At 38.5% G+C, this 101661-nt stretch overlaps 1 protein-coding gene and 1 long non-coding RNA gene across 3 annotated transcripts; one reads left to right on the top strand and one right to left on the bottom strand.

The window, feature by feature from the left end:
• Positions 1–20579: 20579 nt before the first annotated feature.
• On the bottom strand, positions 20580–23292 carry LOC140226351 (uncharacterized). Of its 2 annotated transcripts, none has more exons than XR_011900937.1 (3): positions 23180–23292; positions 22031–22289; positions 20580–21532 (listed from the first exon to the last, which is right to left on the bottom strand). It is a non-coding gene; the product is annotated as an uncharacterized lncRNA (long non-coding RNA). The 2 variants fall into 2 exon arrangements; XR_011900938.1 differs by having other exon boundaries at positions 23205–23262.
• A 1181-nt stretch (positions 23293–24473) lies between these two features.
• Positions 24474–93302, top strand: LOC140226350 (UDP-N-acetylhexosamine pyrophosphorylase-like). Its single transcript, XM_072306837.1, has 10 exons — positions 24474–24620; positions 58834–59130; positions 61259–61463; positions 71345–71520; positions 73312–73484; positions 79214–79407; positions 80104–80244; positions 81057–81242; positions 92247–92319; positions 93201–93302. The coding sequence occupies exons 2-10, from the start codon at positions 58845–58847 to the stop codon at positions 93300–93302; spliced, it is 1536 nt and encodes a 511-aa protein (XP_072162938.1). The 5' UTR covers positions 24474–24620; positions 58834–58844.
• The last annotated feature ends 8359 nt before the right edge of the window (positions 93303–101661 follow it).

The following is a 101661-nucleotide window of genomic DNA, read 5'->3' as shown; positions in this document are numbered from 1 at the left end:
GTTTATCCTGTATTCATGCTGGATAATATGCCATGTAAACGTAGTGAATACGAATAATAAACTTCAACTTCTGTAACAATATTTAGGAACTTTTCGGGGGTTTTGAAACTAACTCTTTTCGGGAACCCATTTCAGGATAACGTTATTGTTCGGAAAAGGTTTGAAAACTATTTTACCCGCAATTCATCGAACATCATTTCTGGGGAAAATATTAAAAGATCCCCTAATTTTAACCATTTTCTTGATTTTCTCCCTGAATTGAGCCCCTTTTCCAGAAGAAAAAAAAAAAAAAAATAGGAACGCGCAATAAAATAATGAGGGCCTGCCCAGGACTCATCCACAGTCCTGAGTGTCCAGTCCTGCAGTTCTGGGTTACGTAGTAAGTCTTGTCAAAGTCTCTCAGAGAAAGAAAGAGAGAAAGAAAGAAAGAAAGAAAGAAAGAAAGAAAGAAAGAAAGAAAGAAAGAAAGAAGAAAAAAGAAAAGAAAGAAAGAAAGAAAGGCAATCCACCCTTTGCCGTATGATTACATACGCCCTCTTGTGACAAAAAGGGGAAATATCTTTGGTGGATATTTTCATCGATCGATCGCGAATGTTGCGATTGCATGGAAACGTCGGACGGGTGTATCAATGCTTGACACGCCTTCGCCTCCATCCAGAGCTCCATGCTATAAATGTGGTGTGTGTAATAGCTAGCAAGCTCTGCATCATCGTGCATGCATGCACTGTAATGCACAGTAAAATACACAAGACTATTAGTGTAGTGCACGTTTTCCCGAGGTCAACGCTGGACGCATGGACGCATGGACGCATGCAACGGCGTAAATCCATACTGAGGAGTGGGGGGGATGGTCACCATCACCACGATTACAAGCCCATAACCGGACCGGCGCAGCCTTTTTTTTTGGGTGGGGGGTGGGGGGGGGGGGGGGGAGAAGCTTTGTGCCCCCCTCCTCCCCCCCCCCCCCCACACACACTTTACAGGGATCGGATGCCCCACTCTTTTGCATGAAATATAAAGTGGGAGAAAAGTGGCAGCAACAACATAAAGACTTTTTGTTCTTGTTGCTTTTTTTTTTTGCTTGTCAGACGACTTTCGGCGGAAAATCAGACCTTAAAAGTATGAAAACATTTTTTTTTTTGAAATATCTGTGAGAGGGAGCGGAACGACCGAACGGGGGAAGGGTGTGTATGGGGGGGGGGGGGTATCCCTCTCCCACACGAGGAAGATTTTGCATTTTCAGACCTGAAATTCAGCGATCTGGTGCCCACTTGTGGTGAAAATTTTCTTTTCTTTTCTTTAAAAAAACAATAAGAAAATGAAATATTCACAGTATATTATTGAATGACAAAATCGTGGTATTTCAGCTCTTGCTGTGCGACATCACTGTGAAGGCCTACTAAATAATGGGGCCTATCATCGCCGTAGACAGGATTTGATCTTAGGAGGAGCGGTTATGTGAGGGAACGAATCAAGCGAGGGGGGAGGGTATCCATGGTAGGGGGGTTTCCCCCTCCTAGGGTGAAATCTCTTTGCGTTGAAAATTTTGACATTTTTCAGTCAAAAACTGCCGTTTGTAGCTATATTCTTCGCTTTGGAAATTAAGGGGGGCACACCAGGCGCAACTGCTGTCAATCACTGGCAGCAACATCAGGAGAATGGCATAGCGATTAAATGCGAGCGAGCGAGCATGAAAATTTTAACATTTTACAGTCTAAAAACTGCCGTTTGTAGCTATACTTTTTCGCTTTGGAAATTAAGGGGGGCCGCATCAGGCGCAACTGCTGGCAATTACTGGCAGCAACTATCAGGAGAATGGCATAGCAGTTAAATGCGAGCGAGCGGGGCGAGCGAGCTTGAAAATTTTGACACTTTACAGTCCAAAGACTGCCGTTTGTGGCTGTATTTTTTCGCTTTGGAAATTATGGGGCACACCGGGCGCAACTGCCGGCAATCGGGCAGCAACATCAGAATGGCATAACGATTAAATGCGAGCGAGCGAAGCAAGTGAGCTTGAAAATTTTGATATTTTACTGTCCCACATGTCCTTTGTGGCTGTACTAGTATTTTTTCCCTTTGGAAATTAAGGGGGCGCACCGGGCGAAAACTGCTGGCAATTACTGGCAGCAACATCAGGAGAATGGCATAATGATTAAATGCTAGCGAACGAAGCGAGTGAGCTTGAAAATTTTGACATTTTCCGGTCCCAAAAACTGTCGTTTGTGGCTGTATTTTTTCGCTTTGGAAATTAAGGGGGCGCACCGCGCAAAAACTGTTGGCAATTACTGGCAGCAACATCAGGAGAATGGCATAATGATTAAATGCGAGCGAGCGAAGCGAGCGAGCTTCAAAATTTTGACATTTGACAGTCCAAAAACTGCCGTTTGTAGCTATATTTTTCGCTTTGGAAATTAAGGGGGCGCACCGGGCGAAAACTGCTGGCAGTTACTGGCAGCAACATCAGGAGAATGAAATAATAATTAAATGCGAGCGAGCGAAGCGAGCGAGCTTCAAAAATTTGACATTTTACAGTCCCCAAACTGCCTTTTGTAGCTATATTTTTCGCTTTGGAAATTAAGGGGGCGCACCTGCTCACAATCACTGGCAGCAACATCAGGAGAATGGCATAGCGATTAAATGCGAGCGAGCTTGAAAATTTTGACATTTTACAGTCTAAAAACTGCCGTTTGTAGCTATACTTTTTCGCTTTGGAAATTTAGGGGGCACACCGAGTGCAACTGCCGGCAATTACTGGCAGCAACATCAGGAGAATGGCATAGCGGTTAAATGCGAGCGAGCGGAGCGAGCTTGAAAATTTTGACATTTTACAGTCCATTAAAGACTGCCGTTTGTGGCTGTATTTTTTCGCTTTGGAAATTAAGGGGGCACACCGGGCGCAACTGCCGGCAATTACTGGCAGCAACATCAGGAGAATGGCATACTGATTAAATGCTATCGAGCGAAGCGAGTGAGCTTGGAAATTTTGACATTTTCCAGTCCTAAAGACTGTCGTTTGTAGCTATATTTTCGCTTGGGATATTAAGGGGGGCGCACCGGGTGTACCTGCTGTCAATCACTGGCAGCAACATCAGGAGAATGGCATAGAGGTTAAATGCGAGCAAGCGGAGCGAGCGAGCTTTAAAATTTTAACATTTTACACTCCAAAAACTGCCGTTTTGTAGCTATATTTTTCGCTTTTGTTTGTCCCACTTTTATTTGAGAACCACCCCCCCCCCCCCATCGACGCCTCTATACATATTAGGTTGCTTTTGTTAAGTGAAAGATCTGCTGCACACTCTTTGATAAATTAGGGAATATACGTCTATGTCAAAAGTGTACAAAGTTTATCCCTTATCCTGTATAGCGGACCTTTTGCATGTTCATGATTGCAATACAACGATCTGGTGCATAGTTCTGGCGATATTTGGACAATTTTCCATTAAGAAAGTTCGAGATTTGTCCTCATCTCGGGAATTGCTTGGGGGATAAATGATTTGTCTGTCTAAACACTTCCTTTGGGGCGGGGCAAATGCCCCTTTGCCCCCCATAGATTCAACGTCCCTGATCTTCCCTTGGTATGCCCATAGATGTATCCTGACTGAGTCATCAGTCACTGTCGTTTCTCAGGAATGATTCGGGAAATGGAGGGGATTCAATAATTATGGTGATAAAGTTGTTGTTATTGTTTGTTTGTATGTTTTCGTACATATTTTGCAGATGGTCCCCAGTTACTCGCGTCATAGCATGTTTACATGTAGACCTATACTATTTGACGTTGTCAACGCCTGAGTCATACCTTACAGTGTATGTCGATGTTACTTTCTTCGCGAGCGAGCGAAGCGAGCGAGCGCTTGAGAAAATTATACATTTTCCTATAAGATAGAATACTGTTCAGCTCTGTTACCTGTCTGAAGGCCGGCGTACAAGGGTGAATAGTCAGAAAGTGTATATTTTCAGAGATAGGTACCAAGGGAAATCCAAACGACTCACCCATGATTTCTATTAGTGTTTTTATATTGATACCTATCCCTGAAAATGGAAAATATAGTTTGGCACGCTATCTCTGGGGACTAAGCTACTATATTTCTGCTCTTTTCACAACACTGTCTGAATTTGAGTCAGCTCCGTCACGAAAGGTCTGCACAATTTTTTTTATTTGTTTTTATAATTCAGTTTATACATCACAGTCCTTACATTCCATGTACAGAAAGTAATGTACTTCTATAAAGACGTAATCAAATCACGGTCGATAGTTTCTGTTTGTTAATCTTTTACGTAGATATAAAACCATGCCACAGCACTAAATTGCGAATTTTACGAAAAAAACGTCTTTCCATTCACTTTCATGAGCACATGCCATTGAGATTGAAAAAAGTTTGATAAATTAATCAAAGGGTGGTATTTTAATCTCAATTTGTGAATTGAAATCTTGTCAGTCTTTTAAGTCTTTACCACATTTTTCAAGATTAGATACCACCGTGACGGAGCTGACACAGCGTGACGGAGATGATGGGGGATTGCAGATCAGTGTGACGGAGATGACGAAGTTGGCAGGTCATGCAACAGGACTTAATTTTCCATTGAAGACTCAATGAGAATATCTATTCTAACTTACACTTACTCCCTTCTCTTTTAAATAATTTTTGATCTCTCTTTTGGCGTTTGGCTTTTGTAGCATCTGTCCACGTATGATCATTGCTTCGTGTGACTTTATGCAATTATGCAATCATGTACATTTATGATCATTGCTTCGTGTGAATTTATGCAATCATGAATTACTCTAAGAATTTTATAGTTTCATTTTGTAATTACTTTCTCTTTGCTTAGATGAATAAATAAATAGAGTACTTTTCACTTCATGATAAATCAAATTTATTCAAAATTCTGCAAATCTGTACATGAACAATGTAACTTTTACAATTCCATTGCAACCAAGTTTCTTATCTTGGAAAATGAATACATGTAACTGACAACAAATGCCCCATGATTTTGCACGTATGGGACTGTGCAATTGGCCCATGACATATTTGGCCCCAAGTTTGTGGTTGCTTGCCCTTTGACACTGTGCTAATCGCATTCGGAGTTACATTAACTCCCCTATTTTCAAACATTAACATTTTCATCAAATTTTTTACTCTTTCTTCTGATACCAATTCAAAGCTCATGTGGAATAGGCTTTAAATTATGCTATTAATTATAATCAATACATTTAAGAAATTTGATTACCCAAACCTGTCCATTAATAAATTTGCCACTCTTCGAAAAGGTAATACATGTACCCAAGTGCCTCAACAAATTGGCAGCATGAACAGCAGTTCATATCATTTAAAATTTTGTTTTCTAAACGTTGCATAGGAATCTGAAAAATCTTTTTTTATTCAATCCAAACAAGGACATACAATACAAATACTTAGTATTTTCAAAATCATCTTTTTTATGTCTTCAATCAAAACATGAACATCAAAAGGTAGTCCAAGTACATTATAAGGCTGAAACCACTGTGCAACAGAGAACTCAACTCCTCATCAAATCTTCTCAAGTTTGAAACATTAATAACCAGCAAAAACATGGCTAAGGTCTCGGTTTACAGTATTCTAGATATTTCACAACAGGAGCAAGCAGCACCTTCTTGTGAGTGTACTGATGGCCAAACATATCTACACGTTCTTACGATTACTGCTCAAGAACTGTATTGTGAATAAAATGTTTCCAACAGTTAACAGGAACCTCAAAACTTGTTATTTATTTGTCTTCAATCCTGACAGGAACATACAATACAAATATATAAATATATATATTTTTTTCAAAATACAGTCAAAGCTCATGATAAGACTGAACCAACTGACTGTACAATAAAATATTCTTAAGATTGGAACATTAATAACCAGCAAAACATGGCTAAGGTCTCGGCTTACAGTATTTCAGATATTTCACAACAGGAGCAAGCAGCACCCTATTGTGTGTGTACTGATGGTCAAACATATCCACATATTGTTATGACTTTGTGGTACATGTATTCACTCAATGAATAGTATTTACTCAATGAATACCCATGTCATCTGCTTAAGAATTGTTCTCAACATTAAACAGGAACTTGTAAAATTTTTTTTTTTTTTTTTGGTATTCAATTCGGACAGGAACATACAATACAAAGACATATTTTCAAAATACAGCTAATTATAAGACTGAATCCACTGTGCAACAGAACACAACTCCTCTTCTAAAGTTTCTAACCTTAAAACCCAACAGAAACATGACTAAGGTCTCACTTTATTTATAACATTTCAAACAGTACCTTATTTCATGTGTTTTAATGGTCAAACATATTTACACATGTTTATATTTACTATGTTATATCGAACTGTTCTTATATCAGAAATGGCCCAAAAATAGAATACAAATTTTTGAGGATTGAGACCAAAAAAAAAAAAAAAAATACTTTGGTACATGCAATATGTACCTATGAGATATATTTGATCCATGTTTTATTTAAGAGTTTCATGCATGTTGTTCAGTAAGTTTATAATGGAACCATACTCTTCAAATAAAGCTAAATATTGTCTTAAATCTTTATGCTCATAAAAGTGAGTTCCATAAACACTTACATGGCAGCAGAGTTGAGGACAGTGGTTATGCAACTCACTTTTGTGATTACATAAGATGACAAATGAAAGTGGTCTCCTAAAGCCATATAGTATAGGTAAACTGTGAATCTTAAAAACTGGAAGGTGATTTATAATAAAGAACTAACTGTTCAATAATACATAATATTTTGTGTTTTCGATTGAGATGAAATCTGTACTTCTTTTGAACACTTTATTATTTGATCATTGCTGATGCATAAAGATTTTGATTGCATAATTAGCATTGTGTTTAGGGTACCAGTCTTCATAATCAAATTCAATATACATTTATCACATAATTTCATTATCAATTATAAAAGTGTATGCATGTTGAATTTATCTATGAATAATTGAATATTATACATGCATACACAAAATAATCTTGGGTAACATACATCGTCAAGGTACATACATCTGCATGTCTTAGATTGAGTCCAAGAGACATATACATTGTACAATGTATAAGTATGTCAGATATTAGTGTTAGTTGTAAGTATAGGTGAAAGAGCATGTGTGTGGTGTGTATGTGTGTGTGTTTGTGTCTGTCTGTGTATGTGTGTGTTTGTGTCTGTGTGTGTGCATGTTTTAGTGTAAATCTGTGTCTCTGTGTGTGTGTGCGTGCATGTGTGTGTGTGTATTTTAAGCAGTTGTATACAATGTAACCTTATTTTGAAGTGGTCAGATATAACAAAACCCTCATATAAAGTCCATTTTGCTACTCCCAACTCTCTATATATTTTTTTTTTTTTACCCAGATGGAAGGAACTTCCAAAGTCCCAAGGTTCTTGTTAATAACGAGGATCTACTGTGTATAGTAGTCATAACAATTTCTCAATTTTGAGTTCTTGTGCCAACAAGAACTTGAAAATCAATCAAAATATCCCCTTCAATCAAGAACAATCACTGATTGTTTCTTTTCTATATCAGGGTAAAAAAAAATGGGGTATACATAGCTTGTTAGAAGAGGGTTTTGTTATAAACATCCAACATCTTTATAATAAGGTTCCACTTATTACAGAAAACACACAACCTACAAATATAATGAATCTGGCAAAAGGCTGTCAATGGTTCACCTGACTTCAGGTAACCTATAATTCCACACCCATTACCTCATCAATAGCTGCCCAAATTACAGGGTCCACTTCTTGGTGCCTATTCGTCACTTTTTGGGGTTCTGGTATCCATGTCAAAATGTCGTCATAATATGAGTACCATATATGCAATCTTCGTACCGAGGCCAAAAAGAAACGGTTTCTCCCTATTCTTGCCATGGAAATTACTTCAGCTTCCTCTTCGTTCACATCTCTTATCCTCCCTGGATAAGGCTTTCCATCATATCTCACAACACAAAAGTCATTGACCTTTGCATTACTGTAATTGAGTGGCTTAGGAATTGAACCCTCAACAGCTATGGGTAAGTCAATTTCTTTTTGGGACGTTCCCATCTTGCTTTTGGTCCGTTTTTTTCGATTTTCTCTTCAGTCTGGCTTCTTTAGTGTTGTAGCATTCGCAGGTGTCGGAACAAAAGCAGGTCAGGTCACGTCGTTTCACGGTTTCTGGGTCATCAGTGAACAGAACCTGTATACGAAATGAATAAAGAAAACAACCATATTCTTAATTTTCAGGAATTTTCAGGCCAGCCATAATCGGCCGATGCTTCAGCATTGGAATAATCAGAAATGACATCTCATCTATACACATTAACTCAGAAAATTCTATAGTTGGGACTACAGTATTGTATTATGGCATACCCTTGATCTCAGTGCAATTTAGAAAGCCCCCCAAAAATGTTTCAAATGTTGCAAAATGTTTATAAATGTACAGATCATTGTCACTTCCATAGGTACACATGTACCAAGTTTGAAGTTGCTTGCCCTGGCCCAAACCATTCTTGAGCTATTATGAGAAAGAGCTATTTTCATGTTAAATTAAGGTCAAAGGTCAAGGTCAAAGGTTGAGGTCATAGATCATTGTCACCTCCATAGGTATACATATTCCAAGTTTGAAGTTGTTTGCCCAAACTGTTCTTGAGATTTTGCAAGAAAGAGCCATTTTCATGACCCATGTGACCTTGAATGACCTTTGACCTTTACCTTTCAGCTCAACCTCAAAACAAAAATGAGCTTGATATCAGGAAAGTCCCCAAGGATACCTATACCATATATGAACTTCTTTGGATAACTCGGAGCCAAGATATAGATCGATGAAAAAGTGGATACCAAATGATGAAAAAGTGGATACCAAAAAGTGGATACAAAATTGTTGACAGACAGACAGAGGGTCTACCTCAAAACAAAAATGAGCTTGATATCAGGAAGGTCCTCAAGGATACCTATACCAAATATGAACTTGTTTGGTTAACTCGGAGCCAAGATATACATGTACATCGATGAAAAAGTTATAGTTCAGAATACTTTACCCTTTAAAGACTCTCTATAGATCTGTATTTTTCTTCAGTGGAATTAGTATTTGTGTATTTTTCATGTTTTTTTTTTGTATGTATATGTATTTGTGTGTAATTCAGGGCGCCTTACTCTAACGTTACCATTGTAGCTCTACTGTAGACCAAAGTCTAGACCTAGAGGCTAGAGCTAGATAAAGACGCACATGCGGTTGTATGAATTTACGCTGCCTTAAAAGATATGTTCTTCGATTGAGGGGAACCTCATTCTGACTTATGAGATTAGTGATTTTACACTGCCCGAACGCTCTGCATTTGGGCTGGCACAGCTGGGTGAGAAGAGGCATTAGAATTTACATAGACAAACTGACAACCACCAAAAAATAATTCAGTTCACCTCAAGGTATGTCTTCTTCTTTTTTTCTAGTCAAACTTTTATTCATAAGTCATACCTACAGAATAACAATTAACAATCTATGAAATTTAACAAATATATCTCATCAGCTCCGTCACACAATCGTCATCTCCGTCACACAATCGTCATCTCCGTCACACGACGGAGATTGTGGAGTGTGACGGAGCTGACCGTTACGGAGCTGATGCCCGAGCGACTCGCGGGGAGAAAAGCACGGGTTAGCGTATAGCAGCTGCGAAGCGGCTGTGTGTGGTTGTAGTGGGAATTGATCGGTTTCGGAATAAATCAAAGTTAAATACAATAAGCATAATTTAATATGTCAAAATACATGTTCGGAGATGACGCTCAATAAAGGTACCCACAGACTTTTGAAAGGAATTTGGTATTTTTCACACCTACCTGTAAATATTACAGGAACCTTGAAGAAAACTCCGCTCCGCGAGGACTGCGCGGACCCGCCACGATAGTTTTACTCGAATAACTCGATTATTGATAATCGCAGATGGCGCAATAACATAACGTGACGGAGCTGATGCCAAACATCGGGACAGGAAAGAACCATATTAAAAATGTCAATTTTCACCCTGCATTCGAGTTCGAAGGTATTAGTTTCATGAGATTATACAATTTACATCATTCACGCATTAAAAGAATGAAAAATTCTTTCCAGCATAAATTAGAAATGCTGTCATGTATTTTAATTTTTTGCATCGGGACATGGGGTTTTGGGGGGGTCTGGATATAAGACTAATGAAATTCCTTTAAAAAAAGAAGATAATTTCACAATTGCACAAAATAATTTTATTTAATACATGTTCATGACTATAAATACAGAAAATTCAAAGTGAAATGCTCAATATCTGATGAATTATATTACACGGAACTGTAGGGACACGAAAATATACACTTTCAGAATATTGACCCACCGAAACGTCATGCAATATGCCAAAATTGATACAATCACATTTCTGCTTCCTCCATTTTTTCCCCTCAAAATTCAGGGGGGGATGATTGTACAGGCCATCCCCCCCTCCTCCATTTCAGGGGGGGATATATCCCCCCCATCCCCCCCGGGATTTACGCCCATGTCTTGTATAGGCTTCATGGCGGCCATTTTGGACGCCACTTTGAATAGTTAAAATTGCCCAATGGTGAGAGCTCCACACCCACTTGAATATCATTGTAGAGATCCCAAAGATGAATAATCAACAAAGAATATATATATATATATATATATATATATATATATATTAGCATTCATTTCAGTATTGCCCTGCTGCATCATTTTGCAGTAACCACTACATTATAGGTAACACAGAACATTATTTCCATTTAAAATTGCCCTTTTCTAAAATTAGGCCCCAAAAAATCACCTCTCCTCCAATTAATTTGACACAAGAAAATTACCACTCCCATTTAAATTTTCTAACATCGTTTGTTATTTCAGTCGGAAAAAACTCATATTCTGTGAACAGCGAAAAATAACGGGTATCAACGAAGTCTTCGAAATCACAGTGATTAATTATTCGTTTCTTTGTAATGATCTCGGTATTCCCGAGCCGCTCAGAGCCGATAATACATTAACCATCTTTTTTTTTTTTGTCTTGTCCCTTTGTTTACTTGCTTGTTTGCTTGCTTACTTTGCGGTCGTGCTGGTCATCCAAGGCTAACGCTCAGAGATCCCCATTTCTGCATTCTGTCCAGGAATGTAATCGTGAAAAGCTTGCTTGCTTCACATATGATAATGATGATTATGTGAATAATGATGATATTAATAATGATAATGATAATGATGATAATAATAATAATGAATGAATAAATACATAAATAAATACTAATAATGGTGCCTATACTTGCACAGGGCGCAGGTCTACTTTTTTCGATGGCGTTTCAAGAAATAAAAATGAATTTAAATATCATACATGTTCAAACAAGAAAACACAGAAGAAAATGACAAGCAACAAACAACCACAGATACCAGATAAAGATTGCAATCGTTCCCAACATTACATATTGCAGTTATGGTCCTCATTGTGAGGGGAACAGATACGTTTTAAGTTTGGATTTCAACATTTTATAGATGACAGTAATAGAGTAGGTATACGGGGAAAAGGGTATGAACCGAATGATGTACTACAATGTAATAAGTTTTTGTGACATCTTTTCGTTTCTTTTTTGGAATATTACACAATAGCGAATTCGAAAAACCCAACCGAGAAGAAGGCAAAGAATGATTAAGCATAACAGCCATGGGCGTAAATTCCCCCTTTAATGGAGGCGGGGGGGGGGGGGAATGGTCTGTACATAATTTTATTACATAAAAGAAATGTTACCAGTTTATTGAATTTAATTGGGCACTATTCAGGGCCGCGCCATATTTTTCAAAGGTTGGGGGGGGGGGGGTCAAAATTACCTTTTAATGAAGAAGAAAGGAAATCAAAAGACAAGAGAAACAACAACAAAAAATTCTTCATATTGACAAGCAAAAACAAACAAACAAAAACAAGAACAAAAAGACTACATATTTTTTGCTGCCACTTCCCTTCCACTTTATAATTCATGCAAAAGAATGGGACATTCGCTCCATGTTAAGTGTGTGTGTATGTGTGTCGGGGGGGTCACCAAGCTTCTCCCCCTCAAAAAAAACAAAAACAAACAAACAAACAAAAAAACAAAAAACAAAAGGGTGCGCCGGTCAGGTTATTGGCTTGTAACCGTGGTAATGGTGACTATCGCCGATCATCCCCCCCCCCCCGTACGGATTTATGCCGTTGATATCAGCTGCAAATTTTGATCCAACAACAACAACATCAAAAAAGAGGAATCGTATATTTGAAACTTAAATAACCCAACTGATATCTAACATTCCGCTGAACTTGAGCTATATGACTTCGATATGAGATTTCGTGATCGACTATCACACATAAGTTACGGGCTGTTTTTAATGAAGTATACAAGTGCTAGAGACAGGACCGATATGGACATAACATCATTAATGATCGAATTTACTTAACATATGATTCTGAAAACCAATAACTGAACATTTATCATCATTCAGTTTAGGCCACATAAAAGAAGGCTCCATATTGTGTTAAAGATGTATATAATAATTATATACTATAGTACATGAATGTCTTATATCGGAGAACGTGGATACAGCTGTTAACGTCTTTCACGTTGAGTGAGATATTCAACCAGGATGTAAAGGCCCTAAACTTATCCAGGGAATTTCTTTTTCTGAGGGGAGGGGGGAGGGCAAGTAATGGGGGAGTGGGGTATTCCGGGTGGTAGTTATCCGGGGGTATAGTTATCCAGGGGGTAGTTATCCGGGGGTAATTATCCGGGGGTAGTTATCCATGGGTAGTTATGGGGGGGGGGGGGTAGTTATCCAGGGGTAGTAATCAGGGGGAATTGTCCAGGGGTAGTTCTCTGGTGGTAGTTATCCGGGGGTAGTTATCCAAGAGGTAGATATCTGCGGGGGTAGTTATCTGGGGGTAGTTATCCTAAAGGGGAAGTTATCCAAGGGTAGTCATCCTGGGGGTGGTTATCCATGGGGTAGTTGTCCTAAGGGGGAATCGTCCAGAGGGGTGATTGCCCTAGGAGGATAGTTGTCCATGAGGTAGTTGTCCTAGGGGGTAGTTGTCCTAGTGGGTAATTGCCCTGGAGGGTAATTGCCCTATGGGGTTAGTTGTCCGACAGGTAGTTGCCCTAGGGGGGAATTGTCCTGAGGGATAATTATCCAAGTGGCATGTTATCCGGAGGTTAGTTTTCCAGGGGGTAGTGTTCCTAGACCCCAAATGCGAAAAACAACTTGTCACCTTGATTTCTTGTCCTAAACAAATTCCAACCACTCGTTGACTTGACTTGTCTTTTTGTCCGCAACAAGTCGACTTTTCTGTTCCACTAACCAATTTGTCTTCTTTTCCAAAACAAGTCGACTTGTCGTGTTTGACAACTCAGCATTTTGTCTTCTTGTCCAAAACAAGTCGACTTGTCGAGTTTCAACAACTCGTTTTCATGTCTTCTTGTCCAAAACAAGTCGACTTGCCGAGTTTCAACAACTTGTCATTTGACGTCTTGTCCCAAGCAAGTCGACATTCCGAGTTTCAACAACTCGTTATCATGTTTTCTTTTTCCAAACAAATCGACTTCCCGAGTTTCAACAACTCATTTTCATGTCTTTTTGTCCAAAATGAGTCGACTTGCTGAGTTTCAACAACTCGTTATCATGTATTTGTTTCCCAAACAAGTCGACTTGCCGAGTTTCAATAACTTGTCATCTTGACTTCTTGTCCCAAGCAAGTCGATTTGTCGAGTTTCAACAACTCGTTATCATATCTTCTTGGCACAAACAAGTCGACTTGCCGAGTTTCAACAACTTGTCATCTTGACTTCTTGTCCCAAACGAGTCGACTTGCCGAGTTTCAATAACTTGTCATCTTGACTTCTTGTCCCAAGCAAGTGGACTTGCCGATTTTCAACAACTTGTCATCTTGACTTCTTGTCCCTAACGAGTCGACTTTCCGAGTTTCAACAACTCGTTATCATGTCTTCTTGTTCCAAACGAGTCGACTTGCCGAGTTTCAACAACTTGTCATCTTGACTTCTTGTCCCAAACGAGTCGACTTGCCGAGTTTCAACAACTTGTCATCTTGACTTCTTGTCCAAAGCAAGTCGACTTGCCGAGTTTCAATAACTTGTCATCTTGACTTCTTGTCCCAAGCAAGTGGACTTGCCGATTTTCAACAACTTGTCATCTTGACTTCTTGTCCCTAACGAGTCGACTTTCCGAGTTTCAACAACTCGTTATCATGTCTTCTTGTTCCAAACGAGTCGACTTGCCGAGTTTCAACAACTTGTCATCTTGACTTCTTGTCCCAAACGAGTCGACTTGCCGAGTTTCAACAACTTGTCATCTTGACTTCTTGTCCAAAGCAAGTCGACTTTCCGAGTTTCAACAACTTGTCATCTTGACTTCTTGTCCCAAACGAGTCGACTTGCCGAGTTTCAACAAATTGCCATCTTGACTTCTTGTCCAAAGCAAGTCGACTTTCCGACTTTCAACAACTCGTTATCATGTCTTCTTGTCCCAAACGAGTCGACTTGCCGAGTTTCAACAACTTGTCATCTTGACTTCTTGTCCCAAACGAGTCGACTTGCCGAGTTTCAACAACTTGTCATCTTGACTTCTTGTCCCAAACGAGTCGACTTGCCGAGTTTCAATAACTTGTCATCTTGACTTCTTGTCCCAAACGAGTCGACTTGCCGAGTTTCAACAACTTGTCATCTTGACTTCTTGTCCCAAACGAGTCGACTTGCCGAGTTTCAACAACTTGTCATCTTGACTTCTTGTCCCAAACGAGTCGACTTGCCGAGTTTCAACAACTTGTCATCTTGACTTCTTGTCCCAAACGAGTCGACTTGCCGAGTTTCAACAACTTGTCATCTTGACTTCTTGTCCAAAGCAAGTCGACTTTCCGAGTTTCAACAACTCGTTATCATGTCTTCTTGTCCCAAACGAGTCGACTTGCCGAGTTTCAACAACTTGTCATCTTGACTTCTTGTCCCAAACGAGTCGACTTGCCGAGTTTCAACAACTTGTCATCTTGACTTCTTGTCCCAAACGAGTCGACTTGCCGAGTTTCAACAACTTGTCATCTTGACTTCTTGTCCCAAACGAGTCGACTTGCCGAGTTTCAACAACTTGTCATCTTGACTTCTTGTCCCAAACGAGTCGACTTGCCGAGTTTCAGCAACTTGTCATCTTGACTTCTTGTCCCAAACGAGTCGACTTGCCGAGTTTCAACAACTTGTCATCTTGACTTCTTGTCCAAAGTAAGTCGACTTTCCGAGTTTCAACAACTCGTTATCATGTCTTCTTGTCCCAAACGAGTGGACTTATCGAGTTTCAACAACTTGTCATCTTGTCTTCTTGATCCAAGCAAGTCGACTTGCCGAGTTGCAATAACTCGGCTTCTCGGTATTTAACCTGTCAACTCGTCTTCTTATCTCGTCATCTGGTTGGCACTTTTAAAGGGGCAGTCTTTTAACTTTATAATGCATGATCATATGAAAATACTGTGTCAATACTATTAGAAATCGCATATATGCTTTTCTTCAACGAGATCTGTGAACTTCAAAAAACTCAGTTGAAATCGCCTAAATCGCTCATTTTTCGGGTAGTCGGGAACGCCCCCAGAAAAAGCAAGGACCGGTCACGTGCCTTGTCAGGTGACACTTTGACGTACGAGGGGGTATTCATAGTGCCGACTGTCTCGCCGTATACCGTACTTCACAGTGCAGTGAGTCTTGTGTATTTGTAGGAAAGTTAGAGAAAATATTTCAAGAAAATGCCGTGGAGGTGTGTCGTCACCGCAGCAAAGACACAAAAGATGGGTGTAAGTCTGCACAACTTCCCTAGGCTAAAGATGACGCCATTCGAAAGAATTGGGTTTTGAGACTCATTTCATTTGCTGAAGCGAGCCCAGCAGTGCAGTGCAGTGCAGTGCCAGTGGGATGCATGCGATGAATGGTTCTTCTATTCAACGTTATAGTCGTCAGGTTGTACAGCCTCGTATGCAGTGATCGCTTGGAGGAGTGGAGCCAAGTTAAAGTACATGTAAACTAGTAGAGGAGGGGCTGTATACTCGGCTAGGATTTGTGCCCAAAAAGAGGATCCTACAGCCCATAGCTATCCCTGTCATCAAGCTGGGAACTGGAAGCCAATCCCATCGATCGTCAGAGAGCTGAAAAACAAAGCGGATCAGCAGTTCTGAAGCTGGAGAGAAAGCGGGTATGTTCTGTATAGCGTCTACGGTCTAGACGACTCTATAGAGTCGAGATAGAAACACGAGACCAATGTATACAGAGACTCTAAATCTCTAGATCTATAGTATAGACATAGAGTCGGGTATGTTCTGTATAGACGACTCTCTAGCTATCATATGAGTATCGTAACTAGATCTATACACAGCCCAGTTGCTGTATAAATCGGGACGGGGTTCGCACGGCGTCTGGTTATGGCCTCGGCCTATTGCTAATATTCTACTAGTATCATATTATTTACTAACAGTTTCACGGTTTAGATAGGTTGATAAGCTCTGTCTGGCGTTTCGAGTGGGACTGCCTTGCTTCCCCAATAAAGCTCTAAGAGTTGTACGTAGTAACCGAATGGTTGGATGGTATGTTCCAAAACAAATTATTAGATTGAATTGATCTAGGACTGGGCATTATTGTTTGTCTTCACTTGCCCATTTGTCATTAGACAAGTGAAATCTTCAATATCTTTTTTTTTTTCTTGCCCCAAAATTTTTCCCATATATTAGTTGGCTAATGTAACGTGATTTCATAGTTTACATGTACAAAAAAAAAAGTCACTTTCCAATCAGACAAGGAACTTTCTGCAGTCGTTTATTTTCAGTTGTCGTCATTACAATTTCACTTGCCCTTGTTACAATGTTGAATGTGGGGAAGTACTAATGGCAGTTATTACTTGTGATTAACAGTATTTGTTTCTCCCAAGAGTTCCTACATGCATCTAGTTAACCATGTTCTTACAGGCCTACATAGACATTTTTTTTTTTATTCAATCCTCTCTATGCTATTACTAATTACAGGGTTCAGCTGGCAGCATTGCATTACAGTGTACGACACAAATCCAGACCGGAGGCAAGCTCGAGGTGCAACAGGTGATCTGCTCTACCAGATTGTGAAGCCGAAATACAAGGCTGGGTCTTCTAGTGTGAAGGTTCGTAAAGAATGGCGTAGATATTTTATGCAATATTGGAAGAAAATGAATTCACGTTACAAGACCAATTACAATGAAGAGAAAAATATTAGAATGGCACAATTTGTCAACTACACATTTTATTATTTGTTTGTCTTTGTAGAAGCATGGCTTTCTTGACCACTGAGTACACATAAAATGATCAATTTTAAAAGGTCCCAAAATGTTTCCCATATTAGTTGACTAATGTAATGTGATTTCATAGTTTACATGTACAAAAAAAAAGTCACTTTCCAATCAGACAAGGAACTTTCTGCAGTAGTTTATTTTCAGTTGTCGTCATTACAATTTCACTTGCCCTGGTTACAATGTTGAATGTGGGGAAGTACTAATGGCAGTTATTATTTGTGACTAACAGTATTTGTTTCTCCCAAGAGTTCCTACATGCATCTAGTTAACCATGTTCTTACAGGCCTACATAGACTTTTTTTTTTTTTTTAATTCAATCCTCTCTATGCTATTACTAATTACAGGGTTCAGCTGGCAGCATTGCATTACAGTGTGCAACACAAATCCAGACCGGAGGCAAGCTCGAGGTGCAACAGGTGATCTGCTCTACCAGATTGTGAAGCCGAAATACAAGGCTGGGTCTTCTAGTGTGAAGGTTCGTAAAGAATGGCGTAGATATTTTATGCAATATTGGAAGAAAATGAATTCACGTTACAAGACCAATTACAATGAAGAGAAAAATATTAGAATGGCACAATTTGTCAACTACACATTTTATTATTTGTTTGTCTTTGTAGAAGCATGGCTTTCTTGACCACTGAGTACACATAAAATGATCAATTTTAAAAGGTCAAGATATACATTTTCTCTTCTTTTTTTTAGGGGGGGGGGGGGTGGAGGGGCAGGTCTTATGCCTGTTCCACTAATCAGAAGTCATAGAAGGGAGGCAGTCAGTTTTCCATTCCCGAAGACCAACACTCCACATTCCATGACCAATTTCTACTTTGGCATTCTCAAATCAAGTCTTTGCATTGAGGAGGACAAACCCCAATTTTGATATGAATTTGCAAAGATTTTTTTAATGTCATTATCAAAATGATGGTTTCTGTTCATGACACCTCAAGGACTTTGTTGCTAATAACCAATGCAAACACCTTAATTCCATCTATTTTGTGTGTCCCTTTGTTTCTTTCTGTTGAATTTTCTACAGCACATGTTGATGATGTCCTTTCTGCTGTTGTGGAGTACGATGACAAAACTCCCGCATCCTGCCAGCCTTCAGCGCCTCCCCTTGTGAGTGCCATCGTGTGTCATCCAAGGGAGGAAGTTATTGAATATCACAGGAGACAATTTGCACCTGACAAATGATGTGATGGTTTCAGGAATCCTTGCAATTGAGATTGAAGTTCATATTATGTACAATATGATACAAATTTTTTTGTGGAATGATTTTTTCATCTGTTTTTCTGTCAGATGTTGGATACAAACACTCAAAATTTTGTTATGCATACCCAGCATTCTTATGCGCTCTATTCATGAGTGATCATCTAAAGACAAGATAAGATCACCTTGGTTACTGTTGTGTCCCGTCTGTATAACATGTATGTAGCATTTCATCACAAACAATATGATGCCAACTTGATATAGTGTTTCAAAGACCATTTCTTTGCCAATTGAATATTGTCCTTTTAATAGCAAAATCATAATTCATTTGCAATACAGGAGTCATGTGGATACAAAAGGAAAACTGTGTATTCTTTTGTTGATGTTTAAAGCATAAATGACCATATTTATGGACAGATGAGCTTGCATTCTTAACACTATTCTGTAGAGATATTTAGTGTTGTATTAAAATGGTAAGTTTAGAAGATTTCTACATGAATGCTGTCCCTTACTATGGTTTTATCATAGCATGTTTGCTGTTATAGATTAGAGCTCATCACTCTTATGATCAAATATTGATATTTTTGACAAGATAATTTAGAATCAGATGTGCATGCATTATAGAACACAACACACTCAAAAGGGATTGAAAAAAAATTGTATATACATGTAGTTTTGAGAAGAAATGCAATAATTTACTCTTGGTATATGATTCACAGATTTATGAAAAAGGAGAACAAGATGTGTTCTAAGCATTAACATTTTACATAATCTTCATCTGTGTTTAAGCAGACTTAGGCCCAGTTACTCAAGTTCGGAGACCTGGAATGCATCCACAGGGAGAATCCGAATTCATAATGCGATGCTAAGTCTAGTTGGGGAATTATTCTGTTGATATCTATTATACATGTAGTTCTCCATACATAATCATTGAAGTCAAGCATTAAAAGTTAAGCATTGTTTTTTCTTATGAATATGGTGTCAGGGGTCTTATGAAAGAACAATTGCTAGGTCACTCAGACTCAGACATTCATAATTATTCATGCAGATAGGTACTTCTGAAAATGTGCACACAAGCAAACACCCACATGCACATATGCTCACATACATTCACACATTTGTACACATTTTTAAATGTGTGAAAGATTGAATAACATCACTCACCTGTATTGTTTTGTATATGTACACTTGCAATACATATATTATTTCTATCCTAAATTTGAGTTCTGTAGAGATTTCTGTATAGTGAAGAAGAAATCACAAAGCTTTTGATTCAATGTTACATGAGAATGTCTCATAATATTGATATGAAATATACAGTATGTATGTGGAAAAGATAACTCTTCCGGACTGATTTGATGTCAAATGCGGATGTCACTCATGCGTGCTTGACTGACCAGCTGCCATTGATCCAGTGGAATAAATCCCATTTTGTTCCAACATTAGGATATGGAGATAACACACTGGTAGGGTTTTACAATCTCACTCCTGTAAGTACAATACCCCTCCCCTACTTTTCCTCACTCCCTTTTACTAATTTTCTTTGGTCTCCTATCTATACACACATCAACACATACACACACACCCTTTGCCATACTACACACATACCCACAAACACCTTCAAACAGGCATCACTTGAACACTCCCACCAACATGCAAATCACATACATATACATTCATGCCATACAAATCTTACCTGTACATATATCTATGAGGGGAATATTTCTATCCATTCCATGAGGGGGAACATCAGACAAACATAGGGCAAATATATCAATGATATATTCATCCTATGTGTGTCTGATGTTGGTGTGTGTTTGTATCTGATATGCATGAGTGTACTGAGGGTGTGTGTATATGTGTATGTTTGTGCATTTTCATGTGTCTGTATGAAGCTAATCTTTTTTTGTTAATAAGGATGAATTTATACTGCATGTACTGTATTACTACAACCGCTCCAACTACATATAGAAAACACAACACACTTTTTTTTTCATTTGCTTACAAAATATAATTGGTGTAATCAGCTGGAAGGAATGTTTGACAAATGAATACTGGTTCATGACAGAAAACTACTATATGAGCCAGCTACATTCCAGTTCAATGAGTTCGTAACTAGACTTGGTCCTGTTCTCTAAATAGAGGCTGTGAAGCTATTGCCGGAAAGGCTACAGCATCTTAATTGTATTAGATCGTTATTTGTTTTTTGTGACCATGATTGACAACATAGCTGTTCAACATGTCAATTCTACACAATCAAAATTACCTTCAGTTGTATGGTTGTGAAAGTGTCATTTTCCAATTGCTAAAACATGCAGTAGATCTACATTACAAAAGAGAGAGGGGGAGCATAGTAAGAGTAAGAATTGAGACAAGAGTGCATTTGACATACAGTCGAATCTTGTTATAATGAGGTACATTATGGGACCAGAGATATCACTCCTGTATATCAAGATCTTGTTATAACTACAGTTTGTCATATCACTGCTTATAATATTGAGGTTCCACTGAACATGCATCAATAAATTACAATAAAATACAATGTACTGTAGATCATTTGTACAGAGAGGCTGAAGTCCAACAGCATGTTTCTCAGCTGTGTGCCTTGATGAGTTGGTGTTGGACGCTGCATATCATCAGTATACCCAACATACCGGTAATGGACAAGGTGTCTGACAAAGTATACAAGTGACATTTTGCAATGTACAAACTTATCTGATGCATTTCTACACTGTGACCACATTCCCGTTAAGCAGATCGCAATGTGACAAGTTGTCACATTCTACACCCAATATCAGTGCTGCATATACAGTCTTATTACAACCTGTACAAAATGAAAGCCTGTCACTATTTCTGATGGATGAGTTTATCAGATTTTTCTAACAGCAGAAGATGGCAGTAGGACTCTCACATTTTGGCCCAGAAATGTCCAGCATCATCTCACCAGTTACCGGTATGCAACATGTCTTGATCGCCTGATATTGAAACAAAAGTGAAACAAAATGGAATGCAAAAGGAGTAAAATTTGATAATCCTATTATATGACATCATGTGTTCATCTAGGAATTTATCTTGAGAATAGGATTTAAATTAGACAATGTAAATGGGACCCATGGGGTATGGTAGTCATTATTTTGGGGACGACTGTATAATGGCAGGATAAAATACATGTATAAAAACATGTATTGACTGCCTGAAATTGAAACAAAAATGAAATGAAATGGAATGCAATGGAATGCAAAGGGACTAAAATTTGATAATACATTACCATACATAAGTGTTACTCTAGAAATCGTGAGAACAGGAATAAAATTACACAATGTGAATGGATCTTTCATAATACTGATTACGTAGAATCGTATAATGACACCATAAAATTCATTAGGAAATTATCAGGGATAGGAAAAAAGCCTAATATTTATTGCAACATTTGGAAAATAAAATAGGGAATTAAATGTGCCTAACAAACTCACTTGTTATCTGCAGCATTTGTTCAAGCACCTTCTCCATAGGCCTACTGTTGGGTGTCCTGGTAGCTTCCAGTTTCTTTCACCCATTCATCGAGGCCCACAGTTGAGAAACCTGGATGTGCTATAATACAGCGCATTGGAGCATCGAAATGTCTTTCGTTGTACCGTAATTCTCAATCTTGTCCATTATGTGCTCTGTCTCTTTGCAGCAAACGGATTCCCTGGCAGTGGTCATGTGGGAACACAGCTGCGACAGAGGCACCTGAAAACAAAGAAAACATGAAAAAAAAAGAAGAAACATAACGAACAACACATTCCTATTTCCTTCTTTGTGTTTATTAGTTGGTGTTTTGAAGTATGTACTGCACTGTCACACAATGAGGTTTAGACTATAGGCCTATTAGTCATTAGTGAAATCATTGTTTGAGTTCTAGGCAAGTGTGAACAAAATATCGTTCATGACTAGGCCTGTAGGAACCCCTACTGCCAGAGAGGTTACCACTGATACCAGACTCTTCAAACCACTGCTTAGCCCAGCCACATACAGTAATTGAAATTGCAGTTATGGTATGGCCGGCAAACACTTGTACCTTATTGCAAACAGCAGTTTTTCACTTATCCTTTCATAACTTGTCTTGTGCTCGGCAATTTACATGTGAAACTGTAGTAGGAGGGCCTAGTGGAAACAAACTTGGTTGGAATTTACCAGTCGATTACCTCATGATAGGAAGGTCCTTTGGGCCAGAGAAATGACCTCCTTATATACCGGGTACATGCGTATACAGGTACAGTACTATGAATTACATCAAAGTTTATACCAGGACTCAAGTAAAATACTGTTAAATGCGGAAAAAAAAAATCGGGATCTGAAAAATCAGTTTGTCCTTGTGACATTATGAATGAGATCGAGAGATATGAGAGCTCAAGTATGACATCTGCCTCGCCAGCTCAGTGCATAGCCTTTCAATTCATACCGTCGTTTACCGATGTCCCTCTTCCACTCCAGTTTCACGTTAATGTTGTATTGTAAACAAAATTCTGTTTTGATTTTTCCGACCCCAATCGACCTGCATTCTGTAAAAATTAACGTTAGGCCTAACGTTAGAGTGAACTATCTAGACTCTCAGCGTACTTGATACTAATGATAGTTACCAATTATTATCTTCCAAGTCCCAACCTCGTCGCGGGCTCGTTGCCATCACCCTGTTCCTCGAGCAGCATCCTCACGGGCCACTGCCCCGGGGGCGAGAGGTGAAGAGTCGGGTTCATATACTCCAGAACGGTACGGCTACGGGCGGGATAAACTCAATACAGATTAGATTTAGGGTTGCGTGGTGCTGGAGCTGGAGCTGACGAGGGGCTGCTTTACCTTCGCCTTCATCATCTCGGTGGGGGTAGCAGCCAGAAAGGCGAATCCAGGTCTGAATCCATATTGAGAACACTGTCTTGTTGACCACGTACTGCTACCAGCTTGTTTACCGTGTATATAGCTAATGCAACGCTATCTCCGCGGAGCTAGCTAGCAAGGTATGCTGTTATCGTAAAAATTAGAGTGCCATCCAGTCTCCAGTTGAAATTTGTTGTTATCATCCATGCACACACACAGAGTCACAATGTACGGTCAGCAGTAAAGCGGCTGTTTGTACGTCTACCTGTCTTTTTCTCTCGCAGAAAATATCTAGTTTTTTCCAAACGTAAACCGGATCCAAAAAGGCAATTATCATGGGTAAAGTGTTCAAAAAAAAGTCAGTGGCGTCACTGGGCCTCTACTAAAATGTCTAAACAACATATTCAAATCACTTTTGGGACGCAAAGATTGTCAGAACTGGTTAAATCTTGATTTAAAAATAGATAAAGTTTCACTCATTTTACATTGCCAACGCATTAGACGAACTCGGTGGCTTCGCGGGGTCTCCCCCCTCATACGTCAAATCGCATAAGCCAATCAGCTGCCAATTTTTTGGGGCGTTCCCAAATCAGTGAACATTTTGAGCGATTTCTTGTTACTGAGCAATTTTTGGTGGATAAAAACGCCAGAATCGTGTTAGTGAGCTCAAATACCTTCTATATAGCCCCAATGTCCGACTATTCTCGAGTTACCTAGGGCGCACGCCTGAGAAGCCTGCGAAACGCACTTCGCCGGGTTGGTAAGACAGAACCGAGGGTGGCAACGTGGCCGTCTTGACTGAGCGAGGATAACAATAAAATTTTTATAATTAAAATAAAAATATGGTTGGAAATAAAACAAATATATTATGAAAGAATTTGAATTTGTTAAGAAATATTGATAATTAATCAATCTATAGGGAAATATATATATTATATAGTCTGGCAAAAATAGTCAAAATTATGACTGATTGCCATTAAACCTAAAACAACAACAACAACAACAACGTACGTGGTGTGTGTACATACAGAGCTGTGCTGTATCTGCGTAAGAGTTAGTGTGGATGCTGTGCGAAGCTTCACTCTGATAAAACATTTTTCCCCGGTTTACCGGTGTACTAATAAGATTTCCATCAACAACTGGAACGCAAAGGCACAGGTCACAACAAGTCCTGCTTCACAATCCGTTTATCTTCAGAACGCCGTGGTAAGTACATCTGTATGCCATGAATGATTTTAGTACTGAACCTGCACACGTCACCACTCACCCAATCTCCCGCTAGCTTGTCGTGGCCAGCCTGATTCTGCCCGCCGCGTCCCGATAGGATAGGCCTACTACAGTCAAGACAGTAGCTGCTCCAGCTCCCCTTGCTTGTTGGCTGCTGGGCAGATCAGATTTGCTGGGTAAACGTAGGGTCGTAGGCTTACCCTATAGTATAAGGGTACCCTACCTACAATTGTATCTACTTTTGTACCGGTAAAGTAAAGTTTGACTGTGGTCTGTGATTCTGTGAATCTTGCAGTAGGCCTAAAATAGAACTAATAGTAATTCGCTAGTGCAGTGTCGGTGCGTGTACTACTAGATCTCTAATGTTACACCAACTGTAAAAACATGTAGGCCCTATGCTGTGAATACAAGATTTCTACTGTGTTAAGTACTAAATAGCTGTGTTTGCTCCTGCACTATGCTGCGGCTCTGAAAAGCTTTTGATTTTATAAACTTGTAACGTATGATGATTAGCTTTAAAGAGAGCCCTTCCCACGATAGAGCGAGAGGGCTATTAAATCAATCAAGTATCTAGCCTGACAGTAGGGGAGCAGAGACAAAATCGCAGGTTCCTGCGTATTCGCAGAAACCTGCATATATGCAGGCGATTTTAGAGGTTTTTCGCTCTAAAAACCTGCGAATTCGCAGGTTGCGTTCCGATTACAGCCTCTTGCGGCCAGGCGTTTCATCAGAGGTTTCCGAAAATGGCACCATCCGAAGCAGCGCCTAACGTTGCCTTAGATGCGAAATTTATAGAAAATTCTGGTGTTGCGTTTTCTTTTAAATCGCCGATAAGTGAAAAATGTGTAATCGATCGAAAATGAAGTCATCGTAATACAAGCCCAGTCATGTGACCAGAGCACGTGACACACAAAACCTGCGAATTCGCAGGTCGACCTCATGGAGGGGAATGTTATTACCGCCAGTGATCAGACTGCAATGGGGGTATACATTTCAACTCCCCCAGGAAGGCTAATTGATTGACACCGTTTATCTTGTCTTCTGTGGTCTGGTCATGTAATCTATTTTTATTGGCTGTCTGAGGATTTAAATATGTGAAAGCTGTTTCTGCTTATATAGATCTTGGTGATACAGTTAACTTAAGCGACTATGCGACCTTCAGACCTTGGCGTTGATTGTGTAGTCTACTGTTAAATATGAATCTCACCCTGCAATGTTATGACTGCCGTTTACATGTATTATACTGAGTAGGGCATGTAATCTAATAGTAGATGCGTCAAAGCGACCATCCGCATGCAGGTGTACTATACCATGGAGTAGCTCCATGACTGTACACAGATTCTCCATGTAGTTTTAGCAGACCATGGAGGTAAACAAACACTGACTCGCTATGCATCATGGAGCTCCATGCGTGCATGATGAACACCATGTAATTCTTATCTGCAGCTCCATGTCTGTATATAGTATGCTGATACTTGATGTATAACAATGAGTTAAAAATCGATTCAAGAAACCGAGTCGATTATTGCTCATTAAATTGCTTGAAACTTTGATGATTTGCGCTCATATTAGCTGTAAAAGCTAATTTTTATTGTAACGTTTTCATTTTGCCCTGAACTTGGAATTGTTTTATATTTATATTTTTGTATGTAGATGTATTATATCATTCCTATAAATTATGTGACTATGTTTGAGTGAAAGGGACATAGCTTATGTACTACTACTACGGTAGTAGTACTAGGCCTACTGTTTTGGATCACTTATGTTGTATATCATTTTCATTATGTATTGTTTCATGATATATCTACATTTTGTTTGTGAATATATTTAACATAAAAAAGTTGCCCAAAAATTGCATGTTACATCAACACCGAACTTGAACTCATGATTCCCAATCTAACTGCCCCCCCCCCCCCCCCCGCATACGGCCATGCTCACAAAATAATACATGTTCTTATTATAGCAACACAAAAATGAACATACACTGCTACACGGCACAAACACGTATATTATCCATATTCCACACACCCACCCACCCATACACAAAACGTCTGTACAAAAATGGAAATAAAGACGATGTAAAACGGCAAGATGAGAATAACAGTAGTAAGAACAATAAAAACAGAACATGAAGAAGGAAACGTGGAAGAGGAGGAAGATGACGGTGAAAAGACGGGAAGTTCGAATAATAATAGAACACCACTCTTAGAAAAAAAAAAAAAACAACAAAAAACTCCCTGAACCGTTGGGGGGGGGGGGGGGGGCGGATGATTGTACATGCCATCCCCCACTCTGTCAGTTGGGGGATTCATCCCCCATCCCTCTCCTGTCTACGCGCCTGATATTACGATAACAATGTCTAGTCAGTCACACAAATTCAACACGTCATTATAATCTACAGAGAATGCAGGCACATTTAAACAATCGGTAACTAGAAACATATATGCAGCATATTTATTTATCAAATAATACAAAGTCACATTTCAGAGATACAAACAAGACATTGGGAATGGCCTCCATTTATGCATATCCACCCCTAAAGCCAATATAGGGCCTACGCTTATTTAAAAAATGGACCTCTTTGTCCTTTGACAAAATTCCTCCGAAAACCATGCATTTGATTTCTCAATTTATCAATATTAAGTGATAATTTATTGTTCTTAAACCAATTTGATACATTTGGTAACTCTGCATTAAGTGTGGATACTAACGTTTCTATATTATCGTGGGAATAAAAAATATTCGTGTCATCGGCATATAATATAAATGATAATATAGACGACGAATTAACAATATCATTGATATACGTGTATAACAAAAAGAGAAGGGGACCTAATATTGAGCCCTGGGGCACACCACATTTTATCGGTAAAAAATTCGACGACATGTCATTATGTACAACATATTGCTGTCTACATGATAAATAATCCCTAAACCACGAGAGTGCAACACCGCGAACACCATAAAACTGTAACTTTTTAAGTAAAATATCATGTTGTAACGTATCAAACGCCTTAGATAAATCCATAAAAACTCCTATAACATGTTTTCTATTTGCCATTGCGTTTGTAATTTGATCATACAACTGGACCAAAGCCAAATCTGTAGAATAATTCTTTCGGAAACCACATTGATGTAAATTCAAAACTGCTACTGTTACTGTGTCACATGCTGTCAAACATCATCGAACACACTTGCTGTATCCTCAGGAAATAGACCCCCTAGGTCCTGAATAATAAAGAAATATATATGTATTCCTTATTTCAGTTAAATACACCTTAATCACAATTTCAGGACTTCCCTGATTCCGCCAATTAGAAAAACATCACAGTTTCATGTATGAACAGAGAAAGCCTCCTTCAATGACTTTCTCTTTGATCTCCAAGAGAAACTATGACTCACTCAAAATATTTCCCAACACCCCGAAAGAGAGGAAGCAGTGTTCAAGACACACGACACCAGATCCAATTTTGATGCCATGCAGAACAGTCATCTTGAACATCTCCTTCTATGTATTCATTTCCAAGTAAGAAATTACAATTTCTACCCCATTTCTCATTTATCTTTTGTTGTAACTATTAACCAATGATGTTATCATATATCTATGTTGAGGTGAATGAGTACCGGTATTCGGCAAATGGATATACATGTATTGCCAATTTATTGATATTTGATTGAGTGTGTTTAATTCTATATACCAGCATCTCTGGAATGTTCATTATTACTAATGATGTACACTCCTTCTATTAAATAATAATTGTTTTACTGTTGCTAGTGTTCATTATCAATATCATTCTGATATATGTTAGTGATAATTGTGGTGTTGATAGTTTGATAATTAGATATTATGTGAAATTAATTAATATAATATAAGTGGAATGAGATTCAATATGCGAGTGGGAACACAGCCTAGATTGCTATTTGTAACTAGATGTATTACAAGGCCGAGTTCACATTGTAGTTCACATCCTGGGAGAAGTGAGAGAAATGATGAGTAATGGCCTGTCGGCCATGAAGTGAGTTGTGGTCAAGCACTCCTTGCTGAGCAACAAGGGACCGCCTCAGAATGCTTTACTGTGTAGAGTGGAGAAGTGTCCAGTTAGCGCATTTACATTTTCACTTTTGCCTGAAAGAAGGGACCTTCTCATATGATCTGGCAGCCGGTCCAGAGAATGGAATGTGTGTGGTTGCCGTGGCCTAGGATGTTATCAAGACTACGGAGAAGAAAATGAGAGAGAGAGAACCTTTAGTGTTTTAAAGGGACTGTACAGTACTGGTTGAGGTGGGGATTCATGTTTTGAACATTCCTAAGTGAGATAATGAAAAGCCTCTTATGAAATATGAAAGAGCATGTAATTTTAAGAAGGATTCAACGTTTATTTGATAAAAATTGGTTTTCAAATGGCTGAGATATCCAAAAAAGTGCTAATAATAAAAGGCGACATGCCACAACTTTATTAGGATCTCTTTGTTTCACCTTATTTTTGGATATCTCAGCAATTTCAAAACCGATTTTCATCGAATAAACTTATGATACCCCTTAGAACTGCATGCTCTTTGACATCTCATAGAGTGGTTTCTGAATATCTCGCAAAACGTTAAAAGCTACAAGTGTAAATCCTCACCTCGACCAGAACTGTACACACCCTTTAACATGATTGTAGTGCAGGTTTAGGCATTATGAAGTTTGTATACGTCCAGTTCTCTCCTCTTACCCTCTCTCTCCTTTTCTCTTTCTCTTCTTTGTATCCCTCGCCCTCCTTTTCTCTTCCTCTTCTCCCACTCCATCGATATCTTCCTCTTTCGCACTCTCTCTTTTCCTCTCCCCCCTTTCTCTCCTTTTCTCTCTATATACATCTCCCTTGGCAATCTTCCCATAACGACCGCTGGGACTACGTACGTGTATTTGTTTAGGATAGTAGAAATTGTGTATCATATCACTCATCTAAAGTTTAGTATATTATTTGGAGTGCATAGATACAGCTTACATGTAGGCACGGATGATAAAATCAGGACATTATTATATGTTTTCCTCTGATCATGTAAAGGTCGATGTAAACTGTTTTGATGCATCAGTTATCAAAGTAAAGTGTTATTTCATTATTATCATCATCATCAATGAGTTATATAAGATAAGCAGTGAATATGAAGGAGAGTTATGGTGTATGTTATCAGTTATATTGCAAAGGATCATTAGATTACCGATAAGTAATTTTGATAATTTATGATACAAGGTACAAAGCCAAATCGGAATATAGGCATACAGTTTGCCCCGATCACAACTTAGTGTTAATATTACAATGAGTTGTTACATAACGAATTTAGCTTGAGTGACAACTAATTATGCCGTTCCCACGAGTTTGTATAATGACTATCAAGGTATTAGTGTTATAAATGCAATTAGACGTTAAAAGTTCAAGCTATGACGACATTCAGTTAGTTTAGGAATATATGTGTTTCAAATCTTGAATTAGAACTACCCTGTTGCATATTAATGGATATTATATATTATGTCATTTCTTCAGTTGATTTTAATAAACCAGATCCAATTTTGATGCCATGCAGACCAGTCGTCTTGACCATCTCCTTCTATTCATTTCCAGATCTGGCAATTCAAGCCCATCCACGGCCGGGCGGGCGTAACACAATCCTAATGAGAAGTGCGAGCAGTTTAGTACTTTCATTGGCATAGAACGTGCAAAAATGGGAGTTTGAGCCTGTCACCTTCATCTGTGATGCAAGTTTGAAATTCGAGGGGGGGGGGGCATGGTCCCCCCCCCCCCCCCCGCTAATCGCCGCCAATGGACATCAATATTTACATTAACATTTTTCACAATTTTATGGAGGGGGCCTATACATTACCCAATCTATAGCTAATACTTGTCGGCCTGCAGAGACACACAAACTGCAATATGAAAAACTCTTGTAGTGGTAGTAAATCCACACACATACATGTAGCAGAAACAATACCAAATGCGAACCGTTATGTTTAAAAATGCTGACGTAACACTGGCACTACATCAAAACAGCAAATTTGGTAATATTTGCTTGATTTGGTAACAAACTGACATAAACTGACATAACTGATCTTTGTTGTGTGACTTTTGCGCCCTCTCAGTACACAAAATCATTTTGACAAATTCATACTGTAAATGTTTGAAAAACATGAATTTGTGAAATTTGACGTAACAATGACATCGTGTCAATGTCACGTCAAACGAAGCATGTTACATATCATGTGTCCGACAAGACACATGCGCATGTCAAAAAAAAAAATAAAAAAAAAAGAAATTTCTTGCACACCCAAAGGTGCTTCGTACATGAAATAAGTGATACTTTCAGGGTTCTTGCCAGGAATTTCTTCACGCTTGTCGGCACTAATTCGCGCTGTTCTGGGGGTGGGCGGAAGCCTTCGCTAATGCTCAATACAACATAGATAAATCGCCGCTAAAATGCCACTAAATGCGACATTTTCACGGAGATGTAATGAACGTTGTGAGGGGCATATTCTCACAGAAACAATGCAGAAACTCCGTACCTTTTGTTGGCGGCTGTTCCTAAATAATAAATGAAAGAGAAGTAGGTGCCGATGGTGAAGGTTCCAATTTCTTTTAGGCCTTTCCTGATTCACTGTCTCTGCATCGCAACAACGCGCGCCGTGTATATCCGTAGGCCCAAATTCTCAAAGCTGGAATAACTATTCCACGGAATAGTTATTCCGGGGAATAAGTTATTCCACCTTTGACAATAGATTCCGGGGATTAATCGCGTCATTTTACGTCACGTGGGCCTGATTTGCATAAGAGGCGTAATAAATCGGCGGAATAAGGGTGTAATAAAGTTATCCAACCTTTGAGAATTCGGGCCGTAGTGTTTTTGCTTTGTCGCTCGCCGTCTGCTCGACCACGTGGTAGGCCTATTGCATGCAGATGCGCGAGAAGCGATCGAGAACTTTCGGGACATCGTTGCCCTTTCCTTTCTGTGTATACTGCGGTAGTTTGGCCGTGACATCAAAGAGATACCATACAAAAATGTAATGATGGTCATTATTCCGAAGGTTTGTTTAATCATAAAATGAAACGATTCATTACTGAGTACTTCGAAGGTTTGTAATCGAAAACAACAACAACACCAAAGGTCGGTACTACAGATGAATGTTCAAAATAAACAAAACTGATTTCGTTCGGAGTTTAACAAATATTTTTTTCTTAATTATTTTCCGATCAACGAACCTTCAGAAAGGAATCTATCATCTATCATCGCTACTGTTTCGGAATAACAAACCTTCAGAGTAAGAAAACTAACCGTTTTGGGGCCGATTTTGTATTCCGAAATTATACTGGCAGAACGTTCGAAATAACAAAACTGATTTCGTTTGGATATAAACGAATATTATTTTCTCCTTTATCATTTTTCGATTAACGATCATTCAGAATTAAGAATGTAGAGTATTATTTTACCATTATTCTTTCGGAGTAACAAACCCTCAGAGAACGAAAATTGTAACCGTTTTGGGGCCGTCGTTTTATTCCGTAATATGGTTTACTGGCAGAACGTTCGAAATAACAAAACTGATTTCGTTTGGAAATAAACGAAAATTTCTTCTTTATAGTTTTCCGATTAACGGTCGTTCAGAATTAAGAATCTACAGTATTTTATCATCATTATTCTTTTGGAGGAACGAACCTTCAGAGTAAAAGAAACTGTAACCGTTTTGGGGCCGTCGTTTTATTCCGAAATTTCACTGGCAGAACGTTCGAAATAACAAAACTGATTTCGTTATGAAATGAACGGACGTTTTTTCTTAATCATTTTTGGATGAACGAACCTTCAGAATAAAGAATCTAGCATCATTTTATCAGAGTAAGAAAACTGCAACTGTTTTTGGGCATGATTTTCTTAATCATTTTTGGATTGACGAACCTTCAGAATAAAGAATCTACAATGTATTATTTTATCATTGCTATTTCTGTTGGAGTAACAGACCCTTAGAGTACGAAAACACGCTGTTTTGTGCCGTCGTTTTATTCCGAAATTTCACTGGCAGAACGTTCGAAATAACAAAACCGATTTCGTTGTGAAATGAACGGACATTTTTTCTCAATCATTTTTGGATTATCGAACCTTCAGAATAAAGAATCTATAGTATTATTTTATCATTAATCTGTCGGAGTAACGAACCCTCAGAGTAAGAATACTGCAACTGTTTTTGGGCAGTCGTTTTATTCCGAAATTTCACTGGCAAAACGCTCGAAATGACGCACTGATTTCGTTTTGAAATTTACGGACATTTTTCTTTATTTAATAGTCGGGTAACAAACCTTCAGAATAAAGAACCTACGATGTATTATTTTATCATTGCTATTTCTGTCGGATTAACAGACCCTTAGAGTACGAAAACACGCTGTTTTGTGCCGTCATTTTATTCCGAAATTTCACTGACAGAACGTTCGAAATGACAACTGATTTCGTTTTGAAATTTAAGGACAATTTTTTTTTTCTATATTATCTTTCGGTTAACGATCCTTCAGAATATAGAATCTAGTACTATTTCATTACTATTTTTTTTTTCCTGTCGGAGTAACGAACCCTCAGAGTAAGAAAACTGTTACTGTTTCATTCCGAAATTTCACTGGCAGAACGTTCGAAACAACAAAACTGATTTTGTTTGGAAATTAACGGACATTGTTTCTTTATTATTGTCCGATTAACGAACCTTCAGAATAATAAGGAATGTATTACTATTTCGGAACAAACCCTCAGGGTAAACCCGTTTGGGGCATCGCTTTATTTAGAAATTTCACTGGCAGCGAACTGAACACAGGCTAACCAAACTGCTTTTGTGAATGTGAAAAACATTGTTAACTTTCACTAAATCAAGAACTTATCTGGAAAGAGAAAAATTCACGTGTTCACGAAAATCAAAACTGCGTCACAATATATGATATACATGTATATATGCCTATGTAGGCCGTCATTGCTAAAGAGAAGAACATTTCGCTCTCTCCCGTAAAAGAAAAAAAAAAGAAATGCTCGGCAGTTAAGCGCATGAAAAGTCAAAATAATATTTTTTTACATTGAACAACCAAACATTCTTTATTTTAAATTTAAAAAAAAAAAATTATTATATATAGATAAAGAATGTATGGTTCTTCACGTCAAAGCGTGGGCCTCTGCGTGCGGTATCCATTATTAATTTTATGCGGGAAAAGCGTAGCTCCTTGAAGCAAGAGCATGATAAAAAAAAAAAGAATAAACACAGACACACACTGATGCTGGTGTAGAGAAAAACAAAGACAGCTTGCTCAAAAGATGCTTCCTTTTTTCATTTTATTTTCTCCCCAGTCATTCCTATCGTTCTACTCCCATGAACCCCTGTCATGCACGGACGATGAACAAAACAAAATATTACCGACGCTGCAATAAAAAAAAAAGAAAGAAACACGTGTTCGAAGCAAATTATCTACACTTTTCAAGTTGAACAAATTGATGTTCGTAATGAAGAATAAAAAAAAAACACACACACGACCACAGGCAGTGGGGAAACTTGATATCATGGCTTGTAGAAATTTCCACGAGATTTCCACGAAAGCAAGGTGTCAGATAAAGGAATGCCGCGCGTACTGCCACCTTGCTTCAGTGGTCGTAAATATAGCGTGTAAATAGCATGTAAACCAACTGGGAACATTGATGAATAATTTATCCATTTATTTTCTGCCCATGAAGGCCCCCTAACCCACCTGTTCAAGCCAGAAGCACGTGGAGCATTGCGTGCGTTGAACTTGATAGACCATTATGACAGAATTACTATAAATGTCGACCCGGAGAAGGAAAATGGAATATTCACGAATGACGTTTACAAATCCATGGAAAGTGAAAAGGCTCAAATGGAACGCATGGCTTTTTAAATAAATGATAATAAAAAAAAAATAACCCGCTGAAACTACCAAAAAAAAAAAAAATAACAATTTGCATTTGCTTACTCCATCGCACGTTCTTTTTTTTGACGAAAGATGGAGTTAATTTTCTCTCTGCGGCAATGCTATGAACGCGTCTAATTTTGCGTCATTGCCGATGGCCAACTTCCTAAAGAATTGATACGAATCCTTTCAAATATACAAAACAAAGTCTAAAAATCTTGGATCCTGGCGTTGAATTCCGGTGGTATTATAAATCCTGCTCACTATCAAAATTTAATCATATTCTGTTCCTTGCGCCATTTTACCTACCAATTACTGTTCCTGAAAATTTCATCCTAATCTGTTCCCAAATGTTCACATATTTTGCGAATAGAGAGACAGACAGGCAGATAAACAAACAAACAAACCAAAGCAGCAAAAAAAAAAAAAAAAAAAAAAAAAAAAAATACAACCTTTGGCGGAGGGGGGCATGCATTTCTATTGTCGTTTGTTTTTGCGTAACCCGACAACAAGCGTGACAACAAGCGAGCACGTGTCAGCCTTCCTTTAATAGTCCATGGGCCAAGACCCGAAAAATGGGTTGTTGGTACCATCTGAGGTGGCACAACCTTTTTGGTGTCAGTTTGTTTGTCGGGCATAGATATGCTTATCAAGCTATGATAGCATTTTCAAATGAGTAGCTTAGTCATAATAAATGAATTTTTAACCAATTTGGTCTCGTTTTTAAATCCCTATACTTCTGAATCGAAACTAACCGCTATACAAAGAAGAGCACTGTCTTCCGTATGTCCACAGGTGTTCTGTTGTAAACGCGGTGCAGTTAGTCTTTATTCAAGGCAGCGAAGGGAATATCCAAAGGGTTATGATGTCCACAGCTGTCACGCGGTGCGCTTAGTCTTTATCTAGACCAATGTGCCGTTATCATATCTAAAGTTCCTCATAAAAGGGATTATCTATACTGTTTTTATACTATCCTATCAACAAATACATCAGTTTTAAACAAAAATCACTCTGTTCATTTATAATATTATTCATTGTAATGTATCGTAGGGTACCGGTTCATTGTTTTTGCATTATCTTATATTGTTGGATGGAAATAAAACAACATTGGCGTGGTATTACTGTTTTCACCGTAGCGTTTTCGCCGAAAAATGAAAAATAATTGAAAAATACGGTAAAATTCACGAGGAATTGTTTTTTGTTGTTGTTGTTGTTGTTGTTTTTAGATAAAAGGATATACACTGTATCATATGCTTTGGATATTCCTTTTCCCGTCTAGAATAAAGACTAAGCGCTGTGGACATCATAACCTTTGGATATTCCCTTCGCTGCCTTGAATAAAGACTAAGCGCACCGCGTTTACAACAGAACACCTGTGAACATACCATAGAGCTGAATTTTACAGCTCTATGGAACATACAGAAGACAGTGCTCGTCTTTGTATAGCGGTTAGTTTCGATTCAGAAGTATAGGCATATTACAACGAAACCAAATTGGTTAAAAATTCATTTATTATGACTAAGCTACTCATTTGGAAATGCTATCATAGCTTGATAGGCATATCTATGCCCGACAAACAAAATGACACCAAAAAGGTTTTGCCACCTCAGATGGTACCAATATCTGGCCTGGCCCATGGACTATAAGCCTCCCTCGGCCTCCGACCCTCTTTCCGTCCTCTCTCTCCCTCTCACAATACCGTCGTACACACAGGCGGCTGTCTGTGGCCGGCTGGGTGCATGCAACCAGGGAGGTGGACCTCCCTGGTGCATGTGTGTGTGGATCCCGAATCAGAGCGCAAGTGAGTGAGCAAGTGTGTATGTGTGATGTGGTGTGTATGGATGGGGGTTGGACAACTCGACCGCGGGATAAGTCGTCCCTGGACAACTCGTCCCTACCCCTGGACAGCTCGACCGGGTCGAGTTGTCCAGGGGCGGGTTTGCGATTGGACAACTCGACCCAACTTTATTTGTGCCTAATTTTTACAGAATGAAACACATTTTTTGTCATAATATTGACATAGGTTAGTGGAATGATGTATGAAAAAAATGTTTCATCGCATTTTAAGGCAATTCCTTTTTATTTTCTGATGCTGCGAAGCAATATTTAACGGTATCTTCTCTGCTCTGAGAGTCTCGGTGACGGAGCTTTTTCTTGTGACGAAAGCTTGCGTGGTAAGGTGAAATTTGTTGAGAAATTTCCATTAAATGCTTCACACCAGCAATAAAATATGGTATTTTACGTAGGTACATGTGTTTTCTATCCTTGGTGACATTTTCATGAGCAGAGGAATCATTTTAGTATGAAAAATGAAACAATTGTCTACAGTATGTCGAATCGTCTTCGTTCGTACTTGTTCGGTTTCCATATCGCGGGACGCGCGCCGCGCGGCTAGCTGCTGAGAGGCTAGGCTCGGCTCGGCGTGGCGCTCGCCCACTGGCCACCGGACCCCCTCCCACGTGCACCGATACCAGCACAACTGTGACGACAGCCTGTTTGGTAAGGTGAAATTTGTTGAGAAATTTCCTTTAGATGCGAATAACCAACAATAAAATATAGTATTTCATATAAGTACATGTGTTTTCTATCCTTGGTGACATTTTTATGGGCAAATGAATCATTTCAGTAAGAAAAATGAAACAAATCCTATGTCGAATCGTCTTCGTTCGGTTTCCACACCGCGGCACGCTGCTCTCGAGAGTGGCACACGCAACCACCGATACCGGCCCGCGGGCCCCCCGGGCTGTAGGGCTGGCAGTCGTGCAGCTCGATGGGTGGAGCGAGCTGTGTCGCTGCGTAGCTACGAAGTCGACCGTGATCTTTTCTTCGACATTTGAACTAAATTCCAGTCTATGAAACTATTTCATACCTTTCTCTTAACTTTGAACGATGTTATACTGACTAAATGGTTTGAAAAGTGTCTGAAATTTCACCTTCACTGTATTGATTCGTAAATAAGTCATCATCAACATGACAACCAGTCTTGTCATTATGCAAGCCCAATAATTCTCAGCACTACGACTGCTATACACTTCCCACAAGCAATGGAGAACCTGACTCCATATTGCCTATTATTGGTACAGTACTGTGGGGACCAGTACTGTACTGTCAACAAATAATGGGGTATAGTGACAACAAAGGAAATAAAAATTTTCACTCTTTTTCTTTTACTTTTTTTGTGTGGTTGGTCTGTTTATTTCTGTTTTTGCCAAAAAAAAAAGGAGAGTTGCTCTGCATGTCCTGCATTCATTAAAAAAAAAAAGAAAAGAAAAAAAGAAAAGAACAGGGTGTACATGATCAGGAACTGCTACTGGCTGTCTTAGCTTGTCTGAAAACTTCAAATGTACAAATGTATGTGTAATCCTCTATTTTTTTTTCTACGCACTTCTCTCTCGGTCTTTGCCGAAGATACTTACACTACAGGTACTCTTCCTGTCCCCCACCCGTAGGTTTCCCAGACTCTGGAACAAATTACCTGACTCGGTAAGGGACTCGGCAGTTATCGATTCTCTCTCATCTTTCCTTCAACAGCTGAGAGGTTCATTTTAATGTTGTGTATTGATAACCACAGGTATGACATACATACAATGCACATGTGTATGAGAATCTCTGTATCTTGACTTTGTTTGAAATACCCAAATGTGTCAAGTTACAGTTATATTTCTTCTCTGGGTTTCAGATTCTATCTATGTAAGACATATATAACATTATCTGATTAGTAATTGTATATATTTTTTTTTAACGTTCATGCCTTAATTCATGCTCACATTATCTAATATTATTTATGAATTTCTGGCTCCAGATATATAATATACATTGCAAAGTGGCGTATGTAATACCACACAAGGATTTTTCAAAGAAAGTGCTGGGTCATGGAGTCTCAGGGTAATGTAAATGATAAAGTTTAAGTTTTGAAATTATTTTTATTTTTACTGTGTATCGAAGATGGTTTGGGGTATGTTGATGATACTTGCTGGCATCGTACACTTTGCTGTCTGCAGTGATTTTTTTTTTTTTTTTTTTTTTTTTTTTTAGGGGAGAGGAGGTTTTGGGCCTTGGGATAGGGTTTGGGTGCAAAGAATTACATTAATTGTTGTTGTTGACATATACTCTGATAATAATTTTTGTACACTGGATTTTTTTTCTATTTTTAACGGGAGGGGGTGGAATGAATACCCATTTGCCACAATGATATTTTTAGTTTGTACCATATGTAGAATAATCCTAATGGTGTACACGCTTCATTCAAAATTGTACTGTTTCTTTTCTTTTATGTTCAACTACTCCCTGATGTGCTTCCTTAAGTTGGTTGGAGAGGCCCAAGGGTCATATTTTGACTGCTTTTTTCCAACCCGGCTCCTTAGGGAAGCTCAACAGGTATCTAGATACATGTATTACAATTTGTTGTTGTCATGGCAATGCAGTTTCTCCCACTGATGGAAATGTGTCTTTCTCTTCTTCTGGCTAATGCAAACAGGACTCCACAGCTGGGATATTCAGTTGCAGGTGCAAGGTGTTAGCAGTGCATCAAAAAGGGAGCCCCCCCCCCCCCCCCCATGGATTCCTTGTGCATTTTTGTTGTTGTTGGTCTCATCAGCAATGGCCAACACAATTGTAATTATGGTCATAATTAGATATTTCTATACGGTAACATAGCATACAAAACTGTGTTAACCCCATTCATTTCATTGCAAGAAACTGTTTCTATGGGGCTGATAGTAACAAACTGGCAACCGATGATCATGGCATAAAGGTGAATTCACCAAACTTTTTAGGTGACACTGATTAAATTGATGATGACTCGATCCCTTCATGCAGCAAATCGTCACTGCTAACCATTGGGGTCAGGGTAAATAAACAAATGCATAACACAGACAGATTAATGCAAAAGGGCTCGTACAATCAGAGACATTTCCTCCACCTTTTTTCAATGACTTTTATCTTCAGTTTTAATAATAACAGTACATTTATAAGGCATTTAATACGGATGTTTCTAAGCGCACAGTTTACCGGGAAAATTAATATTTAGACCAAAATAATAAAAAAATACCAAAATACAAATACAAAAATATCCAAAAAGAAAAGATACAGTGTATAAATGCGATGAGTAGGCCTACTGAAAAATCAAAATCAGTGTGCACCTCCATCGACCAACCCACAACATTCCAAAGGACTACTAGTATCTACTAAAAAGTTTTATCATGGATTCCTTGTGCATTTTTTGTTGTTGATGGTCTCATCAACAATGGTCAACACAATTCTATATCAAGGATCCCTTTATAATTTTGTCAGGTAACTGGACAAACGGGCTACAGTTGGACATTTTTTTGTGAAAGGTAACATAATAAATTGTATCAACCTTCCCCACCACCACCACCACCACCACCTCATCTCTCTTTCCAGGCTCTCTCTCTCTTGTATCTCTATCTCCCCTTCAAATCCCCCAGTTACAGATTAAAATAGTTTTTGAATACCAATTCTGTGAGTTATAACTGCAAATGTATCTCGTTTTGGATGTCAGGTAGTCAAATCACATTCATTTGCAATCTTTACATTATACATGACTCTCTTTTCTAAATGAGAATCTAAACATCACACGGCCAATGTCTCTAAACACAGATGAAACTTGTATGGTCATGCCTATTGCGATCAGGACTCGAATCATCGATTTAAAAAAAAAATCGGATCACCCACCTAATTTGTCAGTGTTGACAAATTCCAAGTCTAGTTACATCAGCTCTTATACTTTTAGATTTGTTTATAGATAAAAATACAGAAGACTGCAACAAAAAGGCTTAAGTGTGGCTGACACACAGAACTACTGAGTAGTTGAGTTTTGTGCATTATTCAAATTGTAGATAACTGTTGACTTCCAAATTTCTAAGCAGTGGCCTAAACAAGTCCCCTGAGGTTCATATTTAATGTTTTGCTGCATTTTGGGAGTTCTGTAAAAGGTATCCCCTACCTTTGAAATATAGGCCTACTGATTGTTTATATACAACTGAATTGCCAATTGAGAGAATATATTTCAATCCACAATTTTAGATGCATGATTTTCATAAATTTTGCAATTATCAAGGCAATGCATCAATCAGTAAGGAGGAAAAGGTGTCGTGCACATCTGTATGTGATTTAGCGGTTACACCTGACAAGATTTAGGTTTACAATGTACTGCTAAAAAAATGTGGGTAGTTTGATCCACAAGACTTTGCAATGGACTGACCGACGGACCATCCTTTACAAAGTCTTGTGGATCAAACTACTCTAATTTTTTTTTAGTACCAGCTTCAGAATGGGGTGCTGTTTGTTATTCCCAAAGTTCGCTATTCTGAAGGTTGGTTAATCTGAAACACGCAAATTCCCTATACCTAGAGGTTCTTTAATCCGAAAATGAAAAAGGGTTCGTTAATCCGAACATTTGTGGCAATATTCCGAAGGTTCGTTATTCCTGAGATTCGTTAATCCGAAAATGAAATTTGGAATGAAGAACCTTTGGAATAACGAATCTTAGGACTGTGAGCCTTCCGAATAACGAACCTTTGGAATAATGAGCTGTAACCTTCAGAATGATTCCTCTTGCTTCAGGTAGTATTTCTGCTCAAAATGAAACCTCAAAATGAAGTATTACTGTATATATACTGAAGATGATTACCTTGTATTCAGGTACTCCTGCCTCCATCCAGTTTCCTTCTCTTTGGGAGGTTTTCTCCGAGTCATAATACAACAGGCCATCACCATGTCAAGGAAACCTAGTGTCTTACAGTCTTTTATCGAGGCCAACAATGGTGGCAAAATTCATGAAAATGACCGGTACGGGTATCCTGTGATAAGGTTTAATAATCATGCTTCATCCTTTATTTTTGCTATGCCATTATCATAGCAACCAATTCAGGACACTGCAAAGATATGTCATGGATTTTTCATATCGCAGTCATCATGTGTACCAAAGTTTTGAGATATTTGCTTAAAAACTATGAAAACAGATTAAAGTACATTCATAATTAATTTTTTAAAAGAACATAGCTTTACATTATTATGGCTTCATTAGCCTTCACCATACCTTCAAGAAACTGCATTATCTTGATAAAGACACAAACACAAATAATGCTTGTCACATTTTCAACTACTACATTGCTATTGTCTTGTACAACTTGATTGGAACAAATTGTTGCAACAACACAAGCAAACACCTTTCAGAATGAAGTGGTCACTATAGTTTGATAGAAATTGTGGAATATAAAGCAAAAGGGGAGAAGTCTGATCTGCCCAGATAGTCAGGATCCATGAAATGAAATTAAATGTGGTTCTATACCTCTATGCATATTCATGCCAGCATCAACCTAAATGCATTTTCTCTCCCAGGGATTTTGTGTATTTCCTCCCTTTTCATATTAAATACATATTTTTTTTTTTAATTATCATTTTTATTTCTATTATCAATATCATTATCATTATCATCATTATTAGGCCCCTATTATCATTATTATTATGACTGTTATTATTATTATTGCCTTTGATATGATTGAGAACGTGCATTGGTTGGTTGACACTCACTTTCATTTTGTTGCCTCCTCTTGGTACCTGCTCAGCCCCCCCCCCCCCCATGCTTTTCACTCTTTTCCTTTTTTATCCCTCTGTTGTTCTTTATCTTGTTTGATATTGCCTCCCTATTCATCCTGTTCCTTCAAAGGTTTCCCCCTTTGGTCCTCGGATCTGGATCATCACTGACCCTCCTCAGCCTTTTGTCTGTCCACCTCCCACTCTAATCCCCTCCCTAAACCTGTTGGGCTCCTTGCCCATGACTTCCTACCCTCCCCTTTTGTTTTCTTTGTTCTGTGTCCTTAGTCAGTCTCTGACTATTCTTTATGTGTGAAGTCCTATTATATGATTGCTTTCCCTGCCTGTTTGTTATTTTGTCTCTGACAAAGATTCTGCTATAGGATCAAAAGCTCAGGCCCCTTTTGACTCAATTTTACTCCACTGGCTCTCCACAATTGGATAAGCAGTTTTCAGCAGGTTTTTTTTTTTTTCTTTTGCTACACTTAAAAAACCAATGTGTGTACATATAGGAGTATGTTGTAGAACCAGGAACACATTTCATTTTATGATGCCTATAGGACAAACACACAAGCTTTTTTATAACATGAGCAATTTCACATTTCTAACCCATAGGGCCTGTATGGTTGTTTGTTTTCACAGACAATTGCTAACATAACACAATCTGATGAGAATCAAGTCCAGTGGTCTATATTATAGTTTGATAACATTGTTGAAGATAAATTACCAAGATGGGACAAAATGTTCAATATAGGTAGTTGGAATTCTACAAATGAAATTAAAAAACTATCAGTACTATTAAAAAACTAACTATAAGAAGGCTGAAAATAGATGGTAAATTTTTGGTCAAGTTATGATGTCACAGTATCTTTTTTTATACCCCCGCCAAACGAAGTTTGAAGGGGGTATATAGGAATCAGCGGACGGTCGGGCGGTCGGTCCGTTGCAAATCTTGCGTCGCGAACTACTTCCTCAGTTTTCAACCGATTCCCATAAAACTTGGCACAGATGTGTGCCTTGGGTTGTAGATGTGCAAGACGTATTTTTTGACAGTACCCAAAAGTATGTTGCCATGGTAACGGCATATTAATGGCAGAAGATCAAGGAAAGATCTTGCGGATTTAACTACTTCCTCAGTTTTTTGACCAAAGCTTATGAATGTTGTTTGGCGGGGATATAACCAGTCGCTGTAGCGACATTTCTAGTTTTTTTTTTTTTTTCATTTGTGCATGCACATGTGTGTGTATGCCACATACAATGTAATGTCCTTTAGCAGCAAAGAAATATCATGTGATCATTTAAATCATCAGAATATAACAGTCATGTTGCCCCCCCCCCAAAAAAAAAAAGGAAAAGTAGAAATTACGCGGTGCGTAAAATATGTCCCCGCCGGAAGTAGCATTTAGTAGCAAAATGTACAATATAGGTAAAAAGATCAAGGTCAAAGGTGAAAGAAGTCAAGGGTCAAAATTCTATGTAGAAGTTTTGAAGCCCTCACCTAGTGCCATCACATAAAGCAAACGGAATCGAAATCGGGTTAGAAATGACGAAGGAGTAGCATTTTGTAGCCAATGTACAATATAGGTAAAAAAATCAAGGTCAAATGTCAAAGAAGTCAAAGGTCAAAATTCTGTGTAGAAGTTTTGAAGCCCTCACCTAGTGCCATCACATAAAGCAAACGGAATCGAAATCGGGTTAGAAATGGCGAAGGAGTAGCATTTGGTAGCAAAATGTACAATACAGGTCAAAAATCAAGGTCAAAGGTCAAAGAAGTCAAAGGTCAAAATTCTGTGTAGAAGTTTTGAAGCCCTCACCTAGTGCCATCACTTAAAGCAAACGGAATCGAAATCGGGTTACAAATGGCGAAGGAGTAGCATTTGGTAGCAAAAAAGTACAATATAGGTAAAAAATCAAGGTCAAAGGTCAAAGAAGTCAAAGGTCAAAATTCCGTGTAGAAGTTTTGAAGCCCTCACCTAGTGCCATCACATGAAGCAAACGGAATTGAAATCGGGTTACAAATGGCGAAGGAGTAGCATTTTGTAGCAAAAAAGTACAACATAGGTCAAAAATCAAGGTCAAAGGTCAAAGAAGTCAAAGGTCAAAATTCTGTGTAGAAGTTTTGAAGCCCTCACCTAGTGCCATCATATAAAGCAAACGGAATCGAAATCGGGTTACAAATGGCGAAGGAGTAGCATTTTGAAGCAAAATGTACAATATAGGTCAAAGGTCAAGGTCAAAGGTCACAACTGAAATTCTGTATAGAAGTTTCAAAGCTCCTATGTAGTGCTATCATATAAAGCAAACAGAATCAAAATCGGGTTAGAAATGGCGAAGGAGTAGCATTTTGAACATTTTGATCACACACGGACGCACGGACACACGGACGCACGGACGGACACACGGACGCACGGACGGACACACGGACACACACACGTACGGAGCCCGTTTCATAGTCCCCTGCTCGAACTCGTTCGGCGGGGACAAAAAAAAAATATGTCAAACATGACGGACTCATTGTCTTTACTATCTTTATTCCCCATTTAAGTTCATATTGCATACACACTCACACACACACACAAAAGGAGGGAAATGGCCGAAAAATGGGAACATTTTAGAAAAAAAAAACAAAAATCCTCAATCATGTATAATGTAAAGATTGCAAATGAATATGATTTGACTACCTGACATCCAAAACGAGATACATTTGCAGTTATAACTCACAGAATTGGTATTCAAAAACTATTTTAATCTGTAACTGGGGGATTTGAAGGGGAGATAGAGATACAAGAGAGAGAGAGCCTGGAAAGAGAGATGAGGTGGTGGTGGTGGTGGTGGTGGGGAAGGTTGATACAATTTATTATGTTACCTTTCACAAAAAAATGTCCAACTGTAGCCCGTTTGTCCAGTTACCTGACAAAATTATAAAGGGATCCTTGATATAGAATTGTGTTGACCATTGTTGATGAGACCATCAACAACAAAAAATGCACAAGGAATCCATGATAAAACTTTTTAGTAGATACTAGTAGTCCTTTGGAATGTTGTGGGTTGGTCGATGGAGGTGCACACTGATTTTGATTTTTCAGTAGGCCTACTCATCGCATTTATACACTGTATCTTTTCTTTTTGGATATTTTTGTATTTGTATTTTGGTATTTTTTTATTATTTTGGTCTAAATATTAATTTTCCCGGTAAACTGTGCGCTTAGAAACATCCGTATTAAATGCCTTATAAATGTACTGTTATTATTAAAACTGAAGATAAAAGTCATTGAAAAAAGGTGGAGGAAATGTCTCTGATTGTACGAGCCCTTTTGCATTAATCTGTCTGTGTTATGCATTTGTTTATTTACCCTGACCCCAATGGTTAGCAGTGACGATTTGCTGCATGAAGGGATCGAGTCATCATCAATTTAATCAGTGTCACCTAAAAAGTTTGGTGAATTCACCTTTATGCCATGATCATCGGTTGCCAGTTTGTTACTATCAGCCCCATAGAAACAGTTTCTTGCAATGAAATGAATGGGGTTAACACAGTTTTGTATGCTATGTTACCGTATAGAAATATCTAATTATGACCATAATTACAATTGTGTTGGCCATTGCTGATGAGACCAACAACAACAAAAATGCACAAGGAATCCATGGGGGGGGGGGGGGGGGGGCTCCCTTTTTGATGCACTGCTAACACCTTGCACCTGCAACTGAATATCCCAGCTGTGGAGTCCTGTTTGCATTAGCCAGAAGAAGAGAAAGACACATTTCCATCAGTGGGAGAAACTGCATTGCCATGACAACAACAAATTGTAATACATGTATCTAGATACCTGTTGAGCTTCCCTAAGGAGCCGGGTTGGAAAAAAGCAGTCAAAATATGACCCTTGGGCCTCTCCAACCAACTTAAGGAAGCACATCAGGGAGTAGTTGAACATAAAAGAAAAGAAACAGTACAATTTTGAATGAAGCGTGTACACCATTAGGATTATTCTACATATGGTACAAACTAAAAATATCATTGTGGCAAATGGGTATTCATTCCACCCCCTCCCGTTAAAAATAGAAAAAAAATCCAGTGTACAAAAATTATTATCAGAGTATATGTCAACAACAACAATTAATGTAATTCTTTGCACCCAAACCCTATCCCAAGGCCCAAAACCTCCTCTCCCCTAAAAAAAAAAAAAAAAAAAAAAAAAAAAATCACTGCAGACAGCAAAGTGTACGATGCCAGCAAGTATCATCAACATACCCCAAACCATCTTCGATACACAGTAAAAATAAAAATAATTTCAAAACTTAAACTTTATCATTTACATTACCCTGAGACTCCATGACCCAGCACTTTCTTTGAAAAATCCTTGTGTGGTATTACATACGCCACTTTGCAATGTATATTATATATCTGGAGCCAGAAATTCATAAATAATATTAGATAATGTGAGCATGAATTAAGGCATGAACGTTAAAAAAAAATATATACAATTACTAATCGGATAATGTTATATATGTCTTACATAGATAGAATCTGAAACCCAGAGAAGAAATATAACTGTAACTTGACACATTTGGGTATTTCAAACAAAGTCAAGATACAGAGATTCTCATACACATGTGCATTGTATGTATGTCATACCTGTGGTTATCAATACACTACATTAAAATGAACCTCTCAGCTGTTGAAGGAAAGATGAGAGAGAATCGATAACTGCCGAGTCCCTTACCGAGTCAGGTAATTTGTTCCAGAGTCTGGGAAACCTACGGGTGGGGGACAGGAAGAGTACCTGTAGTGTAAGTATCTTCGGCAAAGACCGAGAGAGAAGTGCGTAGAAAAAAAAAATAGAGGATTACACATACATTTGTACATTTGAAGTTTTCAGACAAGCTAAGACAGCCAGTAGCAGTTCCTGATCATGTACACCCTGTTCTTTTCTTTTTTCTTTTTTTTTTCTTTTTTTTTTTAATGAATGCAGGACATGCAGAGCAACTCTCCTTTTTTTTTGGCAAAAACAGAAATAAACAAACCAACCACACAAAAAAAGTAAAAGAAAAAGAGTGAAAATTTTTATTTCCTTTGTTGTCACTATACCCCATTATTTGTTGACAGTACAGTACTGGTCCCCACAGTACTGTACCAATAATAGGCAATATGGAGTCAGGTTCTCCATTGCTTGTGGGAAGTGTATAGCAGTCGTAGTGCTGAGAATTATTGGGCTTGCATAATGACAAGACTGGTTGTCATGTTGATGATGACTTATTTACGAATCAATACAGTGAAGGTGAAATTTCAGACACTTTTCAAACCATTTAGTCAGTATAACATCGTTCAAAGTTAAGAGAAAGGTATGAAATAGTTTCATAGACTGGAATTTAGTTCAAATGTCGAAGAAAAGATCACGGTCGACTTCGTAGCTACGCAGCGACACAGCTCGCTCCACCCATCGAGCTGCACGACTGCCAGCCCTACAGCCCGGGGGGCCCGCGGGCCGGTATCGGTGGTTGCGTGTGCCACTCTCGAGAGCAGCGTGCCGCGGTGTGGAAACCGAACGAAGACGATTCGACATAGGATTTGTTTCATTTTTCTTACTGAAATGATTCATTTGCCCATAAAAATGTCACCAAGGATAGAAAACACATGTACTTATATGAAATACTATATTTTATTGTTGGTTATTCGCATCTAAAGGAAATTTCTCAACAAATTTCACCTTACCAAACAGGCTGTCGTCACAGTTGTGCTGGTATCGGTGCACGTGGGAGGGGGTCCGGTGGCCAGTGGGCGAGTGCCACGCCGAGCCGAGCCTAGCCTCTCAGCAGCTAGCCGCGCGGCGCGCGTCCCGCGATATGGAAACCGAACAAGTACGAACGAAGACGATTCGACATACTGTAGACAATTGTTTCATTTTTCATACTAAAATGATTCCTCTGCTCATGAAAATGTCCCCAAGGATAGAAAACACATGTACCTACGTAAAATACCATATTTTATTGCTGGTGTGAAGCATTTAATGGAAATTTCTCAACAAATTTCACCTTACCACGCAAGCTTTCGTCACAAGAAAAAGCTCCGTCACCGAGACTCTCAGAGCAGAGAAGATACCGTTAAATATTGCTTCGCAGCATCAGAAAATAAAAAGGAATTGCCTTAAAATGCGATGAAACATTTTTTTCATACATCATTCCACTAACCTATGTCAATATTATGACAAAGATGTGTTTCATTCTGTAAAAATCAGGCACAAATAAAGTTGGGTCGAGTTGTCCAATCGCAAACCCGCCCCTGGACAACTCGACCCGGTCGAGCTGTCCAGGGGTAGGGACGAGTTGTCCAGGGACGACTTATCCCGCGGTCGAGTTGTCCAGGAACCGTATGGATTGTGCAGCTAGTTCATGTACGTCGCTATGTTGAGCCGCGTTGTTGTGATCGGTGTGTAACTTTTTGCGCTTGTAAACTGCTGCTCCTTTCAACATCCTCTTCTTCTTCTTCTGAAGAAGAAGAAGCAGGGATCAGCAGTTTACAAGCGTAACAAGCGTCAACATCTAGCTTCTTTTCTAGCCAGATTATAAAGAGTAAAAAAGGCGAGAAATTGGTCCGAACTTAGCTCGTCAAGCAAGTTCACACGTGCATGGTGTTACCCTTGTCGGCAAGTTCACGCGTGGTGTTACCCTTGTCGGCAAGTTGCCTATTTCTTCAAACCACACGCTTGTCGGCGCCGACAAGGGTGATATGTACTATGTACGCTGGTGAGATCCCTGACTTTTGATGATACAGTGTCATTTCACACCTTTGACTCCTCGATCGTGTGTCCCAACCTGACGAAATGTACACTCTAGTTCTCAACGATACAATCTAGGCATTATAGGCCTAAGCAGAAACAGCTTTCATAGACAGCCAATAAAAATAGATTACATGACCAGACCACAGAAGACAAGATAAACGGTGTCAATCAATTAGCCTTCATGGGGGAGTTGAAATGTATACTCCCATTGCAGTCTGATCGCTGGCGGTAATAACATTCCCCTCCATGAGGTCGACCTGCGAATTCGCAGGTTTTGTGTGTCACGTGCTCTGGTCACATGACTGGGCTTGTATTACGATGACTTCATTTTCGATCGATTACACATTTTTCACTTATCGGCGATTTAAAAGAAAACGCAACACCAGAATTTTCTATAAATTTCGCATCTAAGGCAACGTTAGGCGCTGCTTCGGATGGTGCCATTTTCGGAAACCTCTGATGAAACGCCTGGCCGCAAGAGGCTGTAATCGGAACGCAACCTGCGAATTCGCAGGTTTTTAGAGCGAAAAACCTCTAAAATCGCCTGCATATATGCAGGTTTCTGCGAATACGCAGGAACCTGCGATTTTGTCTCTGCTCCCCTACTGCCTGACAAGACCGCTGTGCAAACAGCAGTCTGACATGTACTAGTATTCAAACGTTGTAAACGACCGTCGCTTTTGACGGAAAGACCACAAAAATGTCTTTTATTTTGTTTGATTTTAACAGTAATACCACCCACCTATATCGTATTTTGCTGATGGTTGAGTTGAATTTGGTGTTTTGTTGGTATCCAAACCTTATTGTTGAATTTTTCGGAGTAGATTGTGCGATGATTCACAAAATCAACGAATTACCACGAACACCCACCGCTAACTATACACAGCCCAGTCGCCGCTGTACATACGTAGCTGTATTCGCGTAGCGTATTAACAGCGTCTGGTCGGGCTAACCCACCGCTGAAAATAACAACGTCTGCGAAGGAGTAGACGTGCAGCCGCTGTCGCTTTGCGACAGCGGCTGCGTGTAGTTACTAAGTATCCAAATCCAAGTTTATGTATGTTAAGCAGGCCCTAAAGAAACTAAAAAAAACAACAACAAACAAACAAACTAGCATTACACTCCACCCCACCAGTTCATGGAATCATGAGTTGACATTTGATTGGACATGGTCACTTTTATATGCTATAAAAGTGTTTTCAATTTTATTCTGGACTAGGGCTAGGGCCTAACGTTACTCTGTGTAGATCTAATAAACTTTAGACTTGCCTAAAAATAGTACAGTTTTAAGTCTTGTCTAACAGTTAGATCCTAGGTCTTCTAAGTTTATATGTAAACAGGGGAGGATCAAGATTTCTGAGGGTAAAATGTATTGTTTGGTGTGAGTCTTAAAATGAACTGTAACAATGGTCTGTGGCCTGCTTAACTCTTTAGGCCAAGTAAAAAAAGAAAGTAGTTTCTCGTCCGAGTTTTTTGAGCAAGGCGATGAGGGAGGTCCTTACTATTTGATATCTTACTATTTTTTTGAGGATTGTCAAAATGAAAGTAATATGTGTTTCTCGTCCGGTAATTCTGAGAAAGGTAACGAGAGAGGGCTTTACTATTTTCTATATCCAATTTATGAAATGAAATATCACTCTGGTAGCTGTGTTATGAGAGACCAGGTCCCAAGTGTATGTCTTGCCTGCACTCTGTGCATTTTCAACCAAATAGATATACATGTATTGTCGCTATGTACCATACTTTAAATGAAACTTCATGAATGCAGAAATACATTTGCTTTTTCTTTCCACTACAGATGTCAAGTGAAAATTACCATCTTAAAACTGGTATTTAGTGTTGTAATGGCATTTCTGATACCAGTGTACTTGCAATTCTGATGTATTGTGCTATTAATTGAAACAGGTATAAAACATTCTATCAACAAATGTACGACTGAAATAAATTCCATGATATTCAAAACACTGCTTTATCATTGTGTTTGTGACTTTTTGTGTCCACACAGCTGGTATATTGTATCTGCATCTCTTCACAGTACAATTGTAGCACATTCAACTGGAAACTGGCTGGTACAAATGCAGATGGATGTCAAAATGATACTGATATGGCATTATAGCATTAAACATTTAAAGATGTTTCTTCATATTCTAAAAAGACATTTGATAACAGGGGCGGATCCAGGGAGGACCACAAACGGCGCACGCCCCCCCCCCCTTTATTTTTTGTTGAAACAAAAGAAATAAAAAGAAAAAAAATGGGGGGGGGAGGGGTGCGTGCGCCCCCCCCCCCTTTATTTTTGTAAACACGCCCCCTCTTTACGAAATTCCTGGATCCGCCTCTGGATAATCACTCATCATTTGGATGATGAATTGATTGTATCACACTACAGGTGATACGACTCACGGCCGTGTCCGTGAATTTACATCGTAAAGAGAAGTAAGCCGCAGAAATACGAGACAAACCAGCAGAATCCGTGGAAAAGTTATTTATTTTGTAGATACACCCATTTAATAATTCTACATTTGCTGGAAAAGCGCATTCATTTTCTCTTCAAAATAGAACAATACATCGCCGTCAGATGCAACGTTAACAGAGCAGTGTTTGAGCCTCTACACATTCGAATGTGTTCATGCGTGCGTGCAGACAGCTGACAGACCAGGGGGATGGGGACCCTGGCAGCTAGCTACAGACACGCATATACGCGGCCGGCACGGCCACTGCACTGGCACCGACCTTCCGACACTGCACACACGTTCACATAGTCACAATGACATGAAAATGTAAACTCGGTATAATCCTCACAAGCATTTGTACAGTACAATTCATCCCTTTAAAATATGAGAAACGGGGAAAAATACGAACAATGCGCGAAATATAAGTGGAATACTAGTATCAGCGATCGTTCGCAAAAGATGTTGCCGCTATCGCGTTCACGACGTACCGAGTGCGCTGTAACAGCCCAGGCCCGCGCCCGCGCGCCCATCCAACTACAGTTCGACTGCTTTGTGGGTCATGTCATTCCTTCTTGCCGAGCTCGCAGTGTGAAATGCATGCGTTATTACATACGCACTACGGAAGCTACAGCTGTACTCAGCTAAGATAGAGGACGCGTACACATCACGATTGGTAGGTGAATTGTCGATTTTGTGTTTTCGGCGGCCGAAAAAATAGTAAATATCAAAAAAGTCGATGCGGCAACTGAAAATCGATGCGGGCGGAGAGCGGGCTTGGACGAGAATTATGAATTTCTTGGTATTTTCAGCGCCATTTTGAAAATAGTAAATAGTAAAAAAATCGATGCGGCGGCCAAAATCGATGCGCGCGAGGACGAGAAACTGGTTTCTTTTTTTACTTGGCCTTATGTGCCATGGTGGAAACCCCCTGAGTGCCACGTTATTTTGAGACAGGAAGGTAGTTATGCTTTGAGAAAGAATTCTGTTTTTCCAATTTGTATAACTTCTACAAATTTCTGCTAAGATGGGCATAATAGTAGGCAAAGTTAAAGAGGAATGCCAAGCTTTGTTTCGATATAAATTGTATGACGACTCTATTTTAAATTTTCCTTTTGAGTGACCAGTTGCTACATTACTGTGAAGGCATGACTTTTGCAAATAAAACCGTGACAAAAAAATTAGCATGTTCGAGCAAATCTAGTTGGGAACACCGCTTGATAGTCTATCACCACATAGAATGCAAGCCGTATATGAGAGGAACAAAAGCACGAGAAACGCTTTCATTGTGCCGCCGGATTAGCAGTGATTAGTGATTTATCGATCGGTTTTGGCGGCTTTGTTTGTTGAGCAGAATATGCGAAGTTGGCACGCCGTCGACTGAGTCGGACGTGCGAACGTGGCACATAAAGAGTTAACAAATTAGCTTATTTTCGATTATTCCAAGAATGTATGGGATAGCCACACCAGTGGTGGGGCCCGTTTCATAAAACTTGTTATCAGTGACAACTGCCACATTTCTATGACAAATTTGCTCTCAGCCAATCAGATGCAAGGATTTCAGTAGCTTGTCACATCTATGACAACTTGTCATACCATGACCATGTGTTCGTACAAGTGCATTCATGGGATAGCATACTAGTGATACAGTTTCTACTTTGTACACACAGCATGATAAACTGACCTCTACTAGTGAGTATGACTATGTGTTCCTCCCGTGATTCTCTCAGAACCTTCAGTGCCCCCAAACAAGATTCTTTTTGCCTTCAGGAACATGGATTGAGTATTTAAAGAGAGACAGCTTTAATATTAATCCACCTGTTGAAAACCAGCCTATTGAACTAATGAGATACACGTGCATTACAATGCTGGGCTGGAAAAAAAAAAAAAAAAAAAAAAAGAAGAACAAAAAAAAAAACAACTTTATCTTTCAATCAAACTTCAAGTCACTTTTTTGCTCTGGCATTGAGGTTCCCCTCTATGTAATACTATAAATATGAGTAGACAGCGGGAACCGCCACTATGCCCGTTTTTTTTTAGGAAGGAACGGTTTAAATGTTTGAAAGTGGCACTCAAGGTACAGTACACAGTGCCTGTCTACAAACTATGCAGCCAGTGCTCACTCTGATAACCTGTATTTTCTTTAAAGTTGCCAAATTCTCTCAGAGTCCTTTTCAGAGACTCTCAAATCAATGTGAATGATATTTCACAGCCAAGATTAGCCCGAAAGTGAAAAATGTGCAGTGATATTGCTGTGTAGAGTTAAAAGCAAGATACATTGTACATGTAAACTACAGAATGATTTGATATCAAGGACAAAATATACAATCGGTTGACACTTGTCAAAGGAATTTTCGTTGTACACATTGTGTGTACTTGGATTCTTGTTCACCTTTCTAGCACAACCAAAATTACAAAGAGACAAGGGACTTTTCTCTTGATCAGTAGATTTGGCTACACGAACGACACACCTTTCAGCTTTATATACAGTATTACAGTCAGACCGCAACGCTGCTGTTAATGAGCTCAAATCAAAAATTTATCGTACGCGCAGGTTTTTGCGCATGTCCTTCTCAGCACCCGAGATTTTGCGAGATAATTCAGAGACAAAGTGCGTGGTCTACGAGATTCACTTATTGACGACATGAAGATCTACTTTCCGCGACTAATTGACATGGTTTGTGAATATTTGAAATAAATCACACCTTTTAATGCTTACATTATATAAAATGAGCTTATGATACCATTATTCATATCTCTGCAATATATCGATATTTTCTAAACGACCCTTGGACAAATTAGAACAAGGCTTTCTATTTATTGCCAACCCGACCCGTTCATAGGTTGAATCACCACATGAATGATAGTCAACGTTTTAGATATACTTGTTATAATAGCACAGTAAGAACTGAATTGGTCCCTCGCTCAGAAAACAATAAAAATTGAAAGTCTCGTCGAGTAAAAATCATAGTGTGGCAATTTGAGATACATGAATGATCATGCGCTCCCAGGGTATCATTAGATAAATTACTCAGCGATGCGGTATACAGTGGATTAATAAGAAATAATTATTCTAATACCAAATAGAGAGCCCCAAAGAACTCATGTGCGCAAACTTACTGCTAGGTCTCTTATTATTGATTTGTATGCTATTTATTAATGCACGCTACTCTATCTAGTTGTGCAAACAAAGTTCAAGCCAAAGTTGGGCATGTCGATCAGAGTGGAGTGTTGTTCTTGTTACGTGGAGATCTTGGCTGCAGTTGCCTGAACCTGAGCGCGTATACATACATTGTGCGCGCACACACACACACACCATAGGGTCCTACACTGTCATCTACACAGAGTGTATTTAGAGTACACGTTTACTGTCATTCTGCGAGGTTCGTTCAACTCTCCACTCAGAGGGAATTAACCAATCAGAAACGCGTATTCGCGGCAAACTGAAATTTCGTCAAAAATTAACTGTACAACGCAATGAGTTATTCGCCAACCTGACCCGTTCATAGGATCAGTCCACATAAAGTCATTATGTTTTCATAGAATGATATTTCCTCTTTCATTTTATACCTCTTCCATTTTGGTCCACCTTAATTTCGTTGGTCTAGTGTACCCCTTGAGAAAAATGAAAAATATGCAAATTTTGTGTTTTATAATTTCCTTTTTCAGTATATTTTATATGTCATAACCTTTTAAGTGGTCAAATTTCATCAAAGTACAACTCTTCAGCTTTTCATCGATGTATAAATCATGAAGATTCAGAATGTCGTTTAGATTTCCAGACACTCTAAAAATGTGGTCTCCCAGCTCATTACGTATTCATGTCCGCGAGGTCCATGCATACGCGTACGATAAATGCGAAGGCTTTTCAGGACGTTGCGGTCTGACTGATTAGGGTTTGCACCTTCTGCGAGGCACAGGAAGAAGCAATTAGACACCAAGTTGACCCATTATATTGCCAGATACTAATTACGGTGATGGGTCCCATCCAATGTGCAGATGTACAGTACCCGGTACATTGATAGTCTGCGCTAAAACTCTAAAGGCTTCTGTGTGAATGTGAATATATCACATACAATGTAGTTGAAAACTCAGGAACGCAAAGCTGTTCATATTCTAGAACTTTGTAATTGAATACATTTACCGCTGTTTAATTGAATGCCAACTGTGCTCTGTTCAAATCATAGTATTTTTTTTTTTTTTTTAGAACTATAACCTACAGTATATGTGGGTACACATACAATGTAAAACAAATTATTTTAAATCATGTTCTTTTTTTTCTTTTTTTTTAGCATGTCCAAACTCCCTGTTGGTTTTGTGTCCTCACTATTGATTAAATCTTTAAATCCTGGCAGAATTTACAAGTGTATGACAGAAATTATCTTGCCATCATTGAAATGTGTTGCGAAGTCAGCGATCAGTCATCAGATACACAGTTCTTAAAAAGTATTATGCTTCTGAAATTAAAGGGGCAGAGTCTGAAATTACTTAAAGGGGCAGAGTCCCGGTAAGTGTAGAGGGCGCTGTTGATGATACTGCCAATCACCGTTAGCATTGATAAGAAGATTACTGAAGTTGAGCTGTCATCTCGAGTAAAGTGCGCAGTCTGTAGTAATGCCAGGGTGCGTGCATACATCAATGTATGTGCTTGTTATTATGACATCACAAAAGAAGTTTGCTAAAGCTGTCATCCCCCTCAGCCGAATCATGAGCCGAACTGTGATTGGACCACTGACTACAGTGGATCGGACTTCCTTTGGACTTGGGGAAGTGGGCCAAAGTGTAAGCGCTAAAGAGGAGTCGATAGCGTAGGTCTCTATAGGAAACTTGCGCCGTGCGCCTGCGTACGCATTTGACTAAAACACCGGGACCATGCACCTTTAAGATTTTAGTAGCATGTTGTGAACAAAACCTAAAAAACCACAAAAGTAGGCTAACATTCATTTTGTAGTTTGAAAGAGTTTTATTAAAGTTACATACAACCATTTATCATTTTAAAGCTAAGCTTTTATTAAAAGCTTAGCTTTAAAATGATAAATATTTGTATGTAACTTAAAGAAAAAATGACAGGGGAGTACACTGTACATTATAGAGAAGTGATTGCTCTCCTAGGTAAGACAAAACTTTAATTATTTGAGTTGGTGAACCACAGTTCTTGTGAATTTGAACTGGTGGTCACAACGTGTACACAGTACATGTTCATGTTGACATAAAAGTTATTCGATGTTTTTACTAAGGTACTATACTATGGGGGAAAAAACCCCCCCAAATTACTCAGCATTTAGAAATGTGATTTGTGAGTCCTTCTGAGGGTAGGGGACATGCCTGCATCTTGTAATGGTACTGGTAGGCATTCTTTAAATACAGTATAAATAAGGAGGGCCTTTGTGTTAATAAGAGGGAGTCGTAGTTAACTCATCATGTACTGCATTTATACTGTAATTTAACCCCCCCCCCCCCCAAAAAAAAAAAAAAAAAAAAAAAAATCCACTTTTTTTTGTGTGCAGAGAGCAGGGTATTGCGATTATTTACAAAGCTAACTCTAAACCCAGTGAAGTGGTCCACCCTGCATACTTTAACACAGCTAATTGTAGAAAACAAGCTCTACAACTTTTGTAGTGATGTTGATCCCTCATGGTTTTGCCTCAGGTGATACAAGTTTGTAATATTCAGAAAATAATATCAACCAGGAACATTGTGTATTTTGAATATTATACAAGTTTACGAATATGAAGAAGCCCTGACAGTCAAGAGGCAGAAGTTAAAATAAGAAATTCTCAAAGTACAAGGTATTATTTTATGAATTATGTGCACGACAGTGATTAAATCAAGTTCCACATTAACTTGTTTGTTTGCGGCTACAGCACAAGTTCCACTGCGTTGAGTGTACTGCCTGTGCATTTACTACTCTCTACAGGTTTGCAGAATTATACAAAAACATTTAGTGTTGAAGTGCTACAAAAGTAATGCTCTTGCCTGGGTCAATCCCTGGGCAAGCGAAAAGTACTATTTAAAAAGTACACTGTACTTTATAGGGCTTTTAACTGAATTCCTATTGGAGCAAATGAGAGAAATGGATTTTGATAATTGGAATGCCATGGATGTTACAAGTGTAAGTGTATTTCACATGACTTTATGAAGCTACTTGTATACACGTGTAGGCCAGTTTTAGACAAGATGTTTGCCTGTTACCAGTTTCTGGTAACTTGAATGTTTGGGAATATGTCATGTTTTTGCAGTTTTATACAGTTGTAGATCTTATGTCAATGTTTCAGGATGACGACATAATATGAAAAACTGAAGTGTCATCTCTTTTACGGAATACAAAAAAAAAAAAAAAAGTTTCCAAATGAAAATGAATTATAAGAAATTTGATTGGAGGTCACAAATAGACGCACTGTACATTTCCGTATTAACACACCATGTAAAACACACACTGTAAGATTTAATCAAGAAATTCCAGCAGTACGTGTACATGTACATGTAGTTGGCTCACACCCACCCAGAACAACCAACATTTGTAAAAGTAGCATGCTCTACATGTACGTGCCTTGAACTCAATTCAACTGCACAAGATCAGTTTCCGGGGCTGTACGTACACACACCAAATTTAATTTGCACAACAAACATCTGGACGAGTTTACAAATTGACATTTTGGCACAGATGGTGTTGTGCCCTTGTGCAAATTTTGTGCATGCCATGATCGTTACTGCAGTGTAATAGCTATTCAAGAAGGGACATTTTCCAAAACATGATTTAACTACTATTGTACATGTACAGGCAATAGGGCTGATTTCTTAATGTCACAAATTTAACTTCCCTATGATAATGTTAGTGTCTGGTTTTATACAGCCGTTACATCGTACATGTAGGACCTACTGTAGTACATTCCATGACATTGTGTTTCAGGATGTTCTACAAATACATTGTAGTAGATGCTATGCTGTCCAGTATGTTAGAATTCTAAGTGTAAAAGAAAATTCATACTTGAAACATTTTCTGATTCTGCTTTCCTCATTCTGTCAGTTATTCTCAACTTCCTGTTTTCCCTTTTTACAGCAGCATGATTGAATGGTAAGCTGTATGCTTACATTACGTAGGTGACCCTTTATAGCAATACAGTTTGTGTATATCCTCCTTTAGGTTTTGTGCATGTTTGAAAATATGTCTGAAAAAATGAGAAAATTCTATTAAAGAGATTTTTTTTCTTTTTTTTTTTGTGCAAAACAAATGGAATGCTGCTCAGCACCTATTGGACATTTCACTTTACACATACATGGTAGTTGCCAATTTGCCTGTTACACTCTAAACATCTATAACTTTTTATGTGTGTGTCTGATTTTTTTTTTTCCCAAAAAATTTTCACAAAAATGCATACATGTAGTGCTATTAACAAAGTAACATACAGTATTGTCAGGATGAACTTTCCCTTTAAGAGTACCTTAAATTGGTTGTTATGGCAACATTGTTGTATTGCATTCCTGACAGAAATCAACCATATGTGCGAGATGGACATCACCTCCCTCCGCCAGAAACTGGCCAGTCTGGGCCAGGAACACATCCTGCAGTTCTGGGACGACCCCGAGCTCGACGACGAACAGCGCCGGGCCCTGTACGACGACATCCAGGCCACCAACGTGGCGGAAGTGCTGCAGTTCTTCTCGACGTCGACCTCGAACATGGACAACAAGGAGAAGGTGGATGACCGGATGGAGCCGATCCCGTCCGAGCTCTTTGGGTCAGTCACCCGCTCCGGGAAAAATCTGGACCAGTGGTACAAAGAAGGCAAGTTGAGCATTCTACACAATTTTGATTGAAAATTGCATTTTTATTTCATTCTGTTACAAGATATGTACCCACTGTTGTTTAAGATCATACCATTGAGCTGTCATCTGTATAAGAGATTGACAGTGTATGGACAAATTTTTCATACTTTAAGTTACTTACACTGATGTAGCTTTAAATGTAAATAAAATGTGACCCTGCATCACAAAACCAACAAAAAGTCGCCAGACATGGATTTTAAGTTAAGGGCAGATTCTGAAAGAGCAGACTCTAAGCTTTACAATAATGTATAGCTCAATTGAGGGTATCGCCAATACGTAGGTGCTGTGCGCAGAGCAGCGTTTTAGATGCATTATGGGATAGCTCATGGCACAAACTTGCCCCGGTTTTGGCTGCATATGCACTTACATCACGCTCTGTCTTTATAAAGAGGTATTTTTGTTCAAGATTTCTTTGCTTTCCATCATGTGACCAGCACATTGAAGCCTTGCAGTAGTGAACCATGACTCTAGTGACCGCAAATCAGTAACACTTTGATAGACACTTTCAACTCCTTTAAAGCTGAATTATAGCCAAGAAAACAAAGGGCTAATACGGAAAAGCAGACAAAGAACTCCACTGAATCGTATGGGAACTGCGACTCGCGTGAGACAACCGGAAGCGAACAAGGGACCGAGGAATCCCACAGTGCACCTGTGACAGAGCTCTTCAGCATGCGCAAGAGTTTTTTACGTCATTGGCGATAGCGAGAATTGAAATGAACTCTCCTATTAACCTATCTAAATATTTGAAAGAAAGCACACACTCTAGAAAAGTGTGAACCGAGAAAAGAGGCTCTGACGTACAGGGTCTATCTGTCTATTCAAGCGCCAAACCGTGCTATAGTGTAGCTGTGCGATGACTAGGACAAATAAACAGGACTTAAACCACTGGAGCAACAACAATGAAGGGATTATCAGATTAAGTTGAAATTAAGCATGCTCTTTCAACACGTTCTGTCCATGCTTACATGTAATGCCAACTTTTAAAGCACCAGCATTATCCCTGCAAAAGTTATCAGACTTGAAAGTGAAGAGTGTGCAAAGGATAATCAAGAAATGAAAAAGGGGCATGTAAGACATACCTGATCTCACTACTTAATACAAGAAAGGCTCAAGTAGAAAAACTGCTGAAAATGCACTTCACCATTCATGTTATGATCCGTAACTTAAGAATAATGTAGAAGAAGGTTAGCTCTTTCAGAATATATGAAAAACTTAAAGGGACTGTACAGTACTGGTTGAGATGTGGATTCATGTTTTGAACATTCCTAAGTGAAATAATGAGAAACTTCTTATGAAATATGAAAGAGCATTTAATCTTGTAAGAAGGATTCAATGTTTCAATGTTTATTTGATTAAAATTGGTTTTCAAATGGCTGAACCTCGAGATATCTAAAAAAGTGATAATAATAAAAAGCGACAGGCCACGCCTTTTATTAGGATCTCTTTATTTCGCCTTTTTTTCAATATCTCAGCCATTTCAAAACCGATTTTCTTCATATAACCTTTTGATACCCCTTAGAATTGCCTGCTCTTTAACATTTCATAGAGTGGTTTCTGAATATCTCGCAAAACGTAAGAGCTAAATCCTCACCTCAACCAGAACTGTAGTATGTTGACCCGTTTCACCTGTTTTGAGTCCTCACTTAAAATCAAGGGGTGCGACTAACAATGTATTGTTCATTTTGTGGTGCACGGTCACAAATGGTAGATTGTCAGAAATGTTCCTGGAAGTGGAATCAGATGCTCAGTACAACAGAGCTGGAGATAGTGTGTGTGGAACGATTGTGTGTAAACGATGTGTGTGTGTGTGTGTGTGTGTGTGTGTGGGTGGGTGGGTGTGTGCGCAAGAGTGTTTGTGTGTATTCGTATGTGTGATGTGTTGGTACATTCTTTGAAATGTATACAAATGTATACATTTGAAATGTATTTGAAGTGTATTGCAAATTTGCAATTAATAGAGCAGTTTGTTGTTACTGAAAGTTGTTATTTAGTATACTATTAATAAATGCAATGCTGTGTGTACTACGCTGGTCTTATCAACTACTGTACCAAAATTATGTGATGCCACCAATTCCCTCCCACAGGGCTAAAGCAAATCTCCAAGGGGAAGGTAGGGGTGCTCCTGCTAGCCGGCGGCCAGGGCACTCGGCTGGGAGTCAAGTACCCCAAGGGCATGTACAACGTGGGGCTCCCCTCGGGTAAGACCCTGTACCAGCTGCAGGCAGAGCGCATCCTCAAGCTGCAGGAGCTGGCCCTTGAGCTGACCGGCGAGAAAGGAACCATTCCATGGTGAGTTTTACCCTCCAGTGTATGCAGGGAGTACACGTTTTCCAGGTATCACATCGCAATTTGCTATGCATTTTTAAATACACTTTATACAGGATACCATTTGAAATATTGTTCATCAGCTGAAATTCTACTCAAATTTGAGTTGGAAAATTAATTCCCTGCTATGTCATCATGTTGTTTGTATGTGTATCAATAAAACAAATGCCAAACGTCAGCATACAGCGTACCAATGCATGTTTAGATGAGGCTGCATGCTGGCACTGGTCCGGCAGGTACAAGTTGTACTTCCAAACTGGTCAGTAAAAGTAACTGACGGACCAGTGGAACATGCAAAAACTGGGTACCTACTGGTCCAACAGACGGGTAACACTAGAAGAAAAACGGGTTCGTTTGTAGCCCTGATTTAGAAATAGAATTCTGTAAAAGTGGAAACGTAATTTGTCTGATCGACTTTTCCCTTTAAAAAGATGATCCCTTTTCCTCTTACTTTCAGCAACTGTCATTTGTGTAGCAGTTTTCTTCCATAGAAACGTACAGGATACAATTTATTGTTCATCAGCTGAAATAGCTAAACAAACTTTAGTTGAAAATTGTTTCCTCAAGAACATGATTATGTTTTATTATTAAATCCCCCAATGGTTACATTTTAGAAATTGTGCAATGTTTGTATTTTGTAGAGAGAATCCATAAACATGCACATGTTGTGAGGATTTTACACATTTTAATGTAAAAAAGTACAGTGTACAGGATGTACTCATTGTGGGTTCCAGATTACAACACATCAAACGAGAATGCAGTCATATTACCCCTGAGGGACCAGGCCACTCAATGTATTTTGCCATTCCCTGTGTCACCAGTTTATTCATGATAAGCCTTGTACAAAGTCTACCATGGAGATTTGTAAAATCTCTAGATATTAAAGAGAAAAAGAAAAAAGAAAAAGGAAATCTGCCTAATTCCCTCAAAAAGTGTGAATGCAATGGCAGGAAGCTGGGATTTAAGTCACCTTGTGTCTGGTTCAGTGAAAATGTTGGCGCAGATGCAGAACAATGCCAGGAGATGAGCATTATATGTACTTGCCTTTGTGCTACAGATCACACTCTGTGATTTTAAGGTGGTTGAATTTAAAGATCTACACGTATGAACTGTTTTTGCATATAATGGGTAATTCCATGAAGTTGAGGCAGTGTCCATGTAGCATCGTGATATTTAAATGATATTTAAAAAATACATTTCAGCATAACTCGATATTAATTATGCTATACATTTATTGTTTGTAGGCTATACATTTGCATTGAGGCCACACATTTTCTTGGAAATTTTGTGCCATTCAGACTCAATTTTGATGAAGTTATTAAACAATATGTAACAGTGTCCTGTAGCGTCGTGACGTGTCCATGTAGCATTGTGATATTTTAAAATTTGGTCCTAAGAGACAAATTATGGCAATTAGCTTGACCAAAATTTGATGCAATATGAATGAGATAGCTAAATATCTCAAATTTCCTGTACACAGTTTTAATTTAAAAAAGGAAATTACAAAATGTGTCACGATGCTATGCGGTGTCATTTTTTGTGACATTTGGTGGATACCGCGTAGCATAGTGACACATTGTGTAATCATTGACCGATTCTGTGACGCGAAATTTCTGGCATGGGCAGCGCCATTACTGCGGTGTCTCAGCCGACCCCCCCTCCTCTCTCCCCACCCCTCTTACGCGCGCAGAATGAAAAACTGATGCGTGGTTGTTTTAGCCAATGGGCATCTCGTACTGAGTGCGCGAATGCTTGCTTAGTGCGCGAACCTTTGATACAAGTGCGCGATAAACATGTTGCCCGTGGGGTGGGGGAGAGCAGGGGGGGTCGGCTGAGACACCGCAATTTGAGCTCATGGCTGCGCCCAGTGCCATAAAATGTCTGCTGCCCTCAACGAACCCGAATCGGTCAATACCCCCGCCAAACGAAGTTTGAAGGGGGTAGGAATCAGCGGACGGTGGGGCGGTCGGGCGGTCGGGCGGTCGGTCCGTTGCAAATCTTGCGTCGCGAACTACTTCCTCAGTTTTCAACCGATTTCCATAAAACTTGGCACAGATGTGTGCCTTGGGTTGTAGATGTGCAAGACGTATTTTTTGACAGTACCCAAAAGTACGTTGCCATGGTAACGGCATATTATGGGCAAAAATGGGTACAAATCTTGCGTCGCGAACTCCTCCCACAGTTTTTGATCAATTTTTATGAAATTAGGTACAGATGTTCATCTGAATATGTTAATGTGCAAGACACATATTTCCGCAGTGGCAAAAAGTGCGTTGCCATGGTAACGGCATGTTATTGGTAAAATATAGGGCAAAATGCTTCATGGCAAAAGTGCTTCATCAGTGTTCTTCCAATTCTCATGGAATTCATATTGAATGTTTGTCTTAGGATATAGGTCAGCATGACACATTTCTTGACAGTGACAAAAAGTATGTTGCCATGGTAACAGCTCACATATTATGAGCCAAAATGATGGAAAATTTTGTGTTGCAAACTACTTCCTCAGTTTTTGCCCAATTTCCATGAAACTTGGTACAGATGTGTGCCTTTGGTTGTAGATGTGCAAGACGCATTTTTTGACAGTACCCGAAAGTACGTTGCCATGGTAATGGCATATTAATGGCAGAAGATCAAGGAAAGATCTTGCAGATTTAACTATTTCCTCAGTTTTTTGACCAAAGCTTATGAAATGTGGCACACACCTTGATCTTGGTGGGAAGATGTGGAAGACATATTTTTCGGACGTGTCGGAAGCTGCGTTGCCATGGTAACGGCATATAAATGGCAGAAGATCAAGGAAAGATCTTGCGGATTAAACTACTTCCTCTGTATTCGACTGAAGCTCATGAAATGTGGCACACACATTGGTCTTGGTGGGAAGATGTGCAAGACATATTTTTTGGACATGTCGGAAGCTGCGTTGCCATGGTAACGGCATATTAATGGCGGAAGATCAAGGAAAGATCATTCCTTGGGTAAGACTGTCGTCACGGGGCGGGGGTATTAATCACCTTAAGTGATATTTCTAATTTTTTCTTGTAAAAGTAAAACTGTGGAAAGGAGAGTTAAGATATTTAGCTATCTGATTTATCTAGAGTAATTATGCATCAAAAAAAAAAAAACTAAAAAAACCTGACAACAACAACAACAACAAAAACTTTCCATAGTGATTACCTTTCAGTCTAAACTACCAAACATTTTCATATAAAGTCAATTCTGTTATCCAAAAACTTATGTTTTGCTTTTTTTTTAGGTTATTTCGTTTAAACAGTGTTTCTACCCAAGGTTGTTTTTTTAAACTTTGTGCAGAGCTGGCCAAAATTGTGTTGGTTTCTTGGTTGTCTACGGATATGGCAGATCTTGAAGGAAATTCCTTATATTCTGTTTCTTGTCATTGGCAATAATTGCGTGACACTGTGCAGTAGGAAATCCACCAATGTTGCTCAACAGTCCCATCTTTCCCTCTTTTTTGTATTGTGTTTTGCTTCATATCCATAAAACATATAGGTAGATCTCCCCGAGTCCAAGTGGCATAACGCGCGAAATCTACGTCTGTCCCCGAGCTATTTATGTAACGATCGTAAACACTTTTGCTCCTATTTTGGCATTAAATTGTTTTATCACTACAAACTGGCATTTCTACGATGTGAATCACATAACGGGATTTTCGTAATAAGGCTTTCTGTATCGCAGGTCCTTCTAGTTTTAAAACTATTTCGTAATGCTTTGGGTAATACGTTCGGTGCGTACGTGATTTTTTGGACAGACATTGCATCCATTACGGAATTCTCGTCCAAGATTCATTTAAACTCCAACAACATCAACATAACTGAAGTCCTTCAAAAGGATGTTGCAGGGGTAAAAGTGGGACTTATGATTTTCCTTTCTCCAGTAAATTATGTGACATGAACATTTTGCGATCGTTATGCGCCTGAGGGACAGACAGAGAAAACGCATCACGTTCGCGACTTTGAAATCACATTGCCAATGAAACACAACGATCTTTCATCGTGATAAAAATGTGATCGTGCTACTTTGGACCAAGCATGGTGACAACATACACTTCACATTCATTGTAAGCAGTATGTTTAAATAATGAAGAGCAACACTCAAACATGGACAAATTGGACAGACAACAGTAACGTACGACTTCCCTTCAGTTATCCTTTCTTGCTTTTGAAATGAATGGTTCTTTGAATCTGTAACAATTCTGCTGTGAGAAGAAATAGTACTGTCTATTGAATGGTACATACATGTCTGTGTTGTCTTGCCTTATTTTAATTGGGCAATAAGTTGAACATGGTTATCAGTTCAAATGGTAGTGAGTGTCTGTCCATTTTTGTCACGTATGAAACTCTTTGTAATATCTAAAAATAAAAATGTGTGAACATACTGAACTAAGTTGTGTATGTTATATCTCTGTAAGCTCCTACACATGCATGTACAGCACACAACTCGCAACTCTCATTTTTTGTTGAAAGGAGAGTAAGTTTATTTTTGGACATATCAATTTGCCACTGAAATGAGAAAGTGCCATATCACCATGCAGTACTTACTTACTGTAAAAACAATGTTGTTGAACATTTTTGTTCATGTAAATGAATGTCACATGTTCAGTATTGGACATACATTGTATTGTGTTTTCCACTCAAAGTATACCGATCCCCTTCGCAGATCTTGCTGGGTTTTTTTTTTTGTCGTTTACTGTTTCTTGTCATCGGCAAGAATTGCATCACACTTTGCAGCAGGAAATCCATCATTGCTCAACAGTCCCACCACCCTCTACAGGTGTATTGTGTTTTTGCTTCATCCCAGGTCAATAGCACAATCAGGGTATGCAATTGTGTAACAGGGCAAAAATGAAAAAACTTGGTGAAAATGCTTTTTTTGTTGTTTGTTGTAGCTGAGTGTTCAAATTTTCATTTCATGTAAAGAAAGAGTCAAAATTTTGCATTAAACTGCGCATAAATTAGCATTTAAATTAGGGGTGTCGAATTACATCGAAATTACTAATATATTGGAAAAATTCATTAAAAAAAAGGAGAATGTTTTTTTCATCTGATATTGCTGTTAGATATTCCTGATAAATATCCCTTTCATTCACCACCAGTACATAGCCATGACATATCACAAAATATAAATGAATTTCATATTGTCACTTCTCGAAATGGATGATCAATTTTGTAGGCATTATTTTGAATGCAAATAAAACCACTTTTACATATTTTATCATATTTCACTTTTGCCAAAGAGTGAAGAGGCGAAACTTTCAGGTATAGGTAACACACATATAGTGGCCATTATTACAAATTTTTATGAAATTAGGGCTGGTACTTTGGAAGATATTATATTTTTCATAAAAAAAATTATCTGTACAGTTTGACCTTGAATGTGCGCACAGTGTTTGGATCAATTCTCATATTTGTAAACACAGATAGAAGAATGAATGTGAGATTTATGATGACTTGAGTTGATATCCAAGCTGTGACACTCAAACAATGACATATTCAGCCAAAATACTATGTTTTTGCTTATGATATCTTTAGAAATTGAACAAGCATTGAAATATGAACACTGAACACTTATCATATGACCTTCATGCAGTATTACATGGGCGTGTATCGCACTTTTTTATGCTCAGCAATTTGTAAAAATATAAAAAAATAAGTTCCTATTGCTCAAATTTGCTAAAATTTTCACACAATAGATTTCTACTTATACTATGTACAATTCATGGTTAAAAAAACAAGGATATTCAATATTAGGGGAAAAGATTCTTTAAAGTAGTCAAATTAGGATATACCTCACTGAAAATACTGAAAAACGACTGCACTTATTTTACTCAGCATTTGAAAATGGCTCAAAACTCAAAACTGGCTGAACATTTATTGGCAAACAGCGCACCATATTGTAGTGTGTCTTCAGTACTCTCAGGAAAAGCAGAAAAATAAGCTGTTTCTCCATGTATAGCTGTACAGCATGGGTTAAGAGGTCACAATGTCACAAAAATAAGCCAGCATTACACTCCTACCAGGATGGGACTTAAGACCTTATAACTTTCTCCAGCTGAAAGAACCACTGTTTTTTTTTTTGCATGCAAGCAATGCCAGGAAAAATCCATTAATTTGATACCAAACACATTGGGGTAGACTTAAAATATGGACCTCAAATCTTGATTTTACTTAAGTTGTAAAACGCTTTTTTGATGCATTACGTGGGTTTTGGGGGACTTTTTGGTAATTAATCTTTAATAATTAACAGTAAATGAGAAGAAATTAGCTATTGTCTTACCACATGTGATTACTGATGTCTTAGCATGCTGCATGTGAATTTTTAAGTCAGTTGGTGCATTCTTTTAGAAGTTACAATTTTTTAAAGTGAGAAAGTCATGATTGCATACCCTGATTGTGCTTATCACCCCCACTGTGAAACATGTATAACATACACTGTACATAACACGCAGTACTTAGTATAAAGCAATGTTGTTGGAACATTTTTGTTTATACATTGTAATACAATGTGATGACTGTCACATGTTCAATATTGGACATCTTGGCCCGAATTCACGAAGGGGGTACCGGTACAAATGAAACCATGGTTTAAACCATGGACAAAAACCATGGAGCACCAAGCGTCGCACGGAATATTTCGTTACGAAATTGGTCATTTCGTCAACAAAATGACCGTTTCGTTAACGAAATTATCATTTCGTTGTCATTTCGTGGACGAAATGTTCATTTAGTTTAAAGTGTCATTTCGTTTTAAAATAATCATTTCATCGACGAAATGACTGATTTCGTAACGAAATATTCCATGCGTCACTTGGCGCACCGTGGCTTTTGTCCATGGTTTAAACCATGGTTTCAGGTACAATTGTACCTTTGTGAATTCGGGCCCTAGACCAAGGTTACATCTCGAGTTGACCTTTCAAGTGAGAACTGACTCTGGACAATGGCTCTGATGTTACAGGACTTACAGTTAGGTTCAGACGACAATCCTTAACCTCGAGGTTAGGAAACCTCAAAGTTAAGCTTGTACTGTAGTTTAGGGACCGTGAAGACGCACTCGTAGTTAGCTAACCTCGAGGTTTGCTCGATGTTAAGAGCCACAAGAAATCTTATGGTTAGCACACTAACCACGAGCCGCGGGGGGTCCCCACTTGTAGTTACAATTGTGTAAGCACCGTGTGGACACAAAAATCAATGCACTTAAAGGGGGAGGAATTTAACCTCGAGGTTTCGTGACCTCGAGGTTAAGATTCGTCGTTTGGACGCATGTCGAAGTTAGGGGGCAAGAGCTTAACCTTGAGGTTTCCTAACCTCGAGGTTAGGTCTTGTCGTCTGAAATATTTAATATCTGTGTTAGTTGTTGCCTTGACCTTTTTTTTTCTTTCTTTTTTTTTTTAAAGACAATTTGAAAACCAGTTTGAAGAGTGTACAAGGACGAAATACTAGGCCAGAATGTACACAGTACTTACTACAAGCTAATACTTCGTAACATTATTTCTTTCTCATTTCATTTCGAATTTAGTTTGTTTATTTGTTTGTTTCTGTGCTTACTTGTTTGTTTTTCATGTTATAGTTTAATGTGGGTCCAAATCATCTTGCCTTCAACTGAGCATATCTGGTTTTTTAACTGGTGTGTTATTTTTATATACTAAACAATTAAATCAGTGCAGAGTGAAGAAAATATGAAATTAGATAAATTATGTGGCATTTCATAACATCATAGCAGCAGAGAAAGAACTAAAAAAAAACCCAAAAAATTGAGCACTCAACTTTCTATTTTGTTGTATAATTTTACATAAGAATACTGGAAACCCTCAGTCAGTTGTAATGAATTAAAGAGATTCAGTCACAAGTCCAAATACTTGTACTCAGTTACTTCTGGAGGTGATAGAATGAGGCAAATTGTATGTTACATTGTAAAAATGAACTTTTAAACTCTGCTTTTACTTTAGAAATAGTGCTTTCAACCTGTTTTGCAATGATTTCAAGCGTTCACACACCACACAGGTAGTTTATACATGTACTTGTACAAACAGCATGGTAATGCAGATTACAATATTAACCAGGATATGGGCGTGGGAGAAAAAGCTTTAAAGGGACTGTACAGTACTGGTTGAGGTGGGTATTCATGTTTTGAACATTCCTAATTGAGATAATGAGAAACCTCTTTATAATATGAAATATGAAAGAGCATGTTATTTTAAGAAGGATTCAACGTTTATTTGATGAAAATCGGTTTTGAAATGGCTGAGATATCCAAAAAAGTGATAATAATAAAGGTGACAGGCCACACCTTTTATTAGGATCTCTTTGTTTCACCTTGGTTTTTTGATATCTCAGCATTTCAAAACTGATTTGCATCAAATAAAGTTTTGATACCCCTCAGAATTGCATGCTCTTCGACATCCCATGGAGTGGTTTCTGAATTTTTCACAAAAGGTTAAATGCTAAATCCTCACCTCGACCAGACTGCACACACCCTTTTTAAATCTTGTTTGGACTGGACACTATTTTTTTTTTCCTTTTTTTTTTTGGGGTTTTGTTATAGTGGTATTGCCCTACTGTAAAGCATTATTTTCAATATGGGCAAGTCTCTTGTACGTCACAGTGCTGGGTGTGGTTCAAATACCATACGTGGCAGAGGAACAACAATGAGCAGTATTTGCATGCACAGCTAGCTCTACACGGAATTGACTCGTCCGTGTCTAACCGGAGCACACACCCCTTGAGGCAATGCACTCCAAACACAAACTTTTATATTTGTTAGTGCACCGGCCAGAAATGCAAACAGTGCGCTGCAGAGATTTTTCTCTTATTAAAATGATATGACAGTTGTCAGACAATAGATCTATTAAAAATCTCATGCATCCCTGCTGTGCACACTTCACAGTTGAATAGAACTTTCTGTTGTTATCACCAACTGTTAAAACATTGCTCTACCCCCTCCCTCCTGTATTGAAAAAAAGAACAAATACACTATACACATACATGCATAGTATCTTATACATGTAAAGCATCCAATGAAAATATCTTCATTGAGCAGAAAAAGAGCTGCCATTTTTAATTTTAAGCATTTTGTGCATTAAATAGGAAGATTTCAACAGATACATCTGTAAGGTCGTGTTTGTGGTTGTTGTTGTTTTTTCCCCCTCTATTGTATAATTCCTCTTTTCACTCAGTGATATTTGTTTTGCAGTTTCTCACAATGGAAATCTGTACAGCCAGATGTTTTTGATACAAGAATATTCCCCTCCATTCCCACACTGTACATGATGCACTAGTACCTTTTAAAAAGATGGTGAAATGTGTGTACGTACAATGTATAACGGACTGCATTGTAATTAAATTCTTCATCAGTGTGATTTCTTGCTTTGCAGTTCATTTTTGTTATCACAGTTACTAGAATATTTCTGTTACTATTGTTGTCATTGGTGCTATTGATACACATGTATTATCCTCATTATGCATCATCATCATTTGTTAGGAATGTCATTGTTTCTACAGTATTCGCATTACTACATGTACTCATGCGAGATTTCACTATCATCATCTACTCTAGATACACTGTTATTTTCACGTACAGATATTTTCGTGAATGATGAGGTCATAGACATTTTGGCGAGATGTTGGTTTTCGCGAATCGATGCCGACGCGCACGTTAATGCTCTATTAACACTGCGCATGGAGTCATTTTCGCGTGTTGTGAAATTCGCGATCCAACTGTGATTCACGAAATTCGCGAAAATTAAACCCTCGCAAAAAATGACAGCTTATACAATATTGCAACAAATTACGACAGTGAGTGTCATCACTATCTTGTTGTTTTGTTCTCTGCAGGTACATAATGACCAGTGAACACACAAAAGAGCCCACCAGGGACTTCTTTAAGAGTCACAACCACTTTGGCATCGACGAGGCTGACCTAGTCCTCTTTGAACAGGAGATGCTCCCCTGCGTCTCCTTCGAGGGCAAGATCATCCTGGACCAGAAGTGGAAGATAGCCAGGGCACCGGGTAGGTTGGAACCACCTGTTTGAATATGCCGAAAATAGTGGGAGACTATTAAAGGACAACTCCACCTTCATATAAAGGTGTACATACTATGGGATTGAGAGAGTTTCAGTGCCACCATTGCTGGACGAGAAGACTACAGCTTGTGATGTCACTTGCAAGCGTAGAACGATGTAAGGAAAGTATAAAGAAAATAACATATTTTCATTTTTTTTTTCGCATAAGAATAGAGCATTTGACTTGCTTCTTTCGAAAGATAGAGGGAATTGAATTACCCTAACATCATATATCAGTCGCAAGTCAAAGGAATTGGTAGTTGTTTTTGTTTGTTTTGTTGATGAAATTTTATGGAATTCTCCTTTATATTTTCCTTTATATCGTTCTACGCATGTGATATCATTTTAACTGTTGTAGTCTTCTCATTCAGCAGTGACTGCACAGAAACATTAAAAAATCATAACTTTTGAACAGTTTGTCTGATTTTCCCCCAACTTTCATTGATGTGTTCAAGTAATGTTGCTGCATTCTCTCAATCCTTTAAATGCATATGAAGGTAGACCTGTCCTTAAATAGAGAGAGAGAGGAAAATCTATACATAATACAGTTGGTACATTGTAGGTAGATAGATGGATAGATAGATAGATACATGTATACTGTAGTAGCATAGAGAGAGATAGGGGGAATGGGAGAGAATGAGTGTATGGGAATTGAAAACAGGCAGAGATAATAATTCCTCCACTGTAGCTGCTCCCTTGTTGAGAGCAGCTAAATTTAATACACAGCCTATGGGACAGTGCCAGTGGTGCTTGTAGTCTTTGACTCAGGCTCCGTTTGAAGATCGACATGGGTTTGTGCCTACAAACTGAGGGAGAGACATACAGACACACAGACACACGGACGGATGGACAGGAAAGAAAGAAACAGAAGGAATGGTTAGGGGGAGTAGAAGTATATGTATGAAAGGATGGTACAGTTCAAGGAAAGAAAGCGTGTAGGAGAAAGGACGGAGGGAACATTAAAGGGGTGAGAAAAGTGGTGACCCTCTCTTCTGGGAGGCATTTTATGAAGCAGTTTGGTCGGATATTTTTCTGACAAACTGCATCTGATTGGCTGAGAGCAAATTTGTCGGGCAATTTTGTCGGACAAAATGCTTCATGAAATGCCCCCCTTGGTGTCCACTGTCCTTGTTAATTAACCCTGGCTGTGCTTGCCTAGTCTTGCCTGTCTAGACTGGTATAATTCCCCGTAGTGAACTGTGTGCAACTTTTAAAAATGTGCTGCACACATCCAGCGGAAAAGGGGAGGGGGCAATCTTACTGTAAAACACTATATTTTCGCTGCATGAAATTTGTCTGGAATTGGAGCCAACAGCCCCTTTCACGGCATGAAATTTTAGCGAGTTACCTCCAACATTCAATGCATACTGTAGACAAGAACTTTTGCGCGCATTTTAATTTCGCGCATCTTGGCTCTTGCGAAATTTGCGAAATTAAAATGCACCCGAACATTCCCCGTCTTACAGTATTTGGACTTGACCGTTACTGATGAGTGTACGCATTGTTGCGCATGCTCCCTGACAGGCAGTTCAATTCGAGTAAGCCTGCATGAGTTGTGTTTTTTTTTTTTTTTGTATTCCACGGAGCAGCCGATGAAGGTCGATCTTCTCCTCCCATGCTGCCAGGTCTGAGTGCCTCGGCATGTAAACGGTTTAAAAGACACTAGAACACCCTTTCACTCCATCCTGTGATCTCGTTTCTTGCTTGACATTTTTTTTTTTCCTTTTTGTGTGTCTAGATGGAAACGGAGGCCTCTACCGGGCGCTAGGCAACTGCAAGATTCTGGAGGACATGGATAGGCGGGGCGTGCAGTACGTCCATGTCTACTGTGTGGACAACATCCTTGTCAAGATGGCTGACCCAGCCTTCGTGGGATTCTGCATCGCAAAGGGCGCCAATTGTGGAGCCAAGGTTGGTGCTTCTGTAGGGCGGGGCTGCTTGTGACCCAAGATCGTTAAAACAAAATAAAAAAATACAAACAAAAACAAAACAAAACAAAGTAAGACAATACAAAGCAAAGGTACCATGCACATGGATGTAAGAGTAAAAAATTTCATCTGATTTCAGACTTTTTGACTCTGCCCAAACCCTTTGGACCATTGTCATTTCAAATGGATTGAAATGTTTACAGTTTGAATGCACTTCAGACAAAGTTTTTTTCATATTTTAAAGGTAGGGAATCCCATTTGCATGCCTTAAATGAAGAGTTGTATAAATACAGTGGTATGTTGAAGAGAGTATCATTTTAGAAACTCCCATAAAGTATTGAAAGTGGAAGGTAACATTTAGTACATTTTTATTGACCGTTAGATTTTGAATTGAATTTTTTTCGGGGCTCACCATAAAATTCCAGTACATTACTAGGCTACCTTTGCAGACCCATGCACTGCATGTGTGTCCATCATGTATTTTTTGTGAAGAAAGTTCATCAAAACTTACAAACATTTCTATATACATTCTTGCCACACACTCTATATGTTATTACATCAGCTCTTTTACTTTTAGATTTGTGTTTATAGATAAAAGATACAGAAGACTGCAACAAAAAGGCTTAAAGTAAACATTCAAAGAGATCATTAAATTCTGCAATTTAGGCATCAGTAGAAAGCTCAGAAGACATAGAAGGCAATGGAATTTTGTTACCTCGCTTTCGCGTTGCTAGAAAGAAGTAAACGCTCACGAAAAACTGCGGTTTTCTGGAGCCTGATAAGGGCCAATTCGTCAGGAAAGATGCCCGCTTCGCCTGACGTCACGCACTGGATTTGCGGACTCTGCCCGGTGAATGTGTGTACAATGTTAACGGAGGTACAACCTGATTCTTTTGCATTTTATTTCCTTATGTAAAAGTCGAATTGAACGAAATATAACTTTTTATGGTTTAATAGTAATGAAGAAACATTTCTCTCTCGATTTTTTGTAATTCTTACAGATATTTTCGTCAATATTCAGGAATTCAAGCTACTTAGGTAATCTTATTTTTCTTACGTTTGTAATGTTAGCACGTTCAAGTTTCGCTGGTCATATGAAGCGTTTAATTTGAAATCATGAGGATGTCCGTGACAGGATTGATAATCTAAGACATGTTGATGTTGACAATAACAAGCAGACTTACGAAAAATGGCGAAATATCAAAATAGGAGAGATTTTAAAACGAGGATCGAGATACCAACTTGTGCAGCCCAGTCTCGTAGCTCGCGATTGCTCGCATGCAGTATATGCTTGTATTAATCCGCGGTGAAGTGGCTCTACTGCTCCGATCCGCATTGGTAGCCGCTCGCCGCACCACCATCCTCACTGCCTGCGTGCCTGGCCTGTTACGTGATTAGCCAAGTCATGGAAGTACTTTCATTGGCGTAGGAACATAGACGTGAACTACTCGTAATTGCCGTGCTTTGCGTAACCACGTGTGTTTGTTTACGTTCGCGCCCGATACTGTAATACTGTACGACTATACGAGATTCTGACCATAAGCAGGGAGGTGGGAAGAGAAGGAGTGGAATCTTCGACAAGGTTCGGTGTTTTCGCGAGTAATTACATCACTGCTTCACCAGTGTGCACACGCTCGTAAAACTTCCGTAAATGACATCTGCTATGATAGCTATCACGCCATTGCGCCTGACTATATAGTTGCTGACCTCAAACCGGTCAGACCAAGGAGGTACAATACTAGGCGAGCAAGGTCTAATAGCAGGGTGGACATAAGCACTTCCCGATTGCTCGGGCAAGTGAAAATCAAAGTCGTACAAGTGTTCTGAACAAGGATAAAAATGCTTGCCCGAATTGGGCAGGCAAATAATTTTGAAGCCACCTTCTTTCTCCACATTTTCCCTTCAACAAACCCATGAAATCATGCACACGCAAGCCCAAAACTAATTACTGTTTAGCGATGTCACGATTTCAACAACTGTCGAACACTGACTTACTTGAAGAAGCCCGGGTATTGCATTACGATGCCACATCAACGCTCATCGATATCGAACAAAGTTTTTATTCCAATACGATGTATTAGCCTATTTTGGCAGTAGAAAATAGCGACAGCAGAAAAAAAAACTGCCATTTTCTGCTCGCCGTTAGCTGCCTACATGAGTCGGGTAGTCACTGGTTGTGCGTGCTCCATGTGGATACCGAGCACAGTGCGCGATTCAAGATAAAAATAACACAAATCAATAACGCGCGGTCAAAAGTGAACACCAAGTTTACCAAGAAACAATACAAATTCCACGACGGCAAGGTGCCCGACTTGGGGATGGGGGGGGGGGGGGGGTGGGGGGGTAGAGGAGAGAGACCATTTGACAAAAACAGAAACCGCGCGTACTGGCACATTCTTGGCGGTCATGAACAGTCTGGGGCCTGGAGGAATGAACAGGGAAAATGTTTGACAAGTCGAAGACCCAGCCAGGATTACAAGCGTAATGATTCTTTATTTCTTTCATTTAATTTGCCTAAAATAGAGCTATCTCTCTCTCTCTCTCTCTCTTTCTCTTTCTCTCTATTTCCTTTTCTATTTCTTGTAAGAATTGTTTGTACTTACCGATAAAGAAAAATGAAATAAATAAACAGTGTTAAACTTGAAATGCCTTATTTTCCTGCTTTAAAATACTTCTCAATTTTGTACATTATTTCTATTCTGAGTTATGAAAAAAAGAGAAAACATGTTGCTGATTGTTACTCTAAAAGTTGTTTATTCCTAAGGTTCGCTAATCTAAAACTTAAGAAATAAGAAATTTAATCTGGGAACAAATTCAATTCGTTTTCAGATTAACAAGCCTTTTCCCGATTTTCACATTACCCAAACTTCAGAATAATGCTACAAATGTTTGGATTATCAAACCCTCTTATATTATATAATTTCGGATAAACGAACTTTCACAGTAACGTGCAAATATTATTTTTTTAGTCGGGCATAAGGGAATGTTCAGAAAACGTGTATAGACGGGTGGTAAAAAAAGGAGAAAACATAGGTTTGAATTTTAGTTTAGCATCGCGTCTCTTTGCGTGGTGCTCGTTATTTCGAAAAAGAATAAGATTCACTATCCCGATGGTAGTTATTTCGAAACACGCATATTGCATGTGCGGATGTTTGTTAATCCGACAAATTTAATTATGGTTTGTTATCTATTATCCGAATGAAACAAGCTAGCTCGAGAGTCGATATTCTGAAGGTTTGCTAATTCGACAATGAAAAAAGAAAAAAAAATGTTAATCTGAACGTAAGATTAGCTTTGATTTTCTGGTGGTTCGTTAATAATAATAATGATAATAATAAAGAGGTTTTGTAACTCCTTTTTTAGATTCATGTCCGGATAAACGCAGCTATGGAATCACAAACTTTCTTGCATTTTTTTTTTTTTTTTTTTGGGGGGGGGGGGGGACGAATCATATTTCATTGTTACACTTGCGATCACCTACATTCATTAGACAGGGCTCGACACTAACTGTGGCCCGGTGGCCCGGGGCCACCAAAAAACGCACGTCGGGCCGACAATATTTCAGAAATGAAGATTTTGGTGGCCCGATCGGGCCAACAAAAAAGTTGGATGTTTGCTTTTACTGTTGGAAATGAACAGCGGTAACAATCGGCTCCGTAAGATGCTAAAATAATTGGAGTGAATATCGGTAAGAATCAGCTCCTTACGATGCAAAAATTAATGTCAGATATTTGATTTTGCGTTCGGAAATGAATAAGGATAGCATTCGGCTCAGGAAGATGCTAAAAGTAAATGTCGAATGATCCCTTGTAACGTTCGGAAATGAATAACAATGATATTCAACTCCGTACGATGATTAGATAAATGTCGGATGTTTGTTTTTACTTTCGAAAGTAAATAGCAATAACATTCGGCTCCGGAAGATGCCAAAATAAATGTCAGATGATTGCTTTTACGTTTGGAAGTGAATAGCAGCAACATTCTGCTCCATATGATGCTGAATAATGTCGGATATTTTGCTATAACATTTCGAAATGAATAACAGTAACATTCAGCTGCGTTTGATGGTAAAGCAAAAAGTCTGATGTCTGCCTTGGCGTAAAAAAAAAAAAAAAAAAAAAAAAAAACAGTATAACATACGGCTCAGTACGATTTAGAGTCTCGACGATCAGTATGTACGATGAATGACGGCGGCGGTTTAGACAAAAAAAAGAAGAAAAAATGTGGAAAAAGAAGTACTTCCTCACGACTCATTCTTCCACCTCTGTAAGTAGCAATTTGCTTCGTAGAACAGTATACGAAATACACAGATTACGTGTGGCGAACATTACTCGTACAGTATTGAGTTTATGTACGTTCATCCATTATTATTACAAACAAAAACATGCATAGAGAGCGAGTGATCAGCTGCAGGGAGTCTTGCGTCGAACGTCGAGGGGGCATGGAGCTGGCGCACATGTTCGAAGTATGTACAATAGTATATGTTCCCATACACACAAATGTTTACGCACAGCTCTCACTATACCGAGGAAGAAATCAGAGCACGAACACTAATATATTCACACACACGCAAACACACACAGCGCAGTGCGAACCACATACCAGCACAGTGCATGAACAGCCGATGCAGACCAGCTGAGAGCGAGACGTACCATCCAGCTTGCTGTGACCGGATCTACTTTTTGAAGGCACGGAACCGAAATGCGGACAAAAACGTCTGAAAGAAATCTCTTTTATGCGCCGCTAGCATTCACAAATTTCATACTTTATGAGGATGAAATGTAAGGAAAAACTGTGAACTACAAGGAGACATGCAAGAAAACTGCTAATAAACTAAATAATTGGACTTGCTAGGCTCCTAAACACAACACTGAAAACAATTCACGGTAGTAGTCTATGGAGCGAACGTGTACTTTCAGAGTACCAATCCAGTGCGTGACGTCATCTGGAAGGGGTATCGGCAGACCGTTCATCGGGGCATTTCGGGTTCACTTTTTCGTCCGATTTCAATAATTAATAAAAAATAGTTGGGATTGTTCTTTTCTCTCGATATTTTGTGTACACGTAGGACAGATGTTCAAATTCAATATTCTCTTATCAAATTTGTGTTTCGTGCTCTTTGAATTTCTACTTTAAGTGTGGCTGACACACAGAACTACTGAGTAGTTGAGTTTTGTGCATTATTCAAATTGTAGATAACTGTTGACTTCCAAATTTCTCAGCAGTGGCCTAAACAAGTCCCCTGAGGTTCATATTTAATGTTTTACTGCATTTTGGGAGGTCTGTAAAAGGTATCCCCTACTAAAGTTTCAAAACTTTTTCTGCAAGTACAATGTACTCTAACACCCCAGCATACAGGAGATTTATCTAGTCTGGGTCAGATTTTGATAAGAGGAGATTGCTTACTTTAAGATAAAATGAGACTCATTAGAATTGGATAAGATTTTTGATGGATTCCATGTGCCACCCCCAATGTAGACAAAAACTAAAAGAAGTGTGGTTTTACTTTCATTACATGTGAGATGCAGTTTTGTCATGTAAAGTATTTTTATGGAAACTACACCTACACAAACTGCTATTGATAGAAGTGTCTGTAGTAACAGACTTTACAATCCTTTTTGGTCGTACAGTAGTTATTGGTGTGTGCAGGCTCTACGACTCACTGCCCTCCCCCTCCCCCCAACTCCACCCTACTTCAATCCATTCTCACAGGTCGTGGAGAAGGCCTACCCTACGGAGCCGGTCGGAGTGGTCTGCCGGCTGGACGGTCAGTACGAGGTGGTGGAGTACAGCGAGATCACGCTGTCCACGGCTGAGAAGAGGAACGAAGACGGCCGACTGATGTTCAGCGCCGGAAACATCTGCAATCACTTCTTCACGACTGACTTCCTACGCAGCGTCGTCAAGTAAGAGCACAGCTTTCCTTAAATTGTATCTTATGCTTTTTGACGCATTAGTTTTCTGTCTATAAGAGGACAGACTTGTCATCTTTAACTTTGTTGATGTCATGGCTTGTTGGGTGATCAGAAACAGTCGTCAAAAGCAGCTCATGAGGTAATAATTTTGTATCTTTAAAGGCTTTTGCAGTGTCTTGAAGTGTTTCCAAAATGTGTGATGTGTTGGCCTTCCTCAAACATATTCATTTTTGGTATTTTTTTCATTTGATGCATTATCTAGTTTGATATCAAACATGCGTTTGCATTGTACAGTTTTGTTTGCTTAATTAGGTAGTTATTGGAGAAATAGATAAAAGACAGAAAGAAAGATTAGGTAAATACATTGTGTACAATGTAAGTGGACATAAAGGTGAAAGATAAGTGTGTAGATGGATTGGTGGGTTGATCAATTGATGGATATTTAGGTAAACATATAGATACATTGTAAATATGCAGGAAGACAGTAGATCAATAGTATCAATCTACAGACAGGTAGATAATTGATATACATTGATGGATAGGCCTAGAGATGGACAGATAAATAGATAGCTAGACAGAAGACCGGATAGTAGTAAATGGAAGCTTTCAGCGACTTTGGCTAGCCATGAGGTCAGACAAAATCTTTGATTCTGGTGGCAACCTTCCCTGTTCCATCCCTTTGTCCAGTGAGAATGAGTCGAGATTGCAGCACCACGTGGCCAAGAAGAAGATTCCATTCATCAACGGGGAGGGCAAGCGCGTGGTGCCGGAGAAACCCAACGGCATAAAGATGGAGAAGTTTGTCTTTGATGTCTTCAAGTTCTCAAAGTGAGTTCTTCCAAGCCACCCCGTTTAACCCACTCTTAATTGCCCCAGGGACCAAGAATCTTCAGTTTTGCTATTGGGTACAGGCAGGAGAATCTCCTGTTTCAGAGAGACCTGGGGTTAAAATCGCTATCATTTTTGATAACCAGCAGTAGTGGTAGAGTACGGTTTCTTTTCTGTCCGATTTTTGGTGGATGCTTGAACGTAATCATTATGGGCAGGCGGTGGTAGATAGGAGGTGAGTACAGTATTACATAAGGCAAGTGTGGCTATCATCGACTCAAGAGATTATCATCATGGAGATGTTGCTCGTTCGGGGAATAATTTCCCAACTTGAATTTGATGAGCAATTACAGCTAATGAATAATATTTTAAATGGTACTATGTATGCTTCTAGGGATTAAGTAACCTGCCACACAAAATATGTGTAGTTTGCGTAGCAGTGGTGTGAAATATGCATGGCACTTTGTGATGCAATACCAGGGAAATTATTCCCTGTGGCTGCCAAGTCTCCCTGATTCTGCAGGAGTCTCCCTGAAAATGTCTAAATCTGTTCATGTCTGAACAAGAGAATATCAAAATCTCCCTGATTTGGGAATTATTTTCACCCATTGAAATGCATGTAACACACAGACATCTCCCTGATTGCTGTGTGGAATCTCGCTAAAGTTGGCTGTAGGAATGTTGGCAGACGTGCTGTGGTCCTTATACCAGGAAAATTATTCCCTGTGGTCCTCAGAATATTTGATGCATGTTACAGTATATCAATCTAGCCATTGTTTATTTGTTTGTTTGTTTTTGTGTTTTCTGCATAGTAATTTTGCCGTCTTTGAGGTGCTGCGAGAGGATGAGTTCTCACCCCTCAAGAACAGCACAAAGTCAGAGAAGGATAACCCCACCACAGCCAGACACGCCCTACTGTCCCTCCACCACCGATGGGTCCTGAACGCGGGTGGAGACTTTGTGGATGCCGATGGCACACCTATACCGGCCATTCCCAGGTGAGTATGCCGCCGGTCATGGGGCGTGGCTGGATTCAAAGTGAAAACATAGTTCTGTTTACTCAAAAAATTTAAACAAATATGCATATTAAGAAATGTGTGAAATAGCCTTTTACCATGATGTCAGGAGGGTAATGTTGAATATGCAAACCCCCCCCCCCCAAAAAAAAAAACAACAAAACAAAACAAAACAAAACAAAAACAAAAACAAAACAAAGCAACCCAAACAAACAAAAAAAGAAAGTAGATTCACTGGAAGTATGACAATCTGAGAACATACCTGATCGTGGTTGCTATGTAATTTTTTAATGTTGATTGTCGATAATTGACAAATCAAGCAACACAGGTCTCACTGATTTACCACACTAGAGTGAATGGCATTCAATTGATCTGTTTGGAAAATACAATTTGCCAGGTCGATCGTCAGGGAACATTCTACCCACAATACCGAACAGGGAGACAGTCCTTGTGGAATAAAAGTCACATACTACGATCAAAATTATTCTATACTTTTGATCTCAAAATACCCGACAGCAGCCCATCATCCTACCAAATCACATCAGCCAGATATTAAGTTTGTCGGTAGACCCTTTCGATGTATTCTAAGCAAAATTCAAAATTGTGGACGATGGATTTTGAGCCCTTCTGAGAACTATATTTTCACTTTGATCATCTTACTAGCGTTCTTTTCTCTCCTACTTTCTTCTCCATCATTATTGCCATGGTCTTGCTCTGAAATCTTACTTCTCTCATCATCTTTTTCTTCTACTTCTTATGGGATGCAAGTTGGAAAGATTTTTTAGATTATATAAAGATTATTCTTGTGTGATCTGGTCGTGTCCACACATTTTCAAACTGATGTACAGTGTAGACTCAAGGTCAAGGTTCGTAAAGTGTTGGGCAGGCTGTGTTGGACTCTGCAGTAGAGCAGGTGTGGAAACTTTGAAAAGGATGAGTGAAATCACATAATCTATTACCAGTGGGTTGTTTTCCTTCTCAGTTTTTCATCCGTCAGTTGTGAGAATTTTTTCTTTCTTTCTAACCATGATACTGTACACTGTATGTGGGATGGATTCTTAATGGCTGTGTATAGTTTGAAGCCACCATACAAAAAAATGAAAATTGCCATGATTTTCCATCCCATGAAATCATTGGAAAAAACAAACAAAAAATGTACCAGTGTAAGCATATTTTCATATTTTGAAATAAGGGTCAGACAAAAGCAAAACAAATTCATTGCATATCGAAAGAGCCATCATGTAATGCTCGAGAGCAAACAGCTTCATAAAGCAAAGCAGCAAATTATGTTAATCTGCTCTCAGAGCTGGACACAATTTCTAACCATTCATAGAAAATAACTGATAAATCAAGAAATGCATTGATTCAACAGCTCCTTCCCCTGATCAAAATGAGTCTAAATATGGCAACCACATTCTATAATTGCACCAAGCACCCCATTTTCGGGCAGGGGTTAAAACCGGAATACATTCCTTTACTGTAGAGGAGGGAAGAATGCAGTATGAAGAGTTTGTTCGCAAAACAGGTTAAGCCCCTTTTTAAACGTTTTGTTGTACCAGAAAAAGACCATCACCAGATGAGCCAAAATTAAAACCTTTGCAATGATTTTTATTTCACTTGTTGCCCAACAATCCTATAGTCATGAAGTTATTAAAGATACAGCTTGTATTCATGGAGTTAGGATTAAAAATACAGCCTGTACTCTACATTTTCTTATTACTTTCTCTGTTTATGTGGGTTTTTCCTTTGGCAGCTTTCATTGCAGATGTCTCAAATTGACAAAAATGGAGTTAACTCGTTCTGTGGCCAAACTCTTCATATTTGTGCTTGCGTCTTTTTTGTTTTTTTTTTTCTTGAATGGAGTATGCACAGCTGGGTCACTGTGTACATGGCTGTGTTTACCATGTAATGCGTGTAAGCTAACAACTTGCCAATTTTCCCTGCAAAGTCTGAGAGCGGTGGAGAATCCAACGGCAATCGATTATCACCAGCTTCTTTGCAACATGGCAACGCCCCCTCCTCCCCCTTCCCCTCCCCCAATGGTCAAACTAACCCATTGTTAATGTTTGGTGCAGCAGTATGGAGGAAGGATGCAGACACACCATAATACTGTACACTGTATCTGTTCTCCACCACAAAATAAGTGCCTAACCACTCATTTGAATGTTCATTTTTTATTGTACCCAGCAATAGTCTCTGCGTAGGTCCCATGACATTCGCTCCTGTGGCAATTACTCCCATGAAATATCGAATTGATGGAATGTGTAATTTTCATGGAGCCAAACATGAATTCTACCGACCGGTAAACACTTAACCCTAACCCTAATCCTAATCCTCGCATCAAACTAAACCTAAAACCCTATCACAACCCTAAACCCATACCCAAGTCCTTGCAGAAAATAAGAGCAGAGCAATTGTTACAGGAGCAAATGTTGTGTCATATCATATGTCATATGTATATATATATGCACCCGAGACATTTCTTCTTGATTTTTTTTTTTCTATGTGTGTCCATTCTGTTGTCTTGTTTTGTCTCATTGTGTTTCTTTTAAGGAGGTAAGAAATCCTATCCTTTTTTATGTTACTTTTATAATTTATGGCATATTTTTCTATTTAAATTTTATATTTTGTGATAAGGTAATCTCCTTCAGGCCTAGTTTGAAAATTTTTGCAAGACTGACTGTTATAAGTCCCTAAAATGTACAAATGTACAAGTAGTGTGTACATACACTTGTATGATAACTCATGATAGAATATTTTGTAGGTACTGGCACGTCATAATTTGAGAGAAATCCACTTTATCTGGAGAGTTGCAATGAGCATTTGACACACTGTGAATCGTGTAAAAAATGCCTACTTTTCATTACAATTATTGAGTTTGCATATTGATGAATTCACATAGCTACAGTCTTGTTATAGACTGTCCTTAGTGCCTACCTAGTAGGTATATGTGACCTTGCATTACAGAACCCACAAAAGGTTACAGAGGTACAGCCAGTACAATGATGTAAATCCCCAGGTTGGCACAAAACTGTGCAGTTTTTGCTCCACAGTGCTGATTTCCAATATCTTCGTATTTCTGAAGAGATGATCTTATCTGAATGTGAAGTGTCAAAGGATAAAATGGAGTTGATGATAATATTTCTATTTGTTGGTTTTATTTTCTGTTTTTATTCGGTAGAAGGCATGTTTGAAGAAAGAAAAGAAAAGAAAGAAAGATGTGGAGTTCAGTACACCGGCTCTTATGATATGGTACATGTAGATAATGAGCTACACTAGTGTAACTTAATGTACGTTTGTATCTGTAGTGTTTTTTGGTTTGGGGATGGCTTTAGGTTTATGTTTGCCCTAAATGTGAAACATGAGTTCTTAGCAGCTGTATTGCACCTGCTTTCTGTGACAGATATTCGCGCCAGATTTCTGACGACCCGCAGAGCAATAAGTAAGACAGCACCACTGCATCGTGATCTTCACCTTTTAACTTTTCATCCTTGATTTTCAGCAAATCCTTTCTCCTGCTCAAAAGATACCTGTATCATGCCTCTTCATGATGCTACATGTATGCGTATCTTCCTCACTGTCAAGCAAATGCTTCAACAATTGACTATGATTCTAGTCTAATAATTGCACACAGTGCTTCATTTGGTAGCAAGGGATATATCGTATTGCATACTGTAAAACCTGTAAAACCAGAAACATTTGCAGCGTGAAACTTTCTCAAATCTCAAACAACGACCTTTTTCATGGCGTGAAATTTTCATGCGTTGCCCCCCTACCCCCCCCCCACCCCCTGACCTCCAGTGCATTGTGTAGGAGAAAAAAGAAAAGAGAAACAAGCAAACAAACAACCGAACAAAAATGTTTGAGTGCGTTTTAATTTCGTTATCCATGGCTCCTCACGAAATTTTGAAAAGTTTCAATTCAAGCAAGCAATATTTCTGGTTGTACAGTATTTACTCTGTTGGGCTCTATAGTGTAGGCCTATCTGTCGACATTACCAACTGTGTGTCAAGCATTCCTGTCTCATTTCATCTGATCTTCAGGCTTATCTCATTTTTCTGGACATCTGTGATTGTTCACTGACAGAAGTACACATTGATAGCAACAACAACAACAACAACAACAAAAAGGAAAAAAAATGTTCTCTTTGCCCCTTCCCCTCATATCTCAACTTCCATCCCATAGACCCCCCCCCCCCCAAAAAAAAAAAAAAAAAAAAAAAAAATGTATCCTTAAGCATTCTAGTACCTTCACACATAGCCATAACTACATGTAACTACATTGCAAACTACAATTGTACTTTTAAAGGCAAACAGTGCAAGTGGGTTCTGTTTATTGTTTAAAGGACAAGTTCACCTTCATTAACATACACTGTAAGGATTGAGAGAATGTACATTGTAGCAATATTAATAGAACACATCATTGAAAGTTCGAGGAAAATCGGACAATCCGTTCAAAAGTTATGAATTTTTGAAGTTTTTGTGCAGTCACTGCTGGATGAGAAGACTAGTGTATGATGTCACATGCATACAACTATATAAGAAAATATAAAGAGAATTTCACAAAATTTCATCTTTTGAAAAAAGTACACATTCCCTTGACTTGTTACTGACTTATGTTATGGGTAATATTATTCCCATTGCCTATAGAAAGAGGCAAGTCAAGTGCTCTTTTATTATGCAAAAAAAAGTGAAAATATGTTGAATTTTCTTTACATTTTCTATACTGTTGTACTCATATGACATCACGAGCCTTAGTAGTCTCCTCATCCAGCGGTTCTAACACAAAAATTTCAAAAATTCATAACTTTTGCATCGATTGTCCAATTTTCCTCAAACTTTCACTGATGTGTTCTACTAAATATTGCTGCATTCTCTCAATCCTTTACTTTTGTTAATGAAGGTGAACTTGTCCTTCAACATGACAATGAGAGCTTCTTATAGAATCTAATAAAATTGTAGATCAACCTCCTATAAACCTTCTTAATTAACTTGAGTATAAAATACAGTATATTGTACCACAAGAGACCACATTTACCATGTGTTTGGGAAGATGGCAAAGATTACGTAATCCCTGTTACTCACTTTTTTTTTTTTTTTTTAATTCAGATTTCCTCATTAACAAGAAATTCCAGTCTCTAGAACTCATCCTCCCCCCCCCCCGTGATATCTTGATAATGTACATACATGTATGACTGTCATGTCTAGACATGATATAAAATGCAACACAATACATGTAGTACTCCTTTTTAATAGCTGATGCTGACAGACCATTTGTTGGGTATAAAAGGGAAATTAAGTCCATGTATAAAATGTTGATTCAGACATCAATATTCATAGTTTCAAGATATGTCACTTTACAATGAAGCCAAACATATTTGAAGGCGAAAATATAATGGAAATTTAATATGGGCATGACCACTTCGGCATGATTAGCCGCCATGTTTAACCCGTTGAGGACGAGTCCCGAGTATACTCGGGCAGCTGGCTTTGGGGAATGCATGTTGTAGCTAAATCAGTCCGTCCTCAATGGGTTATTATCCTGTTGTACATGCCATAGCTACCAATCACCCTTTCATGACCAGTGTGCTTTATGACTGTCGCTCCCATTCACAGACACTGGTAGCATTAAAGTATTTCCATTTGGCGCAGAATTCTTCCAGAAGTAGCGCAGTAATGCTCTCTTTCCACTTCCATCCAATGTATTCCAAAGCTCATTCTGTAGATGGTGTGTGCTGTTTGCGTAGCTAGATCTTGTACACACACTCAACAGATTTTAGTGTACAGACTTACGTGCATAGTTTGCTAGAGAACTGAGTGCAAATACTATACTCTCTCTTACATATGCAATATCATCTTTTAGATGTCCATTCTCAGAGATTAAAATTTCTGAACAGAGTGTTGCTTTATAGAAGAGTTGTGTTAAAAGAAGCCACTCCACAAAGCTAGTATGCCATGAGAATGTGATACATGCATTCATGAAAATTCTAGAGCTTGCTTTCTGTTAATATACCAAACTGTTTATACAATTATGTGCTGTAAGGGACAGGAAATGTGGAGGGGAAACATCCGTGGGAATGATATTTTCCCCCGTGGTACATACAAACAGTGAATACTTTCAACTCTCTTATGCATTCTGGAGTAAACAGAAACAAAAGTTACACAGAGAGGCTCGTATCTTTTTCTTTCATTGAAAAAACAAATGCATAGTATGTGACTTTAATTCTAAAGAAAAGGAAACATCTTCCCTGTATACAGTTTTGCAAGAGAGGCTTGATGATTGATGCTGAAAACAAAAAATCTTTTCGTTAGATTTGTCAGCAAAGATGGCAACAATACAGCAAAGAGAAATGCAAGTTTATTTTTTAACCCGTTGAGGACGGACTGAATTCACTACAACACGCATTTCCCATAGACCCTTGCCCGAGTATACTCGGGACTCGTCCTCAACGGGTTAATAGTCTAGATGAATTTGCAATGTAGTACAGATTCATTCTATTACAAAACAATTAAAAGTGACACCAAGGTTCATTGTAACAGCAAGAAGAAAAAGGAAGAAGCAAAAAAGAGAGGCTGCCCAGTTATTGCAGGAGGAGAAGAAAAAGGAAGAAAAGAAGAAAGACAGAAGGAAAGAGAGAAGCAATGGATGAGAGGGAAAGAGATAGAGAGAGGGAGAGAGAGAGAGAGAGAGAGAAGGACAGAGGGAGAAAGGTGGAGGGAGAGACAGAAAGTAGACACCTAGCTCAGCAGCTGGTGTGTCGCTTGGCAACCTGGGGCCCGTTTCATAAAACTTGTCATCGGTGACAAGTTGTCATAGATGTGACAAGCTACTGAAATCATTGCATCTGATTGGCTGAGAGCGAATTTGTCATAGAAATGTGGCAGTTGTCACCGATGACAAGTTTTATGAAACGGGCCCCAGTGGTCTTGAAGAAGGGTGGGGGAAGTAATGCACAGAATCACTAGTACCACAAGACCAAATCATTCTTGTAGATGCCCAATGCATGAACATGGACAACCAACTAAAATTTGTCTGTGAATCATATGGAATGCCTCGTGATAGAAGGGTCCTGTCGCATGTTTGTTTGTTTGCTTAATATAAATTTGAATCTGTCTGTTTGCAAGTCTGGGCAGACCGACAAATTTCTTTGCACGATGTGGGAGGGGAATGACGGTGACTTTTCTCCAGATGGCATAGGTACCTCAAGTGAGGACACCGCACCCACAGTTTTCCATGCGTATCGTACACAGGCCACCAACTGTCTCTACGAGGGTACCTTTCATGCACCGCATGAGACAACATCTTGCATGACATTGCATGAGCTGGCTGGAGCATATCTTTTTCATTCTCTTTTCGTAGTTGCATTTTTTGATGCATGCAGTGAAGTCTAGCTGGTACAGCCAACAAAAATGACATCGAAAAAAAAAAAATGATAAAGCGAACCAACAAACAAAAATGCGTCTTTCTGTAGTACTGGACATGTAGAAAAGCATGGAAACATGCAATGGTGTATCCTTAGAATTTTTATTTAGATTGCACGCCAGAATTTGGCACAAGTAGAATAGGGAAATGTATACAGGGATTCATGTACAGGTCTAATAGATGATTGTAAGTTTCTCTCTCTTTACAGTATTTTTTTTTTTTTTTTCTGGTCTCCCTTCCTTGCAATACACAGTGAGAAAATGATTCTCACACACACTCAATCATAACGTCACCCTGAGTTGATTGTAGAAAGCGAGTTGTCAGCATTGATCTTTAATGATATGTGCATATTTCTGATTTGATTTTAAACTCTACTGTAGAGGAAAGGATGTGATAGCCTTTTGTCAAGGCCCTCTCGCTTTATGGTGAAGAGAGCCCAGCTGAGTAGGGTTGGGCGAGGGCCTTTTGAGATCTGCTTTGCATGTTTTCTTAGCCCTTCGAATCAGGGACTTTTGTTCCTCGGGAGCAAAAGTCGACCAATCTGCGTTTCTGTGTGCCCAAATCCAATTTACATACGGTGAATGCATGCCCCAGCCCTCCACTGGTGGGTCAGTGATGCATGTGACCAGGCCAGACAACGCCAATACAAAGGATGTGGCTGAATTCCATTGGTCGACTGGAACCTGTTGATATGACTTATTCAGTAGCGTCTATGTGTCGCGAATGATAATGTGTGAAGCAGATCTCAAAAGGCCCTCGAGCTGTCGCGTTCGGCTTGGCTTGCTTCGCTCGCTCATTACAGCGAAAGGGCCTTGACAAAAGGCTATCGATGTGAGTGCGACACCTTGCCGTCAGGTTCATTCGTACAGTATTGACAAGAAACACAATGTTCTACAATCTGTGCATAATGCTACATTTCGCTTTTCTGTCCTGCCTTTAGAGTATGCCCAAGTTTGATTAATTGCCGACAGTAGAGTAGTGAGAGTGCTCATCTCGTACGACAGGTCAAAATTTGGATTTTGGAACATTGTACTTTATGGATTTGTTGAGCTGTTGGAGATTTGATGTTGCTGATGATGAAAATAATGTTTTTTTTTGGTATCCTCCTAATTAAAGCAAAAGTCTGATGAAATGGCAGGGAATAAAAGAAAAGTAAAAATGGTGTTTGCACTTTGATATTAACTGACATTTACTTAACACTGCATGGCATTTATCTCGCGGCAGTGAACAGTGCAAGTGTGTACTGTGTGTGGTACCTGTACACTTGCAAGCCATAGGACTTATCATAGGGAGATTTAGGAGTAGAGACAAATATCAGTGTGTGTTTGAACATATGGTGCCAGTAGATCAATTACAGGGACCAGAATGAAGCACCAAACATTTTTTTTGTTCTTCTTTCTTTCTTTTTTTTTTTTGTGCAAGCCATCGACTATGTATGACTTTTGTCAAATGTCACGGGAGTATGGAGCATTCCAGGTTAAAATTGTTTTAATAGTACACTATGTATTTCATGAGCTTCATGTGGCTAGGAGGTACAGTGTATGTAGCCTATTGATACAGTATTACATCTAGACATGTGACCCGCTACAACAAAAGGATCCGAAAGTCGGGGAGGACAATTTTCTGAAAATGACATGACATTATTCCCTTACTCTTCTACTTTAATTTCATATGTAACACAACTCATAAAAGTACTAGGTTGCGGAGATATCGATTTTATTAGCGCATGTCAAGTGGTTGAGGATATCACAGTTTCGAGAAAAACGCCTTCAAAGTTATCCTTCCGACGCTATCATGATCAAGGGGAGGCGAGACAGTTTTCACCGCTTGACAATAGAAGGCATGCTCCTATAGCGACCTCCGCGATGTTCATTCAAGCTTAGCGCCAGCAGTCTACGCACGACCAGTCAGTAATCAGGATGCCATGCACTGACCAATAAGATCACTCCCTCGTTGCTAGGGGCGGAGTCTATTTGCGGTGCTAAATCTAAATTTTCGGACACGTTTCTGTTACACTGAATGTTGGAAAATCATGGCCCAGAAAAACGCTAATTTCTTGCCTTTCATTTGATCACTTACCTTTGAAATTTCGGCAGATGACAGACAAAACATTAGACTACAAAATTATGCCAAAAACAGAAATCTGATTGTTTTGACCAGTTTTGATGATGTGACTTCAAACTCGATTTTCTCGGCTCAGCCGTCAGCGACTGTAGGATCCTTTTGTTGTAGCGGGTCACATATTACTTGATGTGGAGCAGATGAGTGAAAGAAGTACTGACCCTTGTTTTATAGTGTCATCATTTTTGTATTTGACTCTCCATTCTCCAATGGTGTATCATAATGTTACACATACATGTAATTGTCCTACGTAATTACCTTTTCCAGAATGTCATTGCATTTATACATTCATGTGTTAAAGACCAACACATTTTAGAAATGATGACACATAAAAAGTGTGTGTATCATGTAGGTCGGGCATGGGGGATATACACTTGTACATGTACTCTCTGCAATATGTACACGCCTGTATCTGCGCTTTTAAGGAATCAGATCATTTCATATTCACACTAGAAGCATGTGTTATGAATACAGGTGAGTATTACACTGCAAAACATTCTACGAACTCTGGAATTCTGGCAAATGGAAAAGACCTTTACAGAAATATGTACCTTCATTCCAAACTGATATATATAGATATATATATTTTTTTTTCTTCTTTTTTTTTTAGCCTCATTCCATTATTATTTTTCCTTTTCAGTTCTTACAATTTATAATGCTGATGTTTAGGTTAATATGGTGGTGGTCCATGTCTGACAAAATACTCCACATCATTGCAAAAAATCTCATGAGCTATCACATATTAATGCAACTCCAAAACCCATCGATTCCACCAACTTCCACTCAAGGAAAAAAAGAAAAATGCTTCAGCAGGGTTGCTCTCATGTACTGTCTACAAGCAGTTTGGGGAATATTTTGAAGGTCTATTTTTCCCCCCACAAGTGTTAATTTCAAGCTGACATTCTGTTGAGTGTTCACATTAATTTATAGTTACACTCTATTTTTAGAAGAAAAAAAAAAGAATGACAATTTTAGCATTTTTAGCTGTGACAAGCTCCAACCCGTTCACCATCTCAAAGGAGTAAAAAAAAAAAAAACAGTAGTATTTAGTTTGATGATGGTGTAATAAATAAACTTCATGTGATACCATATTTCCCATTTTCAAATATCTCCTGTATGTGTTTATGGGAAAAACATCACCCGGACTGTGGTTATTAAGGAAAAATGGATCGTGTGAACATAGGAACGTAGTACAAATGTACATGTATGTAAATATAAACCATATATATATTTTAAGTGTAGATATCACCTCAGCAGTGAGATAATGAAATAAAGGTCAAATATAAGAGTGAAGAAGACATAATGTTGTGTTGTGTAATTTTCGTAATCAAGACATGCTACATTGTACATGTATATAATATGTAATTCATACACTGTACAATTGAGGACTGTCATGCAGTCCTTAGATACTTAAATCCATTTCTTTCCTGTGTTGTCTTACAGCCGGAGAGCCAACGATCCCGATGGCTATCCAGTGACGTGTGAAGTCTCTCCTCTGCTTTCCTATGCAGGAGAGGTGAGATTATCTTCCCACTGCCAGTAGAGGGCGCTGTCTCATATCAACATCATTAGACTGCCATAATTATTGCAGCCTTCTCTGCCTGCAGTCATTGCAACAACAGCAGTGAATTGAGACTTGTCTTGATTTTGATGTTGCCTTTCGGTTGCTGTCATATGAATTGCTACAATTTGATGCAAATATTGATAACACAGTACAGTTCTAATGAAGTTGTGGCCACTGACACAACATTTCCTGAACATCTGTTTTTTAGTGCACCGCCAAAGTGCGTTTAATAATGACTATGATCAAACTTGATGGAACATGTCTAGAATGACCAGGTTTCCCAGCAAAATGCCTTGTTTTACCATTTTCTCCATTGGTCATTATGTTTGTGACGTTATCACACAAGTTAACATTAATATTCTACTGAACGTATTTAACTGGCTCTCAAAAAGTGACAGTTTTCCATTTCACCAAATTCCAGATGAGGCTTTTGAAAAGAGCGCCTCTCCAAACACTCACTTGTCTGTGTATGGCATGTCAACATTTGTTTGTGTTTTGGGTTTTTTTTTTTTTTTATTATTATATTCATTTATTTCTGATATTGTAATTAATCTTTTTTTTTTAATTGAATAATGAATTGATTATTTATTTATTTATTTATTTATTTATTTGTTTATTTATTTATTTATTTATTTATTTATTTATTTATTTGTTTATTTATTTATTTATTTATTTATTTATTTATTTATTTATGTATTTATTTATATAAATGTATTTTTATGTTTATTTGATATTTATTTGTTTGTTAATTGCTTTATTCATTCATTCATTCATTCATTCATTCATTCATTCATTCATTCTACCTTTGTTTTTGTTTGTTTCCAAATTTCCAGGGCTTGGACAGGATATGTAGCGGAAAGAAGTTCACTCCTCCTCTCCTACTCAACCAGAGCTTTGTGATGTCCGAGAAGCAGGACACTATTAAAGAGAACTGAATAGATATTATTTGACCTCAATACCTCACTCTATGTCTTAAATGTACATTTCTTATTAATATATATAACTCTGTGTGAATGTGTATTATATTCAAAATATTGCATGCTCAGTAGTGGAATGTACATGTACCATAATACGCAGACCTGTATTTAATGTTACATGAAGAATTTCTCTAGTGCAGATACATTGTATGAATAGTTTCATTGCACAATGAGTTAACGCCATTCTTGTCACTTTGAAATATTTGCGATGAAACCCTCAAGAAAAGAGTGAAAGTGATAGTACATGGGACAGTCTAAAATCATAACTTTAAGAATATTCCTTGATATGTAAATGTGAGGTATCATTGGAGAGGTTTAATTTTGCTCTGTCTTCTGATGGACGGACTTTAAAATGTTTAACAATGGCACTTGACTCCTTTTGCAATCAAACTCTTCATACAAATGTAAAGGCCCTGTACCATCCAGGCTGTAGGCTGAGGCGATTATAATACCAAAGAGACATTCACCATGTGTAGGAATGATTGCTTTGGTATGTTCAGCAGCTGTGTGCCTGAGCTTTCTGTGATAAAAAATAGAAGACGAGTGTGTGGATGAACTACTCATACATGCATTGTCCAACATACTACACGCATGTATCATGTAGAATGAGGCCGGAAAAGTCATGTGTTAACCCCTTGAGGATGGACTGATTTTGTTTTAACACACATTTCCCATAGACACCTGCCTAAGTGTACTCAAGACTCCTCCTTTGAACATGTACATCATTCAAGCATATTATACAGCGTACTGGCAAACATTTGACCTTTGTTTTTTCCTCAACTTTACAAGAAAACGTTATTCTTCGGAAAGTATTTGATGGAAGATATGTTTCACTATATGACAACAAAAATGTTGTAATTCTTTTTCAGTGGAGGGTCCTACCATGTACAAGTACCTATCTCTAGTCTTAATTCAGCTCCCCACGACTAAACTATATTTTAAAAGGTGAACTGTTTGAATGAACAGTTCAGTTCCAGTCATTCACGTGACCAACTTGTCAAAAAGTTATTTAATGTAACTTATCATGTCTACAATTAATCTTGTTGAAATGTGTATCGTACAAAGGTAGGGAATTGTATGGCATTGCACTGTGCTTGTGTGTCCATTTCTGTATCAGAAATGAGGACACAATATGCAGGCCCGGTTGCCAGTTTTCAGGCAAAAGCCTGAATTCAAGCCCCTTGTATCAAAGTACATGCCCTTTAATGTACAAAGTAGTGTCATGTTGATGTATTTCAGGCCCTCTTTCATTCTAATTAGCATCCATGACTATTCCTGTATCAGTTTTTGTTTTGTTTTGTTGGTAATAGAGCTATGTCATCACTGTGTGCTCTTGATGCAATACTGATGGATGTGAATCGAATGTCACTGAAATTTTGTTGAGTTTAATTACACACACATACATACAAAAAAAAAAAAAAAAAATGAAATGAAATATCTCCTAACAATTCCTCATAATGGACCAATGAAGAAACAGGTATCAGAAAGCATGCTAGAATTAGGATATGACATGACACATGTAATGTCATGATTGTTTCCATCATGTGATGTACACTGTACATGTGTACGTAAATTTGATATTCAACACTGTGAACATGAAATTCACATTGGTGAATATTGTGTTATGAAGATAGCTCAATTCTGCCCGAAAGATGATCAAGTTTGTGCCTTTCATTTCCTTTTTCTTTCTTGAAATTGTCAATGATGTCTACAAGAAACTCCTGTGCTGCAGAAACTCCAGTGTTGACAGACCTGAAAATAAATTTGATTTTTACTGGACTGTCACAGTCTGACCGAAGGACTTACATTTGAAAATATTCAAAACATGGTATATCCCCTCACCTTTCTTTATAGAAAATGGGGAAAAAAGTAGGGGTCATGACAAAATTGTTCACATAGCAAACTTATATTCTCTTTCTTTTTTTTTTTAAGGAAGTGTATGATTCAGCATACTTTGACTCTCAAGTCATCATGATTATTGTTGTGAATTGAAAACAAGGTAGGCAGGCAAAATTAAAGTGAAAATTTCAACATTAGTCGTTGTAGGCTTGTTTTCTGATGCCAGACCGTGATATTCGGTGGTATCTTTATTCCAGAGACTCCAACCCCAAGCATCTTCTGATCGGGAGATTCTCCCGCCTGAAACCCCTAGCAAACGGGAGACTCCGATTTGTTCCTTGCGGCCGGGGTCCTATCTAAGGCTTATTTTTCAACATACAATGATATTAAAGTAAGAAATCATTTCAAGCGGGAGACACAGAGCCAGGGCGGGAGAAATTGAATCTCAAGCGGGAGAACGGGAGATTTTGCAAAGAATTGGCTTTCGGCGGGAGATCTCCCGTCGAAAACGGGAGAGTTGGAGTCTCTGTTATTCATGTAGATAACTCAAATATACCAAGGTATTTTTTTTTTTTTTCAAAAAGACCATTGTAAAGTAAAAGCATATTTATGATTTGGTATGAAATAGATGTGCAAGCCCATGACAAGAACAGTGAAATGATTTGAAATACATAGATTCACATTGCTAAAGTTTTGCTACATGTACTGTAGATGACACATCTCATTGTGATATTTCTTGTAAAAACTTGTGAGAAATACCTGTAATATAATGCATCTTTACGCTTCCAAGAGTAGATGACTTTGTAATGTTGTTTGGAAAGTTATATAGTGTTTTCATCTAGAAAGTTAATTATTCTTTGCTTCAAAATTATATGAAAGGTATGGGTACTTGTGTAAAAACTAGTCATTTTTTCTTTGTTACTATCGTATTGAAAGCAAAGCTAACTCTGTGTCACCTTCGGAGAACTTATTGTTTTTATGAAGTATGCTAAAAGCCCATGCAGAACCAAGATTTTGAATATTTTTTGCATGATTACCAGATTGGTAAAAGTATTCATATAGAGCATTTTCCAGTGCCAGTTTATATTCAAAACTTAAAAATAATAATAATAAAAAAAAGCTACATTAGCATTTATTTTTTATTTTTTTCACTTTTGCTCAGTTTGCAATTTATTGTTCATTATTTCCATTTGGGTTTAAATAGAGAAAGGCTACATCGCTGTATTTGTGTGTGTGTGTGTGTGTGTGTGACAACAGTTTGTTTAACTTCTTTATCTTTGTAGAATTTGGCAGATTTTAATACAGAGGGCATGATCCAGTGAGATAATACTTTATCCTATATTGTCACATTTCTTTTGATGTTCAATTGTATGACTCACTTCAATTCAATTCAATTCAATTCAATTGAAATTGAAGCAAAAGCCTGACTTTGTCATTGCGTCAATTTTGATGAATTTATTTTAACATTTTAAAGTTTCATTTATTTGTGATAGATGATGAGGATAGTTTACTCTTTGTTGGTGACAGCAATATAGCATTTGATATCATCTGATGTGGGAATGTATTATGGATTATTACAACCAGGTTTGTGTTTGTTCATTTTGCTCATGTTTTCAAGTGACCTTTAACCTTTGCATTTGGATATTTTGACTAATGCATTAGCATGTGTAGTTTTTTTTTTTTTTTTGGTGTGTGTTATTTTTTTTTTTGTTTTGTTTCTGATTTTTACCTCATGTTCATATATATTTGTGATTCTGATGGATCATTCTAACTATTGTGTAATTAATTTGGATACACTTCTTATTTTAGTCTTTTTTTTATATGTCTGTGCATTCAAATTCATATGAAGAATGCTGTCTAAATTTTTCTTCTGCACTTTTTATTGTTTTTATTTTCTCCGTGATTCTGAGTGAAAACATTCACAGCCCAGCCTCAAATACACTTTAATGTGTGCATTCCAAATTTTGATACTCTTTTGTACACATGGGGGCCTGTGCCCCGCAGCTGCGTTTTGTAGGTTTGAAACAAGGTGGATGGTAAATCACCACCAGTGTCATGTTATGTATTAGGCATTTTTACGTCAGCCCGATGTTTCGAAATAATGTGCTATTTTCAGAATCTCGAGCTCAGATTCTCATTGGCCGATGATGAAAAAGCGGGCTGTTTGAAAATGTGAATTCAAATTCGCAGTGCTAATTTGAAAGGTACAAGCTCGACAAAAGTTTTTTACCCACACTTGGGGAAATTTCCGCAATAACGGGATGATTTGCGAACTCGCACGCTATTTGATAAATGTTGAAATTCAGAAGATACCCCAAATATTTGCTGTTGTCTTGTTTCTTCTTTATTAATTAAAATGTAGTATGCATAAGGGTCAACACAATTCCATGCAATGTACCGTACAATACTACCTACAAACTGCCATACATAGGCCAGGCCCATGTAATATAAAACTGTAAAACAGTTTTCATAAACCCTGTTCACAGGAGAGTTTTTATCAAGGGGGAATCCCCTCCACTCTTCTCACCCTATAAAATGTATTTGCTGATAATAAGGATTTAAAAGCAACATTCCTGCCAGATTATGTTTTCCAAGAGTCAAGTACCAGGTAATGAAAATGAGCAAACAAATTATGTTCTTCTGTTGTAATGATTTATTTTGCCGCCAATTGAGTTTCTGTGTCTTAATCTTGCCAACTCATCTGTACCAGTCCTAGAATAGTTATTATATCAAGAATAATTTGTCTGTTTTGGGGCCTATTGTTTTTCTCCTGTTAACTGTAAACTGTTGGGATATGTCACTGAGCTTGTTTTCACAGAGGTTTTCATTTTGTTTTCTTTTAAATTCTCGTCATTGTTATTACTTCTTGTTTATTTCATTTTAATTTTTTTTTTTTTTTGATTCAGCATTGTAGTTCCCAAGCCTAGGTCGAAGAAATCACTTTCTGTTTTGCCTGAATGTTTCATGTGTTTCGTTGCTAGAATACAGAGAAAAGTAGCCATTTTGGGTTTTATCTAGGGCTTTTTACTACTGTAGCTATTAACCAGCTGGAATCATACAATGGACTGTAACAGTGCCTGTGTCTTTTATAATGCAAACGTCACACTATCCCGAAATTGAGTAAAGATGGACACAGGAAAATGTTCAAATTCGGCTTTGATTGTATAAACATCGGATTATTCATTAGGGCATCTTTAATAGTAAAGCATTGTATACCAGTATATTCACTGGTGGAGTTTCTGAGGCTGTTACCAAAATGGTCATGCTTGCGTTGGCTAATGATTAGCTTTTAACTAGGTTTGAAGCCAACTTTGCGCGAGTTGAAAATTCCATATTGGTATGGCCCTTCTGAGCCAATTTTGGGACCTTCTGGATTCCAGCCTCCACGAGTTGTACCAGTGACCCAGTGTACATTGTGTGTGTATTGTACTTCTAGCACAATCTGTTCAGCAGTACACCAAGTCTGTGTGGCCAACTGGTCTTCACTGCTTCAGGGGTGTATGGTATGTGAGATATTAGAAGACAGATTGTGTCTTTTCTGAACACTTCCCAGGTTGTATGCTTACACTCCATAGGCCCATATTCTTGCATGCTTTATTCTCTGTTTCTGTGTTACACTAATTGTTTGTCTTTTAATTGTCTGTAAAGATAGCTTGTCCACTGCGTCACACAAAATTAATGATTGGCAAAATTATTGCCTCCCATTTTCATCAGAAATGTTAATAATTGTATGCATTGTGAAAATAATAATGTCAATTCCAAGGTGGGGCATTGCAAAGACCAAAATATTTTTTGTTTCACCTTTTGTCAGTGTGATTTCTGATTATGAAATTCAGGAGTCAGTGTGATTTCTGATTGTGAAAGCCAGCTAGGAGTCTGTATTGCAAATTGCCTCACAAATCCCAACTTTTGAAACACATGTATCATAGTTACATGTTCATAATTATCGGTACCGGTGCATAATATGTATGGTGTAGATCTATATAAATAAAATGTACTACAATGTCCCTGCTGGTGTACAATGCTCCAATTAAGAATAAGATTCTGATGTGTGTATTTGTATAAAAAAAGGTATTAAGTTAAACCTTGTATAGTTAGGAGATGGTGTACCATGAATATGTACCAAGGTACCAACAGGACATTTACATTCTTGCATGCTTGATTTGAAGTAATGCCAGAAATTTTGTTGAAACTCTTGAAGTAATAAAGTCTTTCAAAATGAGAATTAAACAAAAGTGAACTGTGTGTGCTCCATCAATATATTGTGAAGGTAGTAGTTGTGAGATGAATAAGTTTTTGATAGGAATGGTGTTCAGTGCAGAATTGTTCAACTAGCTGTTGTAGCCTAAAGTCATTAAAAGGAGATCTCAAAAGTCATCTTGAATGCCCCTTTAATGCAAAAGCCTAAAAATCGATTTTCAGGCTTTTTCATTGTAGGCCGGGGCATTCCAGATGATTTTCATAATTTCACATCATGCAGTACATAAATCGACAGCTCCATATATAGATTTGTGGGGTTTACTTCGGAGCAGAAAAACTAATTCTGTGAAAAATCTTTTAACAAATTACACTGAATAGTTTTGATGACATAGGAGCCTCACATATGTATTTCAGAAATGTAGCTTTGTAATTCCACTAAGATACTGCTTGATTGACAAGATCACCTGTGTAGAATGTATGTATACCTTCTTCTTTTGTTCTGCTTCCTTGAGCCCCAACTCATGCATTATTATGGTGAGGCTGCCATGTCATCATCCTTGCTCATTGTGATTTACAAATTTTGGAAGCATTCTCATTCCTCATCCCAATCACTATAAATTCTGAAACTCTGTACTCATTATACCTAATTTATAGTTGAAGAGTTTGTTTGCAAAAACCGATAAGTCCATTTTTGAAGATTTTGAAGTACGGTCTCTGTCATAAAGTATAATATAATAATACCTTTTAAATGATATATTGGTCACTACATTATACAGGTATATTTTTGAAGTTATGGTCAAAAGAAGCAAAAATTTTCTTATTATTCTCTTTATTTTTCTTGACCTTTAATCTAAAATATCTCCATTTGACAAATATGGACTTATCGGTTTTTGCAAACAAGCTCTTCAGTTGTTCAAATGTAAAAGACTGGAAATCATCTGGAGATCTCCATTAAACGTGAACAATGTTGGTTATAATTGGTACAGGGAGTTGTAAATACAGTTGTTATATATGTAGGGAAAACAACCACATCCACAGAGTGTAGTAAAGTATGGACTAACATTGTAACACACAACAAGCACAGTCTGAGAAGGGCTGGGGAACCAGGACACATAACAATGAAAAGAAAAGGGTCGGTGGGTTTGTAGTCAAAGGCAGGGAGCCAAATGGGTATTATGAAAAAAGGAAGGGGTGGGGGGGGGGGGGATCATGGTGAACAGACAAAAGGCAGAGGTGGGCCAATGAGGATCATAAGAGGCAACCTTCTATTGTTCCTTAATATCTTGTTTGATGTTGCCTCCCTATTCATCTTTTCCCATCCTTGGGATCATCACTGGCCCACCTCTGCCTTCGTCTGTTCATCCCCCTGCTTTCTCCCCCTCCCTCACCTGCCCCTGATCCTACTTCATACTTGTTTGACCCCCTGCCTTAGACTTCTAACCCACTCCTTTTGTTTGAATTCATTGGTCTGTGTCCTTTACCCCCCTCAGACTGCGCGTGTTGTGCATAGTCCTTTACGTGATTGCTTTCCCTACATGTTTGTCAAGTCATGTTTGATTCTGCTATGATTGAAAACTCAGGCCTCGATGTTGACTACATTTTACTCCACTGGTTCACCACTATTGGACAAGCTAACTTCAGCAGCTTTTTTTTTTTTTTTTTTTACTACATGAAATTTTACATTCTCTTTATATTCTCTTTTGCTATTACCTAAGCATGATGTCATGAACTGTAGTACCGGTAGTCTTCAAATCAAGCAATGGCAGCACCACACATTTGAAAATGTATAATTTTCCAACAAATTATCTGATATTCCTTGAACTTCGCTGATATGTTCTACTGATATTGCTGCATTAAATACTCAATCCACATAAACACTTGTAAATTTGGGTTTCATTCCCTTAAAATCATGAAATACACACCTCCAACTACAGTATCAAAGTGGTAAAGGCAATGCATATCAAAAAGAATGACAATAAATAGCAGTGAAAACTGTATGAAAGAAGAACGTTTGAACACAAAGTCTCTGCAACGTAAAATGGCAACACCTTTTATTTCATTTTTTCCCATTGCACGAGTAGCCAACATACATCGTAGACCAACTGACAAAACAAACACAAGCATACGGAAGTGGGATGCACAATCTCATAAGATATGCACACGCAATCACAGCTTGTTTCAAACATGTATCATTCATGACCCAGCCATATTGTACGTACTAAAAACAATGCCAAAATTATGAGAAATTTCATCCACTCATTTTACCAAACTCATTGGG

Source organism: Diadema setosum, chromosome 3 (assembly GCF_964275005.1).
Source record: "Diadema setosum chromosome 3, eeDiaSeto1, whole genome shotgun sequence".
Classification (NCBI taxonomy): Eukaryota; Metazoa; Echinodermata; class Echinoidea; order Diadematoida; family Diadematidae; genus Diadema; species Diadema setosum.
Note: the sequence above shows the minus strand (reverse complement) of the source record. Positions and strands in the feature narration are given on the sequence as shown.

Excerpts from the sequence above, each read along its gene's own strand:
- LOC140226350 (XM_072306837.1), top strand. The coding sequence starts at position 58,845 with ATGTGCGAGATGGACATCACCTCCCTCCGCCAGAAACTGGCCAGTCTG. Across the intron at positions 59,131-61,258 it reads GGACCAGTGGTACAAAGAAG|GGCTAAAGCAAATCTCCAAG; the intron begins GCAAGTTGAGCA and ends TCCCTCCCACAG. Across the intron at positions 79,408-80,103 it reads TTCCTACGCAGCGTCGTCAA|TGAGAATGAGTCGAGATTGC; the intron begins GTAAGAGCACAG and ends CCCTTTGTCCAG.